At 36.2% G+C, this 144,179-nt stretch overlaps 9 protein-coding genes and 3 non-coding genes across 14 annotated transcripts; 4 read left to right on the top strand and 8 right to left on the bottom strand.

The window, feature by feature from the left end:
• Positions 1–20,302: 20,302 nt before the first annotated feature.
• On the bottom strand, positions 20,303–22,684 carry LOC141667630 (uncharacterized). Its single transcript, XM_074474187.1, has 2 exons — positions 22,486–22,684; positions 20,303–21,940 (listed from the first exon to the last, which is right to left on the bottom strand). The coding sequence occupies exon 2, from the start codon at positions 21,714–21,716 to the stop codon at positions 20,526–20,528; it is 1,191 nt and encodes a 396-aa protein (XP_074330288.1). The 5' UTR covers positions 21,717–21,940; positions 22,486–22,684; the 3' UTR covers positions 20,303–20,525.
• A 2,317-nt stretch (positions 22,685–25,001) lies between these two features.
• Positions 25,002–25,664, bottom strand: LOC141666063 (uncharacterized). The gene has a single exon (XM_074472046.1). The coding sequence runs from the start codon at positions 25,662–25,664 to the stop codon at positions 25,002–25,004; it is 663 nt and encodes a 220-aa protein (XP_074328147.1).
• A 6-nt stretch (positions 25,665–25,670) lies between these two features.
• LOC141666062 (uncharacterized) lies at positions 25,671–27,194 on the bottom strand. Its single transcript, XM_074472045.1, has one exon. It carries the CDS (start codon positions 27,192–27,194, stop codon positions 25,671–25,673), a length of 1,524 nt encoding a protein of 507 aa, XP_074328146.1.
• Positions 27,195–28,910: 1,716 nt separating this feature from the next.
• On the top strand, positions 28,911–30,254 carry LOC141663802 (glucuronoxylan 4-O-methyltransferase 1). The gene has a single exon (XM_074469624.1). It carries the CDS (start codon positions 29,123–29,125, stop codon positions 29,996–29,998), a length of 876 nt encoding a protein of 291 aa, XP_074325725.1. The 5' UTR covers positions 28,911–29,122; the 3' UTR covers positions 29,999–30,254.
• A 707-nt stretch (positions 30,255–30,961) lies between these two features.
• Positions 30,962–34,763, top strand: LOC141668879 (ras-related protein RABD1-like). Its single transcript, XM_074475922.1, has 8 exons — positions 30,962–31,114; positions 31,242–31,314; positions 31,437–31,484; positions 31,575–31,622; positions 32,050–32,121; positions 33,354–33,509; positions 34,189–34,292; positions 34,411–34,763. The coding sequence occupies exons 1-8, from the start codon at positions 31,101–31,103 to the stop codon at positions 34,502–34,504; spliced, it is 609 nt and encodes a 202-aa protein (XP_074332023.1). The 5' UTR covers positions 30,962–31,100; the 3' UTR covers positions 34,505–34,763.
• A 1,034-nt stretch (positions 34,764–35,797) lies between these two features.
• On the bottom strand, positions 35,798–40,204 carry LOC141667626 (ras-related protein RABA2a). The gene is made up of 2 exons (XM_074474184.1): positions 39,888–40,204; positions 35,798–36,504 (listed from the first exon to the last, which is right to left on the bottom strand). Exons 1-2 carry the CDS (start codon positions 40,050–40,052, stop codon positions 36,022–36,024), a joined length of 648 nt encoding a protein of 215 aa, XP_074330285.1. The 5' UTR covers positions 40,053–40,204; the 3' UTR covers positions 35,798–36,021.
• Positions 40,205–64,923: 24,719 nt separating this feature from the next.
• On the top strand, positions 64,924–69,119 carry LOC141667623 (elongation factor 1-gamma-like). Of its 2 annotated transcripts, none has more exons than XM_074474180.1 (8): positions 64,924–65,148; positions 65,311–65,357; positions 66,086–66,235; positions 66,329–66,389; positions 66,475–66,527; positions 66,741–66,842; positions 67,317–67,833; positions 68,430–69,119. In XM_074474180.1, the coding sequence occupies exons 2-8, from the start codon at positions 65,349–65,351 to the stop codon at positions 68,807–68,809; spliced, it is 1,272 nt and encodes a 423-aa protein (XP_074330281.1). In that variant the 5' UTR covers positions 64,924–65,148; positions 65,311–65,348; the 3' UTR covers positions 68,810–69,119. The 2 variants fall into 2 exon arrangements, with proteins under 2 accessions (XP_074330281.1, XP_074330282.1); XM_074474181.1 differs by having other exon boundaries at positions 65,311–65,410.
• Positions 69,120–70,270: 1,151 nt separating this feature from the next.
• Positions 70,271–75,068, top strand: LOC141668546 (uncharacterized). The gene is made up of 3 exons (XM_074475460.1): positions 70,271–70,431; positions 71,083–71,345; positions 74,774–75,068. Exons 1-2 carry the CDS (start codon positions 70,356–70,358, stop codon positions 71,304–71,306), a joined length of 300 nt encoding a protein of 99 aa, XP_074331561.1. The 5' UTR covers positions 70,271–70,355; the 3' UTR covers positions 71,307–71,345; positions 74,774–75,068.
• A 1,050-nt stretch (positions 75,069–76,118) lies between these two features.
• Positions 76,119–81,392, bottom strand: LOC141667798 (KH domain-containing protein At1g09660/At1g09670). 2 transcript variants are annotated; one of them, XM_074474421.1, is made up of 8 exons: positions 81,201–81,392; positions 80,609–80,769; positions 79,712–79,797; positions 78,804–78,952; positions 78,126–78,257; positions 77,924–78,040; positions 76,604–76,747; positions 76,119–76,524 (listed from the first exon to the last, which is right to left on the bottom strand). In XM_074474421.1, exons 2-8 carry the CDS (start codon positions 80,722–80,724, stop codon positions 76,360–76,362), a joined length of 909 nt encoding a protein of 302 aa, XP_074330522.1. In that variant the 5' UTR covers positions 80,725–80,769; positions 81,201–81,392; the 3' UTR covers positions 76,119–76,359. The 2 variants fall into 2 exon arrangements, with proteins under 2 accessions (XP_074330522.1, XP_074330523.1); XM_074474422.1 differs by lacking the exon at positions 81,201–81,392 and adding an exon at positions 80,962–81,132.
• Positions 81,393–92,429: 11,037 nt separating this feature from the next.
• Positions 92,430–92,536, bottom strand: LOC141670240 (small nucleolar RNA R71). Its single transcript, XR_012554480.1, has one exon. It is a non-coding gene; the product is annotated as a small nucleolar RNA R71 (small nucleolar RNA).
• An 8,146-nt stretch (positions 92,537–100,682) lies between these two features.
• LOC141670066 (small nucleolar RNA R71) lies at positions 100,683–100,789 on the bottom strand. The gene has a single exon (XR_012554315.1). It is a non-coding gene; the product is annotated as a small nucleolar RNA R71 (small nucleolar RNA).
• A 5,398-nt stretch (positions 100,790–106,187) lies between these two features.
• LOC141669545 (small nucleolar RNA R71) lies at positions 106,188–106,294 on the bottom strand. The gene has a single exon (XR_012553818.1). It is a non-coding gene; the product is annotated as a small nucleolar RNA R71 (small nucleolar RNA).
• Between the last annotated feature and the right edge of the window lie 37,885 nt (positions 106,295–144,179).

The raw sequence follows: 144,179 nt of genomic DNA, 5'->3' as shown, positions 1-144,179 counted from the left end.
TGCTCTAACAAAACTGCCGGAAAATTTCTGTATGTATGTTGACTTACAAAAAGTTTGACAAAACTGCCAGAAAGTTTATGTAAGCTGAAATCACTTCAAAATATGAATCTTTCTGATTGCACAAATTTGGTTGAAATTCCCGAGTCCATTGAATTGTTGGAAGGACTGTCTTCACTTGATCTAACAGATCGTAAAAGCTTAAGAAAGTTGTTGACAGAGGAATCTGGTAACAACAAAGATTGAGGTTTTCTCGCAGAAATTAAGATCTATGACGGTGGTTCTTCACCGGAAAATCAAGCGGTGTGTGGTGGTTTATTTTAGGCTGAGATTGATCAGAGTAAGTGATGGCTCCCTTATCTGTTCTCAACTTCTTACCCCTCTCAATGTGCCTACGTACCCTTTATATAGGGATCAAGCCTGACGTAGTTCTTGGGGAACAAGAAATATAATGGGCTTAGACTTCTTATCCCTAGGCCCGGTAGAAGCCCATCCAGAATCCATCTTCCGCTAGCTTTAGGAATGTCCAACTATGAGGACCAATCGCGAAGGCCCAAGGCTCATCTGTAATCGCAGGACTTCACGGATAGTGCATCTCCCTGCGCAAGGATAACACTCCGCTACAGCTATCTCCCTTGATTTACGAATGCAGGTTTAGCCACGGTTCACCCCAAGTGCCGGACGCATCCCTGTCCCCCGAATGAGGATAATCCACCAGATAACAGGACAGGTGATCCTAAGCTTTTGGGTGTAAAGTGCAGGATGACTCCAAAGTTCTCCAACAAGGACAGCCGTTGAATACAAGAACAGAGTTCCCAAAGCACACACCAATATTAACCCCACATCCCCAACGAGGACACCCGTTGAATACAGGAGGAGGCCTTCAATCATCAGGCATGCCCCTGGAGGCCTTCAAGCTTTTCACGGACATCCCCCTCCTTGACCGACTCAAGGAGGGAATTCTTCAAAGAGTACCTGCAACAAATACATTAGTAGAAATAATCTCCATTGCTCCCTTCCAAGCATGCTTTTTCCTGAATGATCCTCATGAGAGAGCACTGACCATACACAGGTCGCGTCCTATGTCATTGGGCGCGTCCTCACCTCCATGACACCTGTATCGCCTCCCTAATATTTTCCTTTCACAACCTTCCACAAAGGCAGGACGCGTCCTGAGCAGGACAAGCGCGTCCCCCAGGTTATATTGCCAAAAGACCACAACTGCTGGACACATTCACCACGGTGGACGCGTCCACAATATTTGGGCGCATTCTACCCTAACCATGTGCTCCCAAGCTTCCTTATTATCAAACCATCTTCCATAAAACATCTCCTCAATATTGGGTGCGTCATGTGTGCCTGGACGCATCCCAATCTTTTACCATGCAACACCGAGTTTGACTGCAATTAGCCCGCGTTTAACCCGCATTGATCCAATGCCAAATTTAGGGTATAACAACTACCTCCTAAATTCCATTCGCAGTTGAAAACAAAATTGGAATTTTTATTCAAAAACCACAAACAAAATTTGCATGGGCCCATGAGGACGCGTCCTATTTCCTGGACGCGTCAACCCTTCGGTCATTCAAGATCGACCGTTGCATGACAGCATTCTTGTACACGTCAACCATCTCTTTCTGTAAATATCTTCCCCAACCCACAATGTTACTTTACTTTTTCTCCCTCCAAAACCGCCATTACCGCCGCTGCAAGAAGCTAAATCCAAAAATCCGACGATTCCTCCTGCCATTTCCCGATTTCTCTAGCTTAATCCAACCCCCAACTTACAAGGTACATGAATCTTCTTTTATTTCTTCATTTGGTCGAGTAAATCAGTCATAATAAATAAAAGACCTTCCGTATACCTTTCTTTTTTATGAATTATTCTTATTTTCCCCATGTATGTATATGCGTATATATATCATAAAACCCCCTATTTTGCTTGTTTGATTCTGGATTAAACGTTTCTAGGTTTTTTAATTGAATTTCCCCAAATTGACCACAATCGTTCCAACTTCTGCTATATTCCCATCATTATGGACGCGTCTACCGCCCAGGGCGCGCCCTTTTTACCACAATTTAAGTTGTTTCAATCAAAGAATTATATAGACGCACTTGTTCACCTAGGACGCGTCACCTTAGCATATTTTCTGCGATAAATGTTTAGGACGCGTCCTCACAATCATTCCTTCACTCTTGCTGTCTTTTACATATTTTCAGTATATACTTTTTATAAACATGGACGTGTCCTCAAGATCTTCTTCCTTCTTATTTCAGGTGGAGGACGCGTCATCTTCATCACCTTTCCATCCATTCAAAGTTCTCAACAAACGCCTTGGGATCTACTCCCCACATTCAATCTCTTTCAAACCTGAACTTCCTGAATTTCACAGGACGAGTTCCTTTCTTGAAGCAGAAACACGCGTCTTTGAATCTCTCAAACCAAAGGTTTCTATAATGTCTGATTCAAGTTCCGATTCTATGGATCACATCCCCATAAGCTCTAGAATGAAAAAGAAAGGATTCAAACGAAAAAGAACTCCAATTCTCAATACTAGGGTTGACATCGAAGATTGGACGGATGATGAGATTATACCCACAACCAGCCAACAGCCCCTACACATGATTGTTTCAGATGAGGACGCGTCTCCTACTCAGGACGCGTCAGTTTCTCAGAACGCGTCAGCTTCTCAAGACGTGTTCGGAGAAACTGACCCTGATGTATATCATGTGTCCCCTGAGAAATCCGATCCTCCCCTAGAACATTGGGAACCCTCATATTTTGAAATGGATTGTGATTGGGCAAAGCTTGGTGCTCTAAAAGAACCAGAGAAAAATGACCGGAGGAAAAAAGAAAGCAAGCTAGCTTGTGTAGCCCTTGACTCCACTGCAACCGATTTGGAAATCCAATGGCACATGAAATACTACGACATGGAGGGCATATGGGCGCGCCTCTCAGGATGATGAGGCCACATGTCTTTAATGTGGAAAACCTGAGAATTCCCAGGGTGGTCCTAACCCCAAAACTTATCTCCTTAGGTGTGGGCGCGCCCTTGCACCCGTACATCAAAAAGATTTTGAAGTGGTATGACGTTGCCCCGGTTCAATTATCTCCAAACTCATACAAACTAGCATGGGATTTGTACATCATGTACCACAATCTTGGACTGGGCGCGCCCTCCATGAAGGAATTCAGCTTCTTCTACAGCATCAGAAAATCCATCCCAGGCTACCATTTCTTTGTAGTCAACAAATGGTTGAACAACAAAGGATTCAATGAAGGCAAAATCAGCCACGAGAGGGATTGGAAAGAACATTTCTTCTACATCTACGATGTCAAGAGAGCTAGGGTTTGCTTCAACTTAGAACCAAGTACGTGATTTCCAAAACATGTCCTCATAGTCTTGACGCGTCCTCTTATTCTGGACGCGTCCTCTTTTTTCAAAATTTTGTTTCCCTTAACAAGTCCTCATTTTTCATCTTTAGACAAAAGAGTTCAAAAGGAATTAACAGGAAAAAGAAAAAAGAGAGCAGATAAAGTACTCCAGTATGCTGAGAAACACTTCAACCTCAAGGACATGATCACTGAAGACAACCTCAAACTAGTAGGCGCGTTGTCTGCCCGGGTTGGTTCTACCTGCAAATTCCGCGAGTTTCACAACGGGAAACCTGTACTTACAGCCTCAGAAAAGGCTAGGGGCCTCAGTGCCGCGGAAGTGATTGAGATTGATACCAGTAAGCAATTTGATTTCGAACGAGGTAAGTACATGTGAGAGAGGACGCATCATGTATCTTTGGACGCGTCCAAAGCTACAGATTTAGCTTCTCATTTTTAAAAATACCATTTCACCAAAATTCTTAGGATGCGTTATATATTTGTCCTTCCTCTTACACGCACAACTTAACTTGATTCGTGGACATTTCCTATACCTTTGTTTTTGGGTTTGGACGCGTCTTAGCCCTGGGGCGCGTCCTCTTTTGTTGTTAGTTTGTCACTTATACTATTCTCATAATCCACATTTTAGTAAATGTGTCCTTCAGTAGGACGCGTCGTATATATACATGCACTCTTCATGTCGTGCATACATTTGTCCTAACATATCTTCATGCATTTATATGTCTTCATATGCATTCCAATTGTCATTTATGCATTTATCTTTAAATTATGCTCATGGCGCGTCCTACTATCAGGACGCGTCTACCTTATTTGGCTAACATTTTTCTATATTTACATCATAGATATGACTTCTCTTCCAAAGGGATTTGCGATTGGGGCTTCCAAAAAGCTGAGAGCCAGGAAGCAGGCTCGTGTGAAATCTGATCCAAAGGCTAAGGATCCTACTCCTACTGTGACTCCTTCCCCTCCCCCAAAAATCATTGACACAATGGTGTTGAACATCTCTGAGAAGGAGGACGCGCCCTCAAAGCGTTAGAAAATAGTGCCAGATGAACAATCCTTTGTTCACTGATATCTGGGCGCGTCCTCAGCTGGCTACTTCACTGAAGATGAAGTTCGAGGCTGGACGTTCAGGACTGAGGAACAAACAGAAGAAGCCATGGTGAGGGCTGCAGCTGAGCTTCATTTGCATGCCAGACAAAGTGCGAACATGGCTGCTAGACTCGGGTTGCATCTTGTTGTTACTGACACTGCTAAAAGCCAGGCTGAAGACAAAATCAAATCATTGGAAAAGTACATCAACTTGCTTGGCCAAGAGAAAGATGTCGAGATCAAGCATCTGCAGGAGGGCAGGATACGTCTTGAAAGGGAGAAAGCTCAGCTAGAAGGTAATGTTTCCTCTATGGAGAAAGCGATGGAGAGTGTTATCACACTAAACTCCACCATGCAGCTGGAGTTTGACACTCTGAACGATGACAGACTGCATGGATGGAAAGAGGAGAAGAAGCTAATCTATCATAATGGTTTCACAGATGGGCTCGAGGAATGGTGTTCTGGGTTTATTGCTAATGACCCAGAGTATTCTTTCTCCAAGTTTGATGAAGACACCCAAAAGTGGGTAAGTGATTTCAGAATCAGAGCTGCGGATTCCATCAAAAGCAAGAGGGTTTCTCTAGGCTTGGAGGAGGGTGACACGTCCCCAGCGCCTTCTCCACTTAACGTTCAGCCTCCTCCTCCAGACAATCAAGATAAGTCTCAGGACGCGCCTCCTACCTAGGACGCGTCCTATGTCTATTTTCTCCGTTTTATCTGAACTACTTTAAGGGTGCGGGCCCCTTCAAGCCTTGCAACTTGTAATGATTATCTTTGAACTCCTTTTGCTTGCACTTTTTATGATATTTCTCTTTAATTACTTCTATGCATATCGTTTTACTTTCTTAATCCTGTTTTGTCATAGAAATGGGCGCATCCTATGATGAGGATGCGTCACCATTGGAATCTTCTTGCTATTCCCTTTGATGTACTATGTTAAGTAATTATTCTTAATGGGCGTGTCCTTGAATCGTCTGGATAGTATATTCTTCATGAGCATGACACTATGCTGCATTTATGTATTTAAATAAGGCACAAAGCAAGAGGGGGTGCGTCCTAGTGTCTTGACGCGTCTACCCTTTATTTTAAAGATATATTTTGTCCCTTAGACTGGACGCGTCCTTAGTAAAGACGTGTCTTCCTTTTTAGTTATGAAATGTCAAAATCAAAGAAACATAAAATTGAAGGAGCATCAACCAAGATAACTTGGGTGCGTCCTTGGAAATAGTACTCATCTTGGTTCTATTTTTACTTGAGTTTTGTTATTCCTTTTGACAGTTACTGCTCCTATTAACATCCGTATAAAACTACTACTCAAGGCGCGTCATATGGTTAGGACGCGTCATACCACCAAGCAAATTAACAAGTAAATAGCCTTTGGAAAATTTCAAAGTTTTCATTAATAATGCGCTCTGGTGTCAAAAGTGCACCAGTCCACGGCTACTATGCTCTGTGGGGAATTTATTCGAAAAAATGATCCTTCAACTAGTTCTAAAGTAAGTAGTACATGCACTACCCCCTATGCTAGGAGGAATTTATTCAATTCTAGTCTATAATCTGGGCACAACCCTAAGTATATAATAAAAGAGATACGTAAGGGGCCAAAGTCGCGCCTACTTTCGGAGATGTTCCGCGTTCCATGCTCGCGGAACCAGCTTTCCTTCCATATCCTCAAGGTGATAAGTCCCTTTCCACAAGATTGCTTTTATCTTGTATGGTCCTTCTCAATTAGCTCCAAATACTCCATGTTGGGGATTCTTCGTGTTTGGCATCACCTTCCTAAGCACCAAATCCCCCACCTTTAGCAGTTGTCCCTTCACCTTCTTGTTATAATACCTGGCGGCACGTTGTTGATACGCCGCAAGCCTCAGCTAAGAATTATCCCTTGTTTCTTCCAAGAGATCCAAATGTAGCCTTTGATTAACCTCTACATCTTCTTCCATGTAACGATCTCTGCGAAGCGATCCCGAACCAACTTCCATGGGAATCATAGCTTCATAACCGTAAGTCAGCATAAATGGAGTTTCTCCCGTAGTAGATCGTGGGGTAGTGTTGTTGGATCACATTACTTTTGGGAGTTCTTCCGGCCAATTCCCTTTACGATCTTCCAATTTGGCCTTGAGGGTATGCTTTATTATTTTATTCACGGCCTCTATCTGCCCATTGCTTTGAGGATGATAGACCGCCGCAAATTCCTTCTCTATTTTCAGTTCCTCACATAGTTGTCACAATTCTTTGCTGTCAAACTGCTTTCCGTTGTCCGACACAAGCTTGTAAGGGATTCCAAACCTGCACACGATGGAGTTGAAAACAAAGCCTCTGATTTTCTTTGCGGTGATAGTTGCCAATGGCATTGCTTCTGCCCATTTAGTAAAGTAATCAACCGCGACTACCGCATATTTGACATCCCCTTTAGCCTTGGGGAGCTCGCCAATAAGATCTATTCCCCACATGGCAAATGGCCACGGGCTTACCATAGATGTCAAGAGCGTCGCTGGCATAGATGAGCAGTTTGCAAAGCGTTGGCAGCGGTCGCATGCTCTGACGAAATTCACCGCATCTTCTTTCATCGTAGGCTGGTAATATCCTTGGCGCAAAACTTTCATTTATAGTGAGCTACCCCCCGAGTGATTACCATAAATTCCTTCATGCACCTCCCTTAAGATGTAATTTCCTTCTTCTTCATCAACGCATCTGAGCAGCGGTTGATTAAAGCCTCTCTTATACAGAACTTCATCGTACACCACATACCTCGCAGCCTGATAGCGGAGTCGACGAGCCTTGAACTTATCTTCGGGGAGTGTTCCCTTGTGAATGTATGCAAGAAGGGGCATCATCCATGTTTCTTTGGGAGCCTCATCTACTTGCATCGCCTCTATCTTCGGGATACTAGGAATTTCCAGAATCTCTAAAGGAATGGATCCTAATAACACAGCCTCTTGTTGCGACCCCATTTTTGCTAAAGCATCCGCGTTGCTGTTCTTTTCCCGTGGTACACATTCCAACCTAATATCTTTGAACTTTCAGATCAGGCGCTGTGTGCATCTCAAGTACAACTTTGTTCGCGGGCCTCGCGCTTGAAACCCCTCATTCACCTGATTCACCACCAGCTCCGAGTCACTCCTTGCAATTAGGTTTCATACCCCCATCTTCAAAGCAATCTTTAAGCCATTAATCAATGCTTCATACTCCGCATCATCATTCGTTGCATAAAATTTGAAGTAAATTGCGCTCATCAGATGATGGCCTTCTGGAGACACGAGTACTATGCCTGCACCTGCTCCTGCATTGTTAACTGCCCCATCTACATGTAAGATCCACCAGGGATGTGGTAACTCTTCTAAAGATTCTTCATTACTGTTGGGGTTAAACCCAATAGGTAGTATGGTCTTGGTGATAGAAAACATAATTGAATTGGGTAATAATTGTATGGGTAGACAATTATTATCATAATTGAGTTGGGTAATAATTGTATGTGTTGACAATTATTATTATAATGGGAATAAGTAATAATTGTATGGGTAGACAATTATTATTGTAATCAGATTAGGTATGTCTTGTTGGCTAAGTTTGTGATGGCTATATATACATAGTCATGTTATTGTTTTGATGTATGCTTGAGTATTGTTTGACTTAAGTATCGCTTGAGTGTGTGTTTTGCATTGTTTATTTGGTTCTATACTTGTGTGTGTTCCCCCTAACAATTGGTATCAAGAGCCAAGGTTCATGATGGAGAAAGTTGGGGGATTTGAAATTGAATTATTTAATGGAAGAAACAATTTTACCTTGTGGCAAAGTACGGTAAAAGATCTGTTAATTCAACGAGGGTTATATGCGACTCTCAGAGTGAAGAAGCCTACTGAAGTTGATGATACAAAGTGGGGAGACATGAAGTTACGTGCGGCATCAACGATCCGGTTGGCCCTTGCACCGGAAATCAAGTATGATGTTCTTGAAGAGGACAATCCCGAGAATTTGTGGGAGAAGTTAACGAAGACTTATCACTCAAAGTCTTTGGCCAACAAGCTGTTTCTCAAGAAAGATTTGTTTGGGCTCAAGATGGAAGAAGACGGAGATTTAAGAGATCATCTGAATCGTTTTAATGGCTTAATCAACCAGCTAAATAATTTGGATGAAAAATTAAAGGATGAGGACAAAGCTGTTCTACTACTAGTGTCTCTACCGAAGAAGTATAATACTGTGATGACTTCTTTATTGGTTGGGAAAACGAAGTTAGATTTGGATGAGACTATTGTTGTTCTTCTGGAGGCCGAAAGATTGATGAAACAAGAATCGAGTGACACATCTGATGGAAGTGCATTTGTGGTACGTGCGCGTGACACGGAAAAGAAGTATGCTAAGAAACATAACCCTAATATCAGGTGTTTTTATTGTGAGGAATTGGGTCATATACAATTTATATGTCCAAAGGCAAGAGAAGACTTGAGAGAGTTGAAGAAAAATCGAGGGGGTAGTGTTTTGCTTGTAGAAGCTGATGAAGATGTTCTTTTGGTTCAAGAAGAGAAGGGATCAAAAGAAGAATGGGTGCTTGACTCGGGATGTTCTCATAACATATGTGGTAGGAGGGAGTGGTTCTCGTCCTATAAAAAGTGTGAGGGAAAAATTGTAACTTTACCGAACGGTAAAACGGTAAAGGTTGCTGGCATTGGTGAGGTAACAATGAAACGTCACAACGGTCGTGTTCAGAAGTTAACTCAAGTAAGATACATACCAGAGTTAAATCGAAATCTGATTTCGTTGGGTAAATTAGTTGATTTGGGATATACTGTTATGATGAAGAACAGTATGTTGAAAGTCACTAAAGGAGATTTAGAGATACTCAAAGGTCGAAAAGATAAGAGAAATCTTTTTGTACTAGAAGGAGGGGTTATTGTTGGAGGGGAGGTATTGGGTGATCGACGTCGATGGCTTGATGGTGACCGTTAATTCGGTTGTGCATGAAATCATATTGGGTTGAAGGGGAGGATTGTTGGGGTTAAACCCAATAGGTAGTATGGTCTTGGTGATAGAAAACATAATTGAATTGGGTAATAATTGTATGGGTAGACAATTATTATCATAATTGAGTTGGGTAATAATTGTATGTGTTGACAATTATTATTATAATAGGAATGGGTAATAATTGTATAGGTAGATAATTATTATTGTAATCAGATTAGGTATGTCTTCTTGGCTAAGTTTGTGATGGCTATATATACATAGTCATGTTATTGTTTTGATGTATGCTTGAGTATTGTTTGACTTAAGTATCGCTTGAGTGTGTGTTTTGCATTGTTTATTTGGTTCTATACTTGTGTGTGTTCCCCCTAACAATTACGTGGGGGCTGGAGCACAACCAAAGCCTTATCATCAACAGCAGAGTCAAATTCCAACAAAAAATCGGCTAAGGCTCGTCCTTTAATTGCTGCACAGGGCATGTATTCCAAGTCAAACTGTCCCAACTCTACGACCCATTTCAACATCCTTCCCGATGATTCTGGTTTGTGAAGGACTTTTCGTAGCGGATATGCTGTGCGAACTTCGATCCTATGGGCCTGGAAGTACGACCATAACTTCCTTGACGCAAGGATCAAGGCATAAACCAGTTTCTCCATGCTTGTGTAGCGATTCTCAGCGTCGTGTAATCGCTTGCTCACATAATACACTGGTAATTGTTGCCCATCTTCCTCCCTCACTAGAACAGCGTTGATTGAATACTCCGACATTGCAAGGTACAGTATTAGAGATTCTACATTTAATGGTTTTGACAACATGGGAGGGTTTCTCAGTTGTTCCTTGATCCTTCTAAAAGCCTCTTCACATTCTGATGTCCATACAAAATCTTTCCCTGTCAACTTAATCGCTTTAAAGAATTCCTTGCACCTGTCGGACGATTTGAAAACAAATCGATTTAGCGCGGTGATCCTTCCAGTTAAGCTCTGCACCTGTTTTACATTGGTGGGCGATTTCATATCCAACAATGCCTTGATCTTTGCGGGGTTAGCTTCAATTCCTCTATGGTTGACAATGAATCTAAGAAACTTGCCCGGCTCCACGCCGAACACGCACTTTTGTGGATTCAACTTCATGCGAAACCTCCTCAGAATGTTAAACATTTCCATCAAGTGCTCGATATGATCATTCGCCTCCTTGGATTTTACCAACATATCATCCACATACACCTCCATGGTTCTCCCAATCTGGTTTTTGAACATCATATTTACCAACCGCTGATAGGTTACGCCAGCATTAATCAATCCAAACGGCATTCCTATGTAGCAGTATAGCCCCCTGTTGGTGATGAAGGATGTATGCTCTTGATCGGGACCGTACATGGGAATCTGATTGTAACCAGAGTATGCATCCATAAAACTTAGCAAGGCATGCCCTGCCATCGCATCAACCAACTGATCAATTCGTGGGAGCAGGAAACTATCCTTTGGACAGGCCTTGTTGAGATCTGTGAAATCTACACATGTCCTTCACTTTCCGTTCGGTTTTTTTACGAGCACTGGATTTGCAAGCCACTTGGGGTAGTAAGATTCTTTGATCAACCCCACTTCCAACAGTCGGTCAACCTCTTCCTTTAATGCTATCACCCTTCTCACGCTCACTGGGCGACGCTTTTGTCACACGCCCGTGCAATTAGGGAAAATGTTTAACCGATGACACATTACTTCGGAGTCGATTCCCACCATGTCCGAATGACTCCATGCGAAGACATCGAGATTTTTAATCAGAAAATGAGTAAGTCTTTCTTTCATTTCATCACTTAGCTAAGATCCCACTTTCAAAACCTTGCTCGGGTCACTCTTATCGACCGGAACAGATATTGTGTCTTCGGCCGGCCCCATCTTCTCGGCAGGCATAGGGATCCTGGGATGCAGATCAAAATCAAAGTCACGGGGGTCCTCGATGCCCATTTTTGCATCTGAGGGCGCATCCCCATATGTGGGAGCATCTACCTCAAGACAAGGCATGGTTTTGCGCAACGCAGGTGTGGAGGGCGCGTCCTTATTTTGAGGAGCATCAACCTCAATTCCATTCTTACTCTTCAAGGGCGCATCTTCTTTTTGAGGAGCATCCACCTTGAGGCTATTTTCGAGACTTTGTAGAATCTCACTTCTTCCTTCCAACTTTTCTCCGTCAACCTCCTTTTGCATGACCTCTTCTATATGGTTCACCACAACTTCTTCCACGCTACGGATCCTCGAAACATTTCCCAGCATCAAAACAGGGGTCTCGGTAGTATGGGTTTCTTCCTCCTCTGGGCCTTCCACAAAATAGTGGGCATGAACCTCACCACTTAGTTTTGTATGAATGTCCTCTGCACCTTCAAATGGAAGACATTTTTCCTCATATTTTCTCCTGCGGAATTTCTTAACATCCTTGTGATAGCAGTCGCGTGATTCGTATTGCGACCCTCTCAGACTGCCCACTCCGTTAGGTGTTGGGAACTTTATCATTAAGTGATGTATCGAGGTTATCACCCTAAATGCCCGCAACCAAGGTCTGCCCACCAACACGTTGTGCGCAGAATCCTGATCCAACACTTTGAAATCTATCATTTGAGTGACAAACAGAGCTCCTTCCCCAATTGTGACGGGAAGCCTAACCTAACCCATAACTCTCACTGATTCTCCAGTAAAGCCATAGACGTGCGCATCTTCAAAATACATGTCGCTATCCGGGAAACCCAATTTTTTGTACGTGCTGTAATACAGGATGTTCGCAGAGCTCCCGTTGTCCAAGAAGACCTGATGCACGTTCATTGCCCAATAAGCATAGTTATTACCAGTGCATCATTATGGGGATGATGTACCCATCTTTACTCTCTCTCCCTGAACGTAATATCAGCTGATTCCCCTTTAAATATCTTTGGAGGTCTATCTTCCAAACTATGAATGTTGGTGAGTGGAGGGTGTCGTGCTTCTCTTGTATTTCTTTCCAACGCCGGATTACTATCACCAACAAAGGGGTGTCCTCCAAAAATTGCCCTGATATTACCAGCTCTTTGGAACTTAACCTCCGCTATCTTTTCAGCGTCCTCTTCCCGCGGGGGCTGCCTTTCATCTTTCCCCTTGTCATCATTCCCCCTGCGTCGTTTCACCTTGTCAATCCATTCTCCCAAGTATGATCAATTCTTCAATCTCATCTTTCAGGTGACGACACTCATGGGTGTCATGACCGGTAGACTCATGGTAATCACAATACTTCTTCTTATCTCTACTCTGCCATGAAGTCAGACGGTCTGGTTTCTTGAAGATTCCTCTATCCTTATTCACCTCGAATATATGATCAATGTACGCTGCCAGTGGAGTGTAGTTGCTGACTCTCCTTTTATAGTTCGATGGCGGGCTCTATTCTCTCCGCGAGTTTACGGTGTTCACCCTATTAGGGCTTCTGGAATTCCGCCGATAATCCGGGATCACGGATCTATCTCTTCTCTTGGCTCGCCCCTTGGAGTTGTGGGTGTTATCATTCTTTTTTGTTTCTGCAAGCGACTGCTCAATCGCTTTGAATGATTCTGCCTGCGCAAGTACATCAGCTAATGACACAGGGTCCTTCTCTTGCAAGTGCTTCCAGAAATCTGTTCACATACGCAGACCAGCTATAAGAAGTATTTTCAGTGTTTCATCAGTTGCGCCCCTCACCAAAATGGATTCTATATTTAACCTTTTAAAGTATGAGGTCAAGCTTTCTCATTCCTTCTGTTTCACATTGGCCAGTGTGGTAACCGGTGGCGTATACTTCACTGCGGCTTAGAACTGAGTTAGGAACAAAGTTTTCATCTGTTCCCAAGATGTGATCACCCCTAGACCAAGTTTCTGGAACCATTGCTGAACGCCCTCTCTGAAGGTGGCCGCCAGGAGACGACATCGAGCCAGGTCAGGTACTTGATATACATCCATCTCGATATTGAAGCGCCCCAGAAATTTTACAAGGTCATAGTTCCCATGAAAACGCAAGTCATTGGTTGTATTCCTATATCCTGCGGGTAACTGCGCTTCCCTCACAACAGCAGCAAAAGGGGAAGGAGCTTGCGCAGTCGCCGTTACTCTACCTCCTTCCAGATGGTTGAGTAACCTCTTAAGCTCGCTCACATTAAACGTCCCCACTCCAGGTATGGTTTGAACGTTAGTTTGTTGGGGTTGCTCCGCGACTTGTTGTTGTTCCCCTTGATTACCCCCCGGGTGTAGCGGTGGATCTTTTCGCCCCTCGCCCTGAGGTTACGGCTGTGGTATGTTACCATCTTGATTTTGAACATCATTCCGCACGCGAGGTTCCTCCTGGCCGCATTGCGGTACTTCCCCATTGTTCTGCAACCTCTCTTGAATTCGCACGCCGTCCCGGTCATGAGGACGCGTCCTGGAACCATTGCCCGTAGAACTATGGGAAGCTACAGGAATAACGACATGAGCTTCTTCAATGGAGAGCGCGCCTTCTCTCCTACCATGGTAGGGTGCCCTTCCATGTTGGTATCCCATCCTTCATCGCGCATTCCTTTGATAGCCTCGGTAATAATTCCCGAACCTTCCTCGCGGAGGGGCACGCTCGTGCTTGCGGTGCCGCACCCTATCATCCCTTTGGTATGTAGGGGCACACGTGTTGTGTCACGGGGCCTCGCTTCTCCGGCGTTTCCTTCCTTTTGCCATTCTACCAGTAGCATTCTTAAATCGTCATCCTCCAACCTTATGCCAAACCTTCTTTTTAAGGTTGAAAAATATCTTCCTTCCTCATCTTGATTTTGAGTATTTTCCGCACGACGACGCTCATCCATCGTACGCCCAGACCTATGGGGGTGTGGCACGACTTGATTGACAAGACGAGGCCGTTCTCTACCGTCCGTGTCCTCATCAACAAGCTCCACAATAGGTTCTACATCATCATAATATTCCAAGCGCCGCGGAGTGATTCGCGGGTTTTCCCCGCTGGCCTGAGCATCTCCCTCGACTACAGGCGCCTTCCCCACGGCATGGCCGCGACGAGGAAAACGACGACCCCTCCCCGTCCTGCGACGCTCCACCGTATTCAACCTTGAATGAAAACTGTTAAGAGTATCCCCCATGCGATACAATTGCTCCAAGATATCAGCGTTGCTGATGAGAACTGGAGGCGTTTCTCCAACATCCGAAGCTCTCGGTGGATCTGCTATGTTTCTGGGCACATAGGGTTCATGGCGAGTGTAGCCTCTCTCGCCTTCTCCTTCAGATATGTTATCACTTCCATCATAAGAACTGCCATCATGATTGTAAAATATCTTTTCCTCCCAAGATTACGATCTTAATCAGCACCCCTCCTTCCAGCGCCAATTTGTTGACGGAGGAATCTGGTAGCAACAAAGATTGAGGTTTTCTCGCCGGAATTAAGATCTATGACGGTGGTTCTTCACCGGAAAATCAAGCGGTGTGTGGTGGTTTGTTTTAGGCTGAGATTGATCAGAGTAAGTGGTGGCTCCCTTATCTGCTTTCAACTTCTTACCCCTCTCAATGTGCCTACGTACCCTTTATATAGGGATCAAGCCTGACGTAGTTATTGGGGAACAAGAAATCTAATGGGCTTAGACTTCTTATCCCTAGGCCCTGTAGAAGTCCATCCAGAATCCATCTTCCGTTAGCTTTAGGAATGTCCAACTATGAGGCCCAACCGCGAAGGCCCAAGGCTCATCCGTAATCGCAGGACTTCACGGATAGTGCATCTCCCTGCGCAAGGATAACACTCCGCTACAGCTATCTCCCTTGATTTACGAATGCAGGTATAGCCACGGTTCACCCCAAGTGTCGGACGCATCTCAGTCCCCCGAATGAGGATAACCCACCAGATAACAGGACAGGTGATCCCAAGCTTTTGGGTGCAAAGTGCAGGATGACTCCAAAGTTCTCCAACGAGGACACCCGTTGAATACAAGAACAGAGTTCTCAAAGCACACACCAATGTTAACCCCACATCCCCAACGAGGACACCCGTTGAATATAGGAGGAGGCCTTCAATCATCAGGCATACCCCTGGAGGCCTTTAAACATTTCACGGACATCCCCCTCCTTGACCGACTCAAGGAGGGAATTATTCAAAGAGTACCTGCAACAAATACATTAGTAGAAATAATCTCCATTGCTCCCTTCCAAGCATGCTTTTTCCTGAATGATCCTCATGAGAGAGCACTGACCATACACAGGACGCGTCCTATGTCATTGGGCGCGTCCTCACCTCCATGACGCCTGTATCGCCTCCCTAATATTTTCCTTTCACTACCTTCCACAAAGGCAGGACGCGTCCTGAGCAGGACAGGCGCGTCCCCAGCTTATATTGTTAAAAGACCACAACTGCTAGACACATTTACCACGGTGGACGCGTCCACAATATTTGGGCGCATTCCACCCTAACCATGTGCTTCCAAGCTTCCTTATTATCAAACCATCTTCCATAAAATATCTCCTCAATATTGAGCGCGTCCTGCGTGCCGGGACGGGACGCGTCCCAACCTTTTACCATGCAACACCAAGTTTGACTGCAATTAGCCCGTGTTTGACCCGCATTGATCCAATGCCATGTTTTGGGTATAACAAAAGTTACCCAAAATATATGTAACACGAGATCCCTTAAATTTTTCTGCCTCTCTGGTTGTTTTCACATATTTCAGGTTCAAATAGGATGAAATTAATCCGGAATTACCACAAAATTGCATGCGTTTATAAACACATTGTCAATTGCCAGAAAAACTGATACGTAAGTTTCTCTAATACCTTTATTAAATTGTCTGCAATATTAAGTCTGCAATATTAGGTAAACTGCTTATCCTAAAAGAATGACTGGTGATACTTATTATTATGTACAGGAAAAGATAGGATCCGGTAACGAGTGCAGCAGGGAACATATGTCTCCCATAAAATAAAAATTTATGTTTTTTATTATTAAATTTTTAAAAAAATATTTGAAAGTGTCCTCTCAAATTTTTAAAAAATAAAGGGGTATTCTCAAAATTTATCGGATAGCCCCTGAATTTAAAATTTCTGAATGTGCCCTTGCTTATTTATCATGTCATTTCTATTTTTTAAGGTTCGGTTTTCGTTAATTAAGGATTTTTTTACTTTCGTTAATTAGTGTAAATTACCCCTGTTTTTAAAATTTATATAAAATATGTGGTTCGTGGGAATCGAACTCAGGTTATTTCATTCAACCATACAACCTTTTACCACTACACCATATTCTCACATGTGCTTTTTATCATACACATAATATGTAAGTGTGCTAAATGAATATTTTATTTAACTTTAAAGATACTTACTTGAATTATGCAAAAAAAAAAAAATAGTTAGTTAAATATTTGTACAGTTTATTTTAAAAAATTGAATTCCAGATATAAAATTATGCATAGTACAAAAATGGATTATTATCTTATTTATTAATCATTTTTTAGTTTGAAAATATATCTCATATATTTTTAGCATATTTTTTATTATAAAAAGTAATTAAAATGTACATATATAATTTTTTTTAAAAACAGATATAAAATTAGGCATAGTACATAAATGAATTATTATCTTATTTATTAATCATTTTTTATTTTGAAAATACATCTCATATATTTTTAACATATTTTTTATTATAAAAAGTAATTAAAATGTACATATATAATTTTTTTTTAAAATATTGAAAATAGGATCGCTTATATATAAATAATTTATATTGGTATTACATATTTAGATAAGTTCGAATTATAATGAGTCAATACATTTTAGAACTTGGCCCATTGTTCAAAAAATACTTGAAATTTGACTACATGACCCGGCCGAAAAACATCGTCACATTCTACGTTTAGTAAATTAAAATTATAAGCTCGGCGAGAATATCTTACCAATAATGTGAAATTTTTTAATATCTTGTGTTAATATAAATTAATGTGTTTGAGGTCTTTATAGGATCAAGTCAATTGATTATTTATATTAAAATTACTAACTTTACTGGTAACGTATTATTGTTTTTGGGATTTGTCCCGATTTTAAAAAATTTTGAAATTTGAAATGAGATCTCACGAGATTTGTTAAAATTACAATGATATACTAAATCGATTTATTTTCATTTTTTACTTTAAAAAACTAGCTTTTAAAAATGAATTCTTTTAGATCAGCAATATTCATTGATCAAGATAATATTGTACAAATATTTTGAATTATTCAAATAAAAGTTATATCTATACGATATTGTAGCATTTGAATCAATGCATTTTATATTATTTAAGGAAAAAAACATATATTGTTCAGTAATTTGAAGGAATTAACCAGTTCAACTGATATTTATAAAACTTTATCGAACTGAAAATTTTTAATTTTAGGAGAATAGTATAAAATGTTATCAAATTATTATATGAATAAATATTAGAGTCGTAATGAAAGAAACTTAAAAACAGTTTAAATAACGATATAATTACAATTTTTCTTTCGAATTCTTGAAAAAAAAATCATGAATATCAATAATAAGTCTTAAAAATATATAATTCATTTTTATGTTACAACCATGATTGATATCCAATTGCGTAAAAAATAGATATGGATCGTTTGTCAGTGATAATGTGAATATCATATATAAATAATAGCAATTTATTTATTACATAATTTTAATTTTGGAAGAATTATAAATGCATGTTAGTTAAGTAATCAATTATCTCACTAGATGTTAATAATGATTATACATGTACATAAATCAGATATTTAGCATATAAATAATTGAAACCATCATAATTTATTAAGTGATATAACATACAATAATTTACATGCTAACACACACATATACATATTACTTAATCTTACTTTCTTAACAGTAGTGTAAATAAAAAACTAACATTTTCACATACATACATGATATATACATACGTTGAATTTCAAAAACTAATATTTTTCATTAAAATCAACTTTAATATTAATAATAATGTAAATTTTACATTATTGTATATTATGATTGCAAAGCATTCTGACTTCAGTTATGCATTTTTATCTTTTTAAATTGAGTATGTCAATTGTAAGTTAGCATTGAACTCAGTAATAATATAGAGCAGTACATATAATTTATTTAAATAAAATTCAAGATTTTGGTCAAATCTGTATTCAACATGTATGTTAATTTTTAGCTTTTTATTTGTAAACATACTAACGGCATTCTACAGATTAAGTTTAATCGTTTCGTTTTAAACGTACACTTACTACCCTGTTTATATTCATTCTTTAAATATAAAATAACGGGTAAGAAAAATATAATATAATAATAGTTGATGGGATATTCATTCCTTAAAGTGAGGAAACATTCGAAACTTTTAATGTTATAGAGGGGGACATAAAGATTGTTGGAGAGAAAGTTTATCTCAATTTCTTCAAAATTTGACTCAAGAGAATATTGTTGGAATTGCTCTAAAAACATTACAATTGTGTGGTGTATAAAAAAACTCTAGAAAATGACGGGTTATTATGCTAGTAAATAAATATTATTCAACTCATATCTAAAAGATGGACAACTGAGTACGCAAAACATCATAATGTTTTAGTACACTGTCATTGCCAAGTCAGTGATGAAAATTTGTCCATATCTCGTCAACAAAGTCTTCAAAAACTTTAGGTTAAATCTTCAAGAGGGGGGCACCAATTAACTGAAATGGAAAAACATAATGTTGAAGCGTTTGCATACATTTCTGAGAAGCCTAACAGAGAATTCTGCTGTTATTTATCACAGTCTCTCTGCTTTTACGGGTGCTAACATATCGGTTGTTTAATATCCTCCTCTATCCGTCCCGTTAATTTCTATACGTTTACTATTTACACGTATTTCGAGGCCTCTATAAAATATAGTTCCGTAATGTTTTTTTCAAAAAAAATTTTTTTAATAAAAGTTTAAACATGAAAATTTTATTCAGAAAAAAAAAATTTTAAAAATATTGTGGAATTATGTTATAAATGATTATTGAAAAACGTGCTGAAAAGTAACGTAATATTTATACCTCAATTTTGGGATGCACAATGGTTGTTTATTTATGTACTTTGTGTCAAGTTCCTATTACTCAAATTTACGAGCTCGTTTGAGAAAGGCGTTGAACTTGCTCTACGATAAAATTTTAAAGAAGGAGATTTATTAATTAACAAAATTCAAATTATATATATCTATGTTTGTCCGATTACATATATACGAGAGAGAATATCAAAATTGATTATTCGGCTCCATGTAGAACTGGTTTATATATCCCACATCTTTTCCAACATTTTTAACCTAGTCTTTGATCAACTCGTATTGTGATTTGTAACCCGATACGCCAAATCTTTTCAAATTACAAACATTAGCCTGGCCTCTAACATCATTATTGGGTGTTATTGGGCTGATGGGCTCATCTCAACGACTTCTACACTTGCAAAGTTGCACTCATCCCCTTTCCTAACGATATGGGGTAAGCGAACCCATCATCACCATACTGATAAATTACTTTGAGCTACTGCTACCTGATTATTAGGCCTATTTTGACAGATATGAAGCCAATTATTGAGAAGGAAATGTATCTTTACGAGTCTTTACGGGTTGTAAAGTTTATTCTAACAAATCTAGGGGACTCTTTCTAAAAGTTTCAAAAGAAACTATAGTTTAGTCAGAACCTGGGCTCAGGAATTTGTTATTATCCAATGCTATTCCAGCTGATCATTAAGATAAAATCTTTCAACTATATATGAACTATCAAATTATGTACAACATTAAGTCGGGAACTTCTGTACTGCAGGAAACAATTACCAATCTGGTAATCTAATTGACTCCCGCCAGAAGCACATAAAAATACACAGTGAATAGCTCTTGAAAGTAATGCCTTGATTCGAATCTATTGTACATGGCTATAAATATATGAAAAAGAAAATATTTAAATAGTTCCACCCAAGAAAAAAGTAAGGTGGGCAACAGGCAATCATTACATCTGAAATAGAAGCAAAACACAAAAATGCAATCCTTAATAAAACTAACCCTTTACAATCACAAAAATGAGTTTACTTAGACACCAGTCACTTGATCGTTTTTAGTGTTCTTGCAGTTGGGCTGCAGAGAGCATGGGCCATCCCAGAATTTGAGGTGACCCGGGTGGGCTTGAATGCTGGCTAGGAGAGAAGAGGCTTAATTCCACAAATGTTCCTGAGGTTTGATAATCATTATCCATTGTGCGGAAAGAGATGGATTCACGCTTTGTTGAAGTACCAGAGTTTCTCCCTATGCTAATTTCTTCTAGAGGGCTTTGGTTAGTAATAAGTGAAACAGTATCCTGTTGATCATCACCACTTCTAGCCTCCATGTCTTGCACATTCCTTAAAGTTAATGAATCAGCAATCGGAAGGTAAACCAGTATGCAAACTCCGAAACCAGAACAACATAGGAGGGAAAGAAAAGATAAAAACGAAAGGGTTTCGAACCAAACATGTTCAGGCTTTGACAGTACTGATAAACCAAGCAAGACGACCCTTATAGGAACAAAACTAGTGACGGATATAATCAATGTGTAGACTCTCTTATGCAATCCTTTATTGATGACCAAATACAGGATCCGGCTTCCAAGCCAGAACAAGTAAGTAGTTAGGACAATGGCAAATATACCAAGAAATATGGTACTCAATAAAGGATAAGTACATAGAGCAACATCTGCGCCGTTCCTACTCATAGATGGTGCAACCGTGTTTGTGAAATAACGAGGCAACTGGTGTGAATAACTCCCACCCTTGTTGAATTTTGGTCCGATTAAAATTACCATCAGCTGAAGAATAAACATTGGAAAGCAATACAGAAGAATATAGCCGGCAGTTTTGCAATTCCATTTCTGGCTCAAAGTTTCGGACTCTGTCCCCTGTAATGATCCACGAAGGAGGAACACAAGTGTGAGTAAAAAGCAAGGTTCTGCAAATCCTAGGTTTGAAACAATGTAGCCTTTGCAAAGAGTTCTCTGCCATTCCAAGTTAACATTCAGTATTCTACCTTCACTCCTCAAGAGGTTCAACCGTATAACTTCCCCAACACACCACCAGATTGCAAACAAGATGAATGTGACTCGGATAATCCAAGGCCCACTAAAATATCCAAGACGAATAAAACCCTGCCTACGAACACGTGTGCGAAAGTATACGCAATACACAATGCAAAAGAATCCAAAGAGTGCAAAAAGTGAAACAAGACAAACTGTCACCACGCCGAGTGCATCAGCATCAAACCTCTCCTCGGGCATTACCCAAAACACATTCTAGCCAGCACTGATACAAAGATAGTCCCTAGGACTTACGTAGCCAGATACTCCTACACAACATCCCCGTCTATTTCATATATATTCACTACCTATTTCATAACATTCAGTACTCTCTTCTAACTTGTGTAGAGCAATTCAATATATTCAATATATAAATACGCAAATCTTCAAAGTATGAAACTGGTAGCACCACCGAACCACACAATCTACATACATACAAAACTTGAATTAGTAACTACACACAAGGGAACAAATCCAGTTCAACTACAATGCCATTATTAGAATTTTTCGATATGATACCATAGGCAACCACAATAAGTTCATTAAGTTTGCTGTAAGTATGTGAAGCACTTAACTGACGTGAAAATAGAATTTAACACCCTAGGAAGTACACCGGAGTCGATATGGTAATCAATATCTACGAAAATTCTCCACATTTGAAATTAATCTAATAAAAATGAAAATATCAACATAATTTCATTTTACGCAATTATTCAATTATTCTCATCTGCTATATAACTGAACATACATATATATATATATATGTGAATCATTGTTTTGATAATCAAGTAAAGTTCCTAAACTATAAATTAGACTACTAGTAAATTCAATACAACAGATTTTAAAGTACAAAACGAAGCATAACAGGTCTTGACAACAAAAAAATGTGAAATCAAAACTATAGACACATTATACATACATGAAAAGTATAACAACAAAAAATAAGAGGAAATGAAACAAAAAAAATTACGGTTCGAAAGATGCCAAGATGCAGATTCCGGATCTGTTGGCCTCGGAAAATGAACCAAAAGTTGGTGCGAAGGAAATGAAGGAACCCTAGGAGAGAGAGATCAGCGAGAGAGGAATGAAAGGTGTGGGAGAGAGAGAGAGAGAATGTGAGGTGGGAGAGAGAGAGGGAGGAGGAGAGAGATGACTTAATTGGGTGACAGCCTGTCTCCAGCAAATAAACACTTTCTGTCAATTATGTTTATAATAAAATACCTCTATTTGTTTTAATTAATCCAAATTGTTAATAACATATATTTGATTTCTATTAAGTGAACAAATTAATTTTCTATAAAATTATATTAAATATTTGTAATTTTGTAAATTTATATATGTTTTTATTTGCGGAGTATATATAATAATTTATTAAAATTTAAAATGCTATTTTCATTTAAATATTTATAATTATAAAATTTATGATATAATAAATATATATTATTAATAAATAATTAACATAAACATACTAATATATTAAATAATATTTAATGTTATAATATATCAATTTTTTATGCTTATCAATCATTTTGCTTAATCCTATTTCAAATCAATCTTAAATTGATAATTTAATCAACTGAAGTTATCCCGACTTTATAAGACTTTATAAACTAATTTTTCCAGCCTGACTATAAATACTGATGAGTTTAATTTATTTATTTTATTTTGGAAGACTAGGTGGCGCAAAATGAATAAAAAAAGGTGAGACATTTAGACAGGAGGTATTGTTACTTGGAGGGGTGATATGAAAAAATGTGGAAATGAACATGAATTATATTAATAATAAAATTAAGGGAATAGTTTTGAGTTGAGTAATTACAGGCTGTACACAGCTAACCATTTTATGGTAGGCCCGGAAGAGGTGGCAGGACAACATTCATGATGTAATGTATTGTTATCCTACCTATATTTTATATACTCCGTCCGTCCATCAAGTTTATCAATGCACATTTTTAATAATTAATATTTTTAATTTTATATTAATGTAAAATATAAAAATTATATATTCATAAATATGGATCAAACAAGATCACTACTATACCTATAATTAATAATTTATCTCATATTACGAACAATCCCGACATATGAAAAGAGAAAAGTAATAAGGTATTGAGGGAGTACTATTTAACCTTTTAAGATATTTAAATTTTCTATATTTTATTATTTAAGTATTTCTTCATATATTTTTTTATACACATCTACAAAATTAACATTATAACTTGTGATTATTATATTCATACATCACATATATTTTGTAAATTGACATTTGTACACATTGATTATAAGTGTAAATTATTTATTGATATTAGTATAAAATTATTTTCATTGAACATAAAAGTAAATTTGAATTAAATATGAATACAAGGATATGTTTGTCTCAATATCAACAAACAGTGTGCATCAATAAATCTAAATCTATGGTTCCCACAAGCTCCCTATATTTTTAGAAATTTTATGATAATAATCTGGATTTTCACCAATGGTACAAAATTCATATATCTTGGTAGTAACATTTTTATCTAAAAATTTACAAATAAATTATACAAATATGATCTAAGATAATATTTAATTGAATTAAAAAAAGATTACTTTTACTAAAATACTTTTTTCGTTCAAAAATGTTGAATGATTTCTATTAAACTTTTTGAATATTTTTTTGCTAGGTAAATTTTTTGAATATTAATTAGGAGAGAAACTTTAATACAACTTTTTAAATAATTTTCACCATTTTCTTTTTAGAAAAAATCTCTCTTTTTCAAAAAAACTCAAATTTCTTCTGCACAAAAACTCACCAACACAGTGGAGAATAATTTTTTATTTCCATTCTTTCGTCTCTTCTTTTCTCTTATTCCCCTTAAAAATTTGGAGCACAAGTGCTCTTAATTATCCCATTTTAACAACAGAAAATTTGGACATTTTTTGGAAAGCTAAAAAAATTGATAAATAAATATTTTAGACCTTGAAATATAAGATGAGACACAAACACAATATTTGCATTTTTTTTTTGTAACTCGTTTTCATACCGAGCCCGCCATTCACCAAATCTTTGAGCATACAGTACCAAACATGGAAAAATTAAAAGTCTAGTCATACATCACAACTGATCTATGGCGTATGATTTTAACTATAGACGAGTCAAAGCAAATTCGGACAGAAAAATCCGAAGCAACATTGTTACACCACAATATACAACAATGTCAAAATAAAGTTAAAAAAATGAGTTTACCTTTATTAATTTTGAAACTTTTTTCTAGGCTTTTGAGATGTGAATCTCTCTATGATTTTGCTATAATATAGAGAACTTGCCAGCTCACTTTCAATAGACAATAAAGCCAATCCATTAAGTCTATCTTGAGACATCGAAGAGCGGAGATAAGATTTGATCAGTTTCAATTTAGAAAATGTCATTTCCGCCTCTACCACTGTAACAGGAATGGTCACAACGATTCTATAAGTTATCCAAGCATTTGGATAATTTATTTGTCTTTAACTAGAACTTAAATAATTAAGCACATCTATTGCCTTTGTTATCTCATCGGGTATTACCATTCGAAGCACTAGTAACTCGTTAAACAATTCTGCGCCAACAATATCATATCGCATATCATGTCTAAGAAATCCCTCAAGCTTCATGCAACAAGATTTTAACCCCTCATCATCACCAGATAAATGCTTCTTCAGGTTAAATAAAAACCCAATTTTTTCCTTATAATCTTGAAACTGTTTAAACCGTTCTTTGAGTTGAAAAGCACCTTGATCAACAATATACAAGAAATAATACCTTCTGAATTTTTGTTCAGCACTCAAGTTCTGATCATCATCAGCTGCAGTAACCCCAAAATCATCAAAATGAACAAGACTACGAATTTTTCGCTTTTCAGGAAACACAGGCTCCACATCCAACTCCAAAACTAACTCTTTTGCCTCCTTCTTACAAGAGTCATAACCAGTTTCTCTAAACTCATTAAAGAAATTTATAAGTTCTTCCAATCTTGACGATGCAATATCAATATTAATATCTTCAAGTTGTAAGAACTTACTAATTGCATTAATGATATTTAACAAGTTAAACCAGATGCACATAGAAAATAGAAACTCAAAACTCTCAATTTCATTTTCAACTAAACTTCTAGCTTCACATCTTATCATAGAGTCTTAAGTTACATTACTAGGATGAACCAATGCATCTCTTAGTTTAGAAGTCTGAAATCTTACCGCTCTCACGCTTTCAATGTGACTTTCCCATCTTGTTGCAAACAGTGGCTTTAATGTTAGGCCGTTAACAAATTTCTTGAGAATTTCCCATCGCTGTGTTGAAGATGAAAACAAAGTGTATAATCTTTGTATAACCCCAAAAAAATTAGAACCCTTGCTACAACAGTTTGCCATATCACAAAGCACAAGATTTAGACTGTGACAACCACATGGAGTGTAAAAGGCTCGAGGATTCACATCAAGTAGTCTTTTCTGAACCCCTTTATGTTTCCCTTTCATATTTGCCCTGTTATCATATGCTTGTCCTCTAACATCATCAATATCAAGTCCAAGATCACCAAGAACCTCTTCAAGCTTGCTAAAGAGCCCAAAACCTGATGTATCATCAACTATCACAAACTGCATAAAAAATTCTTCAACTTTTATTGGAGATACAGTAATATCAACGCACCGAATTACTAAAGACATTTGCTCCACACGACTTTTATCTGGCGTACAATCCAAAATGACAGAAAAGTATCTTGCTTCTAGAATTTTTTTTTTGATTGAATCCTTGATCTCATTTGCCAATGCCATTATTAAATCATTTTGAATTTTATGGCTCAAGTAATGTGTATGTAAAGTACCTTCCTTGACTAGTCGGACGTGCTCTTCCATTATTGGATCAAATTGTGCAAGCATCTCAATGAATTTACAGAACAATCCATTCTTGCGTTTATTAATTTTCTCTTCATCTCCTCGAAATGCTAAATTATTGCAAGCAAGAGTTTGGACCATAGCAATAATCCTAACCAGGACCTTTTTCCAGTGCTCTATCTCTTTTTTAATCCGGTCTTGTTCAATCTTATCAATTGTTTCATTTTTCTCCATCCGCACTTCTAACTCAATCCAAGCGCTCATATTTACTAGATGACCATTACTGCTTTCATGAGATATTAACTTAACAGCAAGATTGTGCCAATCATCAATTCCAACTTCTGCAAAATTTGTCTTGGCCACATCATGTTTAAATAACATACAACAAAAACAGAAGACTTTGTTTGTTGAGAGTGAATAAACAAGCCACTTCCTATCTTGTTTGTCTCCATTAGGTAGAATCCGAGTGTAATGCACCGAAGAAAAATGTCTATTTCTTGAATCTTTTGGAAAATGTTCTAAAATTATTCTGATAGGTCCTTTTCTTACCAATGAATCTCGTAGCCACTGATCAATTTTCTTCCACGTACCAGGATCATAATTGATACTAACATCTGAAATTTCTTTCTCAGTCTCTTCTACATTATTCTCGACAAGCCCATCTTTTAAATTTTGAGTTTTTGGCTCCTCAGTTTCAGTCTCCTGCTCAAATTCAGTATATGTAGCTTCATTCTCAGATTCTTTTCTAATATCTGTATTCTCAATAGGAACCCCAATATCACCACTATTAGTTGTTTTTTTCCCAAAAAACTTGTCAAGAGAGCCCATTTGCAATTTCTCTGCTTCCGCCGCTTTCAATTTCTTTTGCCTTTTTTATGCCCCGATAACTGGTTACGCTTCATTTTCAAATTATCTAGTCATCAAACAAAATAATGCAATTAATTTTAGTCACCAATCTCAAATCAGTAAATCACAAAAGACATACTACTTTTTACAAAAACAAATCTCAATTATTCTCTAATTATTCACATCAAATCCTTAAATTGAAAAATAATAATAAACAAATAGTAAATTACAATATTATTAAAAAAGTAATTAGAATAGAAATCTTTAAACCATACCTGTGTTATAATTGCTGAATTGCAAAGCACGGATGATCCGATCTTCACGATGAGTCGATGACTTCCGGTGTTTTGATAATTGATATTCAGAATGAACAGAGAACAATCTGTATTCTGTATTTTATTCGGTAGCTAAGCAGAGGGAAGGAGAGAGGGTTTTGTACTTTTGTTATATGACTTCGTCTGATCATCTGGGTAATGGGTATAGACGCGCATAGTCCAAAAACTCAATTTCTCTAAACCTTTCACATTTTTACTTTGTTTTGTTTATTAAATAAATTTATTAATTATATTTTTAAAGTAAATTAAAGTAAATTATATTTTAATTTTAAAATAAAGTTATCACAAAGATAATAATATATTTTAAAATTTTAATATGTCCCCCAATCACATATATGTTAATGTATTCTAATTAAAATTTGTATTTTAAAATATAAAAAATAAAAAAATAATAATATAAAAAATAAATACACCTATATACATATGCTATTGAACCAAGGGCCTGCCCTGTATCCAACCAATGTAGATGTCCAATGAAGCAAATTTAACTAAACTCTTAACTTGATCACAGCTTGTATATGAGCGGCACAGTCTTGGCTAGAGAAATCTCCACCAGATGGGCCAACTTTGTCCCATGCTGTCTCCAAATAACATCAAGAATTCTTGAGAAAAAAATCCCCATGAAACTTTCTAGTTTTCGGCTTAGGCCATGACAGTCTAAGGTGGACTACACTTAATAGTAGTGGACAGTGATTTTCTTTAGAGTAGATGAGGCTTGGATAGTACAAATCAAGTATAAGTTTCCTGTGTTAGAATTCGTACCACATTACATACAATAGCAAGGTTCATCAAGCAGATGGGCTAATGGAAGTAGGCAAAGGAGATGAGTGCAGCGCTATTGGCTGAACTTGGTACTTAATGTGTCAACTCGCCTTGAAAGGGTTGCCTAATGTAGTTTACGACACAAAATGGAACTTGATCATGGTAGGCGCGCCAACTGGCTACTGCAAAGAGACTCCTGGGAGGATGAGAGTGTCATATAACTATATTTATAAAATGATAATCTGATTGTACTTTACTAAGTCTTTTACTAATCTCTCTAACATATTGATGCTCATATATTATTTATTTATTAATTCACACTAATATTTTACTATATATTCTATTCTACTAGTTCTAAAAAGAAAGATGGAAGCAACATTTTGCTTTCTCTCCCAACTGCCACTGGTTTTCCTAACTAGCCCTCCCATCTTGGTAGCAAATCTTTACACATAGCTAACATCCAAAAATCTATACTTCTATTTCAGATTTCTCTATGTACATGTACAATGAAGCAAATTTAACAAAACTCCTAACTGTAATTACAGCAAACTTATATATATGTGTCACAATCTTAGCTAAATGAACCTACACCAACTATCTTGATGCACCAACTATGTCTCATTTTCTCTTCAATTCTACTCTAAATATCCATCCCTTCATCCCAAAGCTTTACATAACAAAGACATTTCATTTTCTTCTCCAACTTCAGTTCATATATATGAATATGATCATCCACAGCAGCACTTAAACCAAATATTCCATTTCCTTAACTCCCTTGTCTCTGTCTATCGAAAACTTTAACCATTTTCTAAAATGAGGCCAAAGACTAAGTACCCTGTCAACAATAAGTTTCTCCTTGCAATCGGTGTTTTCTTTGCGTTCTTCCTTCTGTTTGTGCTGAGATCAAATTTCTCTTCTTCGAAGCAAGTTTCAACTCCAGCAACACAAACTTTGCCGAAAGTCCTAAGAACTATAACGAATGCAAATCCAACAAGTTGCTCGCCAAATTGCAACAAAATCCCACCTTCTGTATCGAAAGCGCTTATCCATTACACAACCTCAACCATCACTCCACAACAAACACTCAAGGAAATCTCGGTATCATCAAGAATTCTTGAGAAAAAATCCCCTTGCAACTTTCTAGTTTTTGGCTTAGGCCATGACAGTCTAATGTGGACTACACTTAATTTTGGTGGACGCACAATTTTCCTAGAAGAAGATGAGGCTTGGATCGTGCAAATTAAGCACAGGTTTCCTACATTAGAGTCGTACCATGTTACATACGACAGCAAGGTTCATCAAGCAGATGGGCTAATGGACGTAGGCAAAGGAAATGAGTGTACAGCAATAGGTGAAACTAGGTACTCCATGTGTCAACTGGCATTGAAAGGTTTGCCTAATGTAGTTTACGACACAAAATGGGACTTGATCATGGTTGACGCGCCTACCGGCTACTATGATGAGGCTCCGGGGAGGATGAGTGCCATATATACAGCAGGAATGATAGCGCGGAACAGAGAAGAAGGAGCTGAGACTGATATATTTGTGCATGATGTGAATAGAGTGGTGGAAGATAAGTTCTCAATGGCATTTTTATGTGAAGGGTATATGAAGAAACAAGAGGGAAGACTGAGGCATTTCCGAATTCCAAGTCACAAAAATGACATGGACAAGCCTTTTTGCCCTTGAGCACTTCAAATTCTTGATATCAAAAGTTGATCTTATGACATCTTTTTTCCTCAAAAATATTTATCTTCTTCAAGTAGCTAGAGGGAAATAATGGGCCATTTTGTTTACTGTGTCACTAAAGAATAGATATACAGAGATTTAGATATGCAAGAAACAAGAATAATTGAGGCATTAGTAAAAGCTGCAGCTTAATGTTGTCATTTTATGACATTTACTCATGATTCATATTTCATAATGAAAATATTTGTTATTCTTTTATATGCCAGAAACTAATAATTAAAGGCTAAGCAGGTCATAAAAAAAGGCTAAGCATTATAGCAACTCAATTATGTCAACTAAAAAAAACGTGGAGAAGCACTAACTTATCATAAGCTGTTATTAGTGATGAATTTTATGTAATAGAACTTTTATATCTAATCATGCAACATTTCTGGTACTTCTCATAGGCTGCAGCATTTGAAAATGCTCACCTTCAGAATCATATTTATACTACTTTTATTTCTGCAGTAATTTTTCATAATATAGTATCTCATTTTTATTCAAACAAATGCAAATAGCCAAGTAGCAAATTTAATGATAATGACAAAAGCAGGTGCACACATAAGACATATATTTTAAAAATACACCATTCACAAATCACAACTATAAGTTGTTTGCGAAAGCAGTCCAGACACGTTAATTTTTTCTAAATACACCATTCACAACGGACGTTTAAGCATGTTTGCAACTTTATGTTCTGAAACATATGTTATTAAAAATCTGAATATGGAGATACATAAAAAAAAGTGAATCGTTATTTAATTTTTAAAATTATTTAGAAAAGAAGTTCGAAGGAAGTATACATTCAATGTATTTTATAATATGCGCAAAAGTCGAAATAGACAAGAAATTTGAGACTGGATGGAGGAACCATCCAAATGATTTCCCAATGCGGTGGGAAAATATTTAAAATGGAAAAAGCATGGGACACATGCAGGAGACTTCCCTTTGAATCATACCTTTCCTCTCCTTCATTTTCTTTTCATCTCTCCCCTGCAAACCAAACATAGAACTAACCCCTTCAAACAATTTTAGAACACCTTCAGTTTCTCATTCACCAAACATGAGCAACAATTAGTAAGTTCTTGATTTTCTTTGTACATAAAAATATTAAAGTTACCAACTTTATATAGTTTTCATTGTTTCACTTGTTCATTATAAAAAGTGCTAACTTTTTGTTTATGTTTTCTTGATTTTGTTGTAGTGATTATCTCTTCAAGCTCTTGCTGATCGGAGACTCGTCTGTTGGAAAATCATGCCTTCTTCTCAGATTTGCTGTACTATCAACTTTCTTTTACCCTTTACTTAGCTTTTTAAATGCTCTTTTACCCTTTACTTGGCTTTTTAAATGCAGTATTCACAGCTTTTTTTGTTAAAATTTGTGGGGTTTTGATTTCAGGATGATTCTTATGTTGATAGTTACATTAGCACTATTGGGGTTGATTTTGTGAGTTTTCTTTACTCTCTTTCTGGTGGGTAAAGTGCCCTTTTTTGTTCTTTGTTTCGGTAAAGCTAAATCGTGTTTTTTTTTGTTTAGAAAATTAGGACTGCTGAGCAGGATGGCAAGACAATGAAGCTTCAAATTGTGAGTATTCATTAGAACATTTGATGTTTCCTAGTGAAATAATGGTTCAGGAGTGTCTGGTCAATTGTTTTTTATCGAAAACATGCTAGTCTTTCCGCAGTTAAAACATTTTTATTTCTGTAGTTGGCATTTGTCACCTCATTTTATTAGAACTTGGAACTGGAAATTGTGACGAAATATAGGGTTTCAGTGGAGTCTGCAGAAGATTCATGATATTGAAAGGCCAACTGGGGGCATATTTTCTTGTGTTTTATAGCTTGTTAGATTGCCAGTTGAATAAGTATCTTGTATCATCCTTTTTTCTAGGACAAGTTGCATGTTAATTTCTAAAAATATGAAAAAGTGGGGGAGTTGATGAGAAATATTCTATGTGTCTTAGAGAAGTGTAAAACAACCTTTTGACAGTAGTTCGATTTGTTGTTTTTAGTGGGATACTGCAGGGCAGGAACGATTCAGGACGATAACAAGCAGCTACTACCGAGGAGCACATGGGATTATTGTAAGTGACATGTATCAGCCCTTCATCAATGGCAAACTCTGTGCATAGCATTACATTTAACTCGTTTAAATTGGGGTACATCTGGTCAGTAAACGGATACTAGACTAATGGTAAGAGGTTTACTGCAATTGTCTCTATTATCCTATAGCCTCCCTGAAAACTATATCTTTGTTTCATGCTGATCACTTCTAATGGTTACAGAAGTTCTAGGTCTAAATTATATTTGTAAGAAGGTTTGTCTTTTGGGGTTTCATAAGGCGTAAGAATTCACATTTTCAGTTTAGAGAACAGAAACATGAGCTGCAAAAATCCATAATTATTGCAGATACTACTTGTTTAACAACCATTTATGTCACTGGCAATTTCACTTACCTCAAACATATCCTTCTCTGTGACTCATTCCCCCACTGGTTCAAGCCTCTGCATCACCCATTTCCCTTGCCAACCCCCCCCCCCTCCCCGGATTCAAGCTGCTTGTGCACCACAATTATAGAAAACACCATTTAGATTTGGTATATGATGTTCAGGTCCTCTACCGAGAATGATTGTGATACGTCAAGAAAAGGCCATGGTACTTATACAGGCTTGGTTACAGCGGATCCCAGTGTCAGATTCTTAGTTACAAAAACTATAAAATTTATTATATGGATCATAAATTGGACACATGTGCGGGGACTCAACATCTGAGCTGGACATCAATAATTCCCATACCTGCATCCACATCATGTCCGGGGACAATGATAAATGTTGAGAGTATGGGTAATGCAGAGGGGTGGTGTTTTCTAGGGATGAAGAAAGACAAGTACACATAAAACCATTAACAAAAGTTGTAGTTTGTTAAGGTTGTGAATGTGAGCGAATGGCAAAAAAATATCCTCTGTTACTTTGCATTCAGCTTATTTATAATAACAAAATAAAATTTGTAAGCTTACGGTTAGTGGTAGTTTTTTAATGGGCAATTATTGTATTCGATTTCTTTAACTTTTGTTTCCCTAACATGTGCACTGTGCATGTATTATGCAAGTCTCAGACACCTGAGATCATGATTAGTGTATCTTCTGATGACAGTTATCACTTGTACATATAGTGAAATGTAGCAAAATTAGAAGCACTTCAGGTGTCGGAATATTGAATAATTATGCATCTTCTATGCATTGTTTCATTCTTTATGTTGATTGTCGGTGAGACCATTCCATATGTTTATATAATAAACTGTCTGGACCTTGTAACAGATTGTTTATGATGTTACCGATATGGAGAGCTTCAACAATGTTAAGCAGTGGCTGAGCGAAATTGATAGATATGCAAATGATAGTGTATGCAAGCTTTTGGTGGGAAATAAATGTGATTTGGTTGAGAACAAGGTCGTGGATACGCAAACAGCCAAGGTACAGTATGCAACCATAGTCATATAATAATACGTCCTCAGCTTTTCTAGTCCTACGTTAGGATTGCATGATGTTCTCTCGGTGTGCAGGCCTGAACTGGCATGTTAAGCCTATTAGAGTTCTGAGGTCTCGGGTCATAACCACATGGTTAGGTTTAAGCCTGTCTTTGATACTGTTTTGCACCAACCGGGCATGGGAGCTTTTTAACTGGATTTGGTTGTTTCTTTCGAGAAAATGCACACTTTAGTTTTCTTATACATCTAATACATAAATAGGTAGTAAAAAGAATTTTGCTTGTCCAGAAAGATCCAACCCGAGCCTGGGGATCGAGAATATACCATCTCTTTAGCAAATTTGGTCATATTGTTGATTTTGATGAGGCAAATTTCGGGTACAGGCATCCTAATCCAGGATAAGGGTATTTCATTTTCTTGCATAAGCAAAGTGAAGACCCCCAACTTTGATTGATCATCTTACTGCTCTATGTTCGACGTGCTTGCACTAATCATATGATACATCCTACTAGGACAAACTTTGTGATGCCTAATGGGAAAATATAGTGCTTCCCATACCGCTTTCAGAGTCCACACACTTTTTAACTCATACCTTGCAACTTCCTCCTTATATTTTAACTAGGCGAACTAACTTCATTACGGCTTTGGACTTGAATTACCTGCAGGCATTTGCAGATGAGCTTGGAATACCTTTCCTGGAGACCAGTGCAAAAGACTCGATCAATGTTGAGCAAGCATTTTTGACCATGGCTGGAGAAATAAGGAAGAAGTAAGGCAACTTATACTTTGTTTACTGACATCTGATCCATATATAGATTAGTTTAACTGATTATTTAGCATCATATTCACAAGTTCGGTCTGTTCTCTGAAATAAATTTTATCTGCAGAATGGGTAATCAACCAGCTGCTAACAAAAAATCATCAAGTAGTGTTCAAATCAAGGGGCAACAGATTGAGCAGAAGTCTAACTGCTGCAGTTAGCAACTGGATAATGTAAATGTTGGATGATAAGCCAATTGTAAACAACTGTCTAGACGTTTAAAATGGAACTCGCCTCACAGCTTTGATGTATAACATGAATTCTTGTCTTTCGTTTTACTTGGCGTTCAGCCTAAGCCTATGCCAAAACGGAAAGTAGAATTTAAATCATTGTAAATTGCTTCCTTCCATGCAGGTTGATTGTCTTGTAGTAGTTTGTGGTGTATTCTTCTTGAAATTAATTCAGTTATCATTCAAACTTTGTCTGGAGTTGTACATTTTACTCGTATGTCATTAGGGATGACTGAAGTAGATCTCCATCTTATTTGAGGCAGTCAAACGCGAACTTGTTAATACTCCAAATTGTCAAAGCATAACATTTTATAAATTTGTTGACATTAGATAATTAGGGATGAAGAGAGCACACTTCAATATTAAAATTCATCAATTTGGATCATTTTATCGTACAAATGGAGTGCATATTTAAGCCTATCAAAACTAGTTTTGCATTTTTGTAGGAGTAGTTCTGATTATTCATGATCATTTCTTAATATATGTGAAGGGGTTTACGATTTGGATTAGGGTTTAACGCAGCAGAATTTGTATGAAATGGATGCTTTGAAAGAGGTACTTGCTCACATAACATCATTGATGTTCACGTACTTATAAACCTCGTATCTCTCGTGACGAGAAAAAAGCATCTAAATTATTTTTTACTATAGTTGGTTAGATTATTATTAATAATAATGGGCTCCTGTAAGTACACAAATTTCTACCAATTAAAATCAGATAACTTATAAAAATGTAGGTGTTAAAGTGTGCTTTTAATATGTATTTCAAAATCGGCTAATGTATATACATTTATAAGAAATGTGTCATAAATAGTAAATGTACAATCATCTGTTCAAATCATTTGCAAATTTAAGAAAAATGTGGATCATCTGAATTGAGTGGTGTGCAGAGCACTCTGCAACTTGTGAGATGCAAAAGACTACAAAGCACAACTTTGGCAAAAAAAAGAGTACGCAGTACATAATTGTTCTCTCAAAATCTTGCACTTCAACACTTACGTAATTAACACTAATATGTTGTTCAAAATCTTAAATAAATTATAACTGTGACAAATTCAAACTAACAAAAATAGAAAATCAAAGCTATATGTTGAAAAACAATCAGATTACCATGGCTTCTTTAGACTAAGGTGAAAGGTATAGTTCTTTGTCCCCAAAAATGTAATAATACCATTCTTGGGAAAGTACTGCTCAAATGAAATTTCGGAAAGTTCACCACTACTGATAATGCCAAAACTCCTCGGTTTTAGATTGCTATAAAAGAAGAAACCACAGAAAATAATCCCTTAAAACACATATCTGAGATCCGATAAATACTCTAACATACCTCAATCACATCAAGAAAAGAGCCATGCAATGATTACATCAACAAACATCCGTCTCAAAGTGTGAATATAATCAGAACGACCAAACACAGATATAGCAAAAAGAATTAACATGATATATCCACTAAGAGGAAGAGCAACAAGGTTTCTTTGTGTTGGACTCCTGAGCCCCAACAACAAGAGTCTGCCCCTCTTTGATGGTAGTAGGAGCTGCCTCGTTTGAGGAAAGTGACTTTTTACTGATTATCCTGTAGATTTCTGCAAGAATTGTCTGGAAAGCCTTCTCAACATTTGTTGCTTCTAGAGCAGAAGTTTCTATAAATGAAAGACCTTCTTTTTCAGCAAAACCTTGAGCGTCCTCGGTGGCAACAGCCCTCAGATGCTTCAGATCAGTCTTGTTGCCTATAAGCATTATTACAATGTTGGAATCGGCATGATCTCTAAGCTCCTTTAACCACCGGCTCACATTTTCAAACGTTGTTGGCTTGGTTACGTCATACACCAAAAGTGCTCCTAATGCCCCCCTGTAATAGGCACTGGTTATTGCTCTGTATCGTTCCTGCCCTGCAGTATCCCAGATTTGTGCCTTGACAGTCCTTCCCTCAACCTGAAGAATAAACAGAGTCTTACAGAGGTAAAGAAATGTTTCTAAAGAAAACACGTCATGAAGCAAGCTTTTCTTTCTGTGGAAAAAAGGAAATTACTCTATATGCACTCAGGATATCGAATGAGAAGCAACAAATATTAATATGTTAGCAGTTAAAAGGAAATTACTAGACACTAACTGATAGAGTTCAATTTTATTCAAAATGTGGCAGTCCCGTACTGAATGTTGTCTACAATATTAAGGCATGTACATGACATTGCTTAACCACAAAAGAACGAGTGAAACAAAGTATTTGAAAGAACAATGCTTAATAATCAAAAACAGGCATACCCTATTGAGGGGAGTATAACATATTAACATCATTTCATCTCCCTGGGATATAGAAAAAACTAGACACGATAGAATTAACAAAGCATAAAGCCAAACAAGCAGCTAAGAACCAACTATAATTGCTAGCTAAGTTCTTAATATCGAATAAAACTAATGAGAGCAGGATAGCCCTCAAATCATGCTTAAAACAAGGGCAGGAGGCTACTCTCTCCATTACTTGGTGACAAATCTTGCTGCGGGGAGAGGCAGCTGAACTTGAATTGTTAGAATTTAAAAGGCGCACATTTCTCTCCAACCAAACAAAGTAAATAGTTAGTTCCTTAGAAGCTCTAAACATGTGCCCTTTAGCCATTTACGCATTCATACCGTGTATTATACTTAACACCAATACATCGCAGGATCCATCATTGAAGGAGCTTTTGCTCATGGAGCTACATTTTTCATTAGAGAATACAATCTGGAAAAGAACAAGGATAATGTATTAGCAAGAATGTTAAACCAAAAAGAAGCTATCATGTTTCATTTTAATTGGGGATAGCCTCTTTTTGGGTTCAATATCTTGGGACTTGATGTTCATAATGATGTTATGCTAGCCTTTGCTACTCCCGATAAACAAATCTTGATTGAACCTATATTTGCTCAATGGATACACTCTGCTCTTGGTAAAACTATATATGGTCTTGACCCTTGATGTACTTGTATCTTCGACAAACGGCTCGGCATTGAATGTGGTTCATTGCGGACTGAAGCATATGGTTGCTCGGTTGTTAAATGCTCTTAATAATAGTATTTCACTATTCTTGATAATAGGCCCGGGAGACTATTTAGTTCATCATGCTGCTCTTCATTTACATACAATTACATTGATCTTAATAAAGGGTGCTTTAGATTCTCAAAGTTCCAGATTAATGTTGGAAATGAAATACAAGAGCGTCATAGAGGACTAAACTTCCTTTTAATAAATGTTAAACAAAGGATCATTCAAGGAAGGAAGCACATTCGCGCTAACAAAGAGCATGTAAAAGGTTTAGAGAAAAGACAGCAAGAATTGCACGAGGAGAGACTACAAGCATTGGCAGAAATACCAAGAGGGAGCCTAGAAGAGTTTTTCGACTTTCTAAAAGATTTAATTAAGTGTTTGTAGACGCAAAGTAGTGTATTTTCATGAATGGTGTTCTATGTCTTGGTTTGATGTCTACTTTGGTGCCTACTTAATGTATATATGCTATTACTATCTTTGCCTCATTAGAGCAATTCATTGTTGAGACTTCCTGACCCCTATTTATCAACCATAGTACTCGAACAAAAGAAATGAGATTATAATTAATGCAATTTCCACCGAGGACTCTAGATAAGGGAACCTAGTGTAGCGTAAAATAACTACAAATGAAAAAAGAGTCCATTTCCGAAGTAAGTTTCTTCACAATAAAAAATTAATCCTCACACCTTAAACAGGGCATCGTTTATTGAACGGAACATACCCAGTGTATCTTGCTTGTTCGTATAGCCAAGACCTTGCCTCTACTCGATAGAAGTAGACGTTGTTTCGGCAAAGACCCCAGCTTAAACAACACAACACAGTAATGCAACAAATTTTTACTCACTATTCACCAAATGAGTACATTCTATGCACTCCATTTGGGTGTTCGGAAAGTTGTCCCAGTATGCATTATCTTGTTAAGAAAAATATAGAAACTAACCTTGTGTGTTCCCAATAAGTGAATATGTAACCTACGGAAAAGTCAATGGCCATATAAGATAGAGTTTCCACCTAGGAGAGATATAAGACACCCCAAAAAAACCTTGGTAGATAAATACTGAATTCAAAAAACAAACTACACGCTATGGTCTCAATTGTCAAACTTAGAAAATACTTTAGGATTTAGTCATTGTATTACGTCATTTTAGTTAGTTACATTGGTTACACGAGTACTGGTACAGGTATCACTCATGATGGGTGCAAATACAATATTACTGGGCATATGGTGTTACACTCGTTTGATTTTACCCGTATGTTCAAATACACATATAGTCCATACATAAAAAAAATAGATGTAGTTTTTTTATATCCAACCAATCCAGGCATTACAAAAATCATGGCATCTATTTAAAAACTCTAAAACAAGTATCAAGAGAATTTTTTCACATTATCCCGAAACAGCTGAGGTTAAGGAGGTCACTTCCATTGTCCAATTTTAACATTTACATATACATACTATATCAATTAATTACAGGTCGCATAAAACACACAAATAGATAGAAAAATACAGCTAATAATAACAATTACCATACAAATTATCACCAAGTTTACTATAAATACAAATAGATAAGTAAAATGTCATCTAAGCTAACTTACAATTATATTAATGATACCCAATATGACAACAATTTGATTGTTTTATAGTGTTAACACATTCATCCAATTACAATGGTCCTAATTTGACTTGCAATCGTATTTCAAAGATTACCACGAAATGCCAAAGATGACTTGTACTCGATCGTTCATCACGTAAGATCCTCGTAACATACTAACGAACAAATATGTTCCTTCTTTTTTACTTTTCATTTTCCTTTGCCATTACATATGCTCTCAAATATGATCTACGTGTGCAGACTAATAATTGACATCACAACTTCAATGTAACACGACAACAACACTCCAAACTTATGAAATTAACTTCAATTCACACAGATCTGTACTATTTACCCATCATATCTTCCCGCTAAAGTGCAAACACATCCTCTCCATTTGAACATAAACTTAAGTACCGACAAATCAACTCAATTTCAATCATAACAATCACAAAACAAGCAAAAATCAACAATCGATACAATCATAGATCCACAATTCCACATCAGCAGAATCAACACAGCAAACAAATAATAATCACAACACACAAGTAGAGACAAATCAGTAAACTACTTGTCTATCTCTAAACATACAACTATACAAATAAGTATACATATATACAGAGAGAGAGCGAGAGAGAGAGAGAGAGAGATAGAGGGAGAGAGGGAGAGAAAGAGGGGGGAGGGGAGAGAGAGAGAGAGACCTGGAGAGTACGAGTAGCAAATTCAACGCCAATAGTGGATTTGGACTCCAAACAGAACTCATTTCTGGTGAATCGAGAGAGCAGATTGGATTTACCGACGCCGGAATCACCGATCAACACCACTTTGAACAAGTAATCGTACTCTTCGTCTGGTCTGCGAGCCATTATTTAGTTTCTCTCTCTAGAAATTTAGTGGACTGGGGATTAACAAAGTATCTCTCTCTTTACTTTGTGTGGGGAATAATGAGAGAGAATTTAGCGAAAAAACAAATGAGAGAGAACAGCGCAAAACAGGAAGGATTGTCTGCACAGGTTTTTAGAATTTTTTTTATAACTTTTAAAGATTATGTGCACTAAAATAATTAAGATACTCTGTCACAATTTTTTTGTCTTTTCGTTTTATTTATAAAAAAACTGTTCACTTTAATAAATCTGGTAAATAATATATGAATAAAAGAAAAAAAATAAGATGAATATAATAATCCAATACCTGTATTATGATAACGGTTGACCGAGGAATTTGGTAGTAATAAAGTTCGAGTTTCGTAGCCGGAAACAAGATCTATGACGGTGGCTCAGCGTCGGAAAACGTCAACAGTAATTGTCGGATTTTATGAACAGTATTTGGTATTTGTGATTATTGGTGACTGAGATTGTTTAGGGTTGGTGGTGGCTTCTTTGCGCTCTCGCTTCTGACCCTTACAATTTGACTGCGTATCCCTCGAACAAATACAAAGGTAATAATAATTACATCCTTCCTTGAATCATCCAATGAATACGTAAAAGTAACTATGTTGAAGTCTCATCCAAGCCATCCTTCTTCTTAGAACGCGCCCTAAGACCTCCCTTTATTAAGGGGCCAACCCGTAAGTCATTCCAAGTCTTCTTTTCATAAAGGGGGCGCGCCCTTCCTTACGTAAGAGGGTGCGTCTTATCTTTTAAGTCAACAGTTAGGAGCTTATGCCATACATTTGGGCGTGTCCATCTGGAATAAATAGGGCGCGTCTTCTTCCTTCTTAGCCAAAGAGAACTTATCTTACCTCCTCCTTAATTTTAGATACAAATTTCCCAATTAGGCCCAATTGACCCAGTTTTGACCCGAATAATATTTATACCAAATTTCAGGCATAATAACTACCCCAAATTCCATATGCTATTGAAAATGGGATTGGAATTTCTTGTCTTACATTCAAAATTTGTATAAATTTATATCTTACCCATATTATCTTATAAGGCGCGTTTTCAAGAGGACAGAACGCGTCTTTGGAGCTTTTTCTTCATTGCACATCTTTTTTCAAAATTTTATACCTCTAAATATCATAAAGGGCGTGCCTTCAAGAGGACAGGGCGCGTCCTTTGAATTTTAAACAATTTGAAACGGTTCCCCTTCTTTCTCGGGAATCGTGATCGACATGATTGATTTGATTTGATATGATTGACAGCTGTCCACGTTTATTTCATCTATAAATACAAGCAATCTTTCATTTTTTTTACTTTTTACTTTTACCTTCTCATCTTTCTCTCTTAAAGAACAAGAACCGCCGGTGATTTCAACCAACAGCCACTCAGTTCCTAACCTTTTTCTGGTTAATCTTTCAAGAAAACAGAAAGGTACATGAATTCTTTCTTTTTTAAGATTTGTTGATTAATTAGTAATGCATGTGTCAAAACTGTCCATCTTCTTAAACATGAGTGTTCTTGATATGTATGTATCGGCGTCTGTATCTGTGTGTATATATATTTGTATATATTCAGATTTTGTAATTTAGATCCGTAATCTTTGAATTTTAAATTCAAATTCATGTTTGTGGAATTGCAACTGTTATCATGGAGTAATTTGCACCTGATTACACATAGGGCGCGCCCTAAAGGGACTCAATTAGGGTTTGAAGTTTTCTCCTTGCAAAATCATAGATAACCATGGGACACGACTCCTTACGTTAGGGCGCGTTATATTTTGTTTTCGACATCTTCTATTTATTTAATGTAAACCATGACATTTCACTTAGGCTCGCTATCTTATCGCTTCCCTTTATTTTCGACCCTTACCATGCTAACTAGGACGCGCCTATATCTTGTAGGGTGTGCCTCCTTCTTTTTATATTTACTTTTTTCCATTCATTCTTCCTAATATTTCACTTTGGACGCGCTCTCAACAACTTTTTCCTTTTATTTTGACAGTTGGAAGACGAGGGCGCGTCTTCTCCCTTTCATCCCTTCAAGGAATTTCCCTCAAATATTGGGATATATTCTCCTCCAAATACCTACTTCGAACCTCATCCCCCGAACGCTCACCACACCCCGAGTTCTTACATCGAGTGGCGTGCCTTATCCAAGATTCCAAGGAAAGAAAAGTTATGGCAAACTCTCCGAATAGTTATTCTATGGATAACATTTTTTTAGCTCAGAGAAAAGGAAAAAAGAAACTGATCCCCAAAGATAGGTCACCACTTCCAGTAGACGGCGACCTTAACGATTGGCTAGAAGAACTAAATGATGATAGATACGGAGGCACTGAGATAGGTATCAATGTTGGGGCAGGACCATCCAAGGTTTCCTATAGAATAATTTCTTCGAGCCTTTATCCTCAACAATCATAGGGCGCGCCTACTTCCCCTAACTCTGAGGGCGCGTCTGAAGGGAACTCATCGCCTCTTCGTGACGAGATGAATTTTTTCGATGAAGACACCCTTCAATTTTCCACTTCTCCTGCACCATCACCCATTCCATTCGTTCACTGGGAGGTTTCTGATAGCGAATTGGACTTTGATTGGAACAACTTCGAGCCATGTAATGAATCCGTGAAGAAACATTTCCGGAAGGAGCATGGGAAATTATTCTGTGTAGGACTACCCTCGGCCTGTTCTGATGAGCAGCCGGAATGGTTGATGGAGTTCTATAATATGGAGGGAATCTGGGTGCGCCCACTTAGTATGATGCAGCCCCATATCTTTAACTATGGAAGAAATTTCAGAAGTCCCAAAATGGTAACCAGCGCCAAGTTGGTTTCATTGGGTGTGGGCGCACCCTTACATGAGAGAGGTGATTGAACTATATGATATAGATCCTCTTCAACTTTCCCCCAACAACTATAAATTTGTTCTCGCTTTATTCATCTTATACATAGACTTAGGCTTTCCTCAACCCACCGTGGATGAAGTAAGCCATTTCTTCAGTTTGAGGAAATCTGACCATGGATATTACTATCTGGTTGTGGACAAGCAGCACAATAAAAAGGATTTTCTTCTGAAAAAGTCAGTCATGAGAAAGGCTGAAAAGAGAATTTTTTCTACTTATATGATGTTCCAAGGATAAGGATTTGATTCAATACATCTCTAAGTAAGGGCGCACCTTATCTAACCCCTTCACTCTCTTTTCTCCATTATCTGCACTCATTCTCATCTTACATAACTTAATTTTTTTTGGACAAACCAATAGTAAAAGAACTTGAAAGCGCTCTTAAAAAGCGGGCATAAGCCCTTCTTAGAGTGTCTGCTGAGAGATATAAACTGAAGACATTGGTAACCAGAATTAATTTGATGCGAGTAGAGATCTTGTCTGATCAAGTAGGGACAAAGCGTAAGTATATTAAATTTAGGAAAGGCAACCCTATTTCTCGCATCATTGACATAGACAACGATGAAGAAGTAGAGAAAGAGGAAGAGGAATTAGAAGACAACACTCTTCATAGCGAGACTCCTACAGGTTTAACGGGGTATAACTCAAGTAGGCGCACCTTCTCTTGTGGGCATCCCCTTTTTGCTTTGCATTTTACTAGTTCAAGTATTGCATGTTGCACTTCATCATTCTTTGTTTACATTTACTTATGATTTTCGTCTTATCAAGCATTACTTTAACTTCTGTTACATATTTCACAGTTAGGGTGCACCCTTTTAACATATTTCACAGTTAGGGCGCGTGTCATGCTTCTGTTGCACTAATTATTTTTATAATTTTTATGCAGACATGGCTCCTCCAAGAATCCCTAAGTCATTCGGGGCATGCCCTAGCGAAAAACCTAAAGCACGGGCTCCAAAGAAAGATGCTTCGAAAACTCAAACACCTGCTCCAACCCCATCCCAGTATCTCAGCCGACCCTCATTCCAAAGAGGAGTGTGATAGACCTAAAAAAGGGTCAAGGCGCGTCCAAAAGACCCCATACAGAGGGCACACCTTCAGTTTCTTCTTTTAACGCTCTTAACTTTCTTGGCCCTTTTGGGTCCATTTACGTTACTGATGAAGAAATCAAGCAATGACAGTCAATGAGCCTAGAAAAATCCACCAGAGCTTCAGTCAAAGCTTCTTGTCAGCTCATGTTCCATTCTACTCAGGCTGAAGACAGGATCGTGGAGGAGAGGGCGCGCCTAGAAAGGTTAAAAGAAGACAATAACATCCTTCAAAACAACCTCAAAAACAAAAATCTCCTTCACTCCAAGGATATTAAGGCAAAGGACTCTCAGATTTCTTTTCTCAAAGGGGAAGTGGAGAATTTGACTTCCCAGCTTGATATTGCCAACAAGAAGGTTGATTTTCTTCACAATGAGTTTGTAGAGACCAAGATAAGAGTAGAGTACCTTGAGTAGCAATAGAAGGATGGATGGATGGATGAGAAAAGAGAAATCACTGATGATGCATTCGCTCATGGCTTCCACTTCTATAGAGTTGGGTGAAGGGTTTCGAGCACATACACGCAACGAAAACAGTAATTAAAAATGTAAAAAAAACAGAATTTTCAAAACCCACCGCAAAATCCATGCGAAAAATAGATATTTAATCCATAGATCAGATTGTTTACCTTAAGAAGCTTTACAAATTGGTTGACTAATGGAGATCCAAAGCTTGTTCAATCACCACGCATCCCGCTCTCGCGATCTACGCTCTATCGGTATCCACACGAATGCTTGAACTCAAGGATTGGATGTGTACTAACACAAACTCGTTTCTTCTCTCTCTCTCTCTCCATATTCTCCCTTGGTGGCTAGGGTTTTAGTAAAAGTCTTGCTTGCAAAATCAGCCACACAAGAGATATTATATAGAGAGTATATATAAAAAAACAAATTATAACTCTTAATTAATTAGGAGTTATTATTAATTCGAAATTTCTATTTGTATTATAATTAAGTCTCACTTAATTATTTAACAAATAAATTTCATAATTAATATTAGTAAATTCGAATATCAATATTTATCTAATTAATTAAGTCATACTTAATTAATATTATAAATAATTCAAATTACTTTAATATAATTTAAATCCAATTTTAATTAAATAATCCTTCAAGCATTCTTAGTGTGTGATCCTATAGGTTATTATTAAGTTGGCAACAAATTTTAAATCTAATTTAAAATTGTAAACAATGAGCGGCATCTAGTAATACATCATTGTTACCCAAGTAATAATAATTGAATCGGTGATCGATTAAACCTTTTGTGAATAATGTACAATGTAATATAATCCTTTTAACCAAATATTATAGATTAAACTAGAGGCATGTAATGTGTCATTCTCATCATATTTAATCCAAGTTTCCTTGATCAATGAGTAGACTATCATATCAAATCAACATTTGAGCGTGACCACGCATTTCATAGTCTAGCTCACACAAGAGGCCAATAATATCACTCCTAAAATATGAGGGTTAAATCCCATCTAGATCATTCATATTTCCCATACTATTCATAATATACCCAATGTCCATGTTTATCATTACCCGGTCAAGGATAACTTTTAATGGAATCAATGTATATTAATTCTCGTATAGAAATATAATGACTTCAGGTCTAAGGACCATTACATCATTATCACTGTGAGAATTACTTATGACACAACAGACATGTAGAATCTCACATTGGGTCTGTCCAGCACCATATACATATACTTCTGCCTGTGTTTTTGACTTTAGTATCTGAAAGGCATATGTCATAGCCTACTCGTTTATTCGAGTATTCAACTCAACTCAAATAAGAATGTAATAAGTAAATAGTGGATTAATCATCAGAGAGATCTCACAATGTAACATCTGTCAAAGAATAAAGAAACATTGTTCATCTGCAGACTTGAAGATTCACTGGAAGAAGTTCAAGAATTTGATCATGCCTCAGTGATATAAATCAAGATCGTGGATTTAATCAAGTGACAGAGATCTCGTCAAGGTATCATTTATTACAAGGATTCAATCAGAATATCAAAGTCAAGACATGAAGAAACGTCACCAAAGTTAGTCACTCATGAACCAGACAGTACATCGAGTGTCAGCATTGAAGTGGCGGAATTGATTCATAAGTCTCAGTGACTTTCAGAAGATTGTCAGAAGAATGGATGCTGCTAAGGGTTAGTATTAATTCTCTATTAATTAATTAAATCATATAATTTAATTAAGAAAATAAATTATATCTGCAAAGATTAATTTATTGATTAATTGAATTAAATTGATTAATTAATTTAGAATTAATATTAAGGATTTACAAGATTTTAATTGGTTTAAAATCTGCTTAAATTCAGCAAGACAATTCATTTGAACTAGTATGACAATCGGTATGACAATTGATAGTCATACCGAAAGTCATGCCAATACATATAATTGTCTTATTAGAATTTCTGTTTAGATTAAAATCAGTTATTAATTCAGCAAGACAATTTATTTGAACTAATATGACAATCGGTATGACAATCTATAGTCATACCGAAAGTCTTGCTAGCTCATTTTTAATTGTCTTGCTAGTTGTAAACATTGTCCTACCGAAAGTCTCACAAGCTTAAAGGATTGTCATTCCAATTCAATCTACTCGGCTGTGTTGTTTAAAAGAAGCAGAAGACCAGTTCATAAAAAAGTAGCAGGCAATAAAACAGAATACATACTCAAGAACAAAAAGAAAAAGGAGCAGAAAAATATTACATCTCATCTGCAACTTCAAGATCAATTTCTAGATTGTAAAGTTAAATCCAATCAACTAGAAATACTTATCTTGTTCTTGTGTATCAATCTAACGGATTAAAATCCCTAGAACTTAATCTCAAATCGCATTTAGCATTTGATCTTTTAATTACAAAAATAGAAAAAGTTCATGTCGAATTTATTCTAAATTTGTAATAATTGATTTGAGATTAATCCCTTGTAACCGATACCGTAGTTGTAACACCTTTCAAGTTTAATAAAAGTTTTATTTAACTTGAATTTTGTTTCACAATTTTATTCCGCATTTTATTCGATTAAACGGTATTGTTTGCATTCAACCCCCCCTTCTACAAACAAATTGGGACCTAACAATTGGTATCAGAGCCTTCTGATTAACGTACAAATCTAGATCCTAGACTTTTGTGTTTCTTTCACTTCTTGAATTTTTTATTCACTCAAAAAATTCATAATGACTACACAAAAAGTTGGAACCGTTAAAATTCCACTTTTCGATAAAGAAAATTATGTTATGTGGAAGAAGAAGATGCTACTGTTTTTACAGGTTGCTAATCCCAAATATTTGCAAGTGTTGAAGAAGGGTCCAAAAATTCCTATGGTTATGGAACCAGAGGTAATAGAAAATGATGTGGTGATCACCAAAGCGAGAACTTATGTGAAGGATCCTGAGGACTTCTCTCTTGCTGAAATAGAAGAAGCTTCCCTGGATGCTAGCCTTCAATTAATCTTAGTAGATTCCCTTAATCCCCTGATGAATAGACATGTGATGAATTGTAAAGATTCCAAACATATCTGGGAAACTATTGAGATTATTAATGAAGGCACAGAGGAAGTTAGGGAGAACAAACTAGAAATCCTAACCTCTGAGTATGAATACTTTAAATCCAATCCAGGAGAAGGAATCACTGAAGTGTTTGAGAGGTACAATGCATTGATCAACAACCTGAACATTAATGGTAAATACTATTCCATCAGGGAGGTCAACAAAAAGTTCCTTTTAACACTGCCAACTCATCTCGAACATAGAATCACTGCCATAAGAGAAGCAAGAGATCTGAGTGAGATTTCTTTGGAAAGGCTCTATGGTGTGTTAAAGACTTATGAGTTGGAGCAGATTCAGCAGAAGGAAGTTTACGGGAAAGGAAGAGTGGTCAGCACGTCTACTGCTCTAGTAGCTGATGAACAACAACAACAACCACAATATCAACATCAATCTCAACAGTCAGAAAGAATGGTACAGTCTTCCAAGGTTGAAGATAATGTGATAGTAGCAGAATTTGATTCTCCTACTACAAATCAATCAGGAGATGATTATTATTCCTTGGAAGAACTGGAGCAATTGGAGGATGAGTCAATGGCCCTGATTGTCAAGAGATTCTCAAATGTCAGATTCAAAAGGAATCCCAAGTTCAAGTACAAGTCCAACTACAACAGATTCCAGAAAGGTGGATCTTCATCCTCTAACACCAGCAGTGGTGGGTATAAAACAGGGATGGTTGATCGAAGCACCATTCGATGCTTCAACTGTAATGAGTTGGGACACTTTGCCACAGAATGCAGGAAGCCAAAACAAGCTAGGAAGAACTCTTACGATTCTAATCAAAAGAGTAAATCTGAAAGGGCGTACCTGGCAAAGGGAAGAAGCTGGGATGATACTGACAGTGAAGATGAAGAAGTTGGGAATCTTGCTCTCATGGCTAGTAATGCAAGCACCTCATCGTCAAGAAAAGAGGTAAAATTTACTGATACTGAATTAGTTTATCATCTAGGAGGTTCCTTAGATTGTGCTCGTCGTGATAATGAATTGTTAAATCAACAAATCAAAGACCTTGAGAAAGAGGTCAATGAATTAAGACTTGTGCACATTAATCAAGATAAACTAAAAGAACAAGTATCTTTTCTAGAGAATAGAGTTGACTGTTATAGACAACTCGAAACTATTCTCAAAGACAAGATCACCGGTCTTGAGGCTAAGGTTAAAGCTTACTTTAATTCTTGTTCGAAGTCCAAAGAGTTTTACAATAAGCAGGCTGTTAATCAAACACATGGAATAGGTTATGATTACAATGCTGCTATTGGAAAATTAGGCATAAACTCCCCTCCTCATGTATGTGCTAAAGGCAGGGAAGTACCACATGTGCTTAAGGGTGTTGATGAACCCCTCTATAAAGAATCAATTGCTGAACCATTTGATGAGGCCTCTTTTATTATTCAAGAAGAAATCCGTGCTGAAGATAATGCTAATGGGAAAGCTGTCTCCAAGTCAAGTGTGTCAAAAGTTCCAGTCAAGGTTGTGAAAGCAACTGAGACTAACTCAGACACACATGAGTTGGATAACACAAATGCCATGTCTACCATGCATAAGTTGCCTATTGTTAATCCTTCTCATAAAGCATGTGGTGTTCCTGATTGTATGTCTTGTGCTTTTAATCTGTTGTTTGCTTATTTTAATGGTAAGCATGTTTCTAATGATAAGACTACTCCTCGTCAGCATGTGAATAATAGAAAGCATGATAGGTCTAAGACTGCTAGTCCTCCTAAAGCTAGAAAGGAGATATTTGTGCCTAAGCCTAAACAGAAATTTGATAAGGCTGTTTTAAAGGTCAAATGTTCAGTCATTGAGAATGTTGAGAATAGTGAAATTAAGAATGTTGTTTTGCCTGATAAAGGCCAATTTTACAAGTATGCCGGACCCAGCCAAGCTTGGGTTCCGAAGAAGTTCTAATCCATTTGTATTGCAGGGCATTAAACAGGTACAACCGGTAGTGTGGATTCTTGACAGCGGATCGTCAAGACATATGACCGGAGATAGAGCCCTGCTATCAAATGTGGTTGAGAAAGCTGGCCCAGTGGTTACCTTTGGAGATAACAGCAAAGGTTTAACGGAGGGATATGGCTGTTTGCAAGCTGGAAATGTTATCATTGAAAATGTATATGTTGTGCAAGGACTTGAACACAATCTGCTTAGCATTAGTCAGTTCTGTGACAACGGCTACAATGTTTTATTCGACAAGCTGAAGTGTCAGATTCTGCACAAGAAAAGTGAAAAACCCTCCTTAATGGGAATCCGGAAAGGAAATCTGTTCGTAGCTGACATGAACTCTGGAAGCAATCTTGAAGTCAATTGTTTCTATGCAAAGGCATCGTCAGATGAGAGTTGGCTATGGCACAAGAGACTTTCCCATCTCAATTTCAAAACAATGAATTCTCTTGTCAAAAGAGAATTGGTAAGAGGTCTGCCTCAGCTGGAATTCTCTCCAGAAGGACTATGTGAGGCTTGCCAGAAAGGAAAGTCAAAGAAAGCAAGTCACAAAGGCACTGACACATCTTCCATAACTGGTGTTCTGCAATTATTGCACATGGATTTATTTGGTCCAGTTAATATCCTTTCTATGTCAAAGAAGTGTTACTGTCTTGTGATAGTTGATGACTATTCCAAGTATACGTGGGTTTTATTTCTTCACTCTAAGGATGAAACACCACAAGTTGTGATTGATCATATCAAGATGATTGAGTTAGATTCTAACGTCCCTGTTAGAGCAATAAGGTCAGATAATGGGACAGAATTCAAGAATGCACTTCTCAATGGATTCTGTACAGACAAAGGGATTACCAGACAATTTTCAGCTCCTAGAACCCCTCAGCAAAATGGAGTGGTAGAAAGGAAGAATCGTACATTGATTGAAGCTGCAAGAACGATGTTAAGTGAATCAGGTCTTCCAATGTACTTTTGGGCTGAAGCTGTCAATACTGCATGTTATACTCAGAATCGAACTCTAATCAACAAAGACTTCATGAAAACTCCTTATGAGATTTTGAATGAACAGAAACCTTCTATCAAATACTTTCATGTATTTGGTGCCAGATGCTTCGTGCTCAAGGATGGAGATGATCGTCGTGGTAAGTTCGAGGCAAAGGCATATGAGGGTATTTTTGTTGGATATGGAAGAAGATCATATAGAGTGTATATCATTGATCAACATAAAGTAACTGAAAGTGTCAATGTTACATTTGATGACACTAAACTCCCTAGTATCCAAACTGAAGATCCTTCTGAGAAACTGAAGTTTGATGATACGTCAGATTCAGAATCAGAACATGGTCAAGAACCTGAGGTTGTTGCTGGTAAAGAACCTGTTAATCCTGATGATACTCAAGGTAATAGTGATGGAAACTTTGGCAACAATGGAGATACCACTGCTACTGACGGAGAATCTTCAAGTCAACATGGCAACAACTCAGGGGGAGATGCTGAAGGATCATCTAGTAGGACACAACATCACAATGAATTTCAAGGTGAATCATCAAGATCAAATCTTCCAAGACAGACTGTCTGGAATAAAGCTCACCCTTTTGAGTTGATTATTGGTGATCCAGATGTTGGAGTCAGAACTAGACGTGCTACTCAAAATGAGTGTCTGTTCTCAGGATTTCTTTCTGAGATGGAACCTAAGAAAATTGAAGAAGCACTGACTGATCCAGATTGGGTGATTGCTATGCAAGATGAACTCAATCAGTTTGAAAGTCAACAAGTCTGGAAACTGGTACCTAGGCCTGTACACAAGAAAGCTGTTGGTACTAGGTGGGTATTCAGGAATAAACTAGATGAAGATGGTGTGGTTACAAGAAACAAGGCAAGACTGGTAGCTAAAGGGTATTCTCAAGCTGAAGGCATTGATTATGATGAAACCTATGCTCCAGTGGCTAGACTTGAGGCCATCAGGATATTTCTGGCATTCGCAGCATTTTCAAACTTTAAAGTTTATCAAATGGATGTCAAGAGCGCCTTTCTGAATGGAAAGCTGGATGAAGAGGTATATGTAGAGCAACCTCCTGGTTTTGAAGATCCAGATCATTTGGATTTTGTCTTCTTTCTTTTCAAGGCTATCTATGGGCTAAAACAGTCTCCAAGAAAATGGTATGACACTCTCTCTGAATTTCTTATTGAAAATAGCTTTATTAGAGGTGTCATAGACAAAACTCTCTTTTCTAAAACACATAAGAAGGATACTATATTAGTCCAAGTCTATGTGGATGATATAATATTTGGGTCTACTAATGATAATCTCTGTAAGAGATTTGCTAAGTTAATGCACAGCAAGTTTGAAATGAGCATGATGGGAGAGCTGAAGTTCTTTCTTGGATTACAAGTAAATCAAAGGTTAGATGGAACATTTATTTGTCAATCCAAGTATCTCAAGGAACTCCTCAAAAAGTACAATCTAGAGGATTCTGCATCAGCAAGGACTCCATCAACTACAGCTGTCAAGCTTGGACCATGTGAAAACTCCATTAAGGTAGATGTCACAAGCTACAGAGGTATGATTGGCTCGTTACTCTATCTTACTGCAAGTAGACCAGATATTATGTATGCTACATGTTTATGTGCAAGGTTCCAAGCGGATCCTAGAGATATTCATCTCGTTGTTGTTAAACGAATCTTAAGATATCTTAAGGGAACACCAAATCTAGGTATTTGGTACCCTAAAGAATCTGGTTTTAACCTTGTCGGATATACAGATTCAGATTATGCAGGAAGTGTTGTTGATAGGAAAAGCACCTCAGGAAGTTGTCAATTCCTAGGAAGCAGGGTAGTCTCATGGTACAGCAAGAAACAGCAAACAGTTTCCAACTCAACGGCCGAGGCTGAATATATTGCTGCTGGAAGCTGCTGTGCTCAGATCTTGTGGATTAGGAACCAACTACGAGACTATGGCTCTGTATTGAACAAGATTCCTATTTTATGTGACAATACAAGTGCAATAGCCATCACCAACAACCCTGTGCAGCACTCGAGGACAAAGCACATTGACATCAGGTATCATTTTATTAGAGAGCACGTCATGAATGGTACTGTTGAACTATTTTTTGTTCCAACAGAAGAACAAATAGCAGATATTTTCACTAAACCACTTGACGAATCCACATTTACCAGATTAGTTGGTAAATTGGGCATGTTGAATAGTTTTAGTGATTAATTTAGTTAATATATGAGATCTGTTCTTGAATGAATTTACAAATGAATTTTTCATAAATGAAAAATTCATTTGCAAATTTATGTTATCATTTTATCATATTTCTTGCTTATTTCTATGTAATATATATTATCTTATCTATTTTTATTTTCCCTTCTTGTTAATTTAAAATATCTCAGAATATTTTATTTTCTCTAAAAATATTTTTTTATGAATTTTTATTTGCTAAAATTCAACAAAAATCTATTTTTGGAATAAAAATAATAAATTCTGATATATTGTCTTTGGTTCTGTAAATATTATAGGTCTGTATTTCAGTTTTGCTATTTTGTTATATAATTTATGTACATATTTGAGTGTCTTTCTACTGAAATGACAATCGGCAAGACAATTGAAATTGTCTTGCTGAAAATCATTTCAGTACTTATATATATATATATATACTTATTTTCATATTAATTCTGTGTGAAATCCTTTTATTTCCAGAATGACAATCGGCAAGACAATTGAAATTGTCTTGCTGAAAGTCATTTGCGAATATAATTGTCATTTCAGTGTTTTTCAGTATAGTTTTATACTGGCAAGACAATCAGTATGACTATTGATTGTCTTGCCAGTTATAAATATTATATATATATATTTTATTTTATTTTATACTGGTATGATAATCGGTATGACTATCAGATTGTCATACCAGTTATATATTATCACTTGTTTTATTCTTATTCTTTTCGGTTATTTTCTTTCTTTTGCCTGGTATGACAATCGGTATGACAATCCAGGATTGTCATACCAGCTGTTATATAAAGGCGTTTGTTGTTTTTTTTTACCATCACAACAGTTTTCTTTTCTTTCAAAAATTCGAACAGTTTCCTCATTCTCTCTCTTCTCTCTCTTCGATCAAAAACATCTTCAAATCTGTTTTGATTCTCCTTTGCTCGAGTTTTTACTCAGCTTACTAATTCATCACTTTGTGGTATATACATACAAGTATATACATACAAAGGTGCTGTTGAATTTTTGTTAAATCTATATTTTATTTCGATTTGTGTTTGTTGATTTTGAGCATTTTTATTTCTTATTTTAATTTCTGATTTGTGTCGTTTGGTCTTTCAAAACTGTGTTTGTGAGTTAGGAATTTTAACAGGATACATTTCTGTCTAAATTTTTCGATTATAATTAATTTAATTCGAATTATTAAATAAATTTAATTAATTCGAATTTTCTTAATATTATTCTTAAAATTCTGAAAGCGTGTGTCTTATTATTATTTTAAATGGCTCTCAATTTCCAAATTGTCGCGCATAATCAGGTTGGTTATTTTAATCCGGAAAAATGTGATGTTGAAAAATTTAAGCCATGGATTAGATTTTTTAATGACCATTCGATTGTTAGCTCTGCTATTAAATCAAATGTGATTTTAAACGTCGATCTACTTAGACTGATTTGCACAACCTCTACTGTGGCCGATGATTCAAATTCTTTTTCATTCACCGTCGCAAACACACAGTATGTAGTTGATGAAACAGTCGTCAATCGTGCGTTAAATTTTCCACTAGACAATTTCTGTAATTTACCCTCTGAAAATGATATCACAAATTTTTTCAATGCTATTCACTATCAGGGGGTGATCAATTTAACCAAACTTTCTAAATCAAATTTGGTGTCTGAATGGGATATTTTCTTCGATACACTTTCCAAAGTGTTTGCCTGCACAAAATCCAATTTTCATAACATCACTTCCACTCTGCAGTATATTGGTCTTGCGGTTGTTTTCAATCAAAGGATCAATTTTGGCAAACTACTTTTTCCCATTCTCTTGAGACGTCTAACTTCTGCTTTACGTGATCATTCTACAAATCGTAGGGTATCATGTTACTATGCTCGTTTTCTCATGCTTATAGCAGATCATCTTCTCACACCTGATCACAAAGCCCTTTTTGCTAACTCTGCAGTAACCGAACCCCCTCCAGTTAGCAAAAAGATTTACACTCGCCAAGACACAACCTTCAAATTCATGCAAGTTCCAGTACTTGTATCTGCTTTCATGGCCACTTATATTCCTTTACCTATTTTCAATCTTCCCGGCCATGAACAGCAACATCAACCTCCAGTGGTTCAAGCCACCCAGGCTCCTCCAACATCAGATGCTCTTCCATTACAGGTAGTAATTCCTCACTCTCACTCCTTTCCTACTTCTGTTGAAAGACCCCCAGTGGTTGATAGGGCTGACCATGAAGTTGTAGAACCACAGCTTCAATCCCAGGTCATAGAGCCAAACACAGAGTCACATTCTATCTCAACCTCTCCCCCACTGTCTAAAATGTTACCCAGAAGATTACTAGGAAGTAGTACATTGTTAAATATGAGTGAACCCTCAGCTCTGCCTCCTCCTAAGAAAAGAAGAACATATTCTGAGGCATCTGAAAGCCCATCCTTGTCCTCCCAACAGGACATGGACTTTGAAATGGCCAATGAACAGTTACTAGAGGCATTCTCTCAACAGGATGCATCTATTGAAATTCGCCATAGGGCCATGGCATCTTGTACTGAGTCAGGCACAATTCCATTACTCACAATGGAACCATACACTTCCCCAGATCATACTCAGGACACACAGCGAGGAGTGCACATAGAGTCGGTTACAGTGCCTGCCATAGTTACGGCAGAAGAGCAGTCACATGCTTCAGAGGGAAAATCTGACTCTCCGCCATCTTTAATAGAGTCATTTTCTCCCCTCCCAGATCAAACACCTCTGGCTCCCTTATGGGATTCTCCACTCGCAGATTTATCTGGAGAAAGTGGAGGGCAACTCGGTCAATCTATCCCTAAAGCAATTCAGACATCTATTCCAAAAGATTTGATAGTATTGACTGAGGATCGGGACTCGCGAATTCCCATTGCACCACCACTGACCTCTCTTGAAGAGGCTAGGGTGATTTTTAATGCAGGTACAGAAGAACAGCAACAGGAAGACTCCTCACGAGCAATTATATTGAGAGAAACACATGCACGTGAGATGAGTGAACCAAACACGAGTGAAATTCAGGTGAGAGCACACACAGACACTGATACTGTAAACCTGTTAGCTCAGATTGCTGCCCTAAAAGAAGAACTTGCTAAAAGCCAAGCTGAAGCTCAAGCATTCAAAGCACAAGTGGTTGAACGGTCTTCTTCTTCCACCTCTGTCAACAATCAGCTTGCAATCATAAGGAATGACATCTCAGATCTAAAGACCACTGTAATACCAAAGCTCAATTCTATTCAGGACACTCCAACTTTATCAGCTGATGACATATCCAACTTCTGCTCTCTACATACAAGAATGACTTCTCTTGAAGACCTCGTTGAGATGAATCATTCACTGGACTCCTCAAGATTTCTAAAGATAGAGACGGGCATGGAACATCTCAATGAAGGGATGAAGCACCTATATTACATGATCAAAAATTCTCATTGCCCTAATGAAGAACAAAGAACTTATTTTGAAGGACCGTCTGGTGGAGGATCAGGCTCTGGAGGTGATGGAGGTTCCAAAGGAAGATCAGAAGAGGATCCCTCAACTAAGGGGGAGAAGAAAGGAAGTAGTGCCAAAGGGAAAGAAAAAGATACCTCTGCTGGAAATAAAGGAAAGGCTGATGATGTCTACTACAGTGGAGAACATGATGACTTTGATATTTTTGACATTCCCACTAAACCAGTTCAGGAAGATAAAGATGGGTTATTTGAAGCTGAAGAGGAAAGTGATTTTGAAGATTGGGAAGAGGAAGATACAGTGGATCCTATGTTTGAGAAAGAATTTCAGAAGGAGCAATTAGAGATGAAAAGAAAAGAAGCTGAACTCAAGAAGGTCTCTCAGATCATTGACAGGAGGAAAGACATACAAAGAACAGAAACTCTTCAAAAGCAACGTCTTCATGACATTAAGGCTCAAGAAAGGAGAAGAGATGTCAGACTAAAGATTGGTGAAAAATGGGATGAAGCTAGGAGAGTACTCGATATGCCTCAGCTGAGCACTAACAATGATAGGCAGTTCTTACATCTTCTTGACAAGCTGGAAATCTCAAATCCTAACAATGACATGTACATGAATGCTATCAAGACTGAAGTCTCAAGGATCACAGCTGCTTTTGATAGATCCCTAAATGAGATGAGCATTTTTGTATATTGTCAGAGTGAAGGATCATTCAAGGTGTCACTTCATCTATTTGAGAATCGTTCTTTGTCAGAGATTTGGGTTCTTTTAAACAAAGTCAAAAGAAGCTCAGAATTGAATGAAGTTCTTCGAGAAAGGCTTAAAGAGTTTGCCAGCAGGGCTAGTCCTCAAGTGGTCAACAATCCTCATCAGGTGAGATTCTTTAAGTCTGATTGTCTTCAAATCTGTCAGCTAGATGTACAATCTCTTAAAGACTACTCAGCTAAGCATCTGGTCTGGATGGAACATCATTTGAGAACTGCTGGATATTCATCCATGTTGAAGACTCAAGCTGCTGACTTGATTCAAGCTTATTGTGAAAAGAATGTTAAAAGGTACACTCAACTCAAGAATAAGCTGAAGTCAGTTGGAGTTCAACCAGTCAGACCAGCAAGCTTCACTTCAGAAAAGGATCGTGTCTTTGACAAGGAATTGCTTCAAGATTTAGAAGAAGGTGAAGTCAGAAGAGAAGACAACTGAAGTCAATTAGCTCAAAACTCAATGTAATATGATTAGAGCTTTATGAATCAAGATAGTCTAATGTAGTTATATGTTCAGGCTAGAGGAACATCTATCTTGTATTCACTTGTAAATTTCATTTGGAATCTGGAAAATGTTAAATATAATCCAGAACTTTTCTGCTATTTACTTTACATTACTGTTTATATCTTTTTCTTATTTGTTAGTTGAGTTATCCTCTAGGTATTTGTTGTTATTGTCTAACAAGCAAATAGGGGGAGATTGAAAGGCATATGTCATAGCCTACTCGTTTATTCGAGTATTTAACTCAACTCAAATAAGAATGTAATAAGTAAATAGTGGATTAATCATCAGAGAGATCTCACAATGTAACATCTGTCAAAGAATAAAGAAACATTGTTCATCTGCAGACTTGAAGATTCACTGGAAGAAGTTCAAGAATTTGATCATGCCTCAGTGATATAAATCAAGATCGTGGATTTAATCAAGTGACAGAGATCTCGTCAAGGTATCATTTATTACAAGGATTCAATCAGAATATTAAAGTCAAGACATGAAGAAACGTCACCAAAGTTAGTCACTCATGAACCAGACAGTACATCGAGTGTCAGCATTGAAGTGGCGGAATTGATTCATAAGTCTCAGTGACTTTCAGAAGATTGTCAGAAAAATGGATGCTGCTAAGGGTTAGTATTAATTCTCTATTAATTAATTAAGTCATATAATTTAATTAAGAAAATAAATTATATCTGCAAAGATTAATTTATTGATTAATTGAATTAAATTGATTAATTAATTTAGAATTAATATTAAGGATTTACAAGATTTTAATTGGTTTAAAATCTGCTTAAATTCAGCAAGACAATTCATTTGAACTAGTATGACAATCGGTATGACAATTGATAGTCATACCGAAAGTCATGCCAATACATATAATTGTCTTATTAGAATTTCTGTTTAGATTAAAATCAGTTATTAATTCAGCAAGATAATTTATTTGAACTAATATGACAATCGGTATGACAATCTATAGTCATACCGAAAGTCTTGCTAGCTCATTTTTAATTGTCTTGCTAGTTGTAAACATTGTCCTACCGAAAGTCTCACAAGCTTAAAGGATTGTCATTCCAATTCAATCTACTCGGCTGTGTTGTTTAAAAGAAGCAGAAGACCAGTTCATAAAAAAGTAGCAGGCAATAAAACAGAATACATACTCAAGAACAAAAAGAAAAAGGAGCAGAAAAATATTACATCTCATCTGCAACTTCAAGATCAATTTCTAGATTGTAAAGTTAAATTCAATCAACTAGAAATACTTATCTTGTTCTTGTGTATCAATCTAGCGGATTAAAATCCCTAGAACTTAATCTCAAATCGCATTTAGCATTTGATCTTTTAATTACAAAAATAGAAAAAGTTCATGTCGAATTTATTCTAAATTTGTAATAATTGATTTGAGATTAATCCCTTGTAACCGATACCGTAGTTGTAACACCTTTCAAGTTTAATAAAAGTTTTATTTAACTTGAATTTTGTTTCACAATTTTATTCCGTATTTTATTCGATTAAACGGTATTGTTTGCATTCAACCCCCCTTCTACAAACAAATTGGGACCTAACAGTATCACTATACCTATGATCAATGAGATGTGATCATCAGTTAACAAACACACCAGTCTTAATGCATTATTATTGTCCCTTAATAATAATACTCGACTAGGGACCTTTAGGAATATTGATAATATTCTCATAATCTCATTTCTAAGTCACGTACTTAGAGATATAGAATTGCATATCATATTTTAAGGACATTTTAATCTAACATTTATATCGCAATAAATTAAGAATTAATAAATTATAAATAAAATAATCGATAGAACATAAACATTAATAATCCTAATGTCTTAAACTAAAACATCATAGTGTTGTCTCTAGGGCACAAACACTAATATTTGGTTCGTGGCAAACTACCCTGAATACTCTTCCGAGAAGTTTGGCGAGGAGACTGTCGCATAGATGGCAGAATTCAAGAAAGAATATGATGCGGAGATCAAAGAAAAGAGGATAGAACTTGGGCTAGAAGAATAAGAAGGCGCGTCTAAGGACGTGCCTGAGGTTGACCCTTTTAATCCCCTTCAATCAATTCCACCGACTGTTGACACTCAGGGCGCGCCCTGATTCCCTGCTTCTTTTTAATTTCTGCTTGAACTAAATTCCTTAATACTTTGAGGTGCCATCCCTCCTTTGATGTTGTGCAAAGTTGTAAGACTAAACTTTCTGCTACGTTTCTTTTGGTTTTAATCGGTAACTATTTTTGCTAGTTGTTTCTTTATATATTTTCTAAGTTAAATATGTCAAGGCGCCTTTTTCATTAGGGCCCGCCTTGTAGGTGCTGATTTTTGTTTTACTTGCTGCAAATGCTTTACTTGTTTTTCCTGTTTATGACTTAGATGTATTACCTTTTCCTTTTGTGAATTTTTTTGAGACACTTCCATCATTAGGGCACGTCCTCGTCTTTTGTTAAGACACCTTATACAAACTTTGCATTGACTGAAATCTTTTTATATTTTTATATTGAAGACGCGCTTGCTTGGCCATGGCTTATCTCAAAATATGAATTTGCTTTTTCTGCTATAAATTTGGAACATGCCTTTTGATCTGTTGAGTTTTATATTTTTGAAGCTGAATACTATCTGGGCGTCCCCTGTTATGGGGCGCACCCTCTTATCACTTTTTTGTGGGTTTACAAGTTGAATTTGACAAGCAGAATTTATTGAGGCACTTCTACCCTTAGGGCGCGCCTGATGTATCATCTTCAATGTTCTGAAAAACATATAATCAAACATCTATTCTCTTATTAATAATGCACTCTAGTGTGAAAATTACACTAGTCCCATGACTACTATGCTCTGTCGGGAAATAATTTGAAAATTTTATCCTTCCGCTAGTTCCAAGGTTCGTAGTCATATATACTACCCCCTAGACTAGGAGGAATTTATTTGTTACTAGTCTATTACATAAAATTAATCATAGAGCTGAGGGGGCCGAGGTCACACCCTACTGATAATACTTTCGCAAGTGCTCTGCATTTCAAGCTCGAGGAATAAGTTTGCCATCCAAATCCTCCAAGCCATAGGTTCTTATCCAAAGTATGACTTTGACTTTGTACGGTCCTTCCCAATTAGCTCCAAGTACTCCATGCTGAGTTATTTTAGTATTTGGCATGACTTTTCGCAAAACGAGATCTCCCACCTTATAAGGCACATACTTCACCTTCTTGTTGAAATACCTTGAAATCCTCTGTTGATACGCAACAAGTTTTAATTAAGAATTTATTCTGGCTTCGTCAAGCAAATCCAGGTGGAGCCTTTGATTGACCTCTATATCTTCCTCAACGAACAAATCCCTTCGTAACAATCCAGCTCCTACTTCTACGGGAATCATAGACTCATACCCGTAGGTTAACATAAAAATGGACTCGCTCGTAGTTGACCTTGGAGTTGTGTTATAAGACCAAAGGACCATTGGCAGCTATTCTGGCCAATCTCATTTATTTTCCTCCAACTTAGCCTTTAGAGTATGCTTAATGATCTTGTTTATGGCCTCCGTATGCCCATTACTCTGCGGATGATAGACTGCAGCGGAGTCCTTCTTGATGTGCAAGTCTTCACAAAGCTTCTTTAATTCTTTACTATCAAATTGCTTCCCACTGTCAGATATGAGCTTATATGGAATACCAAATCTGCAGAATATGGAATTGAAAACGAAATCTTTGATTTTCTTATCCGTGATTGTAGCCAAAGGCATAGCTTCCACCCACTTTGTAAAATAATCAACAGCCATCACGGTATACTTCACACCCCTCTTGGCTTTGGGAAGTTCCCCAATGAGGTCAATTCCCCACATAGCGAAAGGCCAAGGACTTGCCAACGAAGTGATGATTGTTGCCGGGGCATTAGAATAATTATCAAATTGTTGGCAACGATCACACGCCCTAACAAACTTGAAAGCATCTTCTTTCATGGTTGGCCAATAGTATCCTTGTCTAAGGACTTTTAATGCAAACGAACCACCCCCCGAGTGGTTGCCACATATACCTTCATGTACCTCTATAATAATATAATTTCCTTCTTCTAGATCTACACATCGTAAAAGCGGATGATTAAATCCTCTCTTATACAGCACCCCGTCATATTCAACGTACTTCGTAGCCTCATAACGAAGTTGTCGAGCCTGTAACTTATCTTCCGGCAAAGTCCCTGTGCGGATATAGTTGTGTTATCCATCTGCGAGCCCATTTTTGCCAAGGTAGCTGCATTGCCATTTTCTTTTCTTGGCACGCCTTCCAACTTAGCGCTACCAAATTTTTGGAGCAGGCGCTGCACACACCTCATGTATAATTCGGTTCGAGGGTCTCGGGCCGGGAACCCTCCGTTAACTTGATTTACAACCAACTCTGAATCGCTTCGAGCTATCAAATTCACAACTCCCACCTCCAAAGCTATCTTCAGACCATTGATAAGGGCTTCATATTCGGCGTCATTGTTGGTGACATAAAACTTGAAGTGAATGGTACTCATCAAGTGATGTCCTTCCGGGGTAACCAAAACAATCTTGGCCCCTGCGCCGTTATTATTCACAGCCCCGTCGACATGTAAAATTCACCAAGGGTGTGGGAACTCTTCTCTCACTTTATCGGGAACATTTCCCTATGAGGAAGGTTCTGCTAACACTATAACATTCTCATCCACTTCGGAATCAAACTCAAGTATGAAGTCAACCAACGCTTATCCCATAATACACCGGTGACGGGCGACCCTATTCCTCTTTCACCAACGTCGCGCTGATGGAATATTCTGAGGCTGCCAAGTAAAGAATCAACGTTTCCCCATCTTTTGGATTTGCCAACATAGGAGGACTCCCTAACTGCTCTTTAATTTTCTGAAAAGCTTCCTCACAGTCCGAGGTCCACACAAAATCCTTCCCCATGCCTTTAATTGCCTTAAAGAATTCCTTGCATCTATATGAAGATTTTGAAATAAATCGATTCGATGCTGCAATTCTTCCCGTTAAACTCTACACTTGCTTAACGCTGGTGGGAGATTTCATATCTAGGAGAGCTTTGATTTTCGCGGGATTTGCCTCGATTCCTCAGTGGTTTACCATGAACCCAAAGAATTTCCCCGACTCCACGCCAAATACATATTTCTGAGGATTCAGCTCCATCCGATATTTTCTCAGAATGTGGAACATTTCAGCCAAATCCGCTATATGATCATCCGCTCTCTTAGACTTCATCAGCATATTGTCCACATATACTTCCCTTATTTTCCCGATCTGCTTCTTAAACATCTTGTTTACCAGCCTTTGTTAAGTTGCCCCGGCATTGATTAGACCAAATGGCATCCCGATGTAGCAATAGAGACCTTCGTCAATGATGAAGGAAGTGTGCTCCTGGCCAGGTTCATATATGGGAATTTGATTATAGCTAGAGTATGCGTCCATGAAACTCAGCAAAGCACGTCTTGCCGTTGCATCAACCAACTGATCAATCCTCGGCAAAGGGAAGTTATTCTTTGGGCGTCTCTCTCTTGGGCGGGGCATCAAGTACATGTATCTTTACCGATTAACCAATTTCTAAACGCTAGAGTAGATCAAGATATTTTTACATTAATCCAAAGCCCAAAAAGAGTTTTATAATATTAAATAAGGTCCGTTGAGCGCCTCATGCCTACGCTTTATTTAGATCGGTGAAGTCCACACAAGTTCTCCATTTTTCATTGGGTTTTTTCGCTCACACCGAATTTTTCAACCATTCTGGGTAAAAAGATTCCCTGATTAGTCTGACATCCAAGGGTTTATCCACTTCCTTGGCCAAAGCTACAACCCTTTCTCCACTTACAGCCCTGCGCTTTTTTTGAATCCCTTTATGTTTGGAATCGATATTCCATCAGTGACACATCACTTTCGGATCAATTCCAACCATATTTGAGTGGCTCCACGCAAACACATCAAGATTTTCTAAGAGAAATATTCAAAGTCCTTCCTTCAACCTTGAATTTAACTGAGATCCAATCTTCAGAACTTTTCCTGGATCCTTCTCGTCGATAGGAATTTCAATCGTGTCTTCAGCTGGCCCCATTTTCTCTGCTGGTATCGGAATCCGTGGATCCAAATCGAGCTGATTGTAATCCTCATCACTTTGTTTAGAAGGCGCATCCCCTAGAGGAGGAGCATCGACTTATTTTTTGAAAGAAGGCGTGCCCTGCATAACAGGGGCATCAACTTCTTTAGAGTTTTGAATGGGAGAAAGCGCGACCTGAGGTACAGGGGCATCAACTTCTTCTGAAACTTTTGGTGATAAGGGCGCACTTTCAGGAAAGGGGCATCCACCTTATATACGCCTTGTCCCAGGTTTTGCAAAACATCAATTCTCCCCCCGAGACGTTCCCCATTAAAATTTCCTTGGATTATGTCGTTTGGGGGCTCTTCTTCTTCCAACATTTCAGTCCTGAGAGTGTCCTCTAAGAACAGCGTTGCTGAAGGCAACTTGTAGGAGTATTCATTTTCTTGTTCGACATAATAATGGACATGAATCTCCTCGATTGGATGTTCGATACTTCCTTCTAGTTCATCATCCGAGACATCTCCGACTTGGACATCCTTTCTCCTAAAACCCCTCATAGCCTGTCGGTAACATTCCGGGGAGTCATATTGAGAGCCTTTTATGTTGCCAACCCCATTCGGGGTTGGAAATTTCATTGTAAGATGGTGGATCGAAGTGATGACCCTCATTTCCCTGAGAAAAAGGTCGTCCCAGCAGCACATTGTGGGACGACTCCTAATTTAGGACCTTAAACTCGAGCATCTTTGTTACAGACATCAGACTTTCTCCCAGGGTGCACGACAATCGAATTGATCCCATGACTCTAACTCTGTTGTGCAAGACATACTTGTACAATAACAAGACTAAGTCAAATTGAGAACCCTAAGTAAGTTGTATCGTAATCTTAGTTTATATTTTGTATTGTAATATTTAAAGTCTGTAAAAATGTCAAAGAGCAGACTGAAGTCTTTTTCTTTAAACAATATCAAGCCTAAGAATTCTATTTGGAAGAAGATCAAGAAGAACATGCCTCAGAAGAATTATGAAGAAGTTTGGAGTTGAATAAATCTGTTTTGAGAAAAATATTCTAAGTCAAGATCTCTACAAGTCACAAATTTAATGTTATAGAGTAGTAATTCGAGAATTTCCAAATGACTTATCGAGAAGTCACGAAAGCTACCGGAGAACTCCAAACTCTATAAAATTGAACGGACAGTGTGTAGAATTGAACGGGATATATGGGGTAATTTTTTTGTTTGTCATGACACGTGACATTTAATTGAAAATTTAATTTGTTTGTAACATTTAAGTTCTCCATGGTCTTCTTCAAGAAAAAATAAATGTATTTGTTTCCTCATTTCTATTGACCACAGCCAAATACCAAGAATACCCATTACCGGCCCTTGCACTTCAAGTCAAATCTTCCTCGATCGCGGCGACATTTTCATTTTCATCTTCCTGTTCCATATATTTCTCGGGTATAACGTGGACCCGAATAACACACTGACCCGACCCAACTCATTTTCACACCTCTATAAAACCCCCCAAATCACCTTTCTATTTAACTCAACTCTCAACTGCAAAACCCTTGGTATGTTCACGCTCACTCTAATCTAATTTTGTAGAACATTCTGAGCCTAATTAATCCGTGTTCTTTCATTTATATCTTTCATTTGTATGTATTTATTGAAAATTATGTGTAATTTTGTATGTTTTAACTTAAATTATATGCTAATTTTGTGCATTTATGCAGATCTAATTGCGCGATCGAACGGTTCGGTTTGCTAGATCATGGCGTTGGTTAGTTGATTACTTATATACTCTGTTTTTTGGGATTTTGTGTGTATTTTGATGTGAGTTATGCGCATTTTTCGATAATTTATGTGCGTGTTGTGACTTGGTGACTGTGTAGTTGATATTTACGATCTGTTAGGGATCTCGAAGGTTATAGTAAACTTCGATGTGGTTGTGTGGTTGTGGAGTTTTCGTGTTGTATAATTTGTTAATTTGCAGTGATAATTGAAGGAAGTTGTGAGTTTAGATTGTTTCTTTCAGTTTTAAATAATTTGATGTGGTGTATTTTAGTTTGTGTATTTATTAATGATCATTGATTTTATATGATTTGATAATTTATTTACGAGATATGTGAGTTTGTCTTGTGATGTTAACTGTTGTAGATTTACCCATGTGTATAGCTTTTTATTTTTGATGTGTACTAGCTTACGAAATGTGAATGGTTGCATCTATGATGGAAATAAGCTTATGTATGCCTATGTTACTGCCATTTTCAGCTTTCAACTGAGTTTTGGTTTATGACTGTATTATTGACATTTTCAATGTGATTTGAGCAGTCAATTGAGTCTTGGTTTATTCCTAAATTTGCATAATAATTTAATACAATCATTGTGTTGAATGAGGTCTACTTTTAATTTAACTATCAGTGATTTTTTTTTGGTTGGTTTGTTAATTTGAATTTATTTTTTAGCCCAAATGTTATGACATTCAGTAAAATAATCTGTTCGTTCTAGGTTTTGCATGCTGGAAAAACAAACAAAAATGGTTTCAAGACACTTATCACTGCAGAGTACACTGGCATCAAAGTAGAACTGGTTGAAAATTTTGAGATGGGTGTATCAAATAAAAGCCCCGAGTTTCTTAAGATGAACCCCATTGGAAAGGTATAGTACCCTGTGTGATGTAATTGTGTTAAATGTAAGCTCTAAAGTTTTAATACATGTAAATTTAAGGAGTTCTTTTATTTTTTTCTATAGGTTCCTGTATTGGAAACTCCTGATGGAGCTATTTTTGAGAGCAATGCCATTGCGCGATATGGTAAGCTATACACCTAGTTCCCTGTAATATCCCATATACATTTTGAATCTTTAATTTGGTATTTATCGTGTTCTGGATGTTGCAGTTGCCTCATTGAAGCCTGATAGTTCTCTGTTTGGTTCTTCGCAAATAGAACATGTAAGTCATAATGTCGACTCTCCTCTCTATCAGCCTATCCCTTTCAAAGTCTGTAAAAGATAAAAGAAATAACTTCTGAAGATAATCAGTAAACTGTTCTTTTTTCTTTTAACATTTAACTTTTAGCTGTATGTTTATCTTCCTCGTACCCGCACTAGTCAGAATTTTGTTATCTTTCTCTATTTTGAACATTTCTTTACTCTTGTTTTACAGGGCCTTGTTGAGCAATGGATTGACTGTGCTTCACTGGAGATTGATGCCAACTTGCTAGTCTGGCTGAGACCAAGAATGGGGTTTGCCGCACACCTTCGCCCGGTAAACTCCTCCTCCCACTTTCTCTTTATATGAAAATTTCCTATTCTGTTTATATGCAAATTAATTTCTAATATAGATAGAAATTTAGATCAGGTATCTGGCCCATAAGGATCTATATATGACCCTTCTTGTTTCTCCTCTCATGTTGATTACTTTGATTTTTCCCATGCACTGATAGAAGAATTACGAGGACCACATCTGCTGACCTTTTTATTTTCTCCTGCTAAATCATACATGTTATAATGCATTATGTATCTTTCAACGCGCCAGTTCTCCATGACAACTACACGAAGCCTGTGCTGCTAGCAGTTTTGCATATTAAAATAATATAATTATTGTGTTGTGTTAATTATCTTGTAAATGCTTTCTGGTACTTGGGGGGAGGCTAATGATGGATACTTTTGGTTGGATGCAGAAAACTTGTTGCATTGTTATATGTGAAAAAGTAAACAATCTTTACATTTATTCTTTTAGGTTGAGGAAGCTGCAATTACTGCATTGAAGAGAGCTCTTGGAGCTTTGAACACTCACCTTGCTTCAAACACTTTCCTGGTTGGAAATGCTGTGACGTTAGCTGATATCGTCATGACTTGTAATTTGTACTTGGGCTTTACCAGGCTTATGACAAAGAACTTCACAGCTGAGTTTCCTCATGTTGAGAGGTACTTCTGGACCATGGTTAACCAACCCAATGTCGCTAAAATTGTGGGAGAGGTGAAGCAGACAGAAAGTGTTCCGCCTGTCCCAGCAGCCAAAAAATCTCCTCAACCAAAAGAAGCTGCTAAATCAAATCCCAAGGTAGAACCTAAAAAGGAAGTCAAAAAGGAATTGCCCAAGACAGAAGCTGAAGCTACCGAGGAAGTTGAAGATGCACCGAAACCCAAAGCGAAAAATCCTCTTGATTTGCTGCCTCCAAGTAAGATGGTTTTGGATGAGTGGAAGAGGTTGTACTCAAATACCAAGAGCAATTTCCGTGAGATTGCAATCAAAGGTAGATTCTCTAATATTTTGTCCTTAAGTGTTTTCAGGTATTATATATTTTAGACTTGCCTTCTAAGCCCTAACTGGAACATCCAGATAGTTTTTAGTTTGAAGTCTGAACCCAAGGATCTTCTGTTATCCCTCATTTCTCTGATCATAGTTGACAATTTTACTTAATATTATGACCTGTTAACGTGTAGCAAACTTTTGTATAAAAATTTGTTATAGGTAGTTTATGTTTATTATTTATTTTAGGCTACTCAAACTGTGCGATTGTAGTGTTGACAGGGTCTATGATATATAATTCCAATTTCTGTAGGTTGTGTGTATCTGAAATGTTTTTGTAATGTAACATCTTTTGTGTTACATCATTTTGTATCTAACAGTATTGACAAATCATCTAATGTATCCTGGTATCAGTGCAGTACAATAGATGATTCATTTTTCAGTTTTTATATATGGGAGTTATTCGGTTCTTTTGTTCTGTTTGTTTGTCTTGATGATTATTGAGCTTTAAGATTATGCCTTCAAATAGTTTGGTGTGAATTTAGAAAAAGTGCTTGTGAATTGTCTATGCTCATTGATCCATTTTTATGATTACCACAGGTTTCTGGGACATGTATGACCCAGAAGGCTACTCTCTGTGGTTCTGCGACTACAAGTATAATGACGAGAATACAGTCTCATTTGTCACTATGAATAAGGTTGGTGGATTTCTTCAGCGAATGGATCTGGCTCGCAAGTATGCTTTTGGAAAGATGCTAGTGATTGGCTCTGAAACTCCCTACAAGGTGAAGGGGTTGTGGCTTTTCCGCGGACAAGAGATTCCTCAGTTCATAATGGATGAGTGCTATGACATGGAGCTTTATGAGTGGACCAAGGTGGACATTTCTGACGAAGCACAAAAGGAGAGGGTCAGTCAGATGATAGAAGATCAAGAACCTTTTGAAGGGGAGGCCCTTTTGGATGCAAAGTGCTTCAAATGAGTAGCTCATCAATGTCCATTAGTAGACTTGCATTATGTTCTCTACCATAGTTTATATTAAAGATTAAGCTATAGATTTAGCTTGAACCATAGATTGTCTAGATTTAGCTTGAACTATAGTTTTAGCTTGAACTATAGATTGTCTAGATTTTGCTTGAACTTTAGATTGTCTAGATTTAGTTTGAACTATAGATTGCCGTCAAGATGGTAATGTGATACCATATCTTGTCCTTTGGAGTTGGTTTATTTTGCCTTGTACAAACCGGTTTCTATGTTTCTAATGCTGTCTTAGATTGATCTGTTGCATTAAACATTGCGTTCTAGTAAATTTCAACTGTTAGTTTAATATTACTCTGTAACAGGTATACTAGATAGTTTGTTATTCTCTGGTTGTATTAGAGCATGCTTCGATACGAGTCTCTAGTTGTATGCATGCTTCGGTACGAATTTCAAGTGATTAATGGAATGCCTGGCCAATTGGTTATATTAGAGCATGCTTTGGTACGAAGTTTAGGTTCTTGATAGAATGCCTCAGCCATTTGGACATGGGTTTAGGGACTTGGGACTGTAAAGATGGTTCTGTGGAAGGGGAAGGAGCATGGAAGTAAAGAATTATGGATGTGCTCAAACTTAAAATACTAACTACTACAGTTTTAACTTAATTTGACTTTTATTGATGACCTTGTTAATTAATTCATTTGTCAGATTAATATCATTGACATCTACCATTTATTTGGCCCCTCTTCCTTTTTTTCCCCGTAAATTTTAGTTGTCCAGACATTACTCTTGAATTACTAATTAGGTCTTAATATCTGATTAACTAAATTCAAAATTCTTGTCATGTAAACTAGTCACAAAGCTGAACAAGTCATCATTTTTTCTCAAAGACAAATAAGCCGTCCATGGGAAAAATGTAGATAACACACATATGGAACATAATCCGTCGAAGTATATTGGTAAATTTAAATGAGGGAGATGTATCAATAATTTTTTTGGATAGTTAATTTATAATATAATTTAACAAAATTTTTAGAATTACAATGGATGTAATCTAACAAAATCCCTATGTTGTACAATTCGAAGAAAGTCGATCAATTTTTGGATACTATTAAAAAGTATAAAATATGAGCATCAATTTCGAAAATCATAATTATTTCATTAAGGTACCGATTTGTGTTTTATGGGACGATTTTTAAAAATCAGATAATTTATTGACATTTTATCAAAAAATGATCAAAATGGATAAATTCTTTTGCCCAATTTTTAAATAATTTATTAATGATATGTGAAAAATCGACCGATTTTTATAATAATTTATATAAGCAGTAAAATAGTTGAAAATATTTTAGTGTATCTGTAATTCTGTATGTGTAAAATAAAAAATCCAGTAAGCTCATAAATGCAAATAACTAGAAAGATGGGGTAGTTAGTTGAATTCTAGGAAAAAGAAAAAGAAAACATTAGCGTATTATTACAGGCCAAAAAGACATTACTAATAACGTAGGTAGAGAGAGAAAGAGAAAGGAGTCATAGAGAGAGAAAGGAGGATGAACGAGATCTCGTGTTCAAGTTGGTTGCGTTATCTGCTCTTCTTCTCTTCACTTTCTCTGCATCTCATTCCAGGTTCTTCTTTATTCACTTCAATCCTTCTTTATTTATGTATGTATTTGTGTCTATGTTTCCTTTATATGTTTCTGTTGTAATTGATCAGACATGTTAAGATTGATTGAATTTGTTGTTAAATTACGTTTTTAGCCTCTGTTTGTGTTGAAATTTATGTTTAATTTTTACTTTTTGCTGTTGTAAATTTGTAATTCAGTAATTTATGGACTGCTCAGGCTAAAATTGTGATAGGTGGAATATTGATTGTTTTTTTTAAAAAATTAATGTGAAAAAAGGTGTTGTTAGTAAGTACAGTGATCATTGTTGTTTTGAGTAAATACTGGAAGTCGGAAGAGGTTGTTATATTGTATGAATGAAACTGAGGTATACAGCTCAAGTTAAGTAAGTTATATATTGAGAATACCGGTTTTGGCGTATAGCATAATTTAGCTGTGTTTATGTAAGATTCAAACAACGAATATTTTGTCGAGTTTGGTTTGTGTGAAAACAAGATATGCGAATAGGTCATGTTATGGTGTATACGATAGATAATGTAGCTTTGGTTGTTATCTACGGTTTCAGGTATTAATTAGAATGTTTAAATAAATGTAATTTATGTCACGACATTTTTCAATTTAAAATGTGCCCTTAGACGAGTTTTACATATTTCAGGCTTGACTGATGATTCCAAAGATGGGAAAAAGAAAGCTGCCTCTAGTAAGAGTAAGGGGACAGGAGTAGTCATCATATGCATTGTTATTTTGATAGTTGTGCTTTTGGCCGTATTCCTTTTCAAATATTGGCAAAAGAAGAAACGTGAAGAGCAGTATGCCCGCTTGCTAAAGTTGTTTGAAGAGGATGATGAACTTGAGGTTGAACTTGGGCTTCGGGATTGAGACTGCATCCCAGTTTTATCTTAGTTCATATAGTTGAAGGTTTGGTTTAGCCTTATACAAAATTTTCGACATAATTTTTGTGTTTTCATTTGTGTCTCACTCAGTTAAGAAACCAACAAGATATCCTGCTCTTTGTATATTGGAGAAATGATTATGTATTTCTATTTCTTTCCTGTTTGACGGGCATTTTACTTTAATGACTGCATTCACTTACAATGATGCACACAAATCTTTGGACCCTTTGTTTTAAGCTTATCTATGAAACTGCAGATACCTTTCATTAGAGAATTTAGGAAGTAACTGCTCAGTAGTATTAGCTGGAATGATGAAGCTCAAAATCCAAGTACCTACTTGTTACAAGGGTATTAAACCATTCAAGAGGCAATATATGGAGGCTCCATTTCAATTTGAAGACCTTAACTCTATATTCTTTGCTCATTCTGTGTCCTACTCATAACTTGTGCACTTCTAGGTGTTGCATGTTAGTAGACCAAACCTATCAAGTGTTTCCACTTTGGGAGTCTGAGGGGAGGGGAGGGGGGGGGGGTTGAGGCCTGCACAGCCTAAAGCACTACTTCCAAGTATCAGTTTTTGTAAAAATCCCCTAAATTTGGAAGTCATAGAAACTTTGGTAATAAAGTTGTTGCATGTACGTAAATGTTGTCAATAGGATTGCTAAGAAATTTGTTGACTACGTATTTCCCAAAGAATTATGCTTTCTAGACTTTGGAATTTGCAGTCATTCCGTCGTACTTAACCTGTTTAAGCAATCCTATCATGTTAGGCCTATAATGAACTGTAGAGGGGGTGAATACAGATAAACAATCAAATCGAAATAACAGACACAATTGAGAGAACAGTTTTATTATTGATGTATAAAAACTAATTACAATACTTTCTCAAAGGATGAACAAATATCCTTGAGAGCTGTTAGGTTATATGAATAATATAACAAAGTTCGAACCACTTATAGTGTAAACCTAATATGTACACAATCAATAAGGAATCCTCCTACAATACAATAAGGAATCATATAACATATCCATCTATTGATTGATACAATAAGTAAAGTCCTACACCGACATATCTCTGCAAATATTTCCTCCTTTGATATCTCCTGATTTCCAGCTCGACAGATACTGATGTAAGTAAATCTTTATGACAAAAGCTGATCAGCAAATACTGATGGTAAATGTTGATGACGTCACCTTTGTCAAATACTGATATCAAACACTAATCAATAAACTCTGATAGTTTATATTCAGATATCATCAATTTCTTATAACAATCTATTCAACTTGTACATTATATAAATATGTACAAGTTCCTAATTGATGATGTCAAAACTATCTAAATGCAGAAATACAACAGATATCCAATCTTAAAATCAGTGCTTTCAGACTTTACTTAAGTCTTGAACTCTAGTAAACCCAGTAGCATCATCAAAGAATTTCTTAAGTAGATTTGCCTCAAGAACATTCAAATACATCTCCATCCTCTGTTTGATATCCTTGAGCTCCTCTGTAGATTTATCATTTTGATAGATAGCATCTCTGAGGTCATGTAGATTAGATCTTCCAAGTGACAAGTCATCCAGTTCCACAAAAGCCAACTTTCTTTCCATCAGGGTTGAAAGTGAGACTTTTACACCTATAGACATGATCACCTTGCCTCCTCCAATAGGTATATCAACAGTGTTTCCAGATTCATTAATATATTTTGGAGTGTATTTTGACTTGTAAGTCATTCCTCTCTGCTTTCCTGTATACTAGGTTCTTCAGATAAGCAGACTATCCGACAGTAGTAGAGTTGATTACCTTTAGTAATGTAATGACATATTCTAGCTCTTGCCATGGTTTATCTCTCATATGTTGTGAAATCTTCAACCTTTTACCAGACTCCAGAAAATACATCTTTTTCTTAGACTTACTTGTGTCATACAAATGAAGCACTATTTAAAAATATATGATCTTCCGTAAATCTTCAAGCTCCTATTCCTGTCAGATTTCCAGGCTCTCGTAGAATTAAAGCATTGCTAGTGTAAGTATTAGCATTTGGAAGTCCCAAGTCAGCTCTTCTTCCAGCTCTTCTAGACTGTGAATTAACACTGTAGATTTTATTGATAGTCTGAGAAGAATCTCTTTTAGGTGCAGGTGTCTTGCTTCCCCATGACAACTTCTTCTTTTCTTCAAGAGTTAACTCTGGCTTATCAGAGTTTGGGCCTTCTGAATCAGAGTTTAAATTTCTGTCAGGATTTGAAATATCAGCTTTTACTCATTGAATTGTATTGTCAACAAGTTGAGTAGTATCAGTGATTGTGACTGGTTGAAATTCAACAGTTAATTCTCCAACTTGAGCATTGTTAGTGGTTGGAATGATTTGTAATTTCTCAGCCCAATCAGATCCAGGATTTAACTTTCTCTTCTTGTGAACCTGATTAGCTTCTTCTTCAAGAACTTTTCCTTCATCAGCATCATCATGAGCTTGACTTACTGAATAGACTTAATCTATCAATATTTGAATTTTAGTAAATGCTGATTTCTTTTTGAGGCCTTAGTTTTTGACTTCTCACCAACCTTTTCTTTTCCCTTATAACTCATATCAGCATTTAATATAGCTTGAGACCTTAGAACTGGTCTTTCAGCTTTAGTTTGGCTGATTTCTTTTATTACTACTCCTTTGGTTGGCCTATTTTCAGGAACATTTTCATATAGTGAGATAGTATCAGAAGTTACTGGTCTCAAGGATTTGAATTCCTCTTCCATAAGCCTCAGTTGCTCAAGATCAACTCCTGGATTTTCTCTTTCAAAAATCTTTCTACAATAGAGTTGTCTTTTTACCTTTAAACTTCAATGTCTATAAAATCTGACTTCTAAGTATCAGTTTCTTTAAAGACATCCTAAATTTGAAAGTCTTAGAAACATTAGTAATAAAGCTGTTGCATATATGTAACTGTTGCCAGTTGGATTGCTAAGAAATTTGTAGACTACGGATTTCCTCCAGGATTATGCTTTCTAGACTTTGAAATTTGCGGTCATTCCGTCACACTTCACCTGTTTAAGCAATCTTATCAATTTCTAGGTAATCTTGGGGGATATTTATACCATCTTTTCAATTATTCTTTCCCGATTATAAAAACCTAATCTCAAGCTCTCCATGTTTTTTTCATTTTTAAGAGCCCACCTCATAAAAATGAATTACCGAGTGAATGAAATTTCGTCCGCAGGATAACACCATGGACTATATGTAGTTTCATTTTGGATAGATAGGCCAGCAATGCGGGAAATATTAATTCTAGTGACCAGCATAGCTGTCATAGTAATACTGTTCTGATTGCATGTGGTTCTTGCTTTCTGGCAATCTTCTATAAATTGAGATATCTGCAGTTCATTTTTTATCATTCTCGTTGTTGTTACTTTGTTTCTAGATATCTTGCATAATTTCTTACTCGAAGGCCTTATGCACAGGTTTAAATGGCAATACTCTTGCAACAACCAATCCTTGCAAGGTCCTGGGAGCTGGTAAGAGAGAGATACTATTGGCGGCACAAGTTTCGTTCCAAATTTATAGCATTTGTATTAGAGATATTATTGGATGGCACAAGTTCCGTTCCATATCTGTAGTAGCTGTATTAATATAATTACAATTTCAAGTTTTCCTACCTTTTTCCATTCTTTAACATGCGTGAGAGTATACAGTCCTGTAAAAAATACATTGATCAATAAAAATGCGTGAATATACCCAAATCTCTTGTAATCAGAACTAGTTTAGTCTTCTATTTTTCTTGTTACATAAATGATCTGTTTCCAATAATCTCAACCCTCAAGTCTTGTTTGTACAGGCATAATGAATGTTGCAGCCTTTTTTTTGCCAGTTTTGCAGCTCTTGAGTAGCATAATGGAGAAAGAAATTGTGTGATGTAGCCATATAGAATTCGGATTGCAAAGCTGCTTGATTCTTTAGAAACCCAGATACTTGCCATTTAGATTTTTACCATTGTACATACATCTATCTCGGTGTTCTCAACTCCAAAGCCAGAGTAGTAGGCTCCCGCAATTTGCAGAAGACTAATAATAAACTTGTATTAGAAAACGATACCAATTGATGAGAAATAAGCAAGTGATTGTCTAAAGCACTAGTTAAGTTTGACACTAAATGAATGCTAAATGTTTTTTTGGAAGATAGACTCGGGGTAAATACACATGCATGGAAAGCTGAAAAAAAAATAACAAATGATAAAAGCGACCTATATATTGTGTCCGTTTGGGAAATCTTAAAATTAATAACTTATCACTTAAAATATATAAGTGACTTATAAGTTATAAGTAGATAAAAACTTATAAATTATATAAGTGTTTGAACATTCTACTTATAAGTTAGATTTTTTTTTTTACTTAAATGAGTTAAAATAAATAATTTTTAAATACAATTTTTTCTTAATTCTTGGATTTTAAATTTAAATAACATTTACAAACATATATTTTAAAATTAAAATTAATAAAAAAGTGAAAAATCAAAATAAGTTGAGAAAAAATACATTATTACTTACATTCAACTCATCGATAAGTAGTTACGGATCTATAAGTCAATAAGTTACTTATTTGATGGTAGTCAAACAGGCCCGATCATATGCATTAATGCAGCTTAATCTACAAAGCATTGCCATACATAAATCATATTAAATGCAAAGACAATTGGCATATATTTCTTCGCTTACTTTTGGTTTAGCGGAGAAGTAAAGATTTTACGAACAACTCAGTTCTGCAAATTACATCTAAGTATCTGAACTTTTAAATGTGAGATGTCCAAATATGTTTCTGCAACTGATGAATGTTATATAAAAAAACCAAAAATCCAAGAGAACGCGATCAATAACTATGATGTCCTATAATCAAAATTATAAAGCAGACCAAGCCAGGTATCTCAACTGGCTTTAAAAAATCAAGCGTTCCTGTGTGTTTTTTCCGGCAGTTTATATCCTTGAGGCAACTACCAATAACCAAAAACTATTGTTTCAGCAAAGAAAATCAAATGACTGTCTATCATGTTAAAGCTATCTTCCGGTCTTGGCCCGTTTCATACCAGCACTGTTAAATGGAGACATGCTCGGGCTTGGGCTCATGCTTGGGCTCATGCTAGGGCTTTCCTCCCTTAGGGTACCATTCAACATGGCCAGTTCTCTCAACTGTTGTTTCTTATAGATATCCATGGACTCGTCCTGGAGAGAAAGATGAATTAGATGTCTACGCATGACCAATAATAGAGAAGAAATATTGGCAAGGTTAAGTTAACCATACCACTGGTTTCAAAAGGTTTTCCAGTAAAGCCACAGCATGATCCAAGCGAGATTCTATTATATCTTCTGGAAACTCAGCCTCTACCAGCAAATGCAGTGGCTCATTCAAGTGCTCATAGCCAGGCTTATCTTTCAGCTTCTCTTCCTGGTCAAGGAGAAAAGAAAAAGACGCGTCTTCAGAAATTTAATTTTTCTGTTAGAATTACTGTAATTCATGTTTATAACAAAATTTCCCGAAACCATCAAGCAAAAAAACAATATTCACAAGAAATTATACAAACTTTATACAAAAAGTGCCAGGACATAACTGGTATCAAAGTATCAGGCAAAAATAAAATAAAACGTGCTGCAAAGGTAAATTTCTAATGTTCATAAATTGTGCAGATTGACCAAGTTACTGTGCTTAATCTGACCGCCGCCTAGTCCAGCATATATCAAGGTACATCTTCAGTGAACAGGCCACCTAGTCTAGCATGTAAATCTTTGGTTGAAATTAACTTAAATTAAATACCCCTGCGGCCCTGCCTTGAAAGGAAGGTGACTTTTCCTTGAAGTTGCTATTAGACACTATCCTTTATTTCATTTACTTCTTTAAGGAAGCTTGAACAGTTGAGGGAACTTAGGTCGAGGCGATGAATGATCTAGATAATATTAAGAATATAATAGAACCATAATGTCCAAACGAAAGCAAATAAATTCCTAAATGGAGGCCACGAGGAGGATTATTAAATTAAATATATGAGCACTTGAGCAGGGCTCAAGGTAGCGTGGAATGGTTCTATAACTAATGGGTTTCACTTGCAAACGAATAAAGTAACATAACAGCAAAAAATATCAGATCTGAAAATATAATAAGGGATGTTAGATTGAAAAAGTGATTGGCTTCCGATTTGCTAACCTCGGTCCTACAGTTTTGTATTCAAAATGTCCTTATAGCAAACATATTAATATATCCAAGAAGACTCAACTTAGAGAACTGCCATATAAAGTTAAGCTTGACCACTAAGGAAATATACTAAAGGATGATGGATTATCATTATTTTTTTCTCTTTCTTTTGCTTCCAATGTTCTTCCAGCTACTTCGCTTTAAGGTGACACCCATAGTGTTTGTATAATTTTATATGCAGAACATTAACGTCAAACAGAAAGTGAATAGTTCTTGGTCATAGCATTACTAATTTAACATTTCTGTTCTTTATTAGCAAAAAAGTACTTTAAAAAGGTCTAGTTTTATTGTCCTAAATTATACGAACACGTATTAAGCAATTTTGAAGTTCGCTGTTTAAAAAAAAGTATTGAAAGAGGATGGGCTTTTAGATACCTTCATTGAGTCCTTCACCGAGCCCCGGCCTCTTATGAATATTCTGCACTCAGTCATAGCTTCTATCCTTTTCAGAGAATTTCCACGAGGTCCCAAGATCCGACCAACAAAATTAAACTGCCGTGCTTTTGTATTAGAAGGGAACCAAAAGAATCATCAAGGCAAACATAGATAAATGATGGCAGGGTATATCAGTACTTACATTTGGGAATTTTTCCAATGGAACATCAAGTCTAATAACTCGCTTGATAACAGGTATAGGGAAACCTGGGGATGAAGGCCAACCTAAAGAGGCAGCTTGAAATGGATCCATCCTTCGTACGAGGCCAATGTCCTGATGCAAAGACCATTAAATAATTATAGTTTCCTATCAAGTTCTAGCAAGCTCATTGGCCATTTCAACTTGATGCTTCCACGTTTCCAGGATTAAAGATAAAATTCTATATCTAAATGATAATATAGCTCCTAATATATTACCAATGATTCCTAGTTATCAAGCACAATTATGACCCTAAAATGATAATAGGACTCTGACATCTTACTTCTATGAAAGGATGGGATGAAAATTCTTTTGTTTAAGGTATACTACAAGGAAAAACATGTGATTATCCTTGAAATTAGTATCAACCAAGCTATGATGCACAGGCTTTGTCCCAGCATTACTATCATCCATTAGACATTCTGAAGAACATCGATCTTTCTGAATAACATGTGTGTGGGGCCAATGTAATATAAATCATAATGTCCTTATTATAAATTTTTAATACCGTTGGTGCAAAGGGTGCAAAGCTAGTTGATACTTCATTCCGAGCTAATGATAGGAGACATGTATGCTAAATAACAAGGCTATTAATGTCAGCATGAATAATAATAATATTACTTGTGGTGCTTGCATTGGAGGCCACGACTCCATATCAACTGGCCCTCCATTAGGCTGCTGGCCAAAAGATCTGTATGATCGTTCATTCCCCAATCTTTCATGATCCACAATATTCTGGTTTGATCCTAATCCTGAAGCACGCATGATTTCTGAAAATGAAGAGCAATTAGACATTAACAAGGTTCAATTAATAAGAAAAGGTGGCAGTACAGTCACTAAAGTAGCATTTTAGAGATGATGACAACAAGGTTTGCACACGTAATGTACTCTTGAAACAATTCCAAAAACATACAAAAATATTCTCAAATCTTAATGGGAAAAGAAAAGGAATAAATTCCACTATCATTCCTTCAAGAACATGTATCATGTATGAGCTTCATCACAATAGAATTAAACAGCTGTTTTGGTGGCAAAGGATCATAATTTATACATATGATCCAGACAGATACGAGACTGGTTTATTTAAGATAATGTCCTAATAATAGTTATAGGCTTGCTGACGGAAACTAATGTATTTAGGTTTTGGGAAGCATATTAAACCTAACAATCAAGAATGACAATTTACAGATGCGGCGATATTAGTACTATTGTTTGTCAATTTGGTATGAAAACAATGACCTGACATGACATGTTATACATGACTATTTTAGTTATTTTACAATTATAAAATCTTGACCTGATACTTTTGGCAGTAAGTGCAACTTCTGCCGCATATACAAAAATTGTAACGTATCTTCAGATTATTCCCCAATAAATACAATTACAAGTAGGCCCAAGAGGCGGAAGCTTGCTCTCCGCGCAATTTTATTACTTTCTTTACCATGAAGCTGATAATAGAAATTTACTTACTACTGATGTTCCACAAATATATAAATCGCGGAGCAAAAAGTACTCTTTTTTGGACTAACCTTGACTTAGAAGCCTGCTGCACACCGGCATAACCTGCGTAAACGGCGCCAACTTTTGCCTCTCCGCCAATAATTCTGACAGATATCTGCAAATAAATACCAGATAAATCAAGATGAAATAAGGGTACATCATAAAGGCAACAAGATAAAGTTTAATAGCCAATTAATTTATGTGTAACTATAAGTTACCAATTGCTTCATTAAACATGTGCGCCTAAATTCAAGATAACAGAACCTTTACCTCATGCTTAAATAGTTACATATAGAAAGCAAGCCTCATTAGTAAACAATCTCTTTTTGTAAGGTTATCATCCCATTAACATCTTGTCATCTCCAATTAAATAGAAAAAATAACATAAATGTAACACATACCAGATACAAGCATGAAATCATCATAAAACCCCTTCAAATGCGAGGGACACAGAACAATAAACTGAAGAAATGCATAATCTCTCAAGATACTGAAGGAACACAGATTCTCATTGGGACCGACATAAAAATTAAGTCATGTCCACCCTCCCTAGCCTTCACAATTGAGATTAAGATACAAAACTTGAGATAAAACATCGACATTCAAATAAAATATTCAATTAGGCTGCATTCAGCGACCATGCCATAGATAACGCATACCAATAAAGAGAAACCATACAAATATAATTGAGCACAAAGGTTACAAAGCTTGCAACCATTATACACAACCAACACAATTACGGAAACAAACAACTCAATACAAAGTTTACTCAAAAAACCCCAACAACCAAATTCTAAATAGAAAGGTATCGAAAAACAAGACAAATGACAAAAATTACAAGTACGTCAATTCAAGTCCCAAATCTTGGCATACATACATATACACAAAAGTCCAAAACAAACACAAATAAAAAAACCAAAATTCACCTCTCTCGATCTGTAGGAGAGGAAGACCTATGCATTGGGCCCGGAACACCATGAACACCATGAACTCCAGTTGGTGAGTACTGAAAAAAGCTTCCAGGTGGAATCCTACTATCCATCTTTCTCAGATACCAAAAAAATTACTTTTTTTACAGCAATCAAATCTGTTTCAAGAATCAAAAAAGCCCATTAGTACCAAATACACAAAAACCAATTCAAACAAAACACACATGACAAAAAGATTCATTTTTAAAGCAATTCAACCTGATTCAACAATCAAGAAAGCCCACTGGTACTAAAACAACAAAAAACCATATCAACAAAACACACACAAACACACATAATAAAAAGATTACATTTTTACAGCAATTCAACCTGATTCAACAATCAAGAAAGCCCACTAGCACCAAAACAACAAAAACCCATATCAACAAAACACACACAAACACACACATAACAAAAAAGATCACATTTTTACAGCAATTCAACCAGTTTCAACAATCAAGAAAGCCCACTAGCACCAAAACAGCAAAACCCATCAACCAAAACACACACAAATGATAAAAAAAAACAAGATTTGAAAGCAAGGACTAACCAGAAATCTGAAGGAGGGTGGTGAGGATAGTAAAGAGGGGTGGTTGAATGGCTGCTGCTGACAGAAAAGAGGATTCAACTCTGCTCTTCTCAAAGTGGGCCCACCCCTCCTTCAGAAAATGACAGATGGTGAAAACCCCTCTTTGTGATACTTTTATTTCTTGTTGTCTGTATGTTGTATCCCCCTCTATATATCAGTGTGATGGCCAGGCCACATTTTTATATTACTAGTGTTTTATTTAGGGTTTTTTTCTTTGTGCTACAGATTTTTTTTGTTTTTTTGGTAAATATATTCATATGGGCTTTGGTCCATTAATATTTGGTTTTCTGAGGGGAAGTCCATGAGTTTTCTCCCTTTTTTTGTCGAGGAAAGTCCATGAGTTTTTTTTTCTTGTCAGGAGGAAAGTCCATGAGTTGAATATACATAGAACTATGTAAAATATATTTTCTACATATAATAAGTTGTGTTTTTTTTGAAGAAATTATATAATAATTTGTGTTGTTGATATATCAATATTTGTGAAATTTCAATTTTTAATGTGATATTTATAATGGAGTTGGTAAATGTGGATCATTCTTTAATAGTAAAGTATTAAAAGGTTAGGTATTATGTTATCGTATTATTTATATTTATATTTTTAACTTTTTTTCTAGGACAGATAAAAGGAGAACACTTTGTAAATTTGGAAATTAAGGTAGAATATTTACACACTACATAAAGTTATAATTATAATTTTTCATGTATTTCATTATTAACATAAAGATAAAAAGCACATTTGAAATTAACATAAAATATTCTTAAAACTATTTAAACCGGTAAGAGTAAATCCAACATCAAAACTTAGATAAAATATAAAAATAACGTCCTAGTAACTTAAAAATATATTAAGTTAACTCTATCTCCAAATATATTTAATATTTATTTTTAAAAGTACCTTTCATCATTGTAATACATAGTACAGAACGAAAAAGAGTGTTTGACTAATTAAAATAATTTATTATGAAATATAAGTTATGACAACCAGAGATGTGACTTAAAATATGACAAGAGTTTGTCTTATGGATGAGAATAAGAGTAAGTTCAACGGCGGTGCTGAGAGATATGTTATTTCTATAAAATAGCATATAAGAAAAAAATTCTACACCAATAGAGCATTAAAAATAGCAAAATGTTATAATTAGCCCTAAATATTGAACAAATTATAGATATTGATAATATTGTCACATGCAAGTGGGTAGACGGAGATAAATAGATATTTTTAAGAACATCTCTAATGGGGATTATCCCTTAGCTAAAAATATATTAAACATACCATAATTACATATTTTAAATATTATGTAAAAAATTATTCGTTCCAATGGCACATTTCCATTAGCTAAAAAATTAGCCAATTTCTTTACGTTGGCTACATTTTCCGAACATGTAGTAAAATTTCACACAATTTGTTACGATATTTAAATAATAAATTATATTTATAACAACCTGAAATAATACCAACATACAATTTTTAAAATATAGTCACTAATTATAGCCAACTCCATCGGAGTAAATAACCTTACAGTAAATTTTAAGATAATCTATATTTTAAATTATTTTAGCTAACAGTTTTAATAATACCGTTGGAGATGTTCTAAGTAGCAGTGACAAACATAATTGTGTATTTAAAGATAAATAGTTGAAATATAATTTTATTTGGAAATGTTTGGTATCATTTTTAAACTATCCATTGGAGTACAAGTTCTATTTTAATATCAAAATTCACTTACTCATTTCGAAAAGAGCAATAACTATACAAAATTTTGCAACACCGCTGGACTTACTCTTAAGGCATCACCGAAATATTATTAGATCAAATTTTTTTTGTCAAATCCACTAAATTTTAAACTTGAACATCATATAGGGCACATGTTGGATTAGCCGTAATTACTCAGTTTCCGTATCTTCAGATATATTTGCAAATTATATGTGACATCAAATTATTAATTAACTTGCAACTTTTGATAACCTTATTAACGTAGGAGAGATATCATCACCCAATCAATTAATAATTTGAGTTGAATCATCTTTTATTTAAAAAATTTATGATAGTTCACATAAACCATTCACACTAGTAAATCGTATTTCAAACTATGATATTTACCTTGAATAATCACACATACTTATTGCCAGTTTAAACATTTATTTCAACTATTCATATTAATTAAATGAGAAAATAATTTCAGCGATATGACATGATATTAAAATCAAGTTGCGTCATTATACACATAATAACTTATAAGTACGATTTCAACTCGACATGAACAATACCTGCATTAACAAATGGTACACTCCATCAATGTCATTAAAAAAATTAATAAGTTCGATAAATTCAACTTCAAATGTGTTGAACCATGATAATTTTTTATTATCTTATTTGATCCAACCTTTATTATGTTATAATAGATCATGCATGCACATAAAAGTTAAAGTTGCAAATGGTCAAAATAGAGAAAGATATCAGACAATTTGATTAAAATTATTTCTTTTTTTGGTTTCACAAAAAAAATGTGTGTGCTTTCAACGACCCTCATTCAATTGTAGAATTTACCAAAATAAATGAAGTATCGCGGAAGTATCAAAAAAGTTTCATGCAAATTTTTATTTGTTTACGACATTTGTGTTTTTACCACGAACTATATAACATGATTAAAGTTGTTTCTTTTTTTAGTTTAAAAAAATGTATGCAATTTCGTGAAGCTTCCATACAATTGTAAAACTTGCCAAAAGAAGTGAAACATCGTGGAAGCATCAATAAAGTTTCATGAAAATTTTTATTTGTTCACGGCATTTCTCTTTTCGTTACGTACAAGATAGGTGGGTTGATACCACACAACAATCCTCCCCTCAAAGAGTAACATGACCGTTCCATTAGATTCGAGGGCCCATGACGAAATTCTAAAAAATGTCTTAATCCCCCCCTTAAGATTAGACAATACTAACAAGAAACAATTTAAGCTAAATTTAAACATTAACCGTAATTATTAAACATCATCGTACTCACATAGAAAATGGTGATAAATTTTTTTTAACTAAAACTCGAATAGCTATATACTATATTATGTCTATGACTATAATATATATACATATACTTGTACTCATATATTTATAATACCATATAAAATAATTTTGACTAAAACTCAAATAATTATATACTATGTTATATCTATGACTATAATATATATAAATATAATTGTATTCGTATATTTATAAACTACATAATATTGACAATATAATAAAATATAAAAGTAGAAAGAGAAGGGAATTGGGGATTAAAGAGATGGGGATTGGGGATTCGAGTTATTGCCTGTTGTTGTGATTTCAGAAAGAGACAAAGTGTAGTGAGCAGAGTTTTGAAAAAAAAACAAAAAAAAATGAGGTATATTAATATTACTACATGGGTCTATAAGATTTCGGGCCCCTATACAAAAACCAGGCCCAGGGCAGTTGACCTGGTTGACCTTGCTATTGACTGGCCCTGACCAATAACCACAATTATGTGGTCTTACATCCACAGTTATCTATCTACATTTTGTACTGACATGATTCACCTCGCAAGAGGCTCATACTAATAGAGTTAATTGGATGCTCTATATATACCAAATAATTGTCCATTATCTACTCGATATGATATTTGGGTTAATTCCACCTTACATGTATATGATTTGATAATTTAACTATCACGAATGGAATGTAAAAAAAAACAATCAGGAATGAAAAAACACAATTGAAAAAATGGTCATTCATTTTAAAATTTTACTTATAGACCATGTAGTGAAAGACATGAACACAATATTTTAGATAAATAAGCCAAAGTTGCCCCATATTTATTAACATGTGTTTTCTTTGTTAGTACTTATTTAAAATGAGTACTTGTTTGGAAAGGAATCAGTCAAAGTGAATTATGGTCACTTGGTTAAAACATTAAATGAATGATATATATTTCATCGTTTTATCAAATACATGTAAATGACTTTTCTGAAATGCAAATTCGTTCATACTTTTTTTTATTGTCAAAAAACACTTTCACGTAGATAAATTGTATCAAAATACAATGGCCATCGCGAATGAGATTCTCTCATTTAAGAAAGTTTATTATCTAACCGAAGAGCATGTAAAATATCTGAAAATTTAGATAATAAAACATTCATCTCTGAAAAATAGAATATTTTGCAGAACCAACAATAAAATTAGTTAGAAACTAATTTAAAACCAAATTATGAAATACAGATAATAGATCTCAAGTTAACAAATAAAAAAAATTAACAAGATGTTAAAATATAAAATCTAACAAAGGGATTATCCTTTGGTTATAACCTTACTACTAAAATATTTAATTAATAATATATATAAGTATAAGTATCGTGTAAATATTTATATATATTTTGTATTTACCGATACATAGTATTTTGGTATACATTAAGGTGTAAAAATTTGGAAAACTCCAATCAACCAAGTACAAATCTAAAATACTAATTGTTTGCCTATACTTAATACACTTCATACTTATAAAAACTTTTATCCTACAAGATAACTTCAAATTAAATATAATTTGATATATCAATCTTCATTAAATAATAAAATTTGTATACACCAACGTCTAATATTTTGGCACGCACCAACTTATAACATTTTGGAAATATTCCAACAACCATCAAAGTTACAATAACCCATTAAAGGCACGAAAAGCCAAAATCCAGGACTATAATGAAGTGAACATATTCAATTACACTAATTAACTTAATTTTATTGGAATACTAATTGATACATAATTTATGAACTTACCTATTCTGAAAATATAACTGACAGTATAATGAATTGTTAAAAAATGTTATCATTTAAAGAACAATAAACAAAATAAATTTACCTGCCAAAAATGAATAAATCGAACAATCAAACTACCTTTTCAAATTTTAAAAATTAATTAAAAGTGTAACTTAAGAAATCAGGAATTAATAGCCGTTAAAGGAAAGGAAAAAGAAACTGATACTCACAAGCATTTATTCACAAACAATAATTATAATAACAAATAACGCAATAAATAGGCCCATTATCAACGCAATAAATAAGCCCATTATTTTTTATAACATGAAAACTCTCTAACACAAGAAAACTAAAAAAGAAAGAACTGAAAAAATTATAACAAGTTATCAAGTTTCAATGCATGAATGAATTAAAGAATTAAATTAAATTAATCAGTTACCCGTCGATTACCTTTTCATTAAAATTCAAATTAGGAAAGTGAGATCCTAATAACCAAATTAAAGGAAACTAAGGTAAAAACATTAATTTTAACCTAATTATACAATTATACAAGATAAAAGATCACAAAGAACAAATTAAATCTACTAAACAAAATATGAATCAAAAGAAATGTAAGCCAAATTAGTATGTAGGCGGTAAAGTTATTTTTTAGCAAGAGAGTAAATGATATTTTTTTATTTAATTATAATAACTAGTAAAGAGCATAATTTTTGTCAAAAAATAGTGATCAACAAATAGTCTTGACTCATGGTTAACCAATAGAAAGACTATGGCAGGAATACAAATTAAATGACATCGCACACTAAAGGAGAAGATGAATTTTGTTAACTATAATTGATTTACAATTTTACATAAAAAAGATGAAGATGAATTTTGTTAATAACGGTTAATATAATACATGAGTGAGTCTGATAAATGACAAGTAGAGGACAAAGAGAGGAAAACCACCAAAAAGATAAACAAATCAAAAATGTATAATCAACTTAACACCCCCTCGTTTTTATATGTAAAATGAATCAAGTCATGCATATTAGACACAAACAAAATGAACAAAAATTAAATGAAAAGAAAACTCAGTAACCCGTCTGAACATAAACAAAAATCATATACATTGAAACTTTTAATGATTATAAAATAATATAGATTGATCACAGATAATTAGTGCATATACATACCCACACCATTATAAACGAGTATGAAAGATGTTACCGGAAATAACAAGAGCATGCGAAAGTCACCGGATTTCAGGAGATAGTCGGAAGTAACCGGTCATCCATGTATATGTCGTATTTATTCATGCATATATGTTTCTTAATTGAAAAAGAAAATAACACCATACTTGTCGTCATCGCGTCCCTTGTAAGACGAGCGGAGATACAATCTATAAGCGACAAGACTCTCGCGATCCCGATCTCATTTACACGGAGCCCTGCATTTCGTCCCCAAACATAGGGCTTGAGCTAACAAACTGGACAAACCGGAACGTCTCGTCTCCTAGGGCGTCTTGTACCTGAGCAGTGGGAGCTGAAGTTGATGAAAGAGTTTTCGAAGACCATTGAGAAGGGGTTGCAAATGACGACTCATTTTTTCTCTCTCGGGTTTGTGTCGTTTCATGACTTAATGTTGTTCTCAAACAATATGAATCCTAATGACCCAAATATGAACCCTTTCCACCAAGAAAAATGGTCTTCATATCAACAAGACAGATCCTGACTATTTATTAACATGTAATCTATTATTTTTCTCACTCTCATCTTCTTTCATGTTATGCATACTACTACTAGGGGTGAGAATGGTTTCCAAAAACTGGTAAAATTAACCAAACTGAACAAATTGAACATTCAGGTTTTTTTCGATTTGGTTTGGTTATGGTTTTAAATTTTGAAAAATTAACATATTTGGGTTGGTTTTAGATTAATTAATATCCACCCTATATAACAAACTTAAGAGATTTTTTAATATTTAATGAATTATTTATTGTGACATTTGGGACTTATTTTATTTATTATTTCAAGATATTTTAGCTTATTTGTAATAGTTTTAGTCAGACATGAAACTATATGTATATTTTATGTTCTTGGCTAATTTTTTTTAACAAAAAATTGGCAACATCAAATATAAACGTAAATATACAGTCTTTTCTACTAGTGGTTCTAAACCTAAACCGATAAACCCAAACTGTTTAAAGTTTTGAATATCATGATTTTTGGCTTGGTTGTGGTTTGAAAAATTAAAAACCTCAAATTTATGAGTTCGCTGGTTTCGTGACTCAAACCCGTCCAAACCTCCTGATACTCACCTTTATCTACAACCTTTTTTTTTCGTCAATCTTTCTTTACATATTACATTAACCAATAGTTCATTATATTTTTAACACCTTGGTCCCACATCCCAACATGTGAAATGCAAATCATGATCTGGGAATGCATTTCTCAGTTAGCCATAGTGGTAGATAAAGGTGGACAAACAATGATTATTGCCATAACAATTTCACATTTTACAATAGTATGGTAGATTTGATAGGGTGAGAGAGGGGAAGAGGTGTGGCTTTGTAACCTCAAAATATTAAAAAGGGGAGACCGGTCATTACATATGATGGTTATTTTTTATATAATGAACTAGCCTGCAATGCCTATGATAATATGGTATGTTGTTTGATGTCACAAAATTTGTGAAATTTCAACTTTCTAATGTGATATTTATAATGCAACTGTGAAATATGGATCATTTCTTTAATAGTAAAGCAATAAAAAAAATTAGGCATTATGTTATCATATTTTCTATATCTATATTTTCAAAAAAAATTGAGCAAAGATAAAAAGAGCATACTTCATAAATTTGAAAATTAAATTAAAATATTCGCACACTACCTAAACTTGTGCTTATTATTTTTCGTGTATATCGTTATTAGAAGAAAGATAAAGGTACGTACGAAAATTAGTGTATGAAAATTAACATAGAATACTCCCAAAACTAATTGAACTTGTAATACTTTCATGTATCTCCTTAATTGCGAGTTATTCAATTTCCTTATCTTCAAAAATATCGGAAGATTAAATATGTAACAACAAATTATTAATATGATTAAAGTTTTTTCCTTTTTTAGTTTGAAATTTTTTTATTCATTTTCATAAGGATGACATGCAATTGTAGCACGTACTAGAAAAAGTGAAGCATCGTGGAAGTATCAATAAACATGCAAATCATCACGTGTTAGCTTTAATTAAAATTAAGAATTACGGGATTCATCATTCCTCTTTTTGCTACAAATTATGGAACATGATTAAAGTTATTTTTTTTTATTTTAAAAATATATATACACTTTCGCAAGGTTATCATTGTTGAGAATTGGCTAAGTTGAAGATCAGGATCTATGTCACAATCAGGATATGATCAACTGCTGTAATAGATTATCCGTTGAAAGCTTCAATATCATTCGTTGACGATCGTTAGTCATCCGTTGATATATATAAATGATTATCCATTGAAGCTAAATCATTTATTCGTTGATCAAAGCTATCCGTTGAGAATGACTTGGATGATAAGTCATGACTGTGAGATAAATCAGAAGGTGCTGATTTATATGATCGTAGTTGATTTAGATAGGTAAAGTGATAGAGTTATATTGTAACATATCTTGTACTTAATAGAGGACTGATTTGTAGCTGTGTAATATAAACATAGAATAGGTTATCACAATGTGGTGTACAATTCTAGTATTCGTATAACCTAGAAGCTCTTAAGAATATTGTTCTTGAGAGAGCTTTGTAACAGTTTATTAAAGATCAATATAAACTGTTATTTGATTCATATGTTCTTACTTTACTTTCATAATACATCGATTTTCTTAGCAATTGTATCCAACACCCCTTAAAAAATTACTTTACTGGGAAATAAGTGGTATCAGAGCGGTCAAATTAACTGTTAATTTGCAAATGTCAAGATGTCTGGAAGTAAGTATGAAAACATCAAAATTCCCATCCTAAAGAAAGCCGATTACTCTACATGGAGGGTAAAGATATTGATGCTCCTTAAAGCCATTGATGATTCATATGTTTATATCATCAAAACAGGACCTCCATATTCTATAGAAACTGTGGCTATATCTGCAGATGCTCCTGAACACTATGCCATAAAGGAAAAATTAAAGTGGTCAGATCCTGAAAAGCTGCGTTGCTTAAAATGCTAAAGTGAGGAATATTCTGCACAACAGTTTGGACAATGTGATGTCAAACAGAGTTATTGCCCGCAAGACTGCAAATGAGATATGGGATGCCTTGGAGACACAGTGCCAAGGTATGATGGTAATAAAGAAAAACAGAAGAGCTGTTCTTGTGCAAGAATATGAGCAATTTGATGCAAAGGCTGATGAGTCAATTACTGACATATATGATAGATTTCTGACACTGCTGAATGATCTATCATTGGTTGGAAAATAATATGAAAGGGAGGACAAACATCGATTCAAGTTTGGGGGTGTGATACGTGGGTTTTATATTTACTTGGAACGCTTCATTTCAGGCTTAAATTGGTGTCTTGGACTCAAGTATCTGGTATATTTGATGCGTTTTTGTGTTTTTGTATTGCAGGGCACTAGTTGGAGGAGGGAAGGGATTTACAAGGATTTTAAGCGATAAGAGATCAGATTTTGAAGTCTTGGCCATTTTCAAGTTGTATAGAATTTCGTTATCTTCGCGTGGGCAGTTGAATCGCCTAATTCTGATGAGAAGTACTCAAGATACGACCAAAAGAAGAATTGTCAAAAAATCACCAGAAGTCTGGCACGCCCGCGCTAGAACCGGCGCGCCCGCGCGGATTTTGGCGCGCCCGCGCCGCTCTTTTTGCCCCATAATCCTGTTTTGAGTAGAATTTGATAATTTTGAGGGTCCAAGTCCACTAGGGACTTATATATAGTGATAACAAGACGTTTTTAATAACAAAGAGCCAAGGGAGAGCATTGCGAAGACTTAGAGAGCACAAGACGGCTACGAAGAAGAAGACTTTTGTATTCTTCAATATAATTAATACTTTGGATGCTTGTTTTCGATTTATCCTTGAACCCTAGTACTCTTTTATTGTTTATTATCATATTTTCATTGGAACCCATGGTGACAATGAGTTCAATTATGAACTAATCATTGTCATGGGGTTCTAACGGATTTATCTATGGATTTCAATAGTTAATTATTTTATCATCCTTTGTGTGTGGTGATTTATGATTTCCTAGTTTGGTTGTGCTTATTCATCTTTGATGCGTAGCTAACATCTAAAATTGTTTGTTAATCTCTATTGAAGCGACAGTGAATATAGAGGTTTAGAACTTGCCATGCTAGCATAAGTTTATGTATGAATTGACATGCATAATTTGTGGGTAATTTTAACCATCTTATTCACCCTATGTAATCATGATAGATAACTTGTTTTTAAACCGTTATGTTTTCAATCTTTATAGACATATAGGGATTAAGCATAATTGGTGTCTATTCAACTTCTATCTTAATTGTGGATGTTTGATAGTAGAGTATACGTATAACGAAAGTTAGCGTATACTAGTTTTGTGTTATCTGATTAGTTGTCATCACCATCACATGCTAGGATTAAAGACATAAACTTTGACTGAAGTATTTAATGAAGTTAGAATCACATGTTTGTTCTCATATAAGTAATTCAATCTTAATTCTCGTAGTTAATGTTATTTAGTATAATCTCCTAGTTAAATCTAAACTCAATTTGTTATTTGTCTTAGCATTGAACGATAACCATACATTGTTGCATAAGTGCATAATCTGAACTTAACCTAAACCAGTCCATGTGGGAACAAACTTGACTTATATCTTATACTACTTGTGATCACGTACGCTTGCGTATATTTTCACGTGTTCTTTAGTACAAACAAGTTTTTGGCGCCGCTGCCGGGGACTCGGTGTTAAATTAAGTTTATGTGCTTGTCATCAGTAGTCGTTAAATTTCACTGACTCGGATTATTTTCTTACAAGGTTACTTTAGTCGTGTGTTTCAGGTACTCTAGTTTTTATTACAATGGGAGAACCAATAGTAGATACAAAAGTTTTGATGGATTATTCTCAACCAAAAATCAATGACATTCGAGCTAGCATTGCCAGACCAGCCATTGTTGCTAATACCTTTGAAATCAAGTCTAGCACGATTCAATGGGTACAGAATTTAGTCCAGTTTAGGGGTTCTCCAACGGAAGATCCCAATACGCACATCAGCGATTTCATAGAGATCTGCGACACCTTCAGGTTCAATGGTGTGTCTGAGGATGCGGTGAAACTGAGACTTTTCCCATTCTCTCTGAGGGACAAGGATAAGAGCTGGTTACACTCTCTACTATCTGGTTCGATTGCTACTTGGGAAGATCTTGCTCAAAAATTTCTCACTAAATTCTTCCATATGGCGAAGACAGCTGCAATCAGGAATGCTCTTACTCAATTTGCGCAGCAATCGGGAGAATCTCTATGTGAAGCTTGGGAGCGCTACAACGAGATGCTTAGGAAGTGTCCTCATCATGGAATGCCTGATTGGATGATCATCAATTCCTTCTATAATGGTTTGGGAGCACAATCAAGACCCATGCTCGATGCAACATCATGTGGAGCATTATGAACAAAGAGCTATGAGGAAGCTTATGATCTAATTGAGCTGATGACTACTAATGAATATCAGTATCCAACCAAGAGATTGCCACAGGGCAAGGTAGCAGGAGTTCTTGAAGTGTATACAGCTACAACTATCACTGCTCAACTAAAGGCGTTGTCTATGAAGATCATTTCTCTGGCTAACTATGGTGTTAATCAGATAACCGGTGTTTGTGAGCTGTGTGCAGGTTCACATGCGACGGAGCAATGCGCTATATCTAGTGAATTAGCTCAGTTTGTGAGCAACTTTCAGAGATCGCAACAACCAGTTCCAGACATTTATCATCCTGACAACTGGAATCATCCTAACTTTAGCTGGAGCAACAATCAGAATGCGATGTAACAGCCGTTCCAGCAGTTTGGAAACAAGTAATTCAATCCTCCTGGGGTTCAACAATAATTTGCACTAAGGCAACAGTTTCAGCCAATGGGAATGCAACAACAAACTCATGAAGGTGCAGGTCAATCTTCGATTGAAAAATCTGAATTGGAGGAGTTGAGGCTTATGTGCAAAAATCAAGCTCTTATATGCAAAAACCAGGCTGTTTCTATCAAGACTCTGGAGAACCAAATAGGGCAAATTGCTAACGCCTTATCGAATCGACACTTAGAAACGCTCTCTAGTGATACAAAAGCCAATCCAGGCAAGAGGGAAGTTAAAGAACAGGTGAACGCCATCACCTTGAGGTCTGGAAAGGTCGCAAGCCCCTAAATTCAGCAAGACGAAGAGTCTGAAAATTCTGTCCAGAATACAGGTGCGTCTGCACCCTTGCCAATTCCAAAAAATGAAATTGTAGCTGAAAAAGTTGTGCAGAAGGATGCCGAGGTGGAACCAAAGAAGAAAGCTGTTGCAAACAACCCCGTGAGGGTAATACAGGGGATAAATAAGTCTATCCACCTCCATCATATCCTAAAAGACTTCAAAAACAGAAGTTAGATAAGAAATTTGCCAAGTTCCTGGAAGTTTTCGAGAAGTTGCACATCAATATATCGTTTGCTTAAGCTCTAGAACAAATGTTGAGCTATGCAAAGTTCATGAAAGGTATTCTATCTCAGAAGCTAAAGCTTGATGAGTTGGAAACCGTTGCTCTAACGGAGGAGTGTAGTGCTGTGCTGCAACAAAAGTTGCCTCCGAAGCTTAAAGAGCCTGAAAGTTTCACTATTCCTTGCACTATTGGGAACTTGTCTTTCGATAAATGCTTGTGTGATTTGGGAGCTAGCATCAATCAGATGCCCTTGTCTATCTTCAAGAAGCTTGGTCTACCTGATCCGAAATCGACATACATGTCATTGCAACTAGCTGATCGTTCCATCGCTTATCCGCGAAGAATAGTGGAGGATGTCTTGGTTAAGGTGGACAAACTTATCTTCCCTTCTGATTTTTTAATTCTGGACTTTGAGGAAAATAAGAAGATTCCCATTATCTTTGGGAGGCCATTTTTAGCTACTGGCCGAACTCTGATCGATGTGCAGAAGGGAGAGCTTATAATGAGGATTCTAGATCAGGAGGTCACCTTTAATGTGTTCAAAGCAACATAATTCCTAACTGATGAAGAGGAATGCTTTAAAGTAGAGATGGTCAATTCCGTAGTGAATTCGGAACTTGAGCAAGTGCTAAGGACAGATACTTTAGAAGAGCCTTGACAGGGGAATCTGATAGTGAAGATGAAGAAGGAGCAGAGCAAATGCAGGTTTTGAATGCACCTCCGTGGAAGAGGAAGTTGGATATGCCATTCGATTCTCTTGGGTTAACAGAGCTGGAAATTTCTCAAGAGCGTCTCAAGCCATCTATTGAAGAAGCTCCCACACTTGGGTTCAAACCGCTGCCAGATCACTTGAGTTATGCATTCTTAGGTGTACCCCATGATAAGGGGTTGAGATATATTCTTGATGAAATAGAGGGTGGTCGGATGGATCCTCCCGTGCCTACAGAGGGATTTTCTCATGCACAGCAGGCAGTTGATAGGACTGATGTTGGTGATGAACAATACAGGCATTTGACTACGTGTATGGAGGCCATGCATGACATTCATAGTCATTTTGCTGCAGAGTTGACACAGGCTTTGGACACTATTTTTTGAGCCACTGGTGTCGAGGTTGATTGGCCACATGATCATCCACCCGAGGAGGGTAATCCTCCTGATGACTAGGTATATCTTATATCCTTATTACTGCCTTTAATGGGGACATTGAAAATTTTAAGTTTGGGGGTGATAATGTAAGGATGAGTAATTGTGTGTAGTGTCCATATAGATTCATGTTGCATGTCTAGTGTCCATATAGATTTATGTTGCATGTATAGTTGTAATTCATTCATATTTTTGCATGATTGTTCATTTAGGTCATATTTGTTTGCATATTTGTTTGTGTTTGTATGTGAGTCCATATAGTTGCATGTGCATGCATATAACATGATCCCTTAGGTTGAGCTATTTCTGATTTATAAGTGGATGTTGATTTGAGTGTGGTGATGACGAATAGAGGGATGTTTAAGTCTTAATGAATTGATTTGCATTCCCAGAAAAAAAAATCACAAGTCTTATAGGTTGTTTCTGATTTAGATCATGACTATACTTGTTTATTTGTTGAGATTTAATCCCTTGGTTAAATTTAGAATTTTTGATATTCTCTTCATGACAAAAGAACATTGAATTTTAAATTGGAGAAAAACTTAGATTTTATTGCTAGTTGTGAATAAGGCTAGGCATCAAATGGCTAGTAGCCGACTCATATTTTTATGAGTAGTCTAGGGTTGAATGAGATGGAGCGAAACACACTCATTCACATATTGTTGAAAAAAGAAAAAAGAGAAAAAAGAGAAAAAAAAAGAAAAGAAAAAATACGTGTTTATGCATAATTGATCAAGTGTGAGCTCTTTAATACTCGAGTTATTAAGTTCTAGGGGACTTTGTGCCTAGTGACCTAAGGCTTTGATAGTCTGGGATCCACTAACCTAACGGTCGCTACATGGGTATTATTGTATAAGTCTTTTGGGACCTCACACATTGCTCGATCAAATAAGCATCTTTGTTATGTGTTCAATAGTAGCATGGATCCTTGTATAACTCTAGTAGAAAGGAGGTATTGTGAGTCATTATGCGTTTAACGTCTATTCTGTTTATAAGCTTGTGATTGTTTTGATGAAAGATAAGTTATGGTTATTGATCTAGTGTCAAAATTATATCTGTTAAGCATCCCACACATACACGTTTCTGGTTGTGAGTTGGTTTGTGGGATTTATTTGAACTCTGTTAAAAGTCATTATATTCTTAGAGGCATTGGCTTAGTCACTTGGTTATGGTTATTCTGAGGGGATCAATTGCATTGTCATCTAGTTGCATTTTCACGTAGTTGCATTCATGTATTAGTTTGTTTGTAATTTTTGAGTCTGTTTATGCTTGAGGAAAAACATCGATTCAAGTTTGGGGGTGTGATAAGTGGATTTTATATCTACTTAGAACGCTTCATTTCAGGCTTAAATTGGTGTTTTGGACTCAAGTATCTGGTATGTTTGATGTGTTTTTGTATTGCAGGGTACTAGTTGGAGGGGAAAGGGATTTACAAGGATTTTATGCTGATAAGAGAACAGATTTTGAATTCTAGGTCATTTTCAAGTTGTACAGAATCTCGTTATCTTTGCGTGGGCAGTTGAATCGCCTAATTCTGACGAACGGAGCTCAAGATACGACCAAAAGAAGAATTGTCAAAAAATCACCTAAGTCTGGCGCGCCCGTGCCAGAAATATCAGTAAACCGGCGCGCCCGCGCCATCCTTTTTGCCCCAGAATCCTGTTTTGAGTGGAATTTGATGATTTTGAGGGTCCAGGTCCACTAGGGGCTTATATATAGTGATAAAAAGACGTTTTTAATAACAAGGAGCCAAGGGAGAGCATTGAGAAGACCTATAGAGCACAAGACGGCTACGGAGAAGAAGACTTTTGCATTCTTTAATATAGTTGATACTTTAGATGATTGATTTTTATTTTTCCTTGATCCCTAGTACTCTTATATTGTTTATTATCATGTTTTCATTGGAACCCATGGTGACGATGAGTTTGATTATGAACTAATCATTGTCACGGGGTTCTAACAGATTTATCTATGGATTTCAATAGTTAATTGTTTTTATCATCCTTTGTGTGTGGTGATTTATGATTTCCTAGTTTGGTTGTGCTTATTCATCTTTGATGCGTAGCTAACATCTAATATTGTTTGTTAATCTCTATTGAAGCGACAGTGAATATAGAGGTTTAGAACTTGACATGCTAGCATAGGTTTATGTATGAATTGACATGCATAATTCGTGGGTAATTTTAACCATCTTATTCACCCTATGTAATCACGATATATAACTTGTTCTTAAATCGTTATGTTTTCAATCTTTATAGACATATAGGGACTAAGCATAATTGGTGTCTATTCAACTTCTATCTTAATTGTGGATGTTTGATAGTAGGGTATACGTATAACGAAAGTTAGCATATACTAATTTCGTGTTAACGGATTAGTTGTTATCACCATCACATGATAGGGTTAAAGACATAGACTTTGAATGAAGTATTTAATAAAGTTAGAATCCCATGTTTATTCTCATATAAGTAATTCAATCTTAATTCTCTTAGTTAGTGCTATTTAGTACCATCTCTTAGTTAAATCTAAACTGAATTTGTTATTTGTCTTAGCATTGAACGATAACCATACATTTTTATATAAGTGCATAATCTGAACTTAACCTAAACCAGTCCCTGTGAGAATGAACTTGACTTATATCTTATACTACTTGTGATCACGTGCGCTTGCGTGTATTTTTACGTGTGTTTTAGTGCGAACAAATATAAAAGGGAAGACTCAAACATGAAGTTCTCGAGAGCCCTTCCAGTAGATTGGGATACACATGCCTCAATATTCAGGCATCAATATGATCTTGATTCTCTGACTCTGGATGAAGTGTATGGGATGCTGAAGACTCATGTCTTGGAGATCCAGCAAAGGAAGAATAGAAAAGGTCAGAAGATAAAGGTTGTGGCTCCTAATGTGTAGACTCACAAAGGGAAGGAAAAGATGAATGAGAAATAAAGGAGAAGGAACATTGTGGAAGAGTCAGATACAGATGATTTATCAGATCCTGACACAGATACTGACGAGGATTCTGAAATTGATATGGATGATCCTTAGGTGGTTGAAATGGATGCAATACTTGTGAAAGGTTTCAGAAGGATGAGGTTTGGAAAACCACAGAAAATAGGTGGTTTCAAGAGAAGGTTCTCGGGTCAAGGCAAAGACAGGTTCATAAAGAGTGATGGTCAGTACAACAAGGAAAGAAAGTTTGACAAGACCAAGGTGACATGTTACAATTGTAATGAAATGGGACATATGGCTAGTGAGTGCCCCAAGAAAACTTGAAAAGCTTTGGTCATAACAAACTCCAACAGAGACTGAATGGATTCATCAGGAACTGACAATGATGATGAATGCTATGCACTCATGGCAGCTCATGAGGAGAATGCCTCAGGAACTGATAAGGTACCTTCAGTTGTATTTCCTGTTGATATTGATAATTTGTCTGAACTGAAAACTTTCTTATACTCTTTGCATGTTACTTTTAAAAGTAAGACTATTGAATGTGATAGTTTGATTGCTGATAATAAGAGGCTTAAAAAAAGAAATGATTTCTTAGAATCTGAGTTAGTTTGCATGAATAAACATGAAAAAGCTTGTAAGAAAGCACAACATAATGAAACTCAGATAAACATCAGGTATGCTAGACTAGATAAAGTTCCTGAACAGGAAAAATAGGTGTTTAAAACTTGGATGACCCGAGGAAAGAAAGTTTATAATTTCATCAATGATAAGAACTGGAAAGAATGTCTAGGTTATAACAAATTTGTTGATAGGAATATCAATAAATATACTAATAACACTACTCTAGTTAAATGTGTCGGTGTTAAGTGGCATTTATATCCACTTAGAACGCTCTATAAAGGCTCGAATTGGTGTTTTTTACTCAATTATTTATGTATTTGATGTATTTTTGTAGTGTTTTGCATTTCAGGGTATAATCGGAAGCAGGAAGGGTTTTACCATATTTTTATGCTTGTAATGGTGTTAGGAAGGTGCCTTGGAGGAATGCTCGTTGATCGCTATCAAAAAAAAGCAAAGAAAATAAAGGAATTCATTTTTTCCAGAAGGTCAGCGCGCCCGCGCTGTGATAGCGCGTGACAGCGCCAAAACAACAGAGAAATAGTGCGCCCTCGCTGGGACAGCGCGCGCCCGCGCCAGGCCAAATCTGAAGAACCATGTTGCAAATAGAAGAGTGATTTTCCAGACTTCCATGTTGATTGGGCTGCTATATAAAGACATCTAAAAGACGTTTTTCATAATGAAAACTAAGGAGATGACGGCGAGAAGACCTAAGAGCACAAATACAACCAAGGCGAAGATGATCTAGTTTATTCTTATGATTCTTTGTTTAAGTTGTAATCTTAGATGCTAGTTTTCTTGTTTGTTGAACCTATAATCTTATTTAACGTACTTTGATTATTATTCAGTTTTATAAAGACTTAGTTTATTATACCATGCTTTCATCGAAACCCACAGTGATGATGAGTTCCGTTATGAACTAATCTTTATAGCAGGGTTCTAATGGATTTACTTATGGATTTCAATAGTTAATATGTTTTGATATCTTAGTGTGTGGTGATTGTATGATATCCTAGTATTGGTTGTGTTTATTCGTCTTATGAGCATCACGAACTTATTAGATAGTGTGTTAATCTCTATTGAAACGAAAGTGAATATAGTGGTTTAGAACTTGCCATGCTAGCATAGGTTCATATATTTGATATGCATGATTCGTAGCTAATTTTAACCATCTTACTTGCCCTATGTAATCATGATAGATAACTTGTGCATTAAACCGTTATGTTTTCAAATTCTATAGACATATAGGGTCTTAACATATTTGGTGTCTATTCAGTTTCTATCTCTTTTGTGGATGTCTGGTAGTAGGGTATTCATACAACGAAAGTTGGCGTTTACTAGTTTCGTGTTGTCTGATTAGTGTCATCACTATTGCATGCTAAGGTTAAGAATAATGACTTTGAATGAAGTAGTAATAAAGTTGAAATCCCATGTTTGTCTCATATAAGTAATTCAACCTCAATTCTCTTAATTAAAGTTGGTTAGTTAATTCTTAGTTATAAACAATCTCAACTTGTTAATCGTCTTAGCATTGAACAATAACCATACCATTGTTGCATAAGTACATTAATTGAAGTTAACCTAAACCAATCTCTATGGGAACGAACTATAAAGAATTCTATATTACTTGCGAACGCGTATACTTGCGTGAATATTAGCGCGTATTTTCATCCTAACAAGTTTTTGGCGCCGCTGCCGGGGACTCGGTGTTAATTTTAAGTTTATGTGCTTGACATCAGTGGTCATTAAAGTTCACTGACTCAGATATTTTACTTACTTGTTTGCTTGTTGCTTTTTCAGGTACTCTAGAGAGCGTTTATGCTAACGCGTTCTCGATCTCGAAAGAGAACACTAGATGAAGTGGAGGAAGAAGTTGTAGTAGAGGAAGAAGTTCTTGTAGAAGAGGAGAAAGTTGAAGAAGAAGTTCTTGTTGCAATGGGTGAACCGGAAGCAAATACAAAGGCTTTGATGGACTACTCTCAGCCGAAATCACTGATATTCAGTCTAGCATTGTCAGACCAGCCATCGCGGCTAACACTTTTGAAATCAAGGCTAGCACGATTCAAATGGTGCAGAACTCAGTCCAGTTTGGGGGTTCTCCGATGAAGGATCCCAATATGCATATTAGAGATTTCATCAAGATCTACGACACTTTCAGATTCAACAATGTTTCTGAAGATGCTATAAAGCTAAGGCTTTTCTCATTCTCTCTGAGGGATAAAGCTAAATGTTGGTTGCATTCTCTACCACCAGGCTCTATCACCAAGTGGGAATATCTTGCTCAGAAGTTTCTTACTAAATTCTTTCCTATGGCGAAGACAGCTACAATCAGGAATGCTCTTACTCAATTTGCGCAGCAATCAGGAGAGTCTTTATGTGAAGCTTGGGATCGTTATAAAGAGATGCTGAGAAAGTGTCCTCATCATGGAATACCTGACTGGATGATCATTAACTGCTTTTATAATGGTTTGAGTGCGACTTCTAGACCAATACTTGATGCAACATCAGGTGGAGCCTTATGGGCTAAGAGCTACAATGAAGCTTATGATTTGATTGAACTGATGGATGCTAATGAATACCAGAACCCTTCTCAGAGACTAACTTAAGGCAAGGTAGCAGGAATTCTGGAGGTAGATGCAGCTACTGCTATAGCTGCTCAGTTTAAGGCTTTGATGATGAAGGTGGATTCTTTGGCTAATTATGGAGTTAATCAGATCACTAGTGTCTGTGAACTTTGTGCTGGTGCGCATGAGACGGAGTAGTGTGCTATTTCTAGTAAATCAGCTCAGTTGGTGAGCAACTTTCAGAGGTCGCAGCAACTACTTCCAGCCACCTATCATCCCAACAACCGAAATCATCCTAACTTCAACTGGAGCAACACTCGGAATGCGGTGTAGCAGCCTTATCAGCAATATGCATTAAAGCAATATAACCCTCCTAGTTCTCAACAACCGCAATATACACTAAGACAACAACTCCAACTGCAACAATCTAATGAAAAATCTGAATTGGAGGAGTTGATGCTCATGTGTAAGAGCCAAGCGGTTTCTATCAAGACCTTGAAGAATCAAATTGGGCAGATTGCCAATGCCTTGCTGAATCGACAACCTGGTACACTCCCTAGTGACACAGAAGTTCCAGGAAAGAAGGAAGCAAAAGAATAGGTTAAGGCAATTACATTGAGGTCTGGGAAGGTTACAAGGCAAGAAAAAGCTCAAGTTCCAGAATCTGAAGTTGTGGCTAAAGAAGATGTGCAGAAGGAAGCAGAAGTGGAACCAAGAAAGACAACCGTTGTCAACAATCCTCCTGAGGGTAATACAGGGGAAAAACGGGTCTATCCTCCACCTCCTTTTCCTAAGAGACTGCGGAAGCAAAAGTTGGATAAGCAGTTTGCTAAGTTTCTGGAAGTTTTTAAGAAACTTCATATCAACATACCTTTCGCTGAAGCTCTTGAACAAATGCTAGTTATGCAAAGTTTGTAAAAGGTATTCTCTCTCGGAAGGTGAAGCTCGATGACTTAGAGACCGTAGCTCTTACAGAGGAATGCAGTGCTGTGCTGTTACAGAAGTTACCTCTGATGTTTAAAGATCCTGGGAGCTTCACTATTCCTTACACCATCGGAAATTTGTCGTTCGACAAGTGTTTATGTGATTTGGGAGCTAGCATCAATCTGATGCCTTTGTTTATCTTCAAGAAATTGGACTTAACTGATTCTAAGCCTACTTATATGTCCTTGTAGTTGGCCGATCGTTTGATTACATATCTACGAGGTATTGTGGAGGATGTCTTGGTCAAAGTGGACAAACTCATCTTTCCAGCTGATTTTGTAATTCTTGATTTCGAGGAGGATAAGAAGATTCCCATAATCTTGGGAAGACCATTCTTGGCTACTAGTCGAACCTTGATTGATGTGCAGAAGGGTGAGCTCACTATGCGAGTGCTGGATCAGGATGTAACTTTTAATATTTTCAATGCCATGAAATTCCCTACTGATAACGAGGAGTGCTTAAAGGTGGAGTTGGTAGATTCTGTGGTTACTTCAGAACTTGATCAAATGCTAGGGTCTAATGCCTTAGAGAAGGCTTTGTTGGGGAATTCAGATAGTGAAGACGATGAAGATGATGAGCAGTTGTAGTATTAGAATGCTTCTCCTTGGAAGCGAAGGCTGGATCTGCCGTTTGAATCTCTTGGATTGGAAGAGCTGAAAAATTCTCCAAAGCGCCTCAAGCCATCTATTGAGGAAGCTCCTACACTCGAGCTTAAACCATTGTCTGAACACTTAAGGTATGCTTTTTTAGGTGATGCATCTACTTTGCCTGTTATTATTGTATCTGACCTTTCAGATTGTGATGAGGAAAAGCTCTTGAGAATTCTGAGAGAGTTCAAATCGGTAATTGGATGGACTATAACAGATATCAAGGGAATCAACCTTCTTATTACATGAATAAAATTCTGCTAGAGGAAGGAAGTAAGCCGACTGTTGAGCAACAGAGAAGGCTAAATCCGATCATGAAGGAGGTTGTGAAGAAGGAAATTCTTAAGTGGCTAGACGCATGCATCATTTATTCTATTTCTGATAGTTCTTGGGTGAGTCTAGTTCAGTGTGTGCCAAAGAAAGGAGGTATCATTGTGGTTGCTAATGAGAAGAATGAGCTCATTCCTACTCGAACAGTCATGTGGTGGAGAGTTTGCATGGATTACAGGAAGCTGAACAAGCCACGAGAAATGATCACTTCCCTCTTTCTTTTATTGATCAGATGCTTGACATGTTGGCTGGGTATGAGTACTATTGTCTTTTGGATGGCTATTCAGGTTATAATTAGATTTGCATCATTCCAGAAGATCAGGAAAAGACTATCTTCAGTTGTCTGTTTGGTACTTTTGCTTTCAGAAGAGTTTCTTTCGGGTTATATAGTGCACCTGCCACATTTCATAGATGTATGATGGCCATTTTCTCTGACATGATTAGTCAGAATGTGGAGGTGTTTATGGACAATTTCTCTCTGTTCGATGATTCTTTTGACGAGTGCATGCAAAATCTTGGCACCATTCTTAAATGGTGTATTGAGACCAATCTGGTTCTCAATTGGGAGAAATGTCACTTTATGGTGCAGCAAGGCATCATTTTTGGGCACAAGGTCTCTAGTAAGGGTCTTGAGGTGGACAAATCCAAGGTGGGGGTCATTGAAAATCTCCCCCCACCAATTTCAGTTAAGGGAGTCCGCAGATTTCTTGGTCATGCGGGTTTCTATCGGTGTTTCATCAAGGACTTCTCTAAAATCTCTAAACCGTTGTGCAATCTTATAAAGAAAGATGTCCCCTTCAAGTTTGATGACGAGTGCATATTTTCTTTTGAGAGTTTAAAGAAGAGTTTAATTACAACACCTGTCATAACTGCACCTGATTGGAATGAACCTTTTGAAATGATGTGTGATGCAAGTGACTATGCAGTTAGAGCAATTCTTGGGCAAAGGAAGAACAACATATTTCATGTGTTCTACTATGCTAGTAAGACCCTCAATGGTGCTCAACTGAACTATACTACTACTGAGAAAGAACTCTTAGCCATTGTCTACGGTTTTGAGAAGTTTCGTTCTTATTTGCTTGGGACGAAGGTGACAGTTTTTACTGATCACGCTGCAATTCGCTATCTCTTCTCGAAGAAGGACTCGAAGCCTAGACTAATTCTATAGGTTCTTTTACTTTAAGAGTTTGAGCTGGAGATTAAGGACATGAAACGTACTGAGAATCAAGTCGCTGATCATCTCTCTCGTTTAGAAGATCCAAGTGCGACTTCACAGGATAAGACATTGATAAATGAGTCTTTTCCCGATGAGCAGTTGTTTGGGGTGCAAGAGGAAGAACCGTGGTTCATGATAAGTGGCATTTTATACCACTTATATTTTGTGTATTTGACGCGTTTTTTAGTGTTTTTTGCATTTCAGGATATAACTTGCTTAGATAGGTGGATTTCATCAAAATAAGCTTAAGGAAGTGCTTGGAATCAGTCTAGGGATGATGAGCGAAGAAATTAACAAAAACAGAAGCAAACCAAGGATTTTTCCAGAAAAGTTGCAGGTGCCCGCCTGATGGGAGCAGGCGACCGCCTGCTAGCAGGTGCCCGCGTGGAGGATGCAGGTGGCTGCCTGTGTGCGGAAAATTAGAATCTGAATTTTATAATTCGAGTATGATTGGGCTTTTGTTGACGCTGGTTCTTTTGGGTTATTATATAAACCTTATGGGAAGACGTTTTCTTTATCGAGAGCGAATGCAAGAAGATCGAGAAGACCGTTTAATTCGTCATAACAGTGGATGCTAGTTTTCTGTACTCTTTGAACCTTAATATTCTTGTGACGTACTTCATTATTTATTAAGTATTTTTATTAGTTTATATTGTTGTATTATTATCATGCTTTCATATGAACCCATGGTGACGATGAGATCTATTATGGGCTAATCGTGATCATGAGATCCTAGCGGATTTACTATGGATTTCTTTAGTTAATTGTTTAATACCTTGGTATGTGGTGATTGTATAATATCTAGCATAGGTTGTGCTTATTCGTCTTATGTGCTTCGCGAACATGTAAGATAGCCTGTTAATCTCTTGTGAAAAGACAGTGAATCTTGTGATTTAGAACTTGCCATGCTAGCATATGTTTGTGTATTGTATGCATGATTAGTGGGTAACTCTAACCATTTTACTTGCCTTGTGTAATCATCATGAATAACTTGCGCTTAAATCGTTATGTTGTCAAATTCTGTAGACATATAGGGTCTTAACATAATTGATGCCTATTCAACCTATATCTTAATTGTGGATGCTTGGTAGAATGGTATTCGTACAATCAAAGTTGGCGATTATCAGTTTCATGTTGTTCGATTAATATCATCACCATTACATGCTAAGGGTAATAACAATAACTATTGAATGAAGTAGTAATGAAGTTATGATCTCAAGTGTGTTTAATATTGTTAATTCAAGTATTTAATTCTCGTAGTTAATATTAGTTAATCAACCTTAATTGTTATTGTCTTGATATTGAAGAATAATCATACATTGGTGAGTAAGTGTTAATTAAATATAATTAATCAGAGTATCTATGGGAACGAACTAGAAATTATTCTATATTACTTGTTCACGCGTATACTTGCGTGAATTAATTAGCGCATGCTTTGTGCCTAAAAAGTTTTTGGCGCCGCTGCCGGGGACTCGGTGTTAATTTGTTTAGTTTATGTACTTTCCATCAGTGGTCATTAGGATTCATTGATTAAGACTTGTTACTTACTGCTTTCAGTTTTGTTTCAGGTACTCTAGTGAGCATTTATGCAAACACGTTCTCGCACTCGTAAGAGGAATATGGATAAAGCTGAGGAGACAAATATAGCTCTTGACTTTCCAGAGAAGATAGTTTTTGAAGATTCGGATAAAGAGAGTGAAAAGAAAAACCCTTCAAGCTGATCCAGCTCTTATGGACTTTTCTCGGCCTAAAATTGATGACATTCAGTCAAGCATCATTCATCCGGCTATTCAGGCCAATACTTTTGAAATCAAGCCTGGCACTATTCAGATGGTGCAGAATTCTGTTTCTTTCGGAGGTGCTGCGACTGAAGATCCGAACATGCATTTCAGGAATTTTGTCGAGATCTATAGTACTTTCAAATATAATGGTGTTACTGATGAGGCTATCAAGCTGAGGCTTTTCCCATTCTCTCTGAGGGCCAAAGTTAAGGATTGGTTACATTCTTTACAAGTTGGGCCCATCACTACTTGGGAAGATCTTGCGCAAAAGTATTTGGTGAAGTTTTATCCAATGGCCAAAATAGCAGCTATGAGGAGTGCTCTTACTCAGTTTGCGCAGCAACAAGGAGAATCTATGTGCGAAGCTTGGGAGTGCTACAAGGAGATGTTGAGAAAGTGTCCACATCATGGTATGCCTGACTGGATGGTGATCACTAGTTTCTACAATGGTTTGGGGGCCCAATCTCGGCCCATGCTCGATGCAGCTTTTGGAGGTGCCTTGTGGGCCAAAAGATATACCGAGGCCTATAATCTCATTGAAACTATGGTTGCAAACGAGTATCAAAACCCAACTCAAAGGATGATGCCTGGGAAGGTAGCAGGTATTCTGGAAGTTGATGCAGCTACAGCTATTGTAGTGCAACTACATGCGCTGTCTATGAAAGTCAATTATTTAGCCAACTATGGAGTAAATCAAATAGCTAATGTCTGTGAGATTTGTGCAGGCTCTCATGCTACGGATTAGTGTTCTCTTGTTAATGAATCTGTTCAGTATGTGAAAAATTTTCAGTGACCGCAGCAGCCTGTGCCCGCTACTTATCATCCTAATAACAAAAATCATCCCAATTTCAGCTGGAGCAATAATCAGAATGCTATTCAGCAACCATATCAGCAAGCTACAAGTAAATAATTTAATCCACTTGGATTCCAGCAACCTCATCAATTTTCTCAAAGGCAATTATATCCTCAATAAGGAGGTGCTGTTCCACCTTCTAGTGATGATTTTGAGGAGTTAAAGCTGTTGTACAAAAGTCAGTCTATTTCTATCAAGACCTTGGAAAATCAAATTGGACAAATAACTAATGCCTTGCTCAATCGTCAACCTGACACACTTCCCAGCGATACTGAAGTGCCAGGCAGGAAGGAAGCTAAAGAGCAAGTCAAAGCTGTCACCTTAAGGTCTGGAAAAGTTGTTAATGCTGAAAAAACAAAAGAGGTAGAAGTTGAAGTTAAGGATGAAGAAGAAAAGCAAAAAGAGAAAGGGGGGACCAAGGAAGACTACTGTTGAACACACTCTGCCTGAGGGTAATACAGGGGAGAAACAACTCTATCCTCCACCACCTTTTCCTAAGCGATTGCAAAAACAAAAGCTGGACAAACAATTTGGTAAGTTTCTGGAGGTGTTCAAGAAACTTCACATCAACATATCTTTCGCTGAGGCTCTGGAGCAAATGCCTAGTTATGCGAAATTCATGAAAGGTATTCTTTCAAGGAAGGTGAAACTGGATGATCTTGATACCGTTGCTCTGACGGAAGAGTGCAGTACCGTGCTACAGCAAAAGTTACCTCCAAAGCTTAAGGATCCAGGTAGCTTCACCATTCCTTGCACCATTGGTAAGTTGTCATTTGTCTAGTGCCTTTGCGATTTGGGAGCAAGCATCAATCTGATGCCGTTGTCTATCTTCAAAAAGCTGAATTTGCCAGATCCGAAGCCCACCTACATGTCTCTACAATTGGCTGATCGTTCGATTACATACCCACGAGGCATCGTGGAAGACGTGCTAGTAAAGGTGGACAAGCTCATCTTTCCTGCAGATTTTGTCATTCTGGATTTTGAGGAAGATAAGAAGATTCCCATAATCTTGGGAAGACCTTTCTTGGCTACAGGTCGTACCTTGATAGATGTGGAAGAAGATGAACTCACTATGAAGGTGCAAGATCAAGATGTGACATTCAATGTGTTCAATGCGATGAAATTCCTTACAAAAGATGAGGAGTGCTTCAAGGTGGATTTGGTCGATTCTGCGGTTATTTCAGAACTTGATCATGTGCTAAGGTCTGATGCCTTAGAAAAAGCCTTATTGAGGGATTTTGACAGTGAAAATGATGAAGGCAATGAGCAGTTACAATATCTGAATGCTTCTCCTTGGAAACGAAAGCTAGACATGCCATTTGAATCTCTGGGAAATACTGATCTCAAGAATGTTGAGGGAAAGCTCAAGCCATCTATTGAGGAAGCACCTACTTTGGAGCTTAAACCATTGCCTGAACACTTGAGGTATGCTTTTTTAGGTGATGCATCTACTTTGCCTATTATTATTGCATCTGACCTTTCAGGTAGTGATGAGAACAAGCTCTTGAGGATTTTGAGAGAATTTAAATCGGCCATCGGATGTACTATAGTAGATATAAAAGGGATCAGCCCTTCGTACTGCATGCATAAAATTCTGCTAGAGGAAGGTAGCAAGCCGACTGTTGAGCAACAACGAAGGCTTAATCCTATCATGAAAGAAGTGGTGAAGAAAGAAATTCTAAAGTGGATGGATGCAGGAATAATATATCCTATTTCTGACAGTTCTTGGGTGAGCCCCGTGCAATGTGTACCTAAGAAAAGAGGTATTAATGTGGTAGCAAATGAGAAGAACGAGCTCATCCCCACTCGAATAGTCACATGATGGAGGGTATGCATGGACTACAGAAAATTGAATAAAGCCACGAGGAAGGATCACTTCCCTCTTCCATTCATTGATCAGATGCTTGACAGGTTGGCTGGTCATGATTATTACTGTCTTCTGGATGGCTATTCGGGATATAATCAGATTTGCATTACACCAGAAGATCAAGAGAAGACTACTTTCACTTGTCCATTCGACACGTTTGCTTTTTGCAGAGTTTCTTTTGGCTTATGTGGTGCACCTGCCACTTTTCAGAGATGCATGATGGCGATTTTATGTGATATGATTGGAAATAATGTCGAAGTGTTCATGGACGACTTCTCCGTCTTTGGACATTTGTAATAACCCCAATTTTTGGAATTTTTGAAACCCTTATGAATAGTGTTTTGCTGATTATGCTGAATAAGAAAACTTTTCATGCCACACTATGTAGGGGTTCTTTTATTGATCTTCTGGGATATTATTAGTACTCTATGTGGTATATAAGTGTATGTAAAGATCGTCAGAATCCAAATCCGAACACTTTGATTTTTCCCGAAAATCCACCAGATACCGAAAGAATTGAGTATAAGGTAACAGGATAAAAAGGATTTAAATTCAAGGATTTTAAGAGAGGATCATAAAACGAATATAATGTATTGAGAAAGGTTAAGGGAACCCAAGTAATAAGATCCCGGGTATGATCCCTCAAACGATAAACGAGAACGAAAGTTAAGTGAACCGTATAACAGATCAGCGGTCATTAGGCAAGCAATTAAGAGTTAATCAAGGAGGTTAGGGATGATGATGTCATCAAACCAATAAGAGGAGGACAAGTGGGGGAGGGTGACATAACAAGGTGACATAAGCATGACAAAGAAAGGTGTGTTGTTGGTTGATTAAGAACCACACAAAAGTTACCATGGTAAAAGGTAATAAATCAAAACAAAACAAATCAACCAAGCCAACCAACAATTCATTTCACCAAAAACACAAAGTTATTTCCCTTTCTTCATCAAAAGCTCTCGGCTTTCTTCTTCTTCAAAGAAAGAAAAAGTCAAAATCCTAGCTCCATGCTTTGTTAATTAGCAAGGTAATTATCTAAGACTCCTTATGCATAGATATAGCTATCCTATAAGTTTGAGCTTCTAATTCATTCACAATGTCTTCCTAAAAATCATGGAAGAAGAGGGTGAATAGTGTTTTTCAAGAACTAAAATTTTTGTTCTTGAGTTTTTGTTTAGATTAAGCTTGGATAAGGACTTTTAAGGGTGATTCCAAGCTAATTACTTGATTCTCCACTCTCCAAGGAAGGTATAACCCCTCCAAACCCTAAATTTACTTGAGTATTAGGTTTAGTTTTGTTGTTATAGTTCATGAGAGGCTTGATTGTTGTGTATGTAGAGGTTAGTTGGCTTTGTGATATTTTGGAGTTGTAATTCTTGGAGTATTGATTAATGAACTTAAGTATAGTTTAAATTCATATTTGAGAATAGTATAAATTGATAATTTTGAGTTGTTGGGGCTGTTATGGTGAAGTATGGATGGAGTTTGGTTGGGATGTTGATTGTGAGTTGATTGTGGGTTGGTTTGGAGTAGAATAAAATTGGTAATCGCGTAAACATAGTCGTCGTAATGTCCGATTTACTTTAGACTGTTTTTGCTCTTAACATTAGGACCCGATAACTCCCTGTTAGATTTTTATCATTTCCATGATTAGATAGTTCATATTACGAGCTTCGTTTTGATATGTGGTTCGTTTGAATCCGATGTACGGTTTAGGAGAAACGACCATTTTAAGTAACGGCATTTCGCGAACGAACCATTACCCCTCGCCTTACTTTGAAACATAGGTTAAAGACCTAAAAGGAATAATTGGAATATGAAACATTTATGTAAAGTGTATTAGGCAGTTGGTAAGGCACTCATGAAAGAATCGTCTTAAAACTCTTAATGGTTAATTTATTAAAAATGGTGGAGCCGAGGGTACTCGAACGACTTAAGAGAATCATTAAGCGCAAAGCGAGCGTTAGAGTCTAAATTGGTTAAAGTATAGATTTATAAGTGACTTTGGTTTAATTCCAACTTATATGTTGTTTATCGGTTACCAGACTCGTCCCAAGCCATTTATAACCCTCAGTCGCTCAGGCAAGTTTTCTACCCGTTATACTGTTGTTGTGATGTATACATATGTATATGCATTATCTTGTGATAGATGCATGATGGTTAATTAGCAAATCTTGCGATATATTGGAGCATGTGATATGGTATATATGCATGTCTGTTTCGTAATCTTGATATATACCTGTTGATTCAAATGCTTATAGTTGCATAATACCTATGCTAGAGATAAGCAGTAGTTACGTATACCCTTAGTATAGGGGACCCAAAGGTGGACATTTTTCTAAAACCGGGAGTCGATGTTCCCGAGTATATTATATATATTTATATATATATAGATATAGTTTTTAAAACTATGAATCGAATAAGGTTTATTTGATAACTTTATTTTATTAATGAATATTATTTTGAATATTCATTCGGGGGCTTATGACTCCGTTTATTTTATTAATGAATATTATTTTGAATATTCATTCGGGGGCTTATGACTCCGTTTATTTTATTAATGAATATTATTTTGAATATTCATTCGAGGACTTATGACTCCGATTATTTACTAATTATTATTCTTTATTTTATTAAAGAATAATGTGTCGATAATCAAACTCACTTTGATTATTCAAATAAAGATTTTACTTTTGTATAAGTATATCTTTGGTTATTTAATATTCATTTCAAGTATAAGTTTTACAACTTCTACTTCAATTATTTTTATAAAGATTATTCTTTATGGGAATATTATTTAAATAATAATATTATGATATTTTCTAATATATCGGGACTGATTTATTTCATTAAATCAGCATTACTCCAAACACTCTTTAAAGTATTTTCGAGTCTTCAAAATGATTTTTAAAAGTTAGAGCGGATCCCAAAACTCATTTTTATATTTAAGATATTCCTTTTAAAGAGGATTTAAATATTCGCTCAAAACCTGAGGGATCCGGCTCTGTGGTGTATTTTATATTCGCAACGAGGTTGCTGCTTTGGTAAATTAATTGATTACTTACCCAACGTTCGGGAAGTAAGTCCATCTATTGAGTCTGCATAAGCAACATGGGCTCAGTGGGCGTCCATGAAAGTGTAAGTGGCTCAGTGAGAGTCCATCAAATGCGTAAGTGGCTGAGTGGCAGTCCAGCATAAGGTCCTATTGCGGCTAGGGTGATGACCAGTGGGGAATTCGTCCATCTACTAGTAGAAAAGGTTACTTATTGGTATCTTTGCCTGATCAACAAGATATCAGGTTTATTCCAAAATTCTTTTCTTTCCAAATTCATTGGATATTACAACTCTGTTCATACTTTATATGACAGAGGTTTTCAGGAAATGTATGAGAGATATATATATGGATATATATATATCGGGACTTAATGAAGTATCTCGTAACTTCATTTCTTTTGAATGATATTTCAAGGATTGAATCTATTCAAATCATATCTTGTAGTCTCATCTATGTGATGAACTTTTGACACAGATTATACCTTGAACGGTGGTAGTTCAAGTAGTATTCGAAAAAGATATAAGTATATTGGAGTATCTTGTAACTTCATCTTTTAAACTTATATCTAGTAAATGATTATTTTGTGCATGTCAAAGATTTTCAGAAAAACGTTGAGACAAGGTTAGATAGATGAGATCACCTTGCAACGATATTTTTATACAGTTATAAACTGGAACTTTGTGTATATGATGCATGGAAGATGATTTCCAAGATTTTGAAAAGGTATATATACATATATACTGAATATTTTGCGACTTGGTCGCGTTAAGATATCAAACTTGGTTCATTTCTTCTTGACCAAGATTTTCATGAGTACGATGAGAATGCTCATACATTGTTAATTATTATATATATTATTTCGGTGGGCTTGTTGCTCACCCTTGCTTTCTTCTTTCATCACACAACAACATATAGAAAAGATGAACAGGACCAAGCTTCCAATTCGCAAGCGGTTAAGAAACGTTCCGCAGTTTTCAAGAAGCGTTGATGCCGCTGTAGCTGAGGTAAAAATTACCAATAGGCTAGACTTTCAACTTCTGATGTACCAGACTTATGTATCTATATGAATTATAATAATGGCAAAGAAATGTAAATTTATTAAGAAACCCTTTTAAGGTGTAACGGTTTATAATGGTGGAATAAAATGACTTGTGTTATTTTTGGTATTCATCTCCGAGACTATAGCTTGTGGTGTGTGTGTGTGTATATTGTGGGGTCATAGTACTCAGTAGCTGGTTGACTGTTAGGATTAAGTATTGATAAGGGAAATGGAACTCGTGACAACCCGAATCCCCGACCCCGGATTTGGGGGTGTTACAACATTCGTATGATGAATGCTTGAATAATCTCCGTTTGGTGCTCAAAAGGTGTGTGGAAACCAATATGGTGCTCAATTGGGAAAAATGTCACTTCATGGTGTAATAGGGCATCATTCTTGGGCATAAGGTCTCCAGTAAAGGTCTTGAGGTGGATAAAGCCAAGGTGGGCGTCATTGAAAGTTCCGCCACCTATTTCCGTGAACGGAATCCGTAGCTTTCTTGGTCATGCGGATTTTTATTGGCGTTTCATCAAGGACTTCTCTAAGATATCTAAGCCGTTGTGCAACTTGCTCGAGAAAGATGTGTCTTTCAAATTTGATGATGAATGCTTGGTAGCATTCGAGACTCCCAAGAAGAGTTTAATCACCGCACCAGTTATTATGACACCTGATTGGAGAGAACCTTTTGAGATGATGTGTGATGCAAATGATTATATAGTGGGAGCATTTCTTGGGCAGCAAAAGACTAATATCTTTCATGTGGTCTACTATGCTAGTAAGACGCTAAATGGAGCTCAACTGAACTACACCACTACTGAGAAGGAGCTCTTGGCCATAGTTTTTGGTTTCGAAAAATTTCGATCTTATCTACTTGGGACAAAGGTGACAGTGTTCACTGATCAAGCTTCCATCCGCTATCTAGTCTCAAAGAAGGATTCAAAACCTAGACTTATTCGTTGGGTTCTCTTATTACAGGAATTCGAGTTAGAGATCAAGGATCGAAAAGGTACTGAAAATCAACTAGCTGACCATCTCTCTAGATTGGAGAATCCCGATTCTACTTCACATGATAAGACATTGATCAACGAATCTTTTCCGGATGAGCAGTTGTTCGCAATTCAAGAGGAAGAGCCATGGTTCGCAGACATTGTGAATTATCTTGTTAGCAATATAATGCCTCCTAATATGAATGCGGCTCAAAAGAAGAAGTTTCTGCATGAGGTGAAGTGGTACATGTGGGATGAACCATATTTGTTTAGACAAGGAGCTGACCAGATCATCAAGAGATGCATCCCATTCTGTGAGACGGAGGGGATATTACGAGACTGTCATTCCACAGCTTATGGTGGACATTATGGTGGTGAAAAAAAGTAGCTCGTATTCTTCAAGCAGGTTTTTTCTGGCCTACGTTGTTTAAGGATGCACATCAGTTCGTTTTAAGGTGCGATTGTTGCCAAAGAGTTGGGAATCTTACCAGAAAGGATGAGTTGCCTTTAAATCTGATGCCTTTAAATATGATGCTTGAAGTTGAGGTCTTCGATGTTTGGGGAATCTCGTCCTGCAATAATCAGTACATCTTGCTGGCAATCGAGTATGTCTCAAAATGGGTAGAAGTCAAGGCTCTACCGACTAATGATGCAAAGGTAGTGTTGAGTTTTCTTCTTAAGCAAATATTCACAAGGTTTGGAATGCCACGAGTTATCATAAGTGATGAAGGGTCGCATTTCTGTAATCATAAGTTCACTTCTATGATGCAACACTATAATGTGAATCATCGCATTGCTACTGCCTATCATCCGCAGACTAATGGTCAAGCTGGAGTGTCTATTAGAGAGATCAAGCGCATTCTAGAGAAAGTCGTTTGTCCGTCAAGGAAACATTGGTCTTTGAAGCTTGATGAAGTTGTTTGGGCTTATAGAACATCATACAAGACTCAGCTTGGGATGTCCATATTTCAACTTGTCTATGGTAAGGGATGTCATTTACCTGCGGAGCTTGAGCATAAGGCTTATTGGGCATTGAAGAAGTTAAACCTTGTTATAGATGCAGCTGGGAAGAAGCGAATACTTCAGTTAAATGAACTTGATGAATTTCGACTTTAAGCGTACGAAAACAACAAAATGTACAAGGAAAAGGTAAAAAGGTGGCATGACGGGAAGCTATCACCTAAGTCATTCGTGTCGGGGCAACAAGTTCTTCTATTCAACTCTCGTCTCCGACTTTTTCCTGAAAAGTTGAAATCAAGGTGGTCTGGACCATTTATCGTCAAAACTGTGTTTCCACATGGAGCGGTGGAGATTTTTGAGAACGATCCGGGCCAAGCATTCAAAGTAGATGGTCAGAGATTGAAGCACTATTATAGGGATACGGCAAATCGTGAAACGGTTAGTGCCATTTTATTGACAACTTGATCGCATTACTCTACGTCAAGCTAATGACGTAAAAGAAGCGCTTCTTGGGAGGCAACCCAAGATATGAGACCATAGGTCACCTTAGAATTTAGTACTTTATCCAAAAACCCAAAAAAATCAGAAAAATGTTGGCAGAAAAATAATTTTCCAAAAGCCTTGCAGGCGCCCGCCTGCTAGGATCAGGCGACCGCGTGCTAGCAGGCGCCCGCCTGCTGGTGCCAGGCGACCACCTGCGCCCCTGAATTTTGAAAAATCATTTTCAGCCTATATAAAAAAAACACAAAAAAAACTAAAAACAAAAACCACATCACCCATTAACCCACGATTTCTTCCCCAATATTGGCCACAATCCCCACTCCTAATTAAATTCAACCCCTAATCTTGCTATATATATACATACAACCTCTGCATACACATCCCATACACTTCAACTCTACAAAATATCTCCTACACACCAAATACAAACTCTCAAACTCTTATTCTCAGTTTTCATGGCCCCAAAGAGATCATGAACTGTGGGTAGCAGCAGCACCAATCCGACTGCTACTGATTCTTCAAGGAATACTGCTGCGAGGCCCCGATTGTTGGATAGGTCTGCTGAAGAAGAGTATGCCAAACTTCTGACTAAGCCGATTATGAAGGAGAGGGGGTTCTTACCATCAGGGAGGGATGGTGAGTTGTTACCGATGATTGCTGAGAAGGGATGGATTACACTCTGCGAGTTACCTGAGGCGGTTCCGATGAGTATTGTTTGCGAGTTCTATGCGAATGTCAAGGCCGACAAGAATGGGTTTTCTGTTGTTTGGGGGCTTACTGTTAATTATCAGCCCGAGGCGATTCGCCGTGTTATTGGGCAGTGACAAAGGAAACCACGGGAGGAGAATTGGAATGAAAAGGCCCTTGAGGATTCAGACTTGATTATTGCTACTCTCTGTCAGCTGGGCACAGTGTGGAAGTTTAAAAGGGGAACAACGATTATCGTTCTTTCCCTACTGTCACGATGATCATGTATGCTCGTGCTTGGAATGCATTTATATGTGCTAATATTCTTCCTTCTTCACATTCACATGAGGTTACAGTGGAGAGGGCGAGGTTGTTGTGGGTGATTCTGAATGAGGAATATTATGTGGACCTTGGTGAGTTCATTTACCAAGGGATTTTGAAGTTTTTGAGGGGGAAGTCACAGTACTCTATCCCGTATGCCTCTATTGTCACAAAACTTTGCAAGGCAGTTGGAGTCCAGTGGCCTTCTTATGAGCAGCTGCAGATGGCGGTCGCTCCTATTCATTCATCGACGTTGAGTACGATGTAGGAGTGGACGGGTGAAGAGCCTGAGTCACATGGCTTGGGATATCACCTCCTAGGAGGAGTTCCAGCAGCTAGTGCTACCATGGCTAGGTCCAGTCAGGCTCAGGGAGAGGCAGGTTCTTCGAGAGCCCAAGGAGGAGATAGTTTGAGATTGGCTGATGTCTAGTACAGGAGGCTTTCCAGGAGGATGGATGCGTTGTATGAGTTGCAGAGTCAGTTTGCGCAGGAGCTCACCCAAACACTTGGGACTGCATTTAGAGACCTTGGAGCTGACATCCAGTGGCCCATTTTTGGTGAGGATTCTGCTTATCCGCCTCCGGACACCCCACCCTCTGAGGGTGATGATGATGATTCGTCTAAGTAGGTATACCCTGTGTTCATTTCTATTATCTTCACTGGGGACAGTGAAGATTTTAAGTTTGGGGGTGATAGTTAAGGAACATATTTGTATGTGTGTCATGTAGTTGCATTTTTATGTTAGTTTAGTTCATATAGTTGCATATTTTTTCCATATAGTTTTTTTTATATAGAGTTTTTATTTATTTTATTTTATAGCTTTAATTATCATGTCATATAGCTCATGCATATACCATGATCCCTTTGTGTTACTTTACCGATTAATATGTGATATTGATGCGAGTGTAGTGATAGCGTTATAGTGATGTTCAATCTTGTTAGGTTGACATGCATGCTAGAAACACTTATAATTTCACTAAGTCTTAGAGTATGCTTAAGGACTAGATTGTTGTCATGATTTGATGGTTTTTGAGGTTAATCTATTGCTTATACTTAGAATGCATGATAGGCTCTTAATGATAAAAGACATGAAAAGATAAAAATTGGAAAAAAAATTAGAATTCATTGCTAGTTGTGGCTAGGCGTCAAATGGCTAGTAGCCAGCTCGTATTGTATACGAGTAGTCTAGGGTTGAGCAAGATGGAGCGAAACGCACTTGCTCAGAAATTGAAAAAAAAGTAGGAAAAAAAAGAAAGAAAAAAATGGTTTAATGCACAATTGATCACGAGTGGGATCTTTGATATTCGAGTTATTAAGTTCTTAGGGGACTTTGTGCCTAGTGACCTAAGGCTTTTATAGTCTGGGATCCGCTAACCTAACGCTCGCTAAATGGGTACCATTGCATAAGTCTTTTGTGGACCTCACTCATTGCACGATCAAATAAGCATTTGTTTTATGTGTTGAATAAAAACATGATTCCGTAATAAACTCCAATAATCTTATAGTGTTATAAGTCATTTTGTGTCTAGAATATATTCTTCGTATAAGCTTGTGATTGCCTTGAGGATAATTAAGTAATGGTGATTGATCTAGTTTCGAAGCATATCTGTTAAGCATTCGCACACACCATATTTCTAGTTGTATGTTAGCTTACGTGATTTGATTGATCTCTAGTCACCTAATTTTATTTGTTGATATGTCATGTGTTGCTTGGTTTAGTCATCGCGATGGGGATCGCTGCATTCATATAGTTTGCATTCATGCATGTTTTATTCTGAGTTTGAATCTGTGCTGTTTGAGGACAAGCATCGATCTAAGTTTGGGGGTGTGATAAGTGGCATTTTATACCACTTCGAGCATCTCATAACGGCTTGAATTGGTGTCTTGAACTCGAGTATTTTGTGTATTTGACGCATTTTTTTAGTGTTTTTTGCATTTCAGGGTATAACTTGCTTAGATGGGTGGATTTCATCAAAATAAGCTTAAGGAAGTGCTTGGAATCAGTCTAGGGATGATGAGCGAAGAAATCAGCAAAAATAGAAGCAAACCAAGGATTTTTCCAGAAAGGTTGTAGGCGCTCACCTGATGGGAGCAGGCGACTGCCTGCTAGCAGGCGCCCACGTGGAGGATGCAGGCGGTCGTCTGTGTGCGGAAAATTAGAATCTGGATTTTATAATTCGAGTACGATTGGGCTTTTGTTGACGCTGGTTCTTTTGGGTTATTATATAAACCTTATGGGAAGACGTTTTCTTTATCGAGAGCGAAGGCAAGAAGATCGAGAAGACCGTTTTAGCACGCAACAATGAAGAAGAGGAAGCATACGTTTATCTTGTGATTCTTTTAATTCGTTGTAACAGTGGATGCTAGTTTTCTTTACTCTTTGAACCTTAATACTCTTGTGACATACTTCATTATTTATTAAGTATTTTTATTAGTTTATATTGTTGTGTTATTATCATGCTTTCATATGAACCCATGGTGACGATGAGATCTATTGTGGTGATTATATGATATCTAGCATAGGTTGTGCTTATTCGTCTTATGTGTGTCGCGAACATATAAGATAGCCTGTTAATCTCTTGTGAAGCGACAGTGAATCTTGAGATTTAGAACTTGCCATGCTAGCGTAGGTTCGTGTATTGTATGCATGATTAGTGGGTAACTCTAACCGTTTTACTTGTCCTATGTAATCATCATGAATAACTTGCGCTTAAATCATTATGTTGTCAAATTCTGTAGACATATAAGGTCTTAACATAATTGATGCCTATTCAACCTCTATCTTAATTGTGGATACTTGGTAGAATGGTATTCGTACAATGAAAGTTGGCATTTATCACTTTCGTGTTGTTCGATTAATATCATCACCATTACATGCTAAGGGTAATAACAATAACTATTGAATGAAGTAGTAATGAAGTTATGATCTCATGTGTGTTTAATATTGTTAATTCAAGTATTTAATTCTCGTAGTTAATATTAGTTAATCAACCTTAATTGTTATTGTCTTGACATTGAAGAATAATCATACATTGGTGAGTAAGTGTTAATTAAATATAATTAATCAGAGTCTCTGTGGGAACAAACTAGAAATCATTCTATATTACTTGCGAACGCGTATACTTGCGTGAATTAATTAGTGTATGCTTTGTGCCTAACAGTTCACAGACATTATGAAATACCTTGTGAGCAATATTATGCATCCAGACTTGTCTTCTGCTCAAAGGAAGAAGTTTCTTTATGAGGTGAAGTGATACATGTGGGATGAGCCATTTTTGTTTCGGCAAGGAGCTGACCAAATCATTAGGAGATGTATTCCGTACAACGAGACGGAGGGTATCTTGCGAGACTGTCATTCGACTGTTTATGGAGGCCACTATGGTGGAGAGAAGACAACAACTTGCATCCCTCAAGCGGGATTCTTCTGGCCTACATTATTTAAGGATGCACATCAGTTCAATTTGAAGTGTGATCGCTGCCAGCGTGTTGGTAATATGTCTAAGAGGGATGAGATGCCTCTTAATGTACTTCTCGAGGTTGAGGTCTTTGATGTTTGGGGAATTGACTTTATGGGGCCATTTGTCTCATCTTGCAACAATCAGTATATCTTGTTGGCGGTTGATTATGTCTCAAAATGGGTTGAAGTCAAGGCTTTGCCGACAAATGATGCAAAGGTAGTGCTTAATTTTCTTCATAAGCAGACATTCACAAGATTTGGGACTCCAAGAGTCATAATCAGTGACGAGGGATCGCATTTCTACAATCGCAAGTTCACTGCTATGATGCAATGATATAATGTGAATCATCACATTGCTACAGCCTACCATCCTCAGACTAATGGTCAAGCTGAGGTATCGAACAGAGAGATCAAGAGTATTCTAGAAAAAGTTGTATGTCCATCAAGGAAGGATTGGTCTTTGAAGCTGGATGAAGCTGTGTGGGCGTATGGAACATTATACAAGACTCCGTTAGGCATGTCACTGTTTCAGTTGGTTTATGATAAGGGATTTCATTTGCCTGTGGAGCTAGAGCATAAAGCATATTGGACTTTGAAGAAATTGAACCTTGATACGGAAGCAGCTGGAAAGAAAATGATGCTTCAATTGAATAAACTCGATGAGTTTCGACTTCAAACGTATGAGAACAACAAAATTTATAAGGGGAAAGTCAAGATGTGGCACGATAGGGGTTTAGTACTCAAAGCATTTGTGCTGAGGTGACAAGTTATTTTGTTCAACTCTCGTCTCCGTCCTTTTCCTGGGAAATTGAAGTCGAGGTGGTCAGGGCCGTTTGTTGTCAAAACTGTGTTTCCACATGGAGCGGTGGAGTTTTTTGAGAATGATCCAGGCCAAGCATTCAAGGTGAATGGACAGCGTTTGAAGCATTACTATGGAGATACGGCAAACCGCAAGGTGGTTAGTGCCGTTTTTTTGTCCACTTGATCTCGGGATTCTACGTCAAGCTAAAGACGTAAACTAAGTGCTTCTTGGGAGGCAACCCAAGTTTGTTGTACATTAGAGGAAGAAGAAACCAAGAGGAAAACTCCAAAAAAATTAAAAAAAGGAAAATTCAGTGCCAACTACAGTAGCACGCCACGCCCGCGCTGAGAGGCGGGGCGGCCGCGCTGACCTTCCAGTAGCTGCGCGCGCCCGCGCTGGTATGCGGGGCGGCCGTGCTGGAATTCCAGTAGCACGGCGTGGACGCGCTGGCTCCCTGAACCTGAAAAAAAATAAAAAATTCAAACACAAAATAAACCCCAGCCGAATTTTACTCCCTCCACTTCCATATTTCCCTCTCCAAATCAATTTTATTACCCCCATTACTCCCATTATTCCCTTAATCCAATCCCACTTCTTTTCCGAAACTAATTCATAATTCCCTATATATACACACACTTATACACAATATTCTCCATCACTTCTCAATTCTAAAACCTAAATCTCTCTTATACACTCTATTATTCTCTCTTATTCGAATTCAATGGCACCCAAGAGACAAAGAACTCAAGTTCGTAGCAACACCACTGATTCTTCAAGTGTTGGGGGTGTGAGGCCTAGGTTTTCTACTCCGGAGGCTGAAGCGGAGTATGCGAGGCTGTTGACGAAGCCGATTACGAAGGAGAGGGGTTTTCTACTATCGGGAAAGGATAATAAGTTGCTTGAGATAATTTTGGAGATGGGTTGTGTCTCTTTTTGTGAGGCACCCGCTGCTGTGCCTATAAGTGTTTTTGCGAGTTTTACGCGAATGCGAAGGCGGATAAGAACAGGTACTCGGTGGTTCGGGTTTTGACTGTGGATTATAATATGGAGGCTATTAGGCGGGTGATTAACCAGCTCGAGAGACAGCCGAGTCAGGATGATTAGGTGATGAAGACCGGCGAGGATTTTAACTTGGACTTGATTGTTGCTACATTGTGTGTTCCTGAGACTCATTGGAAGTTCGAGAGGGGCACGAACGAGTATGCTACTTTCCCTGCCTCGTGCATGAACAGGTATGCCCATGCATGGAATTCTTTTATTTATGCTAACATTATGCCTTCATCACATGTGCATGATGTTACGGTGGACCGGGAAAAGCTGTTGTGAAGGATTCTACAGGGAGATTATGTGGATCTCGGGTCGGTGATTTATCAGGGTATATTGAGGTTTCTGTATGGGAGCACTACGGGTTCTATTCCGTATACATCGATAATAACGAAGCTGTGTGTGGTCGTTGGAGTTTATTAGCCTGCACACGAGCAGCAACAGTTACCTAGTGCCCCGATTGACAGTTCGACGATAACCGTGATGCAGGACTGGGGAAGAGGTAAGCCTGATGAGAAGGGGCTCGATTATTCATATGATAACTTTCCAGGTGGACGGCCAACTGATCAGGCATATGCTGGTGGTACGACTCAGGCTAGCAGAGCAGCATGGAGACATCCGTTGGGTGAGGCCGGTCCTTCACAGTCACAGCAGCAGTAGCAGGATGTTGAGGATAGTGCTGGTTTGGGTTCAGCGCAGTATAGGTGCTTGAAGAGGTGGATGATGCGATGCATAACATCCATAGTAGGTTTGCACATGATCTCACTCAAGCGTTGGGGACAACATTCAGAGCCACATGAGTTGACATCCAGTGGCCCATATTTGGTGAGGATTCTGTGTACCCGCCTCTTGACACTCCACCCACTGAGGGTGATGATCCTGATTCTGAGTAGGTATGCCTGATTCCTTACTATTACCTTCACTGAGGACAGTGAATATTTTAAGTTTAAGGGTGGTAGTTAAGGAATATGTTTGTGTGAGTCCATATAGTTTGCATATTCATGATAGTTTAGTTTCATATAGTTGCATATTTGTCATGTAGTTTTTTTATTTTGCATGTTAGTATGTTGCATATAGTTTCATGCTTTTGTATTATAACATAATCCCTTAAGTTTGCTTTTCCGATTGATTTGCGATATTGATGCTAGTGTAGTGATGTCGTATAGAGGAATGTTAAATCCTAACGAATTAATTTGCATGCTAGAAACAAGAAATTTTTTACTAAGTCTTATAGGTTGCTTGAGTGCTAGATCATGATCATGGTTTATTTGTTTGTTGAGGTTTAATCGCTTGTTTATGTTTAGAATTTAGGATATTCGCCTAATGACAACATAACATGGATTTTTAAAATTGGAGAAAAATATTGGATTTCATTGCTAGTTGTTGTGTCTAGGTGTCAAATGGCTAGTAGCCGGCTCATTTTATATGAGTAGTCTAGGGTTGAGCGAGATGGAGCGAAACGCACTCGCTCAGAAATTGAAAAAATAGAAAAAAATAGAAAAAAAAGAAAAAAAATAGAAAAAAGAAAAAATAGAAAAAGAAAAAAATATGTGTTGATGCATAATTGATCACGAGTGGGCTCTTTAATACTCGAGTTATTAAGTTCTTAGGGGACTTTGTTCCTAGTGACCTAAGGCTTTTATAGTCTGGGATCTACTAACCTAACGCTCGTTACATGGGTATTATTGCATAAGTCTTTTATGGACCTCACTCATTGTACGATCAAGTAAGCATATTTGTGTTGTTAGATGTTATGAATAAAAGCATGAATCCTTGTATAAATCCTATAAAATTGAAGTGTTGTCAGTCATTTTGAGTTTGGCGTTTATATAATTTATAACCTTGTGATTGCCTTGATGAGTAGTGAGTCATGATTATTGATCTAGTTGCGATAATATATCTGTAAGCATTTGCACACACACACACACACGTTTCTGGCTTGTGAGTTGAATTGTGGGATTTGATTGATCTTTGTGTGAATAACTGCATTTGTTGAGATGTTGCCCATCGGTTGGTTTAGTTATTCTGAGGGGATCGTTACATTCATGCATTTTTATTTCTTGTTCTTTAAGTCTGTTTATGCTTGAGGACAAGCATCGGTTCAAGTTTGGGGGTGTGTTAAGTGGCATTTATATCCACTTAGAACGCTCTATAAAGGCCCGAATTGGTATTTTGCACTCAATTTGTTTGTGTATTTGATGTGTTTTGGTAGTGTTTTGCATTTTAGGGCATAGTCGGAAGCAGGAAGGGTTTTACCATGTTTTTATGCTTGTAATGGTGTTAGGAAGGTGCCTTGGAGGAATGCTCGTTGATCGCCATAAAAAACCAACAAAGAAAACAAAGCAATTTATTTTTTCCAGAAGGTCAGCGTGCCCGCGCTGTGATATCGCGCGCCCGCGCCAAAACAACAGAGAGACAGCGCGCCCGCGCTGGGACAGCTCGCGGCCGCGGCAGGCCAAAATTGAAGAATCCTGTTGCAAGTAGAAGAATGATATTCTGGACTTCCATGCTGATTGGGCTGCTATATAAAGACATCTAAAAGACGTTTTTCATAACGAAGACTAAGGAGAAGACAACGAGAAGACCTAAGAGCACAAATACAACCAAGGCGAAGATGATCTAGTTTATTCTTGTATTTCTTTATTTAAATTGTAATCTTGGATGCTAGTTTTCTTGTTTGTTGAACCTATACTCTTGTTTAACGTACTTTGATTATTATTCAATTTTATAAAGACTTGTTTTAATATACCATGGTTTCATCGAAACCCACGGTGATGATGAGTTCGGTTGTGAACTAATTGTTATCTTGGGGTTTTAATGGATTTACTTATGGATTTAAATAGTTAATATGTTTTGATATCTTAGTGTGTGGTGATTGTATGATATCCTACTATTGGTTGTGCTTATTCGTCTTATGAGCATCGCGAACTTATAAGATAATGTGTTAATCTCTATTGAAGCGAAAGTGAATATAGGGGTTTAGAACTTGCCATGCTAGCATAGGTTCATGTATTTGATATGCAAGATTTGTATGTAATTTTAACCATCTTACTTGCCCTATGTAATCATGATAGATAACTTATGCATTAACCCTTTATATTTTCAAATTCTATAGAAATATAGGGTTTCAACATATTTGGTGTCTATTCAGCTTCTATCTCTTTTGTGGATGTCTGGTAGTAGGGTATTCGTACAATAAAAGTTGGCGTTTACTAGTTTCGTGTTGTCTGATTAGTGTCATCACCATTGCATGCTAAGGTTAAGAACAATGACTTTGAATGAAGTAGTAATGAAGTTAGAGTTCCATGTTTGTCTCATATAAGTAATCCAACCTCAATTCTCTTAATTCAAGTTAGTTAGTTAATTCTTAGTTATAAATAATCTCAACTTGTTAATCATCTTAGCATTGAATAATAACCATACCATTATTGCATAAGTACATTAATTAAAATTAACCTAAACCAGTCTACGTGGGAAGAACTAGAAAGAATTCTATATTACTTGTGAATGCATATACTTGCGTGAATGTTAACGCGTGTGTTCATCCTAACAGTTACAACTGATGAAAGAGGAGTAGAGTCAGTCTATGACTTTGGTTCTACCTCTAAGAATGATGATGAAGAAAAAGCTGAACCTAGAGTCCCTGCTAAAAAGAAAGAAGATCCTAAAATACAAGAAAAGAAAGGTAAAAATAAAGGACTTCTCTCTAAAAGTCATTTAGACAGGAAGATATGTGAGATAACTTTTAAGGCTCCCAAACCTAGGTCTAAGAGAGGTAAAAATGGAAAATAAGGAATATACAAGGCAAACAACTATAAGAACATTCCTAATGCTCCTAGGAAAGTTTGGTTTAACTGTGGTAATACTAATCATATTGCTATTGATTGCAGGAAGCCTAAAAAGAAAATTTCTAAAATCCCCGAATATGATATTAGTGGTAGATCAGTATTATACAAACCACAAAATCCTTGTTCTCATTATGGAAGCAGTTGCCATTCTATTTATACTTGTAAAGATTGTCATTATTTGTATCACAAAAATTATGATCCTTTGACAAAATTCAATAAAATTGATGTTTTAAATAGAACTGCTAAACTGAATGTGCATACATCTTATAGAGTCAAAAATGTCAAGATAAATCTTGATGGAGTAAATCCTGATGGACCAAATCCTAAAAAAAGGTCTACTAATGTAAAAATGCATAAGATGTCAAAAAGGACCCAACAAGTGTGGGTTCTCAAAAATTCTGACCGATTTCCATATTTCTAATTATAGGGAAACAGGAAGAATGTGCTTGTCTTGGATAGTGGTTGTTCAGCACATATGACTGGAACTAAATCCATGTTGTCAGAATATGAGGAGAAGGTTGGCCCAAGATGGCAATATATAAAAAATACTGGGATATGGTAATATTATCATTGGAATGTCATCATCTCAAACGTATCTTTGGGAGATGGGCTGAAGAATAACTTGTTGAGCATTAGTCAAATCACTGACAGATATTTCTATATCGTGTTCTATGGTACGCACTGTGAAGTAGTTCATAAGATCACAAGAAAAACTGTTTTCAAAGCTTACATACATGGAAATATTTACAAAGCCAAACTTTATGAAAATACTGACGGTCCAGAAACTTTTCTGGTAACCAAGGCATCTGTAGATGAAAGTTGGAATTGGCACAAGAAGCTTTCTCATCTCAACTTCAATAATCTCAATGAACTGGTGAAGAAATATTTGGTAAAAGGTCTACTTGTGGAAAAAGTCTCAAATCAGGAAAGAAAATAAATCCTCGTGAAAATGCACATGTTGAGGGGGAGAAATGTAAAACTATCAGGAACTGACAACACAGTTACAGGGGGGTTTGCATGGAACTAATTCTGTAATTTTTATTGCCGATGATTTGTCAATTTTTGACAAAGTGGTCATTGCAGAAGAGATTCTTGATTTTGCTAATAAATTCAACAATGCAAATGCTGAGGGGAGAAATCATGATTAAATTTCTGTTTGGATTACAAATTTTATCTCAGCAAGTGATGGACAAGACATGACTTTTCTTGAAAAGGACGGTAACATTATTTCTTTAGTGATTTTTAAGTGTTACACATTTGTTTTATTCTATTTTGAATAATCATGCTATACTTGTCATCATTATTCGTTTTATATTGGGAATAGGTGCATGAAAATAGACTTAAGTGTTATTTGCCTAGATACGTGTAATATTATGCATGCAATATTCATTATTACACAGTTAATCAAAGTGTCTCTTTAGATTCCCAGTAGGTTTTGGCTATAAATCATCCTCATTATCTCTTAGAAATCTCACATCTTGTTCAAGCGTTTTATTCTATCTCTCTCCAAACACAATCCTTTGTCTTCTCAAAACCTTCACCATGAATCAAGACCAATTTTTTACTCGCACTAAGGGCGGGGTTTACTTTCTTGCCTTCTAGTTGCTTGAGGGTCATATCTATTATGACCCGTGGGGACTTAGAGAGTTAAGATTAACCACCAACTCTATAGTCCTCATGACGTTCCATCGTCAGTCTATGAGGAGCTGTCCTTTGAACAGCAGACTGATCTCCTGTTTTTCCAACTGGAGGTTATTGTTGAAGAGGAACGCTGCGCTAAAGAGGCGTCGGATTGAGGCTCTTATGCTGCAAGAGAACATTATTTCTCTTACAACTTCAATCTCATGGATTTACCGTCGCTGGGCTCTGAAGAGTCAAGAGGCCACAAAGAATATGAAGATAAAATAGGTTCTAGCTTTTAGAAGTTAGGAATATTTTGTAATTCTACATCTTGTAATCATCTTCATTAATATCAATGAAATCTCTTATTTGATATATCTCAGTTTGATGTATGTCAGGACACTTGTTTTTCTTTTATGTGTTTTTTACTAAAAATATTCATATTTTTTTGCACTGCATGTTTAAAATTTGATATCTTGATAATGCATGTGTAAAACTGACTTGAGTGTTTTATGCCTCGATAAGAACAGTTAATATATCGAAAATTCAAGAAACAACAGATGATCATTGATGAAAGGTTAAGTCTAAGCCTTGCATTTTATGGAATTCCTGATAGATTGGCTTAGTGATAAAGTTGGTGTTGGTTACACTAGGTTTTTATAATTGATTTTTATATATCTTTTACATGGTGAAAGTTTTGAAAATGATGAATTACTGATGATCTTTCAAATCAATTTTAAATCTCTGACTAATTTAGCAAAAAGGAAAGATACTTTTAGGAGAGGAACTGTTTTACCACGAGAATTATGGGTATTTTTTCTAACAAAATGCCTGACAAATATAATTATCAGGATCTATGTAACAATCAGGATATGATCAACTGCTGTAATATGATTATCCGTTGAAAGTTTCGATATCATCCGTTCACGATCGTTAGTCATCCGTTGATATATATAAATGATTATCCGTTAAAGTTGAAGCATTTATCCGTTGATTAAAGTTATCCATTGAGAATGACTTGGATGATAAGTATGATTGCGAGATAAATCAGAAGGTGCTGATTTATAGGATCGTAGTTGATTTGGATATATAAAGTGTTAGAGTTATATTGTAACATATCTTGTAATTGATAGAGGACTGATTTGTAGATGTGTAGTATATAAACACAAAATAGGTTATCACAATGTTGTGCACAACTCGAGTATTCGTATAACCTTGAAACTCTTAAGAATATTGTTCTTGAGAAAGTTTTGTAATAGTTTATTAAACATCAATATAAATTGTTATTTGATTCATCTGTTCTTACTTTACTTTCATAATACATCGATTTGTTTAGTAATTGTATCCAAACCCCCTTAAACAATTAATTTACTGGGCAACAATCATGCAAACGTAGAACTTACGAAAAGAATTGAAGCATCGTGTAAGCATTAACAAACTTCAATGAGAATTTTCATATGTTCATGATATTCCTCTTTTCACAATGAACAATTTTTGATGTAGTAAACATTACATATGATTACATTGTATTTATGCAAAGCGAGTGCAAGCTTCTAGAAATATAAGTTACATTTATATGATTATGTATTCGTAGTATGTTGGTGAAACTGCGTAGCTGTATTAATAGTTATGTGATAACTCAACATTAGAACAACAGTAGAACATGACAGGATAATAATACTACGACTAGACAAAAAATCAGAAGAAATGAAGACAAGGCAAATACAAAGAATCAAAAGATTAGAAGAAAGCTTGAAGTTTGTTTACAGGTCAATGAAAGAAGCTCATTAAAATGATCATGCCTCAGTAAAGAATAAAGGTTAAAGACTTTCAGGGTTTCAGAAATGATGCAGATTCAGAGTATAAATGCTACCAGAAGATTTCAGTGTATCAGCATTGATTGAAGATAGACAGTGTTCGAAGCATAGGAATCTGAAGAATTGAAGACATGGTATAGACAGAGGTTAAAGAAGATAACTGCAGTCTTGAAGCTATACTCACTGACAGGAGTTCATTTATATGTTCAAGCATCGGTGCAGAACAGTGATAGAAGTATTCAAGATTGTAGTAGCAATGAAGACGTTGTCTACAGTACCAGAAAGGATTTCAGTGAAAGTACATTTGTTTGTTGAAAGTTAGTGTTCGAAGCGATAAAGTTGTTGCAAGCTTAACAATGTAATTAAGTCTATAATATGAAGATCTGAATTAGAGCTAGTCATTTGTGAACTAGACCAGTTGCACTAGGCGTTAGCTTTTCATGAAAGGAATTTGAGTATTATATTTAGAAGGATTGTAAAGTGAGAATTCGTATCAGGGAATACAGGTTTTATGATTCAGACGAATACTCAAGAGAGAAGACTTAAAGATGGGACAACTCAGGGAATGCAATGCTCTACAGAAACTAAGTCAAGGTGATCACTACCTTGTAGTAGGAGTCATCTTGATCAGTATATTGATCTTCAGAAGCAATATCCTGGATGTATAGTTCAATATTTCAGTACAGGAACTGATCTTGACTTAGTGTGATACTCAGGGAATAAATGAGAGCAAGAATAATTTCACAAGTGCAGTTTTCATCCCTCGGTCACCATAGAGAAATGGGTTGAATTTTTTCTAAGGCAAATTCACCTAGGTTCACCTTGGTCGCCATAGAGAAATGGGTTGAATTTTTTCTAAGGCAAATTCACCCTAGGTTCACCTTGGTCGCCATAGAGAAATGGGTTGAATTTTTTCTAAGGCAAGTTCACCCTAGGTTCACCTTGGTCGCCATAGAGAAATGAGTTGAATTTTTTCTAAGATAAATTCACCCTAGGTTCACCTTGGTCGCCATAGATAAATGGGTTGAATTTTTTCTAAGGCAAATTCACCCTAGGTTCACCTTGGTCCCCATAAAGAATTGGGTTGAATTTTTTTGAAGGCAAATTCACCCTAGGTTCACCTTGGTCTCCATAGAGAAATGGGTTGAATTTATTCTAAGGCAAATTCACCCTAGGTTCACCTTGGTCACCAAATAGAAATTGAGTTGAATTTTTCTAAAGCAAAGTTCACTCTTGGTCGCCACAGAGCTTATATTACCTTGGTAGCCACAAAAACCTCAGCCACAATTTTATTGAATTATTAATTAATTTATGTGGTTTATTCAGAGCCAAATATTTCAATTGATATAAATCTACACATCTTAAGCATAAGTAACCAGTTGTATTGTTCTGAGTTTTATCTTCTTCTCCAACAAGAGAAGATAAAAATAGCAGCAATGATTTTCAGAGAAGCTCAAGCTTTTTCTATATCTGTTTAACTTCTCACTGGAGTAACGTTATAATGCCCGATTTAATTCTTGTATATTCATAGGGCCATTATAATCATTACCCGGTAATTAAATTCTTAGACAAATAAAAGCTAGATCATCGTATAGGATTTGATTTTAAATCTTTGTAGAAGTTAGGAACTTTGTTGTTCATAGATTGTAGCCGGTTAATTTATTTACCGGAGTGTAGCAACACCCCTCGCGGATTTATATATGAATATACTTCCCTAAATATCTTGTGTTCCTCGTTTTATATTCCCAAACACTATTCATCTCAAGAACACGGAACCACTAACCGAGCACTAAATCTTATATCCGCTAAAGATTCAATTTTTTTTTAATTTAGTGTATATCGTATTCAACCCCCCGTCTACGATAATTCGGGACATAACAATTGATATCAGAGCTTGTTGATCAATATACAGATCAGATCCGGTGTGTCAGCCCAAACAGTCAAGTTCTCATATTTTCATATTTTTTAATTTTCAAAAATTATCAACACTTGAGATTTTTGAATTTTAAATAATTTGGACTTAGCCATAATTTTTATTTCTGATTTATTTATTTTTCCATAAAATTCTTAAATTTAAATTTTTCTTAAATAATAATTTACATTTTATTTAATTTTTAAGAAAATTTGAAATTCTTGAAAATTAGATTTTACGTAAATATTTATTTTTGATTAATTTATATTCTAAGAAAATTAAATATATTGAAAATTTAAATTTCTCTTAAATATTAAATTAAGGGTACTCAAAGTATTGGTAGACTCAAGACTCCTCCGGGCGTTAAAGATGATTTTAATATTTCGAAGGAAACGAAGACCATATGTTATTCAGACGGAAAATTCCCGAATACGGAAATTGAAGATAATGGTTTTCTTACTCCAATGGAACTGATTTCAAGACCTACAGAAGAAAATTGTGGAACTTCCTCAAAGGCTTACTCCAAAGGATACCATTGGATTTTCAAACGCAGGAATTGAATGAAATGTCTTCGGGTACAATTTTTCTCGGAGATTTTAAGACAACTCTATGATTCCAGATTATACAGTCACACAGTGGTTTGTACCAATGCTATATTTATCCTAGAACCAATGAGATCATATAGGCAGGAATTGTGGAGGTCAGAGAGAATAGTGGGGACAAATAAACATCTCAGTTACATGCAATAAAGTTGGAACCTCAGGACAGAATGTAAGAGTTACTGATTGCTGAATCAGAAGAAACTCAGGTAGAAGTACTTGAGGGACTGGACGTCAGGCCAGTGTTTCACTTGTCAGGAAAGTTTAGTCGCATCAGATTCACAAGGAGTACATAAGCTATATCCAAGGATCGAGCCTATCTATTCTGAAGCAGAGATTCTTACAGATTCAGTTCAAGAGGTGATTACATACTGAGGTTGGGACATAAACAAGATTTGATAGCTAGAGGTTTGACAAGCTATATGTGTCAATAACTATCAGGGGTTTTACTACAACAGAACAAGAAGCTTGACAAACAAGGATGAGTAGGGATTCAGTTGAAGAGTTGAGACAAAGGTGGAATGTTTTCTTAGGGAAGCAGCCAGTCAAAACTTATAGTGCACGGAAAAGAGTTGGGATGGATCAGATGACGGGGATAATGAATATCTTGCTTTCATAGAAATCTCTGAAGATGATCTAATTCACATATCTCAGGTTTCAATTTCTTGAACCACTGCAATATCTTTCTCTCAATATTCAATGCATGATAAGATCTTAGTGTTTAAATGTTTAACACTCGCACAAGCATGATAGTATCACACATAGATAATGTTGAACTATTTCCCTAGATTATTTTTCTGGTAACTAGGATTGATGTTTACCTTGTGCATGTTAATTTAGATGATCTTAAATATGTGTTTGAATATTTGTTGAACATGATTAATTGCTTTAGTGAGATATATGTTTTCCAGCACTTAAGACCTTTGTCTATGCTTATCTTCTGTATCCTATTACAATGTGATTTATTCATTTGATCTGAATTGTTTGTTAAGATGTATTAGTTTACAATTGGATTGAGATAGCTAGGTGAGATACATCAACATGATTAGGCTAGATAGAATTAGAGATTTACTTGTTAATTCTGTTTGTTCCATATCATGCCTGTCTTGCTAAATTCTTATTTGTAATGCTTCTGAATGAATGCCATGTATTCTTAATACAATGCTTGCTTATTCTTTATACCATGAATGCATCTCCTAGTACTTGTATTAATTATAGAAATAACATATTTAGGATTACATTAGGGCAAAGACTGCTAGTCCTCCTTATGTAAGGTTGGAACCATTTTTCCCCTAGCCTAGAGACAAATCTGTCAAGGGTAGTAAAATGGAGAAAATGGTCAGTCAAAGATAAGAATTAGCATGATAAGGTTGCAGCTGTTGTTATATATGTTTATAGTAATATCTCTAATCCAACTGGACCCAAACTGATAAGTTGGGAACCAAGAACTGTTAATCCATTTGTGAGTGCAAGACATAACAGGTTAATTGATGCATATGTATTCTTGGTAATTCATAATCAAGGCATATGATCAATGAAAGAGCCTCACAATCAAATGTGATTGACAAAAGCTATTCCGTCAATAATCTTTGGAGATGACATCAAAGGTTTTCATTACGGGACAAGCTATGCAGAAAAGGGATGTCATCATGGATTCAACAATTGCTATCACTGATAACAATTAATCATTGGAGTTACTGATAATAGTTGAAGCATCTTTCTTGCTGAAGAATCAAGGCACAAATCCTCTTATCAGACAGTTTGGCATCAAAGGACAAAATGTCAATTCAACGAAGGATTCATGTCAAATCTAAAACAGGAAGGTTGAGAAGCTTGCTCTTCTTAGAGTAAGGAAAGAAAATGCTCATGGCTAGACTGGAATCTCAATAAAGGCGAAGTCAATGGTTTCTACTGTAAAGCTTCATCTGATAAAAGTATAGCTATGGTATAAGAAGCTCTCACCCTTGAACATCAACTTAAGGAACTCTTTTGTAAAATGGGGTTAGTGAGAGGACTGCCTCATCTGGAATTCAGAAGGATGATAAATGTGAGGCATGTCAGAAAGAGGAGTCCAATACAACATCACATCAAAGTAAAGACATATCTTAGTGATGGTGGTTGACTACTCTTATTAAACAAAGTTGTTATTCGTGCGTTCTCAAGACAAGATATCACAGATGGTGATTGATCATATCAGAAGATCAAGCTGGAAGTAATTATAAAAGAAATGATCTAGTGATCAGATAATGGGACTGAATTCAAGAAGCAGTTCTGATTAATATCTCTAACATCAAGAATATTTTGAGACATATTCAGCACTGGGAGCTCCGTGTCAGAATGGGGTGGTACAAAGAAGGAACCAAAACTTGATTAAAGCTACAAGGGAAATATCAAGTTAATCAAGACTTTCTAAATACCAAAGGGCTGGAGCAGTTAAAACAGTTTATAACAAGTAAGATCAAGCCTAGATCAGGGTGTATACATGGATACCACTAATGAGTTAATGGCCAATAGAAGCAAATATTGGATAACCTGAAAATGTTTGGAGAGAATGTTCTATAGAAGCAAATAATAAAATGTTTTCAGTTGTTTGAAGATCTTGGCATTTGCAGCTAAGACTTGTGAGGATATTCTTCATGGCTACTCAGTGGAGTCTACAACCTACAGGGCATTTATGGTTGATCAACAGAAGATGATTGAAAGTCTAAGTGCACAGTTCAACAACTCCATACTCCAAGATGTTAAAGGATAAATTAATGGTATTGATGATTCATATCCAAGAAGTGGAATGGCAGTGTAATACATAAGTCATTATTTCAATTAAGCCAATCAGCAAGGGTAAGGATTTTCAGGAAATCCCAGCAACAGCTTAGGGGGAGCATAAGAAGGATCAACTAGTCAGACAAAACACCACATTGCAAATCAAGAGGACACTACAAGAACATATCTGCTGAGACAAAGGGTTTGATATTAATATTATTCCCAGAGTCAAGTTCTTAAGTAATCCAGATGGTGGAGTAATGATTAGCAGGGCTACTGAGTGTGAATGATTATTTCTCTAGTTTTCTATCGAAGGAAGAAACTAAGAAAGTTATAGAAGCTCTAATATATCCGGATTGATTGGGTGATTGTAAAATAAATGAACTCAATCAGTCAGCAAGTAGATTGTAGGGAAGCTGGTTTCCAAACCAAGTGATAATATTGTAATTGGTACAAGGATAACCAGAAGTCAATACTGGATGACAATGACATTGTTACGAGGGACAAGGCCAAACTGGATGCTAGGTTATTATCAGGAAGCAGTATCTGATAGAAAGCACCAGTGACGAGACTTGAGGATATTACGACATATCCGGCACATGTTGTACATTCTACCTGGAATTGGACTCTGGTAAGTGTGAACAAGTGTACTCCTGGTTGGTGAGTCAAAGAAAGTAGTCAATGCACAACAGTTCATGGACTTTGCAGTTGCAGATCTATTGGACTCTGTATATCTCTTCTTCACAAGCTCACTTCAGGTTGGTATGAACTAGTATACTACTCAAGAAATCGTCAATGACATGGTATGTCACTCTAACTGAAGTTACAGTTAAATATGAACTAGTAGAGTCGTCATATTAATAACTCTCTTATCACCAGAAACGGACATAATGTTATATATATGCAGTGATATCAGGATAATGTTATATATTGGTCTACTAACAAAAACTTGTGCAAGATTATTTTCTAAGTAATTGCAGAGTAGGTATGGAGGAGCATGTTGGAAATGTTTCAATTCTATTTGGAATTACTACAAGCATGCCAAAATAATATTTCTTTTAGAAGTTCAAGTAAACCAAAAGAATGATGGCAATATAAGTAAGTTAAGGATCTTTTGAAGATGTAAAATTTTGGAAGATTCTGAACATGCCAAGACTATTTACCAACAGAAACCACTAAAGCTTGATCAATGAAACTCAGGTATAATGACAAGCTATAGAGGGATGACGTGCTCACTCTTTTACTCAAATGCTAATAGACAACATGTAATGTTCTCAAGATGCCAAAGTGCAAGGTTCCAAATGGATCCTAGAGAATCCAATCTTATAACTATTAACAAGATTATTAGATATCTTAAGGGACTACCAACTCTTGGAGTAAAGTACCCTAAATATATTATGCTTAACATGTTTGGCTATATAGATATAGATTACACATGTTGTAAGAAAGACAGGAGAAGCATCTCTGAAGCTGTCAACTTAAGTGACAGGGGAAGCATCTTGAGAAGTTGTCAACTTCATAGAAGAAGATTGATTTCTTGTTATGATGAGAAACAACCTCAAATCCAACAACTTTGTGGAACACTCTATGACAAGGAACCTTGACACCAGGTATCATTTATTTCGAGAGCATGTCTTTTAGTCAAAGAGTCACTTGTAGAAACACTTATTAAATCACTTGTTAAAGTTAATTTTTCAAGACTGGTTTGTAAGTGTGGGATACCATTCATTGCATATTAGTTGGAAATCCCATTTGTAAGGAATTCTTAATATAAGTTCACAAGTATTAAATCTTCAATATTTAAAGGACTTGTGAATTTATCAGTAATCCAGTACCTCGTACTTAGTGCTACTATCTTGATTATCATGATTACAATGTCATATACATTTGTGGTAGTTAAGTATTATAACATTAAATTTGAATACTATTTTAATTGATTTAAATTATAACTGTAGACAATTCCATTCCATATCAGTTTAATAATTTGAATTATATTAAAATAATATACAACATAGTTATTTGTATCTTGTACGAATAATTATGATACTTTTAGTATTAATGATATTATTTAGAATTTTTATTCTAAGTAATTAGTGCTTATTTCTAAAATCACCACTATTGAAAGTTGAAGTATTTTCTAAGTTATGTGTAAAAAACTCTCAATATTTTATATGCTTAGAAAGTATTTCTAAAATTACTAATTATCCAAAGAGTGATTGTGTATATAAGTCATATATCCTATTGGTGCTTACTTAAGGATAATTATAAATATTTAAGTGCTAGTATCTAACTCATAGATATTTAGTATTTATTTATTTAATATTTATTTTGGGTAGTTTGGATTATGGAAATTGAAGCAATTCAATGATTTTATTTGCTCCAGAATTCAAACTAACTTAAAATAAATAAGCAGCATGATTGATCATAACTAAATCTGTTAATGATTGATATCTACTATATTAATTGTAACTAAACTGTCATAGGTTAATTATGAGATTTTGGTTCTAGTGAATTTAGCTATTTTATATCCCAAGAATTCACTATAATCAGAATCATGATTATAGTATGATTAGTTGTGTGCTAATTCTTGACTTATCAGTTAATGATATTTAGTTAAGAGTTTAAGTATGAACTAATTGTGAAGTATTAGTGTTTGTGACATTACTTAGAACTCCTCTAAGTAATCAATGTTTATCCTCAGTCAATTATACTAATATAAAAAGTGTAAAAATCTTTCTTAAGTACAACTATGATTATAATGTTTGATTGTTTTATTAGATGTAACCATATGTTGTCAAGTTAGAATAATTTTTATACTTATTTGCAAAATTCCTAAACACTTTGATAATAGATGCAATACTCAATGGATCAAAGTATATGGAACTTAGAATATATTTCTAAGATTGCAAACAAGACAATGTTGGTTAATGTTGTTTATTTATCGAACCAATATTGTCTGAGATATTACAGTTGTTAGGAGTTAACAATTGTATAACATATGAAATTGAATGATAATGTCTATTTGATAGATAACTGGTATTTAATTCATTGATATCCTATTTTAATATATTTGAATTATGATGTTAGACGATTCCATGTCAAATCAGTTTCATGATTTAAATTATATTAAAGTAGGGTGCAACATAATTATTGGTATCTAAATACTTGAAAAGTATCATACAGTGATATATTGTTAATATTTTGTTGCAGATAATTGTGAGATTTTAAGTTCTAGTGAATTTACATGCTTTGCTATATCTGACATATTCACTACAATTTGAAATCAGTAGCATAATCATTCTTATTAAGATTATTTATCAGCAAACAATGTTGTTGATTATAATTGTATAAAGACAGATTATGGAGCTTTTGACATGAATGAGAATTGCTTAGACTTTAAACTAAGTGATCAATGCTTTTACAAAAACTCTTTCATATTGAAAGATAAAATCTTTCTTTCTCTTCTTAATACTGTCAGGTCATCAGTCTGTGTCTTATCAAATCAATTATCTTTTTATGCATAAAAACAGAATTGTGCACTAGAACAGTTTTAGGAGAAAATCAAACTTCTTTCTACATTAGTGATTGCTTATTTCATTAAAAAAATTTTGAAATCACTATTGTACATCATTTCTCTCAAAAGATTAAATGCATAATTTTCATTCATTATAGATCTTAATTGCATTTTATCTCTATATTGCAATATGTTCTGTGATACAGGTTCAACCTCCAATGGTCTTCTTTCATTTAATAGTCATGAGGTTGAAAACCCACAACTTCTATCCCAGACTGTAAAGACAAACACGAAACAGAACCAACCAACACTCTCTTACCACTAAAATGAAGTATGAATGAACGTGAGGGAGAAAGTTCCCTAGTGCACCAAATAAAAAAGGTTTTGAAGTCAACCCAACAGCTCTGTCTCCTACAAAGTTGAGATATATTAAAACTGAGACAACTGCTAGCCCCCATACATCTTCTCAAAAAGATATAATGCTGAAAAGGCACAAAAATAGTCACTAGATTCATCCTCTCAACAGGGTGCATCTATTGAAATTCACATGTCGGCCAAGGTATCCGATGTAGTGTCACCACCTCAAACATAAACAATTCTTGATGCACATGGATATGTTACACACACAAAGGAAGAGTTGATGAAAACAAGAGTTTCAACCATTTTAAGATCAGATTCGATTGTTCAAGGTTCTCTAATGGACCAATTGCCTTTACAGGTGTTAGGAGAGGATACTGATCTAATAGCCATATGTCAGTGGTCAGTGTCTACCTCCCCAGGCTTAAATCCCCTGGATGCATCTGCGGATAGTGGATCTGACATAAGTGCAGATCGACTACTTGTTGACAATGATTTAGATATTACCTGATGAGTCACATGGAAATGTCTTCACTGACATTAGAAGGGAACTTTGATCTTTATGCTAAATTCTTTGGATCATTGTTTACCTTCCCAGAGTTCAAATCTGGACCCTAAAAGGGAAACTAGCGACTTATATATTATGACTCAGATTCATCTAACGAGTCTAACAAGGATGGGGATTTGCGAACTCCCATTGCACCACCCGTGACCTCCTTAAGGATGACTAAGGTGATTTTCCTTACGGGTACAGCTGGATTTTGGAGCTATGAGAGGAGTGATACACTTGTGAGAATGAGTGTAAACACGAGTGGAGAGAAGAGTGAAACACTTGTGAGGTACACGAAACAAAATCACACACTCACGGTGAGGAAGAAAGAGAAACATCATATCCCATTCCCTATCCCTAAACATTGGTTCTTGATACTTCGGGTCTCAAATCTGTTTATGATTGGAACCTAACTCTTAGGGACCTAACATTTACAGATTGGATTAGAATACTACGTGACCTAACCATTTGGGACATAACAATTGGTAACAATTGGTGATCTCACATTGGGGAGGTATAAGGAGTTGGGAAGATTGGTGAACATGATGATCAACAGTGAAGCCATTTTGCAGAATTTAAAGGGACATGGTTGATCAGACTATGGCTTGTTATATCTTTTCCAACCAAGTAAAATATGAGAACTCCTTCAGACAACAACATACATTCCTTCTCTTAGGGGAAGATAAAAGCTTATATAATAGTTTGGAGGATTCCTCAACTAAGGGGGAGAAATAGCAGGAAAGGTAAAACACATGTACATTACACCACATCATTGTTGTTTGTAACTAAGGATCCTATTGTACGGGAGAGGTGGTAAACACAAGGTGATTTCCTAATGATCAGAAGAAGTGGTTTGGTTCATCACTATTCTTTCTAAGGGGAGAAGCTGTTTTCCAAAAGGGTAGTACCATTAGTTTTTATTTGCGGATCCTATTGTACGGGAGAGGTGGTAAATGAAGATGATCTCCTTTAAGCAGTTGATTCTCATAGGGGGAGAAGCAAGAGAGATATGCGCTTTTCAACAGGAAATATGGTTGTACAAAAGAAGCTGCTGATGATTACTTCAAGACTGACAAGTATTATCTGGCAAAGATTTGAAGAACCAAGGAAATGAAGATGAAAATACTTGAAGATCAGTTCAGTGCTAGAGGAACAAGCATCTTTCATTTTAGTTACTCAAGAAATCTGGAAATGCAGTATTTGATCCAGAAAACCAGTAACATTATTTACAAGTCCTGACACTTTACTTTTTATAGTTGTTAGTTGAGTTATCCTCTCTATTTAATTTGTTTGTTAGGTTTAACAATCAAATAGGGGGAGATTGTTGGTGAGACTGCGTAGCTATATTAACAATTACGTGATAACTCAACACTAGAACAACACTAGAACAGGACAAGTTAATAATAGTACGACTACACAAGAAATCAGAAAAAATGAAGACAAGGAAAATACAAAGAATCAAAAGATTAGAAGAAATCTTGAAGTCTGTTTACAGGTCACTGAAAGAAGCTCATTAAAATGATCATGCCTCGGTGAAGAATAAAGGTTAAAGACTTTCAGGGTTTCAGAAATGATGAAGATTCAGTGTATAAGTGATACCAAAAGATTTCAGTGTATCAAAATTGATTGAAGATAGACAGTGTTCAAAGCACGGGAATCTGAAGAATTGAAGACATGGTATAGACAGAGGTTAACGAAGACAACTGCAGTCTTGAAGCTATACTCACTGACAGGAGTTCATTTATATATTCAAGCGTCGGTAAAGAACAGTGAATGCAGTATTCAAGATTGTAGTAGCAATGAAGATGTTGTCTACAGTACCAGAAAGGATTAAAGTGAAAGTACATTTATTTGTTGACAGTCAGTGTTCGAAGCGATAAAGTTGTTGCAAGCTTAACAATGTAATCAATTCTATAATACGAAGACCTGAATTTGAGCTAGTCATTTGTGAACCAGACCAGTTGCACTAGGCGTCAGCGTTTCATGAAAGAAATCTGAGTATTATCATTAAAAGGATTGTTAAGTGAGGATTCGTATCAGGGAATACAAGTTTTATGATTCAGACCAAGACTCAAGAGAGAAGACTTAAAGATGGGACATCTCAGAGAATGTAATGCTCTACAGAAACTAAGTCAAGGTGGTCACTACCTTGTAGTAGGAGTTATCCTGATCAGTATATTGATCTTCAGAAGTAATATCCTAGATGTACAGTTCAATATTTCAGTACAGGAACTGATCTTGACTTAGTGTGATACTCAGGGAATAAATGAGAGCAAGAATAATTTCACAAGTACAGTTTTCATCCCTCGGTCGCCATAGAGAAATGAGTTGAATTTTTTCTAAGGCAAATTCACCCTAGGTTCACCTTGGTCGCCATAGAGAAATGGCTTGAATTTTTTCTAAGGAAAATTCACCCTAGGTTCACCTTGGTCGCCATAGAGAAATGGGTTGAATTTTTTCTAAGGCAAATTCACCCTAGGTTCACCTTGGTCGCCTTAGAGAAATGGGTTGAATTTTTTCTAAGGCAAATTCACCCTAGGTTCACCTTGGTTGCCATAGAGAAATGGGTTGAATTTTTTCTAAGAAAAATTCACCCTAGGTTCACCTTGGTCACCACAGAGAAATTGAGTTAAAATTTTCTTACGCAAAATTCATTATTGGTCGCCACAGAGTTTATATTATCTTGGTCGACACAGAAACCTCAACCACGACTTTATTGAATTATTAATTAATTTATATGGTTTATTCAGAGCCACATATTTCAATTGATAGAAAGTCTACACATCTGAAGCAGAAGTAATCAGTTGTATTGTTCCGAGTTTTATATTCTTCTCCGACAAGAGGAGATAAAAATAGCAGTAAAGATTTTCAGAGAAGCTCAAGCTTTTTCTATATCTATTTAACTTCTCACCGGAGTAACATTATAATGCCCGATTTAATTCTTGTATATTCATAGGAGCGTTATAATCGTTACCCGATAATTAAATCCTTAGACTTTGATCATTATATAGGATTTGATTTGTAAATCTTTGTAGAAGCTAGGAACTTTGTTATTCTTAGATTGTAGCCGGTTAATTTATTTACCGGAGTGTAGCAACACCCCTCGCAGATTTATATATGAATATATACTTCCCCGAATATCTTGTGTTCCTCATTTTATATTCCCAAACACTATTCAGCTCAAGAACACGGAACCACTAACCGAGCACTAAATCTTATATCCGCTAAAGATTTGAAAGAATTTTTAATTTAATGATTATCGTATTCAATCCCCCCCCCTTCTATGATAATTCGGGACCTAACACAGTACATGGTACGTGAGGTTTAAATAAGGAGGGACGCCTCAAAGGTGGTATTGGATGTACGATAAGAAATACAAAATATGCAAAAAGATTGATCTCCTCGGACCTAGTAAATGTCATAAATAATATTGCAGCGGAAATAAAAGCAGACATCTATATGCCTTTACAGATTCTTTTTCAACTTCATATTTATTTAATTTAGTTACTATCTCTCTCATTTTTGGAAGTTTCTTGGGTTCCCCCGAACCAGATTCCTGGAAAATAAATATTCATTGCGTCTCGGTTAAAAATCATCTTTCTAATTGTAATACCTTTCGTTCAATTAGATACTTTGAAATTTGAACCAAATATCTAGTAAAAATAACGTCATATTATATTTTTGGTCTAGAAACTAAAAGCTCACCCTCCAAGTTGGACCGGAGATCCGATTCAAGATTTTATTGATATTCATGAATTAGACAAAAAACTAACATGATAAGAAAAATACAATAATGAAAGGAGCGAATGTGAATTTTGAATGACCATATCCTAAATATTATTTCAGAGTATCTTCCTTATCCTCGTAGAAGCATCGTGGTATTTTGTGACCTATAAAGTAATATTTATTTTTATTCTAGAAAAGCTTTAATTTATGTTTAAACTTGTAATATTATACTAGAGTTTGTATTTTGAAATTTAATTATTATTATTAATTTATTTCATTTTTTATTTCAAGATATCATAAAATTATTTTTTATTTTATAGGTTTTATTATAATAATGTACTTGCATTGAAATTCTTCAACTTCAATATGTCGGACCTCGCATAGAATATGTCACCCTTGCAAATTTATGGGCCACAATATTCGCATATATATGAGCAAATAAGACTAACAATTAATCAAAGTGTTTAATAATATCAATACAATCTTCAACAATCGTATGAAAATAGATGCTTCCTCCTTCTCCATTGACTGCATCTACCAGCAACTTTTCGTCATATATAAATATACATCTGTGTCGACGCCAAGTTTTTGTACATGTAAGTGCTTCCTTCAAACCAATGGCTTCTGCTTCCCTTGGTTGTGCTCTTCCTCATACATCATTACTCATAACTCGAAGAAATCTTCCCCTCTCATCCCGAATAACACATCCCACACTTGTCACGTTTGAACCCACATGACACGCTGCATCTATATTGACCTTTATCCACCCTGCTAGTGGTTTACACCACCTTCAATATCCAGAATTTTGCTGAACTTTATTTGCAGCATGCTCCTGCCTAGCTCGTTGTTAATCTGCTAGCATATATTACACTCCTTTGATTTTACTCCAAAAGGTGGCATATTAACATGTTGCCATATCCAATCATTCAGTCTCTGCCAAATATTCCAGAAAATTAGAACTACCATCAGGATCTGATTACTTCTACCCGTTTGGAACATCCATTGCATCACTGTCAAAATTATGCCATTTGGTTCTACAGTGACCATGCTATTGATTCCCACAATCTTCCATATTTCTTGAGCAAAACAACACTGAAACAAGACATGTATGTCAGTTTCCACACACCTATGACACCAAGCACATGTTAACTGTATGTTAACATTTTTTTATGCTAGTGCACTGACCGTAAATAAGCATTTCATACACGCACGCCACATCAAGTTTAGCACTTTTCCAGGAATCTTCAACTAAAGATGTTCAAAAAATCCGAAACCCGAAATCCGATCCTGAAAAAAGCTCGGCCCGGCCCGCGGGCCTTAAATGGGCCTCTTTTTTTCTCGAAAATCCGGCCCGAAACCCGAAAAGCCCGGATTTAAAAAAAGCTCGGATCGAAAAAAGTCCGGATACAAGTCCGGTTCGGCCCGAATAAAAGCCCAGGCTTTTTTAAAAATCCCGATTAAAAAACCTAATTTTTTATATAAAATTTGAAAATATATAATATATTTTATGATTTTTAAAATATGATATTATACTATTAGAAGCAATTAAGGCATATATGATTATTTATATATTTTATTAAAAAATAATTATTTATTTTGGTGTCTAAACTACTCTATCTAAATATATCAAGATATTTTTTTCTCCGGTATTTAAACTACTCATAATTCGAGTTATAAAATATTAAAATATTTTTTTAATATATAAATAAAAAGCCCGAATAAAGGCCGATTCAGCCCGATCTGGCCCGCGAGCCTAAAACGGGCCTTATATTTCATAGGAAGCCCGGCCCAACCCGATTTTTAAAAAAGCCCGGTCCGATCCGTTTTCAAAAAAACCGGGCTTTTTAAAGCCCAGATAAAGCCCGACCCGATGGGCTTTTTATGCATCTCTAGCTTCAACCCTCATAACTTCATCCAAAACGCTTCATTCAAACATTCCCTTTCTCTCTCAATCTTTTATAACAACTACACACAACAAATTTTTCATTTTCATAAAACAACTAGAAAAAAAATCCTTTCTCTTA

This window comes from Apium graveolens, chromosome 6, assembly GCF_009905375.1.
Source record: "Apium graveolens cultivar Ventura chromosome 6, ASM990537v1, whole genome shotgun sequence".
NCBI lineage: Eukaryota > Viridiplantae > Streptophyta > Magnoliopsida > Apiales > Apiaceae > Apium > Apium graveolens.
The sequence above is the reverse complement of the archived record's forward strand: the minus strand, read 5'-3'. Positions and strand labels throughout refer to the sequence as shown.

Bases quoted from the DNA above. Each gene is read 5' to 3' on its own strand.
- LOC141667630 (XM_074474187.1), bottom strand. From the start codon at position 21,716: ATGCCCGAGGAGAGGTTTGATGCTGATGCACTCGGCGTGGTGACAGTT.
- LOC141666063 (XM_074472046.1), bottom strand. From the start codon at position 25,664: ATGATAAGATGTGAAGCTAGAAGTTTAGTTGAAAATGAAATTGAGAGT.
- LOC141666062 (XM_074472045.1), bottom strand. From the start codon at position 27,194: ATGGGCTCTCTTGACAAGTTTTTTGGGAAAAAAACAACTAATAGTGGT.
- LOC141663802 (XM_074469624.1), top strand. From the start codon at position 29,123: ATGAGGCCAAAGACTAAGTACCCTGTCAACAATAAGTTTCTCCTTGCA.
- LOC141668879 (XM_074475922.1), top strand. The intron at 31,623-32,049 runs GTGAGTATTCAT...TGTTGTTTTTAG, and splicing joins AGACAATGAAGCTTCAAATT to TGGGATACTGCAGGGCAGGA. The intron at 34,293-34,410 runs GTAAGGCAACTT...TTTTATCTGCAG, and splicing joins GCTGGAGAAATAAGGAAGAA to AATGGGTAATCAACCAGCTG.
- LOC141667626 (XM_074474184.1), bottom strand. From the start codon at position 40,052: ATGGCTCGCAGACCAGACGAAGAGTACGATTACTTGTTCAAAGTGGTG. The intron at 36,505-39,887 runs GTCTCTCTCTCT...TTTATTCTTCAG, and splicing joins TTGCTACTCGTACTCTCCAG to GTTGAGGGAAGGACTGTCAA.
- LOC141667623 (XM_074474180.1), top strand. The intron at 66,236-66,328 runs GTATAGTACCCT...TTTTTTCTATAG, and splicing joins AGATGAACCCCATTGGAAAG to GTTCCTGTATTGGAAACTCC. The intron at 67,834-68,429 runs GTAGATTCTCTA...TGATTACCACAG, and splicing joins CCGTGAGATTGCAATCAAAG to GTTTCTGGGACATGTATGAC.
- LOC141668546 (XM_074475460.1), top strand. From the start codon at position 70,356: ATGAACGAGATCTCGTGTTCAAGTTGGTTGCGTTATCTGCTCTTCTTC. The intron at 70,432-71,082 runs GTTCTTCTTTAT...TACATATTTCAG, and splicing joins TTCTCTGCATCTCATTCCAG to GCTTGACTGATGATTCCAAA.
- LOC141667798 (XM_074474421.1), bottom strand. From the start codon at position 80,724: ATGGATAGTAGGATTCCACCTGGAAGCTTTTTTCAGTACTCACCAACT. The intron at 79,798-80,608 runs GTGAATTTTGGT...ATTTATTTGCAG, and splicing joins TCTCCTACAGATCGAGAGAG to ATATCTGTCAGAATTATTGG. The intron at 78,041-78,125 runs GTAAGTACTGAT...AAAGCACGGCAG, and splicing joins CATTGGAAAAATTCCCAAAT to TTTAATTTTGTTGGTCGGAT.